Here is a 144,179-nt window from a genome sequence, read left to right on the forward strand (position 1 = left end):
AATAGCCAAAATCTGGAAACAACCCAAGTGCCCTAGAACAGATGACTGGTTAAAGAAACTTTGGTATATCTACACAATGGAATACTCTGCAGCAGTCAGGAGACATGAAGTCATGAACTTTGCTTTTAACTGGATATACATAGAGAGTATCATGCTAAGTGAAATGTGTCAGAAAGAGAGGGACAGGCATAGAAGGACTGCACTTATTTGCAGAGTATAAAACAACATAACATGAGGCTTTCCACCTAAGGATAGTAGATACATGGGACAGATAGATTGCCCCATAGCTGGAAGTCTGCCTCATGAGCAAAGGGGAGAAGGTAGCTGGAGTAGAGAAGGAATCACTAAGAAAAAGATTGCTGGAGGAATCGGTCGGTATGGGAGACATGTGCAGTAAGTAAAGGACAAAACATGATGACCTCTCAGTGTCTATATTGCAAACCTTAATGCACAAGATTAGAGAGAAATCATGGGGAATCATGTCTGCCATGGAGGCATGGGGAATGGTGGGGAAAGGGTGTATACCGGCATTATTGGTGGTGGGGAATGTGCACTGATGGAGGGATGGGTGTTTGAACATTGTGTGATTGTAACCCAAACATAAAATCTTGTAACTATCTCACGGTGATTCAATAAAATTTAAAAAAATAAATAAAATAAGAAATGAAATTGAATCTTTGAAAAAAATTAAATGGCTCCTAATGTTTGGTAAATGATTATCACTAGTTCACTCATTCAATATCAGAGTATTGTGGCTAAGAATTATTTTCTGAAGCAAAATAAATAATGTTTAACTTGAAAATCTAATAATGAGTCTTTAGTCAAAGAAAGATACCTCAAAGAACTGTTTGATTATTTGATCACAAGATTAAAACAATTCTGTAACAAAATAGCAACATATTTTTGTTTGTTTTATATAAATAAAGTTATGTCTTACTGCTATACATTGTATTTTCAAGGTCTACAAATTCAAGCAGAAGTCTTACTTTTTATAATTTGCAAAATCAACAAAAATAATCCTTAGCATACGAGCAATTTTTTAAGCGTTCACTGTTATCATCTGGGATACCCTCACATTTTAGACTTTGATTGTTATCATCCTCTTTCTGCAATGAAAAGCCTCCTTATTTTAATTTATCACCACATTTTTCAAATCTGAAAAATTGTTATACCTAATATGGACACGCATAATTCATATATTACATTATATTTTTCACATATACACATGATAGAGGTATCATCAATAAAGAAAAAATATCAACAGACAATTTGATATTAAAATCCCACTGGGGTATTTTGTTATGGTTATATTTGTTGCAGGGAGGCTATTTAGTACAATATTTATAGCATAGACTATAGAGCAAATGCCTAAGTTTGAATATTACTTCCACATCTATTAATTATGAACTTAGAAAAAAATATACAAAATTTCTGACTTAAGTAATTATCATCTAATGAATGAGACTGAAAATAATATATTGAGAATAACGATCTATAATTTAAGATTATCATAAGGATCAAGCAAGTTAAGATATATGTATTTTTGTGTATGTCTACATAAAGTGCTTATGTTAACAGAAAATAATGCAAGTTATCTGATATTGATGGTTTTATACAGTATAAGGTGTGAGTTCTTTAATGCATCATATTTCCCATTAACATATCTTTTAAAAGCTTTAAAATGTCAAAAATAGAAAAGAAAGCAACTTCATAATTAGAAAATATGTTGACTTGTGTGGCAGGAATATAAAGATAAAAATCAGAAGAAACACAAACACAGGATGATCTCACTTATCTGTGTAATATAGAATACTGGTTGAGAAAATATATAGCAGTAAAGGGGAAATTCATAGATCACCCTTTACTCCAGTGTTAAAGAGAGAAGGACAGAAAAGGAAAGTAATCAATGGAGGTGGGGAGAACATCACGGGAAATAATATGTAAACAGGGATCAGGGCTTCAGTTATACTGGTGATATGGGTGAGTGATATAATCATATATCAAAAAACACAAACTCAACAAAACTAAAAATATGAGATATAAGCTACAACAACTGGAACTTTGTAATGTGCCTGTCAAATTTATAAGCAGGGGATAGGGTGGGTTTTGGGTGAATCAGGAATATGGGAAAACTGATAGAGAGAAGTTGACACTGGTGATGGTGTTGAAATATCATATTGTCAAAAATAAAATATCAATAACTTTGTAAATCCCAGTTATTTAATTAAATTAATTTTTTCAGGATTGGATAGTGAGTTTAGAAGCTCAGGGAAGAGGACCCCAAGTCAGAAGAGAAAGATACTTGGAGCTCTGTTTACTGAGAGAGTTTCTCTTTTATCCTCTAAAACTGGGCTACAATCTCCATACATTCTTTTTGTGTGTGTGCAAGTTTCTTTCTTTTATTTTTTAAAAATTTTGATAAATCACTGTAAGATACAATTACAAACTTACAAACTTTCATGGTTACATTTCAGTCAAACAGTGTTCGAGTACTCATCCCTCCACTGGTGCCCATTCTTCATTACCAGTGTTTCCAGTATCCCTCCTGCCACCCCTTCTCCTCCCATCCCTGTGGCAGGCATATTCTCTGTTACTCTGTCCTTCTAAGTGTTATGGTTTGCAATACAGTTACTAAGCGGTGTTCATATTTGGTCCATAGTCTACATTCAGAATGTGTCTATTCACATTCTTATCAGTAAAACAGAGGATACAAAGGGAATAAGTGAAAGAAAAACAATCAATTCATAGTTCCCACATGGTACAGCCTTCAGGTGCTCGAAAGTAAAACAGTCAATTTCAGCATATCTCGCCCATTTTTGCTGTGGCTTCAGGTACCATTTTCTGTGCACCCCCATAAATCTGTCAGGCCCAGTTGTGTCCCATCCGTCTGTTGAGCTGGTGAGCACTTCAGACAGTTGAGTAGGATCATAAAAGGAAATCCTTGTTCCTCCCTTCTCTTGTTTAACTTAAGGGGTCAGTTTCAGTTTCCCAGTCCCAATTACATTTTTTAAAATTTTTATTACAGTTTCATAAATCTCATTACACACAGCTTCTTTTTTTAATGTTTTAATTTTCTTCTCATAAAGTTTTTCACAACAATTGATTACATTCAAAATTTCAATATCAATCCCATTATTTTGAAGTTTCCCCCTCAGGAAGATGCTAGATAATTTATTTTTTATTGCTTGTTATGAATAGTATAATATGTCTGTAAGTATCTATCTCACAGTGATTAAATAAAAAGAAATATATATATAGTATGAGATATTGCATGGCCACAAAAACAGCCATGTGCAACTGGTATTGTAAAATTTTAAATAATTTGGGTTCAGAGTCATCCCTGCAGTGAGCTGCTTGGTTCTGAGATTCATTTGTGTGTCTCTGGGTCATGCTCTTTAATAAGCTTAAATGGCACCCAGAGGCAGATAGTTAATGAGCATGGACCCTGGAAGGGCAGGCAGATAGGAAGGGAAGGCTTAGTCCGGACCTCCTGAGGCCTGGCGTTTTCAGTCACTAGTCACTCATACATAAGTTTTTCAGCAGATTTTTTCTCTTGTGTGGGGGCCCAGGAAGAGCCAGTGAAGATTGACTTTGAGGGTGGTGGCTATTGAGTTCTAGAAGTTTGCAGCTTCTGGGGTTCATCTGGTGTAGGAAGAGAAAGAGAGGATGCCTGATCCCATCTGAGGTGCCCCAGTGAAAGCATCCTGGCACATGATCTGAAGCCATCCCTGCAGTGAGCTGCTGGGTTCCGAGATTCATTTGTGAGTCTCAAATTTAAAAATATTTTTAAAAATTATTTTTTAATTGAATTACTGTGAAATAGACACTTACAAAACTGTTCATGATTATATTTCAGTAATACAGTGTTCCAACACCCACCCCTCCACCAATGTATATTTCCCAGCACCAGTGTCCCCAGTTTCACTCCCATCACTTTCCCACCCTCACCCTACCCTCCCTCTATTGCAGGAGCTTTTTCCTCTCTCTCTGTCTCTTTCTGTCTCTGTCTCTGTTTCTGTCTCTGTCTTCCTTTTGGGCAATGTGGTTTGCAACACAGGTACTGAAAGGTTATCAGGAACATCCCTTTACCTACTTTTAACACTCAGTTCTTGTTTAACGTGATCAAAATGAGTCAGAAGCAGAGGGACAGATAGAGAATGACTGCTTTCATTTGTGGTACATATATCCATGGCCAGGGAAAACAGGGGCCAGGCGATTGGTAAATGGTTGGAATCAACCACAATTGTGTGGTCTGGGGGGCAGAAGGTAAGTAAAAAGAATTCTTTTATATTGAAAATAATTCTAAAAGAATCTATCGCCCAAAGATGATAAATCAGCTTATTTTATTTTAGGATAAACTGAATAAAATTTAACCTGTTTAACCTAAAGAAAAGTAAATATATTCTTTCAGAATTTTAGCAGACTCAAAGGTGAGTAGATCTAATATGGCAATTGTCTTCTAAGTGATAGGTGATACTTAGGCATAAGATACACATTTAACTAAGATAACATGTAACTGGTATTCAGAGTTAAACTCACTTGATTGGGTTTCAGTCATACAATTTTCCATTACCTATCACTTCAGCAGAGTACATTTCCCACCACTAGTGCCCCGAGTTTCCTTCCCACCATCCCCCATTCAAACAACCCCCAAACTCCCCCACCATCCCCGGTCCCATCCTGCCTCTATGGCAGGCACTTTACTTCTTTCTCTCTCTCTCTCTCTATTTTCTTCTTGGCATTATGGTTTGCAATACAGGTACTAACAGGTTATCTCATATATATATATATATCACAGATATATACATATATCCCTGATATATACATATATATATATATCCCTTTACCTACATTTAGCACTCAGATCTTGTTCAGAGTGATCATTTCCAACTATCGTTGTCATAGAGATAGCTTCTAAAATTTGCACATTAAGTTATTCTATTAGGGGGCTGGAGAGATAGCACAGCGGGTAGGGCGTTTGCCTTGCACGCAGCTGACCCAGGTTCGATTCCCAGCATCCCATATGGTCCCCTGAGCACCGCCAGGAGTAACTCCTGAGTGCAGAGCCAGGAGGAACCCCTGTGCATCGCCAGGTGTGACCCAAAAAGCAAAATAAAAAATCTTAAAAAAATTTATTCGATTAGAATAAAGTGCCTTGATATAGGTTGATTTTATAAAACCATGCTGCATATATGACTTTTTTTTTTGCTTTTTGAGTCACATCCGGCGATGCACAGGGGTTACTCCCTGCTCATGCACTCAAGAACTACTCCTGGCGGTGCTCAGGGGACCGTATGGGATGCTGGGAATCGAACCCGGGTCGGCCACGTGCAAGGCAAATGCCCTACCCTCTGAGCTATCGCTCCCGCCCCAGCAAATATGACTCTTAAAGAAGCTGTCTTGGTTCAGTACCCTGCACCACACACAGTTGCAGAGAACCTAAATTGTCCTTTGACTCTTCAAAAAGAAGAAACCTTGCATGTAATATGAGTGTTCTACACATATTTTTTCTTGGATTTATAATAATTTTATAACAGAGTACTAATTCATTTAAAATTATTAATGTGTAAAAAATTATTAATGTATTATATTTATGATGGTCATGCCTGATGTCTAGAAGTTCTGTGATTCATACCAATGTATTTTACTATTCTTGAATGATAAATTGCATAGAGTTAGTTTGGATGAGAAAAATATATAAATTTTTCTTTATATATAAGGACAAGTGTTTTACCTAAATTTGAAAAATATTTTTTTATATCTATTTTGATTAATCTTTGGGAGCAATAGTCAGGGGGCCAGGAACAACCCAGGCATTATACAGCCCACAGCACATGCAAACCTCTAATGTGTGCCTCTGACTGCTGAAATATATTCTTGATCTGAGAAAACATATTTTATATAATGGTGATCAGGTTTTCCCCTTGAAATCTTGGAAAGTTATTAATTTGCTCATGGTTGCATATACATTGGAGTGCAGATGTTCTTATTTCTTCAAATTATCAAATTTAGGTTGTCATTTTAAGAACTAGCATCTTTCAGTTTGTCAAAACTTAATAATCCTTAATAATAATAATAATCCTTAATAAAACTTAATAATCCATTAATAATAATGCAATAAGTGTTTAGGTTTCCACTGTTTTCTTCATCATTTTTCTTGTTACTTTATAGGAACAAATTTTTCTGTGATGTTATTTTGGAGCCATACTATGAATTTGCATTGAGAATGAAACATTTTTGCCCACTTCTTTCTTGTTTCAACATGTATTACCAGAAATGAGGTATCAGAGTAAATATGACCAGTGCAGTCAATATATATGCATATATATAATGAAAGACAATTGCATGCAAACATATAACAGAATATAAATTGAAAAAAGTATCCATAGTAGTCTTTAAAAATTTGTTGAAAGAAATTGCTTAAACATATGACATAATAAAAACACAGATTTTAACTAAAAAAATTTAATAGCTCAATCAAACATGATGTTTAATCTTTTCAATATTCTGCCTTTTGATTTGTTGCCCATACTCTATTATACCAACAAGTTACTGAGATTTAAAACTGGAAGAATCTATAGCAAATAAAAATGCACAAAGCCTAAAAAGATCAAAGTTATGTTCTTCCCTAAAATTTATAAATATTACACAATTTCAGTACAGCTCTCTTGGATTTAAGTTAGAAATTAGTGTATAAATAGGTGAATATGTATTTTTATTTAAACAATAGTGAACATAAAGGACATTTAACCTTCTCTTAAAGAATTCTTATATTGTTGTAGTGGAGTTACCTTTACATTAGTTCCTTAATGGAATTATGATATATTAATAACTAAAACATTTATTTTTTATTTATTTTTAAAAGAAGCTTTGATTCTTTGTTCTTATTTTTATTTATTTATTTTTTTTTTGCTTTTTGGGTCACACCTGGCGATGCACAGGGGTTACTCATGGTTCTGCACTCAGGAGTTACTCCTGGCGGTTCTCAGGGGACCATATGGGATGCTGGGAATAGAACCCGGGTTGGCCACGTGCAAGGCAAACGCCCTACCCGCTGTGCTATCTCTCCAGCCCCATTAATAGCTAAAACATTTAGACTAAGAAAGCGGTGGTATTAGTTATCTATATCTTAGCCTAAAAATTCAGCTGATATCTCTGTATACCGTCAATTTTCAAAATTAGTGTACCAAATTAGTATTGTATTTCAGTGTGTTTAGATGTGTGTTATAAAGAATGTATTACTAATATCAAAAAGTGTCAACCGTTTGTCTTTTAAAAAATAAATCAGCACATGCTAAGTTATTTTGATCATATAATGTTTAAGTTTCTGTATTAAAACTATGTCCAGGAAGTTGCACGTATTAACCCTCTGGGAAAAACAGCCAGTGTGCTGCTCATACCAAAGCTAATTATCTCAAGTATTGCAGTGGTGAATAACATATTATGAAGCATTGCAGAGATCAGTACTAAAAAGAATACTTCATTTATGCTTTGTTTAGGTATTTGAAACCATATTTTAATGTAACTTATAATACAAGACATAGAAAAGGAAGAATAATCAGAGTGATAAAATCTAATTTGATGTGAGTATTGCTATGTGGTATCAGGCATTAAGGTAAGAAATTTGCACACACATACACTCACACACATACACACATATACACAAACATGTTTTTGCACATATATACATATATATTTGGCATATTGTATATGTGTGTATATACAATATACATGTATGGCATATATATATAATATACATGTATGTATATATGTTCCATACTCAAGGCTTAGTCAAGGCTTACTCCTGATTCTACTCAGAATCAGTGAGGCTCAGGGGAACCACATGTGGTTCTGGGGATAGAACCCAGATCAGTTGTGTACAAGTCAAGCACCTTATATACTGTACTAGCTCTCTAGACTTGTATATATTTTTTAATGTTTCCAACAATCTTTTAATACAGGAACAATGTTTCTCATTTTGATGATGGGAAAATGAGACATAGAAATGAATGGACTTGCTCAATGATCAGCAACTATTTAAGCTTCAGACCTAGAAATCTAATCCAGGTGAAATCCTGAGTTCAGGAAAAAAATCTCCAAAATCCTACTTTTTCTAAAATCCTGGTCATCAATTATTGTCTGTTGAATTAGTGAATGATTCATGGTTCATTAAAAACATATTTCCAAAGAAGTTAATGCCTAGTTTCTAAGGAATTGCTTAGGTACCCATTAAATTGGTTGGCCTTTGACTGACATTGAACTTTCTTGTTACGTTAGCAGTCCTGTCGGCTAGGAACAAACTTTAGAAGAACCAGGAAGCACTCCAAATAAATATCCAAGATCTCCAGAAATAGTGTGTGGATTTTGGTAACTTCATATATGCCAGAAACAGGAGTTAGAATTAAGAAACCAAAATAGTTCAAAGAAAACTTGGAACAGGCTGGTTATTTTCAGACACTGCTTCAACCATCTTCCTGCTTCCTCTAAAAAGAAAAGTTCACGAAACTTAAAAAACAACATTTAGACTCATGAGAATTACTGAATGCAGGAAAAAAAATTGCAGCAAGTCATTTGTTAATTGTTTAAATTACACCTGCACTTTAAAAAATCAAAATTTTTTGGGAAATGATTCAAGACATAGATGAGTTTTAAGAAATAAAAGGAAGATAAGAGTCTTAAATATGCTTCTCCAATAGAATATGGTCTTGCAAAACCATATCACAATATCACAATCAAGATATTAACATGGATTTATTTATCTCTTGATATCATTAGTGTGTTTTTGACAAGCTCAAATTGCATTTATTAAGTCGATTAGGATTTCATTGTCCATTGTTGCAATATTTCTTCTTGCATTAATGCTACTTTCCCCAAAGGATCAACTCTGTTCCCTAAAGATCATGAGTGATAAGCGTTGGTAACCTGTCTTAGAAAGTTTAGTCAAGAAAACAGTGGAGTCATAAGCTAAATATATTCCTATTGCCCATTACTCTGCTTATTTATAAGTGCAAATGTAGGCCCACTAATGATGAATTTTTTATGCGTCTGATTATTTTTTTAGTTCTAGAGAAACATTTCCTTTAAAACTAAACTTTTTAAATCCAGATAATATTAGTTTACATTAGTATATGTATTTTAGAATTACAATTTAATGCTTCATTAGAATTTATATTATCACTTCACAAGCACTACTAAAGTACCAACATTGCTCCACCACAGTCATTTGACCATTTCCTTACTTTGAGCCTCATTTTTCCCAACCCCTCTAATAACTACAGCTCTGATGTTTAAGTCCATGGTTTTGTTTTCATTTTATTTTGCCTGTCCTGGGGCTTTGTTTCTCTATGCTTTACATGAGTGAGATCTTCTGATATTTGTATATCTTCTGACATTATTCACTTAATATAATCCCCTCCAGTCACATTCATATTGCAAAAGGTACTATTTATTTTTTTATTTAAAGCTGTGTAGCATTTATAATTCTAGATTTGAAAGTACTGCTACAAGCTTGTTCTTTAAAATGAATCTGAAAAAAAGGCAAGACGTAAACAAAATTAAAACAAAGCCATAATGTATTCTATGTTTAATGAATTATGTTGGAGATTCAGATTTCTTCAAATCCCCAAAACCACTTATAAAGCAAATAGATAGTTGCTCTTTAATCCTCAGTGCTATTTCCCCACAGGTTTTTATACACATAAAAATAAGTTCACCAATTGTTAGTCCATGAAAGAATACTGAAGAAAATCGAAATGAGAACAGGTTTTATCTGGGAATACTTTTGTTTTAAAAAGGTTTTTTTCCAAGTTTGCAGACTTTTTAGGTTTTTTCTTCTATTACAAATCACAATACTCCTACATTTTCCAACAGAAATTTCTAATATTTGTATGCATTTTCATGTGCTTTTTGCCTAACATATTTACCATGTCAAAATATCATGCAATAAAATACTTTGTGGGACCAGAACAATCACAGAATCTGTCTTTGTTTTGGAGTATGTTTCCCTGCGTTTGCTTGTGAGTTCACCCCTTCACTAAAGCAAAATTAATAGTTGAAGAACTGTAGAACAGACTAAGCCTCTACTTGGAAAAGAGCTGCAAAATGGGGAAGGAAAATAAGAGGCAATACAATGTAACAAAATAGGAGACTAACACCCAAGAGTGACCTAGATTAGTACCAGGAATTTTGCTCCATGGCTTGGAGGCCTGCTACACATGCTAGGGGAAAAGGAAGCTCAGATAGAGAAGGGAGCACCAAATAGAGGGTATTGGGATGATCCTCCCAGGATGGGAGAAGCATGCTGAAAGTAGATTATAGACCAAACATGATTGCCACTCAATGCCTCTTTTGCAAACCACAACACCCAAAAGGAGGGAGAGATCAAAGGGGAATGCCCTGCCACAGAGGCAGGGTGGGATAGGGGGTGAGGGGGTGGGAGGGATACTGTGATCCATGGTGGTGGGAAATGGTCACTGGTGGATGGATGGGTATTTGATCATTGTATAATTGAAACCCAAGCACAAAAATTTGTAAGTCTAGAACTGTACCTCATGGTGTTTCACTAATAAAATTTTTTAAAAATATATTAGAGGCAATGTTGCTGCTACCTGCCTTTTACCTAGTTTATAAATCTTGAAGGAGCATATAGGGGGTAGTTTCAGATACTTGTAATACTTCTCTGTACCTTAAAGATCCTCAAGTTTTTAACTAAGGTATCTCAATATACTAAGTAACTAATAGCTGAGTTCAGGGTACAGTATGTCACACTTTATGCATTAAAATGACTCTAGAAAAATAATTCAAGCTTGTCAGAAGTGAACTTAGATATAAAATTGAGCATTTAATGCTATAACTTTAGTTTTGTATATGTGTCATCTAACAATTATATCTATCTGATGTTCAATGAAGATTCATGACATTACCAAACTAGGACAAAGAAGTGTTGTGTTTGAGCATGAAAATATAATTGTAAAAATAAATAAAATACAGATTTGTGATTCCTTTTGACAAAAGTGCACATTTTACGCATTCAAAAGCTCTCATTTAATTTCAAGTTATGTGCATTTTATTTTACTTATATTTTCCTTAGGAAAGGTTAGTTCCTCAATCAAGATTCATATTTTGCTCCACCCATCATACCTCAGAGGTGCAATGCCTGGCAAATAGCAGGTATATGACAAGCATGTTTGTTAAACTGATGAATGCTCCTATTTTTATTCTGCTAAGTCACATACAATGTCTATACACAATTATTCTTCCTGAGAATTAAAGGCTTCGAAAATGTGTATGTTTGTATGTGTAGAGAATAGATTTAATATATTATTATGCAAGAAATCATTATTAACAATATTATAAATCACAGAAACTCAATCAATCAATAAAAAGCCAATGAAAACGAACTTATAGAATGGCATCATATTTTATTTTTAATTAAATAAAGGCAATTGAAATATAAAAAGATATTTTTAAGTTGAACTGTTTTGCCACTTTTTAAAAAACTGACAATTGTACTTTGTGAAAGTGCTACACTATTCTGACACCAGCAGCATGGAACAGAGTGAGGGCAGGAACAAAGTGTTTATTGACAAAATATTTTCTAGTAAATACTGAATTTTACTGAAGAAAGTTTGATTTTTCATTTATTTTCAGAATATATTTTAAATCTTTCATAGTGTCAGAAAACAATGATAGTAATTTTACACTGTTTTAGGTCCAGAGGAGTCACCATGTTTTTCACACATATCGTTGTCAAAAGAGTTTTCAAAAGCATAGTAGAAAATACAATAGCTTTTTGTTAAAGTATTAGGGAATTTTTCTCTGAGACTCCTCTTTTAATGATGATATAATTAAAGCCAAATTCATTCTTTTACATATTAGTAACTTGGTCATTTTCACTAAAATCAGAAAAATATGTGGGTAATGTGGTGGGGATGTGCTGGGGGTAGTTAATGGCCTGGTGATTATTAGTTTAAGAATAGTTTCAATGGTTACTTCAGGTAATAATTCAGAAATTTCTTGTAAATTTGTTTAAGGTATGTGTATGTAACTAAAAGCAACGCAGAGACTATTATTAAAATAACCTGTTTTTCTGTTTAAGCCTTTGAAAGAAGTTAAATATGAAATATGTTTTTTAAAATAAAAATTACTGTTGAGTGCATCTGGTCTTTCAATTATCAAAATAGTTATATTTCTCTAAAAGGCTAAAATATTAACTTAAACAATGATCAAATTTGGTATATTCGTTTTGTCTCTTTTCCTCATAAATGGAATGCATTTAAGAGGTGCAACTTTATTCCTTTGTAATCTGAGTCAATGTACTTTCATATTCTTACATAGCAATGAATGAGAACCATGGCATATATTGCTCTCAATTGTGCATAGCACACCTATTAATATTAATGAGTTTTTGCCTAGATTGAGTGTGATCACTTTGTGTGGCTTGAAGTGGTCATTTTGATGTGATTTGCATATTGTTTCTTTCAGAGTATATTGTACACATCATTTCTGAAATGCCTAGGGTTCTACAGATAAAGGCAGTATATAAATTGAAAATTTTTGTTATTTTCTTTATTTTAAATTCCTATTTCAAGTTATATAAATCACACATAAATACATAACAAAGTACAAATTACTTCTGTAGATGAAGCTCCAGAAAAAGAAAATGATTTCAAATGAACAATTTTTAAAATATTCTTTGAAGATTTTTATTTTGGGGGACACAATCAAGGGTGCTCAGAAACTATTTCTGATTCTGTGCTCAGAATTGACCCTTGGTGCCGGGGTCAGGAAGAGCATAGCGGGTAGGGCCCTTGCCTTGCACAAGGCCACCCATGTTCAATCCCTGACATCTCAGCAGTAATTCCTGAAATCAGAACCAGAAGTAATCACTGAACGCTGTCAGGTGTGGCCCAAAAGTGAAAAAATGTGACCCGTGGTGCTGCTCAGGTGACCCCTGGAAGACCAGGGGTTTGAAAATGACCTTCCAGCTGAAAAGGACGGACCTTAACTCCAATACTACACTATCTCTCTGGCCATTGTAGATGCATTTGAATCCACTGAAACAAAAGTCATGAGTTTTTAAATACAGCATCAAACTAGGATGTGCAGATGGCAGTGTACATCAGAGCATTGTGTTACAGAAGAACATAGAAGTTCAGCTCCCACTGTAGATGAAAGCTGGAGCTCTCAGCATGGGAAGCAAGGACTTTGTCCTGAAATCCCTTGCTTACAATTTCTTAGAGCTGCCTTGTGAAATGACAATTAGAAGAACCTTTAGAGCCAACAGGACAGTGGTGGAGGGAATATGAAGAAGAACTAGTTAAAAATATGACTTTATGAAGATTGCATTCATCTGGGGGATATAAAGTAACAAAATATGAGACTAATACCCAAGAATAGCTGAGATCAGCACCAGGAGGATTACTCCATAGCTTAAAGGCCAGCCAGGTATCCTAGAGGAAAGGGCAGTTCAGATAGAGAAGGGAGCACCAAATAAAGGATGTTTGGAGGATCCTCCCAGGAGGGGAGATGCATGTTGAAAGTAGACTATGGACTGAACATGTTTGCCACTCAATGCCTCTTTTGCAGACCACAACACCCAAAAGGAGAGAGAGAACAAAAGAGATTGCCCTGCCACAGAGGCAGGGAGGGATGGGGGGGATGGGGGTGAGAGGGATATTATCCATGGTGGTGGAAAATGGGCACTGGTGGAGGGATGGGTATTTGGTCATTGTATAATCGAAACCCAAGCACAAAAAATTGTAAATCTACAACTGTACCTCATGGTGTTTCACTAATAAAAAAATGAGAGAAAAAATATGATTTTAGTTTCACATTTGAGGTAAATTATTGATAAGCTTGGTTTTTCTCTTCCATGATGTAACAGAAAATTAAGATGAATAAAGAAAACAAGAACTATGTTAATCTGGAATTTCAATTGCTCTTACTCCAAAAGCTTAGAATTTAGAATTTAGAATTTTTGGCTCCTCTTCCTATGATAAAATAAATTATTGTAGAAAATTATTGTTTGGAGCTAAGAAAAACCCTATTAATACACTATTCTGATCACAAAATCATAGTTTCTGATTAGAGCAATAGAGCTCACAATTAATTTGTCCACTGTTATACCATGATAGTTTTAAGAAAAGACCGTTATTCCTACATTTTTACACACAGATACATCTTCTGTGTCATTGAAGAACAAGCACCAAAAGCATTTCTAAACAACAAATGCTTATTAAACATGAAAACTGTACCTCAGCAGATAGACTTTGAAAAGAAATATATTAATATAATATAATAATATAGAAAGAGGCCCAGGTAGTTTTCTTTCTGCAGTTTGGAATCATATTCCATTTGAAATCTAATACACTGCTGTTCTCTTCCAAATCCTTCTATTTCCTGTGCATTAACATATATTTATCAGTGATATTAAGAAAAGGTATTGATATGTATGTGATTTTCTATGATCAATCAGAAAGATGACAGAAATAAAATTCTTTTACTCTAAATTTGTCCTAATGAACATTTTAAAAATACTGCCCTGTGTTTTTGTGTGTTAGCATAGTTACTACACCCATTTTATAAACTTAATATTTTCCCCTATGTCTAAGATAACAGGGAAGAGGCTGGTCTCAGATATGATGGAATCTGGAAGATAATTAACAGCACTATAATGTGATTCTTTAGTATGGGAAAAATAATTGGTAAATATGATAAAATTCAATATTTTAATTTAATTTAATTTTTTCACCTAATTATTGGTGCTATATAATAAACATTGTTACATGGTTGCAATGCAACCTGTCAATTCATTAAGTATACACCACAGTTTGGCAGAAGATGATATAAACTAGATTTTAAAAAATTATGTAAAGTGTTTTATAGTGACTTTTTTTCTCTTTTCAGTGAGCTCTGTCAGAATAGTGTGACTATTGTGGAGCGGGAGAGATAAAAAGACATAACTAAAGTATTTGATCATTGAGCTTATCTTTTTTCTGTCTTAATGGGCAATCTGCTTTTTCTTAATTTATGTTGGTTATGTGTAAGCATTGCATAGCAAGAGGAGAAAGGGAGAAGAAGCACTTTTACATTAATGGGTAGTAACGTATCTATACACATTATATCAATGATCTCAGTGTCAATTTATTAGTACTATATTTGCATTAATATTGTATTTATATCAATAATGTAAGGTTTCACTCTAAATAAGATATCCCATAGTTCTGACCCTTAGATTGTGTGGCAACCTCATCATAAGATTTTCTTCTGTTTCCTTTTTTATTTCTTTTATTAAATCACCATGAGAGACAAATGTACAAAGTTGTTTATGATTGCGTTTCTGTCATACGACATTCCCACAGCCGTCCCTTTACCAGTGTACATTTCCCACCACTAAGATTTTCTTAATAGATGCAAGTCCCTTTAGAATGTATCTAAGATGAACAAATTTTATATTTATTTTGTTGATAATAAATAGTGCTATAAAGAAAACCAAACATTCTACCTAGTAACACAATGTAAATAAGAAAATATTTATAGGAGAAACATAGCAAGGTAATATATTTTCCACGGATAAACAAAGGGTTTAATTTTGTGGATTCTATTTAGTCTGGGTCCCTTGTATATTATCTCGTCCCCTATTTCCACACCATTTCAGAAATATCAGAAATTAATGGTATTTGTTTTTGATGCTGAATTCTTGTAGATAATACCTACTTTGAGAAATGTTCTAAAATATGTAATCTTTTATGGTCACTGTCACTGTCACTGTCCTCCCGTTGTTCATCGACTTGCTCGAGTGGTCCCAGTAACATTGTGAGACTTGTTATTGTATTTGTCATATCGAATATGTCGCAGGTAGCTTGCCAGTTTTTGTTGTGCAGGTGAGATACTCTCGGTAGCTCTCCGAGAGGGGCAGAGAAATCGAACTTGGGTCGGTCATGTCGGCCACATGCAAGGCAAACGCCGTATTCGCTGTAATCTTGTTATTATAAAAACATCTAAGCATCACACAATATAAAATGTATTTTTAAGAAAATGAACTTTTATTCCATCTAATAAAAACGCCTTTTTTGTGGGGGTGTAGTGGGGGGAAAATACCTGGTGTTACTTAGGATTTATTCCTGATTTGTGCTCAAAGATCTCTTCCAGGGGGGTTCGGGGAATCTCACTGGGTGATGAGGACTGAACTTCAGCCAGTTGCATGTGAAGCAAGTCCCCTATATGTTGATAAAAACTCCATAACCTGAATTTTCTATGTTTACTTACATTTTTAATTTAATTTAATTATTTTAGGCACCATGTGGTTTATAAAACTGTTAATGGCAATATTTCATTCATAAAATATCTTGTAAATAAGTAAGATGGGGATAGCTATTTTTAAAACTACTATCTGAGGGTATGTATAAAAAACATTCTGTGATTTTAAATCACAGTGTGACTACAGCAATTCACATGATACTTTTAGTATGGTTACCTTTTCTTCCTTTCAATACATTTTTGAAATGGTTATATATTTGGATTTTTAAATTAAAAATCATAGAAACAATTTTCACTATTAAAGTTCAAATGTTTTTTAAAATATTTGACAAATGTGGTCTGAGAGACATTTCAACAGGTAAAGTGCTTGTCTGGCAGCTGGCCCTATACATGGTCCTAGGGTCCTTCAAGAAGTGATGCCTGAGTGTAGAGCCAGCCGTAAGCCCTGAGCACAGTTGGGTGTGGCTCCAAAAACCAAACAAAAATTTGATGATTGGAAAAATATGTTTGGAAATTTTAAACTTTTAATTATATACTACTTTTCCATTCTTTCACTTATTCATCTGTTCTCTCTCCCCTTTACTGAAAGTATACTTTAAAGAAAGGTAGAAATTTGTTTCTATTTTTTGTCTACATAAATAGCAAAAGTCTGATTTGGAAGCAAGTAAAATATCTAAATGTGATATAATTCAAGTATTTTATTTTTTAAAGACAAATGCAATTAATCTGTTTATATAGCAATAATTTCCCTGTTTTCTTCTTTTATTAATTAGTAATGGAACTTATTCCCAAGCATAATATTCTGATTATTTATTACTTGAAAAGCCTTTTTGTTTGATTCATTTTAATTTTATATATTGTTTTAATTTTATAGTTTTGTTATATTTTCTTTTTGTTATCATGCAGGTAGCATGGTATATTCTTCATAAAAATTTTTGCAAATATATATATGCATTTAAATAGATATTTTGCTGTTCACATTTATCTATAGTACCTGAATACTTATTCATCCCACAGTCCAGTGCCCCCACATATTTCTTTAAGTTCTCATATTTATATCAGAGGATGGTGATGAAACATTTTTGTTTTCATTTTATTAAATATAGTTAAGTACTATTATTTCTTTTCAACCCACTACTGGTTATTATGGGAGACAGTGATATAGCTGTGAAAACAAGAAAAAAACTGAGGCTAAAGGTATTTACAAGGCTTTGATTGAGAATAGCAATCTCAATACAAAGAAAGTCCTAGATAGAGGTACCAACATACATCAAATTTCAATTAAAATATTATATTAATGACAAAAGAAATTCAATAAGGAGGCTAGTATAAAAGTCAACTATGTCCTGATTGTTTAAGAGAAAGGAAAGGGGTATTTAGTGAAACAAATCTTAATTAAAATATGCATTTAGCAGGAATACATAGAAAAATACTAGTAGTTATAATGCTGTATCAACATATTCATATAAGTATTTCTTCAAATATATGTTTTTGCTCCATTAGTATATCAGAATATACTGATATAAAGCATCTGATTACATTAATATGAAAAGCTGTAACATTTAGTTTTTTAAATCAAGTCAATGTTTGAATACTGTTTATAACAGGAAGAAATCATTTTTATAACAATGGAAAGAGGACCAACAGGTTTAAGGTTTGTGCTTGTTGATATACCTCCATAAAGTCAACATTACTTATAAAAAATTTTATGTCATTAATATATAAAACATGTAGTATATTTCATAACTAGCACAAACATAGTGTACTATGCAGATGTAAATGAATAGAAATATATGAAATGTGAAAAATATGAGAAATTTCAGGTAATGTAATAATTAACTCCTAAAATGATTAAATAATTTTTCTTTGTTAAACAAAACTGCTTCAGAGCATAAATTGAAGAGGGATGTACAGTTGGATAATTACAGTTTAAAATTTCTGTTGTTTGTTATACAGTTACTGAAAAAAAATGAAAATGACATGATTTTACATGCAAAATCCTTAAAATAAAACCAATTCTGATGTATTCATTTCTTCCCCATTAATACAGATAACCATTATTTTATGGAGGGTTTATGATAAAATAAATGTGATACTGTTATATACAAGTGGAAGGATCTAACTAATAGAATATTTTTGTTCTAAAGTGTTGGTGTATTTATTCCCTAAAAATTCAGATTTGACTTGACAGATTTTAGTCTTAGTGTGTAATACTAAGGTGAACAAAACTTTATTAGACTTTCTGGGCCCACGGAGGGCCTTAAGAAAAGACAGGACAGTTTCTTACACAGTTTCTTCCATCTCCTATGAAGGAAATGGGGCTCACCTAACAGAAGGGATCATGGTGGGAATGCTTCCCCAGATAGGTGGTTGCATCAAGAAAAACTTCGGTGGAGGTCTACGTTGAGTTTTAAGAGAGACAGGTTGAAAGAAGTGTTTCTCTTCAGGAATAGAAAGGCAGGATCCTTTGAAGGACTATACCTTCTGAAAATAACTCGCCACTTTCCCTGCCTTTTTTCACCATTTAGGGCATAGTTTGCATGATTATAGGCATGTACATAACACTCTGTGTGTCTGTACTCTGTGTGTAAGTGTATGAAAGTCAGAGAAGAAGTATTAATAATCAGAACTATTACTAATGATTTCTAGCCTGAAAGAAAGCAGACACTATTTTTACCCACAGTGTGCCTATATTTACACACATTACTTTATACAAAAAAAAAAAATACAGCCAAAAAAAGAAAAGAAAAATTTTGCAAAAATGTTTTATTTAAACCTTTAAAGTCCATTACAACAATAAAATATTACATCAATATAAATCCTTGACTAAAATTGTTCACATCAAACATTACAATAAATTGGTTTCTTTGATACCTAACTCAACTTTGAAAGTTTCCTTTTAAAACCAATGCAGAATTTATTGAAAATAAATAAATGTTGGCAACTGCAATATAAGCAATTTGAGTAAATAGTTGAAAAGCAACTCTTAATGAATATAGTGTCTATTATAAATCAGTTACTAAATGAATAAACTAAATGATCTTTTTTAAATTAATAACTTCAAAAATGTTTAATATACAAAACTGTACAATTCTAAAGTCGGTAAAAATATTTGGATTAACTCAGGTTTGTTCCATAGCACTTAACGGCAAAGAAAATAAAATTGAACCAAACAAAAATCCTAACAGTTGTAAAATATGAACTCAATGTGAACAAAACAGACAGCAATAAAAGAATCTTCAGGAAATAAAATCCAACCACCAATAGAATTCAGGGTCAAATGTTTAACAACAGGAAAGAAACAACCAGAAAGACTAAGATTTGAATTAATATGTGTACTTCTACCTGCAGCTGGAGGAGACAGAGTTGTAAACCAGAGGTCTGCCAGCCCATATTACCATTTTCTCAACAAGGAGCATGGGCTTTCTGGCCCCTAGGTAGTTTTGAATCTTTGTCTTAGCAACATTGCCTCCTAGCTTCACCATGATGCTAACTGGTACATATGGAACCCACAGTCAGATTCTGTAAGCATTGGCTATTATTATTGACTGCTTGGCTGACCAGGTACATGTGTATTCATTGGGAATGAGATGAACTTGTGGAACTGGCATGTGAATATGAGAGCTAGCAATAAATCCACAGCAATTGCACATTTTGAGAATCTCTACACAGTCTAGCAAGATATTGTAGTTGTTGCTTTATGAAAATAGTAATACAATGCACACACCTATCTAAACATGTTTCCATGTGCAAGCATGTGGACATACATAGAGATCAAAGACAAGAAGAATGGAATGGAAATGAATAAGCACAGGAAAGAAAGGAATATAAAAGGTAGAAGGAACAGGAAAGAAGGAGAGGGAGAGGGGATGAGAAGCTCAGGAAAGAAGATAGAAGAGAAGAGAAGTAATCCAGTCACCAAGGAGTTTTCTAGCTACCACTGTTGTTCTCTTGGGTTTCTATCAGGTCAGCTTGTTGGAAGAGCTGAGACTCTTTGCCTTTAGTCCACATAGAAAGAGAACAGCAGAATAGATACTGGTTAGAATCCATCATAAAATCTATAAGCTTTTCCCATTATTTAATTGTCATTTTATACCAGGTAGAGAGTGCCTGTCCAACACCCCTTGCCATCTTCCCAATGTTTTGTTACTCTGGAAGCAGCAATGAAGTGGTGGTAAATAAACTGTTTAGTATTCTCTGTCACTATTGTCTCTAAGTTGTGGTCTCTCGAGAAAATCATTATGCCTCAGAGGTCAGATATGAAGTAGCGCTGGTAATATGGGGTCAGTGAGAATTCCTTGTGCAGGCATTTCTGAACCCTGTGGGAGCCTCAAAAATTCCCTTTTCCCCCACCTGGCACCGGAACTGATTTATCCTTGAACACTTTAATCTGTGCTGTGTAAACCAGCAGGACTCCCTAGTTCCAAACTGAGGGCAGAAAGCATCAAATTACCTCTCCTACTTTGAGCTTGTTTGCAGACTCAATAAGCTTGATTATTCTACCCATCCTAGGCACTCTGCCCCTAGAAAATCAAAACAAAACTCCAATATGATCCACAACTACTAGTTATATTCTTTCTTATCCATACAGATTTGGGATGCTCAGTGGATGCACAGGCATCTTTTGAATTCCTCCTCCCATTATCCCTTCCATTTATAGTCAAATAAAAAACACCAGCTCAATGAAGGAATAATAATAGGAAAGGAAAAGTAAAGTGGTATATTAGAAACAATTTATCTCACAAATATTGTGTACAACTTGTAGAAAAACACTTAGATATTCAGAAATGCTAGAGAAGTACAGTTCTTAGAAATGCAAAACTAGTCTACTGTAAAACATATTTCACCTGAAATACTGCTGCTATTACCAAGGCGCTGAAAGGTTTTTCTGAGGCACACATCTGTCATTCTCTCTCCTTTATCCCTCCCCCACCCCCAAGTTACTCCACTCACTTTGCTTTCTAGCTGGAGCAACCAAAGGAACCTCTAAGTAAACAAGTTGTATTGGGGCAGAGTTTGGAGAAAACTGTTGCCTGCGCAGGAGGTCCGGACTGTTTGATGCAACTGAAAGCCCGTGAGAGTGCTTACTTACTTTCTTACGTAAGTTAGAATTCCGTTTTTTTTTTTTTAAAAAAATTAAATTTGGAAGAAAAAAGAAATGGGCCAGGGAGGGAAGAAGGGGGAAGAGAGAAGTGGGAGGTGGGAGAGAGAGAAGGGAGCCGGAGAGGGAGGGAGAGAGCGCGGAAAACAACCAAACAAAAAAGCTGGAGGGAAAGAAAAAGAGCGAGAAAGGAAAATCTGCGCTGCTTCTAAGGACAGCCAGCCAGTTCCTCTCTCAGGTGCAGTCAGAGATCTTGGCAGGACGTGTCTGTTTTTAAGGTGTGAGAATAAACCTCTTGTGGCTGCTGATCCCCTGGTGGAGTCATTCTTTTCTCTTTCTGTCTTCGATTGCAGAACCAGACACGCACCACTTCTTTCTCCAATTGTAGACTGTCTGCCAGCGAGGAAATTTCCTGCGCGGCAGGTTTGGGACACTTAAGGAAATGAGTCTCCAGTACGCCCTTGACACTCACCTCAATTGAGGTTCGCTTCTTGCGCTTGCGGCCCTGTGCTGCGATCTTGTCAATGCTGGTCGGGCTTCCTGTGGATGAATCAGCCTCCTCCAGCCACTTGTTTAGTAGTGGTTTAAGCTTACACATGTTCTTGAAACTGAGTTGCAAGGCTTCAAACCTGCAGATGGTGGTCTGTGAGAACACATTGCCATACAGTGTGCCCAGGGCCAGCCCCACGTCCGCCTGAGTGAAGCCCAACTTGATTCTTCTTTGTTTAAACTGTTTTGCGAACTGTTCCAACTCGTCGGAGGTCGGTGTTTCCTCGTCAGAGTGATCCTGGCAGTGGTGCAAGTTTAAATCACCATGGTCTGGGGGCTCCCGGAGCACGGGCTGTAGGCTCTGTGTGGGAGCTGAGACCGGAGGTGGGGTAAGACCCCCATGTTCCAGCATGCCGCTCACCGTGAAGCCTGGCTGCGAGTACACGTTGAGGGGTTGGCTGCTAGACGTGATGGACGTGTTTGGAGCGGGACTCGTCCCCCAGGCGTTCGGGTTGCTAGGGTGCGGAGAGTGGTGAGCGACGTGCGGTGAGCGGTGATGAACCATCGAGCCCAGTTGCAGGTCTTCGCGCCCGGGTTTCACGTCCTGCTGGTCCATAGGGCTGGTAGCCAGTGTGGAGGACCACGGCCCTCCTTCGTTCAGATTGGTCACCCAGTGTTGTCCCAGGGGATGTCCATTGCTAGGAACTCCCTGCAAATAATCACTTTGGAGAAGTTTCTGAGGATTCCGGAAAGAACTCCCTTGTTGCATAGTCACAGAATCTGTATGGACTAGGGAGCTGGAACTGAGAAGGCTGTAGGGATTCGAGGCAGCTGTGGCCATGGTCTGTGTGGATCCCCGTAGTAGTTGTAATCTGGCGAAGGGAGCAGCTTCAGCCTTTGACATCTACTGTGCAGGGGGGAGTCGAAGCCGCGCGAAGGAATTATGGGCAGCCACTGTGACCAATCGCAGAGCTACTTTGCAGGGACAGCTCAGAATTCAACCAGTGACTGACTGGAGGACGGGATCGCTTTCCAAATTAGGCTGGTAGAGCTCCGGAGTTTCGGTGAGACCCTAGCAGGAAGTGAATCAATCTTTGGGTTCCTTTGGTTTTCTTCACCCCAGTGACTGTAGTTTATTTTGTTAATCCTCAAGCCCCCTTCGTCACCTCCTCTAGGATAGATGGGGTGTTTGTAGTGGAGACGAAAGGATGAGAGGAGCGTGTTTGTTCCGGGCTGGTGAGGGGCGGGGGAGATTTAAGAAGGGGATGGAGGTGGAGGTGGGGAAGGGAGAGGCGGCAAACAGCTTCAGATTATATAAAGAAAAAGTATTAAGAAAATAAAATGACCAGTTTCAATATCATCTGGGTATTTTTCTCAGATTAATTAGACACTTTGAATTGTGAACAAGTTCACGATGCATCTAAAAAGGGGGTATGAAGAACAGCGAGATTTGGAGAAAGTAAAATCTAATCTGATAGTGTAAAAATGTAATTATTTAAAAATTTGTCCAATCCAATAGGTGAATTGTAAGATTTATGTTTTATTACTGTTTCATGTCAGCATGTCAGCTTCAATCAGCTGCCCCACAATTTATATCAGTGGCTGTATTTCCCCAAGTGGAGAGACAACATACCATAACCACAATTTCAATAGGTATACAAGAGAAAGTTTAATGAGTCCTATGCTTTCACCTAGGGAAAATGATGTTTTACACTAGTGACTCCTAAATCCCAAAGTTGGGGACTCCTCCAAATTGAGGTAAATGGGAATGAATTGTTTAGTGGCCCTGAAAATTTAGAAAGAGGATGAAATGAGAGAGTGAGAGAGAAGGAGGGAGAGAAAGAGTTGGAAATCGAGTACTCCACATTTCCATCAAGTTTGAATTTTCTTTTAATTTAGGAAGAAAGGACCATGTTTATGTTTTTGATTGGAGAGATAGAGAGGATAAACATGTATTCCTCCTAAGCTTTTATAATTTGGGGAAGTAAAAGTTTTTGTGCCTCCCAGCTCCCAGCAAAGGTATTGCTATTAAGCAGAGTAAAATGAAATGTAAAGATTACATATTTTATCTAGCTGGGAAAAGGCAGTATAGTATGCCTAAAAAATTTCTGAAGTTAAAAAATTGACCTCTTGTTGAAATATTTTGGAAGTAACTTAGTTGTATACTTATATTTGTACTTATAGAAGGCAGCACTAGAGTTTCCTTATTGGTTTGAAATTCCATTAAATATATTGCAAGAGCTTCTAGGTTAAGCTTGATTTAAATTTGCATACATTTTCATATATTTAGCAGAAATAAAAGAAGGCTTGCAGTTACCAGAAAGTCATTAAGGCAATAGTTTCTCAAAGAAGACAGATCTGAAGAAAATATGCGAAAATAAGAAAAAGAACAAGGTGAGCTTATTCTGCCATTCCTTTATACAACTAGAGAGAACGCATTTCCTGAGAAAAAGTGATTTCTTTTGAAAGCACAGAGAAAGAGGCGATTATATTGGTAAATGTAAATTGTGTCTATTAGGCAGGAAAATCTGACATCTGGTTGCAATCTTTTCCTATCTTAAAAAAGGTTAAGCACTAATAATTATTGATGGAAAAGAACATTTGCCACCTGAACCCCCTACCCTTTCTCTCATCAAATTGGGGTTTCATTTGCTGGTATCCTACCATAAAGGTTTATCTGTTTTAAATCTAAAAATTACTTTTTCTCTATTTTCTACATGAAATATGGTTCTTTTATCGCAAGCCAAGTGCATTTTCTTTGGTAATAATTTAATCTCATTTATGCCTGAACTTTTGTTTCCTGAAGAAAATATAACTTGCTAAAATAAAACAAAACCAAAAAAGAATAGATACTTTGTTTTGGGTTCCTGTTATACAGTACTATTGCTAATCTGTTTTGATCATTTTATAGGCCAGAGTTGAACATATTAAATTAAATCATAAATGTGGGGGCAGGTGGGAGAAGAAAACTGATAAACATTGTCATGTTGTTGGTAGAGGGTTTCACATCCTTACTACCTCCATAGCAGTGAATGAAAGAGTTGACAATCTTCCTCTGACCATTCAGGAGGTTAAGGGAATTGCCAATTAATAAGACTTTTATATATGAAGAAAAGGGGGGTGGTTCTTTTCCAATTTTGACTTGACGGAGTTCAGACAATTAACCATCCTCTTGCTTATGGCCTCTGCTCTTGGGTTTGGTCAGTTTTACAAAAGTGGCTCAAATTATTTACCCCCAGGCTTAGGGGGTGGAGAGTAGTGAAAAGCTAGCAGAACTCTGTACTGATTTAGGTTTTTCATGCTTTTTCTTTTGATTCAGTGTTTTATAGTAAGGATAAGTCATATGAGGATCCAAAACTAACAGTCATCTTTTTCATCTCTTTTCCTTATTCTTTTCCTTTCTTCATTTTTGTTTTCCAATGAAAATAGATACCACCTAATAAATTCAGGTACAATTACATATTCTAGCATTATATTAATGTCTTCTCTTAAACTGTTGTGGTGGTGTTTTTTTTTTTGAGGAAAATATCTGTATAAGACTCCAATCTTCTCGCTCTTTCTGACTAATCTAATGGTTAGGTTTCTTTAGCCCTCTCCTGTCAGTCTAACTTCCCAAGTGTAACAGATGCCGCTCTCAAGCTCTCCTTTCTGTGGCTTCTCTTTATTCAGCCTTGAATATTTCTCCCCATGATCTGGGTTTCCATAGAGAGAGGAATAAAAGGGGGGACCATGGTCACAAATCCCCTGCCCCATACAAAATAAAAGAGGCTGATTGAATAGACGACCTCGTCTGGACATGGGAGAAAATTAAATCTATTAGAAGCTACAGTTGCAAAAACTTGGCAACTAATTTTTCATAGACTTCATTTTGTTTTAAATACAAAGTTATCTCTTATAAAATTATTCTCATAGGTAGCTGGCAAATATACACAATTTAATATTACCTTCACCGAGATTTTAAATTTCATTGTTGGCTCTCAAACTGGATTTATACCACCCCCTCTAGAGCTATAGTTTGTATATAATAATAGCTGTTAAACTATGTGGACAGGAGTAGCTAGAAGTTGCTTAGGAGAGGAACTCATGGAGAAGTAAATAAACTTATTTTTAGATAATATGTACATCTCTCTATATATATCCAGGCAGCAGTGGTTTTAATTTTATTCCAAACTACCACAGTGCATATGATTCATTTTTTTCTTGAATCACCTTCACACAAAAATTTTGCACCTCATTTTACAAACTTTGACTTCGATAGGATAATTCAGTTAATTTCTTCTATTAGCATGTCAGATTGACTTTTTTTTACTTCTTTGTGCATCCATTTATTTTTAATCTTGGAATTTACAGTGCTTCTCCTACCAAATAAGATTTGAGGGTGCATATCATTTTCCTGAGCGACAGTTCCCTGGACAATTTCATAGAGCAGAAGGAATTGGAAAATAAATTAAATCCATTGATGTGGTCCTAAACTAGCTTCTATAGAAGCTTGGTCCTAGCTGGGTAGGCCATCCAGCCTCCTTCAGAAAGTTACTACAGCCATGGGTATTATGCTTCTTGTAAATTTCATATTTGAGTGTCGATTGTGAGATATTCTCATTATTCATAAAATTTTGGGTACAAGGAAGCAGTCTGGACTCGGGTGGTGGGAGATTGGAGCTGGGGTTCTGGAAAGCAATGTAAAAGAATGAATTTAAATATGTGCTTTATACTTGAAACTCTTGATGGTAGAGGTTACTCAGAAATTGAAATCCTTCATCTTCACCACAATTTAATTTGGAAGCAGAACAAATTAGATTGGGATTCATAGCAAGATTTTAAATAATTATTTTTATTTTAGTTTAGGTAACATGTTTACCATAGTGTAAACATTTATAACAATGATATACAGTAGCAACATGTATATTTAAAAAATTAACTGAGAGTATGTGTTGAGGGTAGCCATAGGCGGAGAGAAACAGTTTCTGAAAGTGTCAGTGATGAAGCCTTTCTCCTAGTACATGTACATTAATCTCTTTACTCATTCTCTGTGTGAGACATCCATGCCTTTCATAACATCAACCCACAACTAACTCCTCTTATAGTCTTCCTCCTCCTGTTCCTCTTAGAAAATTGTGTGAGGGGGGAAATAAGGGGTTTGTAATGTTCTGGGGGAGAATTAAAAAAGCAGATGGCATTAACATGGCATTAAAGAGACTAACCAATACCAATTTGAACTTAATTCGTTTTATGTGTTAGATCTCTTTGGTTTTTCTTGGATGGGAAGAAAATATTTTTTAGGGAAAAATAATGGAACAGAGAGTAGTAAAAGCATTAGTGTACACTGAATTTTCCAGCAAATACTGGATAATTAAATAAAATATTCATCATAAACCATTTATTTAAATACCCCAGTCTGCAAGAACAACAGTCATGCTAATGAAATCCAATGTCAGTGTGAAAGTGCTGAGGCTTTGTGTAGCTGGAGTGTTGCTGGTTAGAGGATAGAAGACAATAGAGACCCTCACTACAGAGGGAAAGGATTCTTGTTCCCACCATAGCACTGGCAAGGTCACATTGATCCAGTCTCAGTTTCTCTTCTGAGGTCACTTCTTCCTTTGCATTGCTTTTGTCAGCGGTTGAACACTGATCTTATAGGGTCCCAGGAAAAGAGCTCTATAGAGACTGAGCTATTGTGCATTTTCTCTGCATGGCTATCATTTTTCCAAGACCGTAATTTAGGGTGTCTAGGAATCATCATAAGTATTTGCAGTCACTTGTTTTTGTGCTGCAAACCGAGTCCTGTTTTGAGGAATCCAGTTGATGACATAACATAGTCCTCATGTGGAATTACTAATTTTTTATATGTAGTCATGGAATGTTTGTGAATATAAATTACTGTGATGATTCTTTATTTTCTAAGTCATAAATGTATTGGATATTTAACACACAAAAAGGAAAATACAGTTCTAGTTGCATTATCTGTCAAAGGGTGTTTTGGGGTGGTTTACTAAAATTCTGTAGGTCGATAATTCTAGGCATCAGAAAGCCATCTAGTTGAACATTTTATGTCACTTTCATAACCACAGAGCTACTCTAAATTAAACTTTGTCTTCTTTATTGTGGAAGCATTAAAATTTTGATTTTGAAATTATTAGATGGTTCCACTTTTGTTCTTAACTGAGGCAGTGTTTATCTTATATGCCCATTGCTCTTCCTTAGAATCCTAGTACTGCAATTTTGAAAATTAGTTGCCAGCAGATTTCTCATGCTAGATTTGGAAATGTAGATTATTTCCAAGGTATATAAATATTTTTATCTATCATAACTCCCATTCCTAGCCAATTTATGTGAAAAATGTGAAATAAAAGTATTAGGAAAAATTGACTTTGCAAGGAAGTTTTTGGAACCTATTAAAAATTTATTTTGGCTTTGATTGTAATTATTAGTTTTGGTTGATAGGGAATTTGGTCATTAGTGACCTTAAAATCTCCATTTCTTGCAATATTTCTTTCCTTCAATGTCCCTTGAACTTTAATTTTACAAAAGAAGTTTAGCTTTCCTGCTTTGAGAAAAAAATCCTCAATATATTTCACTTTTTGTGTCCTTTTGGGCACATGTCTGGGAGTTTGTGTGTGTTTTAGCTATACTCAAGAAAAAAAATGAAGGTTTTCCTAGTATAATAAGTAATCAGGGGGTCAGAATAACAGTCCAACCTCATTGTGTTTGTACATTTGATTGGCCCACGCCACTGACCACAACTGCATGCGTAGTCTAGTAAGATAACTAAGTAGTTAATCTTTGATAACTAGTTAAGAGTCATTTGTTATCTGACAGTTATGTTTTACTTAATCACTATTATGTTGATATAGAAATATTCTAAGTTAAAATTTGCAATCAACATTGTTTTACAGCAAAAATCATTACAGAACTACCATTAAACAGTTCATTGACCTATATATGCTTTCTCCAAACTGCAGAGTTAGAACTAGATGAAATCAAGGATTTCCTCTAGACCAAATCTTCTGCCTGATCGGTACAGGAGGAGGCATATTTGAGCAATAGCTGAATTACTTCTTTTTAGAGTAGACTAGCTAAAATGCTAATATGAAGCTTAGCTGCTGAACTTGGCTTTAGTTTCCAAAATGCATCTTGGTTATTGGTAGTTGGCCAGGAGACTTTGGGGTCTGAAACAGAGTTTCACTTTTAAGATAACTCTTTAGATACCAATTCATTTAGCAAAATTGGTTCCATTCTGGGACCAAAGTGAAAGTACAATGGGTAGGGCATCTTTTTGCTGAAGACCAACCTTGACTCGATCCCCTACATGGTTCCCTGTGCTCCACCAAGATCAACTCCTAAGCATAGAGCCAGGAGTCATTCCTGAGCACTGACAGCTTTGGTCCAGAAAATAAAAAGGAGGGTCTAGTCTTATAACAGAATAGTTGACAAGAGGGACTTATTTTGACAGTTTCCCTCACTGTTTTTCTTCCTCAGTTTGTCATACTATGTCATAAATAGGATCCACAGAATAGAAGCCAGACTCATTTACAAGGGTTAGAGGTAGAGAGGAAGTCAGGATCTTGAAGAGCTGATAGCAAATTAGTTGTGTGAGTTCTGTGATTTTGGGGGTGGTTTGTGTTTGTTTCTTTTGGGGTTCTCAGTACTTGGGCCATTTAATTGATTATCCATGTTACTGGACAGTTTCTTAATATCTTCTGGTGGATCCCTTCAACATTCCTAAGCACAATGCTCTCCTATCTAGGTCTGCACAAAGTTTAAATGCTCATGATAATTATCTCTCAGGAGTAAAGGCCCAACACTTTGACTACCAAATTCTATATGCTACATAACTGATAAAATTACTTAGTTCACCTAATAAGTTCAAATAATAAATATTTCCAATTGTCCATAAAAAGGAAAACTTCCTGTTTTTTAAAGATTCTAATAATTGACAAGATCAAGAGAGAATTTGGGCTTGTAATAGAAAGAAGTTTTGGATTGTGTCCAAGAGATAAAGAATGGATTAAGGTGCTTACCTTGCATGGGACCCACCCCAGTTTGATCTCCCCATAACATGTGATCCAGCAAGAACTAGGAGTAAGCCTTGAGAAATGACAGGAATGATCCCTTAGTCAAGACTGGAGTAATCCCTGAGCACTGCTCGCTATGGCCTAAAAACAAAACAATGACAACAAAAAAGGATGCCTAATCTAAATATACACATGTCTTTTTGTCCCTCCAAGGTAGTCATTTCAATTTTATCAAATAACAGTAAAAACGAAGCTCCTCCCCACTTACATGCTTCTTATTACTACTTACTTATTTCTTACAGATTGAAATTTCTGTTTCAGTGGAACTATACTTGAATCATAGATATTTCCTTAGGCATTTGATACAAACATATATGCCCACGTTGAACAAATCTGTTACACAAGCATTTGTGATTTGTGTGTGCATATGTATGTGTGTGAGAGAGGGGGGGAAAGAGAAGAAAAGGAGTGGGAGTGAGGAGGAAAAAGAGGATAAGGAAAAGGTGAAAAAAGAAAGGTTTACAAGACTGCAGCTGGAGAGATAGTATAGCACTTACCTTGCATCAAGCTAATTGAGGTTTGAGCCTCAGTGCTATGTACAGTCTTGGAGCCCAGCCAGGATTGATCCCTGAGCCGAAAGCCAGTAGTAAATTCTGAGAACCCCTGGGTGTGACCACAAACAAACAAAACAAATTACATGACTAAAACTTTGTGTACCAATGAACAAACTAATTTGAATGTAAAAAAGATATGGATTCTGGTATGGATCTTAGACCTGCAGAATCTGAAGAAGTTTGATTTTATTTTAATAAGTATAAGTATTTGACAGTCTTGTAAAGATGGAATTGTTCTCAACAGGCATATTAGGGATGGAGAGAAGCAATGCATCTTGTGCCCTTTCTTTACTCCTCAGAGTAGGGTAGCCCCACTTTCAAGCATTTTCAAATATACTTTCTCATTGTTGTGAACATGAAAAGTTTTCTAAAATTTTCTAAACTGGGGAAGTTTTCAGAGTTTTCTGAGATGAAGGAAAAAAGAAGTCTCACACCAAAAGAAATGCTTTGGAGAAAAAGAGAATATTTTAGAATCAAACTTATAAAACACTTTTAATGATAAGATCACTAAAATTATAAATACATTTATTCTTTTTATGGCTTTATAGCAGTCTCATATACAAAAGTGTGTTTAAAACTATTTAATAGTTTATGTTACCATATTTAATTTATTTATTTATTTATTTATTTATTTATTTTTGGTCACACACAGTGATGATCAGGCGTTAGTCTTGGCCCTGCACTCAAGAATTACTCTTGGCAGTGCTCGGAGGACTATATGGGGTGCTAGAATCGAACCCGGATTGATCGCGTGCAAGTTAAACACCTTACCCGCAGTACTATTGCTCCAGCCCCATGTTACCATATTTAAAAGGAGTGATATCTGTACATGCTATGAAAGGAAATAAGAATTTAGTTATTGTAAGGTATGGGTAGATGTTTTGGAGCAATACCATGAAGTTTAGAATAAAAAGAAGTGCAGTTAACTTTTAACAGTTTTAAGTGTTTTTATAAATCTTCCTAATACCTACTTAGAAATATATATGTATATATATAACATGCAGATAAAAATTGCCTTCCTCAAATGATGCTTATTTTTGTATATGATTATTGAAAATAAATAATGAACATGAAATGAGCTAGTTCTGTGATGGATGAAGATCTATCAACTGATGAGATCTATGTTAAAGAATTCTTGGCCTACATACATATATATGGAAACTTCAGATAGATGTATTGGAGTTATTTCTGATTTGTTGGAACTGCAAATTGTTTTGAAATGACTAGTAGTAGATAAGTAGATTACAAGTAAAACTAGTGAATTGAGCTGATTCTGTTTCAATTTAATTTATGTTTTATAGTTAGTTTAGCTTTCTATTTGATTGCCTTAGTAATGTGAATTGCCTACAGCTGCTGATGTTACAGCGTTAATTCTGTTTTAAAGGTCATGTAAACATGTGCCTGCAGCACAAGAAATGCAAATTCAATTCCCTTTTAGTGTTTCTTCATATTCCCTTCACAGCCTTTACCTAGAAAATTAGTGGGATTTAATGTAAGACTATTTTAATGTTATGATTTCATTAAAATCCATTTCAATACTTTACTGTTCTTTTTTTCAGGGTAAAGAAGTCTTCCACTACTTTTGAATGCATAGCTCATGGAACATATGTCATTCATACTAGAGGTAAAACAAACGTTTTGTTAAACTCTATTTGTATTTTCAGTTTTTTAAATAATAAAGAACTGAGAAAATTAGCTTCCCATAGCTCAGACAAAAAGGACAAGAATTAAATGCTCAAAAACATTTGGATTGCAGTAAAGAGGTTGAGAATACTGTGCTTATTTGTAGGAATTTATAGTCACAAGAAGTTTTGTAATATAAACGCATGTTTAAAACAAACTGTGGAAATTTACATACAAGAGGTACTACATGAAAAATATCATGTTAAGCGAAATGAGTCAGAAAAAGAAGGATAGACATAGAAAGATTGCATTTATCTGGGGAACATAAAGTAACAAAATAGGAGACTAACACCCAAGAATAGCTGAGGTAAGTACCAGGCGGTTTACTCCATGGCTTTGAGGCCAGCCACACATGCTAAGGGAAAAGGCAGCTCAGATAGAGAAGGGAGCACCAAATAAAGGGTGTCGGGAGGATCCTCCCAGGATGGGAGAAGCATGCTGAAAGTAGACTATAGACCAAACATGATTGCCACTCAGTGCCTCTTTTGCAAACCACAACACCCAAAAGGAGGGAGAGATCAAAGGGGAATGCCCTGCCACAGAGGCAGGGTGGGATGGGGGGATGGGGGATGGGAGGGATAGTGGGATCCGTGGTGGTGGGAAATGGGCACTGGTGGAGGGATGGGTATTTGATCATTGTATAATTGAAACCCAAGCACAAAAATTTGTAAGTCTACAACTGTACTTCATGGTGTTTCACTAATAAAAATTAAAAAATAAATAAATAAATAATGAACTGTAGAAAGTATCTAGAGTAAAAGCGACTTTCAAATTCCGAGGTGAGCATAATGGTCAATAATGGTCAATACTACTCTAATCATGTTCGGATCACGGTCCTCCCGTTGTTCATCAATTTGCTTGAGCGGGCCCAGTAATGTCTCCATCATGAGACTTGTTGTTACTGTGTTTGACATATCAAATCCGTCATGGGTAGCTTGCCAGGCTCTGCTGTGCGGGCGAGATACTCTCAGTAGCTTGCTGGGCTCTCCAAGAGGGGCAGAGGAATCGAACTCGGGTCGGCCATGTTGGCCACGTGTAAGGCAAACTGCCCTACCGCTGTGCTATGTTTAAACTAATCATGTTACCTAACTAAAATAAAATATTTTTTAAAATAAATTATAAAAATAACAGGGTTAGAAAAATGGAAACAACTAAAATAGAATTAAAAACATGTTTAAGTTATACAAAATTAATATAAAAGCATGAGACTGTTACTTCAAGGTCTACAAATAGTACTTTCTCTGTAGTTGCTTTTGTAGCATTTTAAATGTATAATAGACTCTTGAGATGAATTCATTATGCCTCTAAATTTCTAACATATTTACTTTAAGAAATTCAATATATCTTTAAAAATCAAAAAATTATTAGTGGAACACAGTCATTTGGGGCTAGGGAATTGGAGCTTTAAACATACAACTTGAAATAAAGTGGAAAATTTAACCTAATGTTTGCCAAAACGCTATTGTTTTGTTTTAGTTTATTACTTTTTTGTTCATTTATATTCAATCTAAAATTCATTTGCAATGCACGGCAGTTAGAAATAATTTTATCAGGCATCTTTCTAGTTAAATTGTATTGGCCAGGTGATAAAATTTATATTTTATACAAATTTAAATAAAATATGAATAAAATTGATATTCTAATATCATATTAGATATTAGAAATGAAATGAAAGTTTACATAAATGAAGACAAGTATGTTGACTTTTAAAATGTAGCTTTACTTGGTATTAATGTACAGTAATATAAAAGTTTATTTTCATCTTTGTTCTATATTTGTGTTTAAAAAAGAATGTTACCCACACCACATTAGTAATTTTGATGCCTACAGGGGAAACGATCAGGGCCATGAAAATTCTTAGCAGTTGATATTCAATATTTTTGCTATAGTTTCACATTTACATTTGTCCCCTTTTAAGCAATTATTTTTCTGCTCTTATCACAACATATTACATTTCTATTTAAACTTTAAAACATAGCTACATTTTCATTAATTCTTTGAACTCTAAAAATAAAATACTGCAACCGGACATCCAATAGGTAAAACTCAGCATGAACCTAAGCTTTGTTTCTGTAATTTGACTTATGTCTTATGCCAGTATAAATTAGAAGTAAAATTTTGTACAGAAAGATTGTTTTTGTTGGTATTTTTATGTAATATTTGTATTAACGTACATATGTTCTTAGGATTTAATCACAGTAAAGAAAGCTTCATTACATACAAATTATCAATATTTAGCAACGTGTTTGCCTTTGATATAATTTGTTAAACTATGCGGATGTTTTCTTGCTTAAGGAGATTAAATTGTACGATGATGCAAGCTTTATATATTTGGATTTTTCATTTGTGCAATGAATACTAATGAGAAAATTTCTAGTTCTAATCCTGACTTAAAACTTTAAAAACTCTGCTCACCAAAGGATTTCTTTAAATAGATCAATAAATAAAATAAGACTCCCAAACCAGATCACTCTCAAGTGTTTATGTACCACTCATTTGTCTATGTGCATTTGGTATAATCTTAGATAATAATGCATCAGCTTCAGTGTAGGTACTGATGATGCATAAGAATACATCCTTTGATGATGTATAAGAATAGTTTTATTATTAGAAAATACAGTTTCTCATTGTGGAAAATTAGCTATTACATGTCTACATGCCCTTTTACCAAAAGTGAACCTTATTCTTGTGTGAGTATCATGTATCTCATGAAAGTGGGTTGCTTGATTAGCTGAACAACAACAACAACAAATAGACATTAGAAAATGAAACAAATAAAAAACCTTTGTCTTTTGCATCTAATCCAGGCATACTGTTATCCATTTTATCGTTAAAAGCCATTCCTTTTTAAATTAAATGCATATACACCACATTCACTGAAAAAAACCCAAGCTGGTACTTTTTAAAGCAGTTAAGCATAGCATCACTTATCTCCTGATTGCTATCTGCAGCGTATTTCAACATTTTCCAGTACCCTATAGGTTTCCTCATTGAACAATGGCACCTTCTATTTGTGTTCAGAGAATGAGTGATTAGAACACCAGCAAGTTATATAGTAGTTTTTGGCTGATTTTATTGATGTTGCCAAATGGGAACACAGCTTCAAATAAAAATAGATTTCTAAGTGACTTTGATAACCTAAACGTGGCATTATGAAGCACTGAACACTTGTGAAATCATTCATGTATGACAATTATATGTGACAACTATACAAAGTTTACACATTTATTTAAATAAATTATTTAAAAGAGAAACACAATGTACATAAAAAAGAACAACCTCATATTTCCAAATAATATATGTTCTTGTGTGATCAACTACATGTATTTCTTTATTATCTTCTTATATAACAAGTTATTTCCCACCTCTTTTATTCCACTCCTAGTATTTGGTATTTGATCATTTCTCTAAGTCCGTGACTAAACCAATCTCTTTTCATGAAGCAGATAAATAGAGAACATCAAAGTAACTTCAGGTAATTAACAGCTGAGGGGAATATAATCTAAACCATGGGCCCTGTTTTGCACCCAGCCTGGCTTTTTGAGCCAGCCGGCAAGGGAGTGCCGATTCCCTATAGGATCTAAATCTGCTTTCTCTGAACAGCACTGCCAGGGCTCCAGTTATCACATCTGCATTTCAAACACCAAGGCTCTGGCATTAATTATTAATTAGCCTACAGTCACCCTGGAGGATTCAAGTTCCAGTCTGCACATACTTATTCATTGACCTCTATCTTAGTTTTTGTTGGGGGGAAAATTCAATAGAATGCTTAATAATTTCCTGACTCGCAGACCTTCTGTTCTAGTTTCATAGAGGTTAACATATATTACAAGAGGGAATAATAACAGAGTGACTCTAAAAATTGTTTACAGTAGAATGCCTTGTCCAAAGTTGAAGATAGAGAAGAGTGAAATGATTCACAGACATTACTGAATGTTGAACTGTAATTTTTTAATATTCAACATATTGACTGATTAGCTGCTATTTTTTTAAATTAGGTGGTAAAGTCATGGAACAATCCTGTTATTAGTGTGAAGCAGCAGAAATTAAAAAATAAATTTTATCCTTAGAAAATTCATATACATGGTGAATGAAATTAGTGATTGGTCTATATTAAAGAAGAAATTTCTATCAAAACCATAAACACAAAATGTGTTTTTGTTTTATTTTATTGTATTTAACTTTTAAATTTTTATTAGTGAAACACTATGAGGTACAGTTGTGGACATTACAAGTTTTTGTGCTTCAGTTTCATTTATACAATGATCGAGTCCCCATCCCTCCACCAGTGCCCATTCTCCACCACCAATGATCCCAGTAGCCCTTCCACCCCTCCCTCCCATCTCCCCATGCTGCCTCTGTGGCAGGGCCTCCCTTGTGTTCTCTCTCTCCTTTTGGTTGCTGAGGTATACAAAAGGGGCATTGAGTGGAAATCATGTTCTGTCTAAAGTCTACTTTGAGCATGGATCTTCCATCCTGGGAGGATCCTAACAACACCTTTTACTTGGTGTTCCCTTCTCTATCTCCCCTAGCATGTGTGGCTGGCCTTCAAGCCATGGAGTAAACCTCCGGGTACTTATCTCGACTATTCTTGGGTGTTAGTCTCCTATTTTGTTACTTTATATTCTGTGTGTCCCTCTATTTCTGACTCATTTCATCTAGCATGATACTTTCCATGTAGTACCATTCATATGTAAATTTCATGACTTCATCTTTTCTAACAGCTGCATAGTACTCCACTGTGTAGATGTACCAAAGTTTCTTTAACCAGGCATCTGTTTTCGGGCACTCGGGTTTTTTCCAGATTTTGGCTATTGTGAACAGTGCAGCAATGAACAAAGAAGTGAAGATGTAATTTTAACTATATTGTTTTGCCTCTCTGGGATATATTCCCAGGAGTGGTATTAATGGGTCAAATGAGAGCTCAGTTTCTAAATTTTTGAGAATCGTCCAAATTGTTTTCCAAAAGTGCTGAACCGGTCGGCACTCACACCAGTAGTGAGTGAAGGAGAGTCCCTTTCTCGCCACATCCGTGCCAACACCAGCTGCTTTTGTTCTTTTGGATGTGGGCCAGTCTCTGTGGTGTGAGATGATATCTCATTGTTGTTTTGATCTGCATCTCCCTGATGATTGGTGATGTAGAGCATTTTCTCATGTGCTTTTTAGCCATTTTGATTTCTTCTTTGCGAAAGTTTCTGTTCATTTCCTCGCCCCATTTTTTTGATGGGGTTAGATGTTTTCATCTTTTGGAGTTCAGTGCTTTTCATATCCTTGATATCAACCACTTATCAGATGGGTATTGGATGAATATTCTTTCCCATTCTGTAGATTGTCTTTGTATGTTGGTAACTATATCTTTTGAGGTCCAGAAGCTTCTTATTTTAAGATAGTCCCATTTGTTTATCCCTATTTCCAATTGTTTGGTCAGTGGAGTGTAGTCTTTGAAGATACCGTTGGCCGCAATATCATGGAGGGTTTTGCCGAACTTGTCTTCAATGTACCTTATGGATTTTAGCCTGATGTTGAGATCTTCAAATCATTTTGATCTGACTTTTGTGCATGGTATTAGGCCGAGTCTAAGCCCATATTTTGCATGTGTAAGTCCAGTTATGCCAGCACCATTTATTTAAAAGGCTTTCCTTGCTCCACTTCACATTTCTTGCTTCCGTAAAAAAGATTAGATGTTCATACATTTCGGGTTGTGTGTACGGATATTCCACCCTATTCCATTGGTCTGCTGACCTACCTTTGTTCCAGTACATGCTGTTTTAATTATTACCGCTTTGTAGTAGAGTTTGAGTTTGGGGACGGTACTGCCTCCCCACGTCTTTTTACAAAGAATTGCTTTAGCTATTCGTGTGCGCTTGTTTTTCCATATGAATTTCAGGAGTGCTTGATATATTTCTTTGAAGAATTTCATGGGTATCCTTATAAGGATCGCATACAATCTGGTAATGCTTTGGAGAATATTGCCATTTTGATAACGTTAATTCTTCCTATTCATGAGCAGGGGATATGTTTCAATTTCCTCATGTCTTCTTTTACTTCATGTAGTAGCATTCTGTAGCTTTCATCGTAGAGGTCCTTTACCTCTTTAGTTTGACTGATTCCGAGGTATTTGATTTTCTAGGGTGCGATTCTGAACAGGATTGTTTTTTTATGTCACTTTACTGTTTGTCATTATTTGCATATAGGAAGGCCATGGATTTTGGGGCATTAATTTTATAGCCTGCAACTTTACTGTACAAGTCTATTATTTCTAAGAGTTTCTCAGTAGAGGATTTAGGATTTTCGAGATATAGTATCATAGCATCTACAAATAGTGAGAGCTTAAATTCTTCCTTCTCTATCTGGATGTCTTTAATATCGTTTTCTTGCCTTATTGGTACTGCAAGTACTTCCAGTACTATATTGAACAGAAGTGGTGATAGTGGGCATCCTTGTCTTGTCCCTGATCTTAGAGGAAAGACCCTTAATTTTTCCCCATTGAGGATAATGCTTACCATGGGTTTGTCGTAGATGGCTTTGATTATCTTGAGGAAAGTTCTTCAAAATCCATTTTGGTGAGAGTTTTCATCATAAACCGGTGCTGGATCTTGTCAGAAGGTTTTTCTGCATCTGTTGATATGGTCTTATTGATTTTATCTTTACTTTTGTTGATATGATGGATTATGGTGATTGATTTCCGAATGTCAAACCGTCCTTGCATCCCCATGATTAATCCCACTTGGTTGTTGTGTATGATCTTATTGATGCCTTGTTGGATTCTATTTGATAATATGTTTTTGGGATTCTTTGCATCCGTGTTCACCAGGGATATTGGCCTATAGTTTTCTTTTTTTTCAAATTCCTAGAAAAGCTTGAGGAGAACTGGTAGAAGGTCTTCTTTAAGTGCTTGGAAGAATTCAATAGTGAATCCATCTTGGTCTTGGCTTCTTTTTTGGGAAAAATTTTGATTAACTATTCAATTCCCTTGATATGAATGAGTCTGTTCAGGTATTCCAAGTCTTTTTTGTTCAATCTTTTGAGATTATAGGAATCCAGGAATTTGTCCATTTCTTCTTGGTTCTCTTGTTTTGTGGCATACAGACTCTCAAAGTAGTCTCTGATGATCTTTTGAATTTCATTGGTTTCTGTTGTGATGCTCCTTTTTACATTTCTTTTTCAGAATATTAGGGTTCTTTCTCTCTTTCTTTGTGAGTCTTGTTAGTGGTTTATCAATCTTGTTTATTTTCTCAAAGAACTAGCTCTAGGGTACAATATGGAAAGTATCATGCTAAGCGAAATGAGTCAGAAAGAGAGGGATAGACATAGAAAGATTGCATTCATCTGGGGGATATAAAGTAACAAAGTATGAGATTAATACCCAAGAATAGCTGAGATCAGCACCAGGAGGATTACTCCATAACTTAGAGGCCAGCCGGGTATCCTAGAGGAAAGGGTAGTTCAGATAGAGAAGGGAGCACCAAATAAAGTATGTTTGGAGGATCCTCCCAGGAGGGGAGATGCATGTCGAAAGTAGACTATGGACTGAACATGTTTGCCACTCAATGCCTCTTTTGCAGACCACAACACCCAAAAGGAGAGAGAGAACACAGGGGATTGCCCTGCCACAGAGACAGGGGGGATGGGGGGATGGGGGTGGGAGGGATATTATCCATGGTGGTGGAAAATGGGCACTGGTGGAGGGATGGGTATCTGATCATTGTATAATTGAAACCAAAGCACAAAAAATTGTAAATCTACAACTTTAAAAAAATAAAATAAAATAAAGGGAAAAAAAAAAAAGAACTAGCTCTAGGTTTCATTGACCTTTCAGTTTGTTTTTTTTGGTTTTCATGTCGTTAATTTCTGCTCTAAGTTTTATTACTTCTTTCCTTCTGCCAAATTTTAGTTCCTTTTGTTTGGTTTTTTCTAAGATCTTTACCTCCGAGTTAGGTTATTCATGTAGGCCCTTTCTTCCTTCTTTAGGAATGCTTGCAACGCTATAAATTTTCGTCTTAGCATGACTAGCTGCATCCCATAGGTTCTGGTAGCTCAGGTCTTCATTCTCATTTGTTTCCAGGTCTCTTTTGATTTTGTTCTTAACTTCCTTCCTGACCCACTTGTTGTTCAAGATTGAGTTGTTTATTTTCCATGTGTTTGTTTTTTTTCGAGGTGTCTTTGTTTGATTCGCTTCTATCTTCAGTGCATCATGGTCTGAAAAGATTGTTGATACTACTTCTATCTTCTTGATTCTATTGAGGTATGTTTGTGACCTACCTCGTTACCTATGTTGAAAAATGTTCAGTCTGCACTGGAGAAGAATGGGTATTCTTTCCTTTTAGGGTGTAAAGCCCATATATAGGTCTATTAGCCCTCTCTCTTCTATTTTTCCTTCAAAGTCAATGTTTTCTTGTTGAGATTTGTTCTTGTTGATCTATCCAGAAATGATAAAGCCATCTTGAAGTCTCCGAGTACTAATGTGTTGCTAGCAATGTCCTCCTTTAATTTTGTTATCAGTTGTTTTAAGTATTTAGCTGGTCCCTCATTCGATGTGTACACAAGAGGGCTAACATAAGAATTATTGGAGTCCCAGAGGTACAGGAAGAAAACCCTGATGAAGAAGAAACTGTCAAAGACATCATTGCTACAACGTTTCCAGAGCTGAAGAAAACTTGTGACCACATTCAGGAGGCCCGAAGGGTACCAGCTAGAAGAAATCCGAATAAAAATACCCCAAGACACATTCTGATCAAAATGACCAAAACCTTAGACAAAGACAAAATTCTGAAAGCAGCAAGATCGAAGAAAGAAATCTCTTACAAAGGAGCATTCTTAAAATTCACAGCTGATTTTTCTGATGAAACCCTCATGGACGAAAAACAGTGGTGGGACATAGTGAAAAAACTCAATGAAATAAATGCCTCTCCAAAAATACTTTACCCAGCGAGACTCTCATTCATAATAGAAGGAAGAACACACAGTTTCACAGACAAACAACAGCTCAGGAACTTCATAGACTCAATACCCTGGTTATAAGAACAACTAAATGGGCTAATTTAAGGCAAGAAAGGCCCCTCAAATACACCAAATTTCAACAGAACAATGGGAGAAAATCCCATAACAATAATCTCTCTCAATGTCAATGGGCTAAACGCACCAACTAAAAGACATAGAGTAGCAGGGTGGATTAGAAAATTGAACCCAACATTCTTCTGCCTGCAAGAAACACATCTCAATAGTGAAATCAAACACAGACTCAGAGTCAAAGGCTGGGAAGCAATCCTACAGGCAAACAGCTCCCATAAAAAAGCTAGGGTAGCCATCCTAATATCAGACCATATCGATTTTAGAGTGAAGAATGTCATAAGAGACAGTGAAGGCCTTTTCCTATTGAACAAAGGATGAGTACAACAGGAAGAACTTACAATAATAAATGTATATGCACCTAATGAGAGACCAGCAAAGTACTTAAAACAACTACTCATAGATTTGGAAAAAGACATCAATAGCAACACAATACTAGTGGGAGACTTCACCACCGCTTTGTCACCTCTTGATAGATCAACCAGATCAAGCTTAGCAAGGACATACTTCATCTGAGTGAAACAATGGAAGAAAGGGACTTAGTAGATATATACAGGACACTTCATCCACAAAAAGCTGAATACACATTCTTCTCAAGCGTACATGGAACATTCTCCAAGATAGACCACATGCTGAGCCACAAAACATGCCTCCATAAAATTAAGAAGGTAGAGATTGTATCAACAATCTTCTCAGACCATAATGCGCTGAAATTAGAAGTAAATCACACACAAAAACAGAAAACTAAATCAAACACCTGGAAATTAAACAGTGCACTATTGAACAACGAGTGGATTAGACAGGAAATCAAAGAGGAAATCAAAAGATTCCTAGAAACGAATGAAAATGAGAACACGAGTTACCAAAACTTATGGGACACAGCAAAGGCTGTTTTAAGAGGAAAGTTTATAGCTCTACAAGCATTCCTCAGGAAGGAGGAGCGAGCACACATAAGTAACCTAACCTCACAGCTTAAGAGCTTGGAGAAGGACCAAAAAAAGGAGCACAACCCGAACAGGAGAAAGGAAATAATAAAACTCAGAGCAGAGATTAACGAGATGGAAACCCAAAAAACAATCCGAAAGATCAATGAAACCAAGAGCTGGTTCTTTGAGAAAATTAACAAGATCGATAAGCCTCTAGCAAAACTCACAAAGAAAGGGAGAGAGAAAACCCTAATAAACCGAATCAGAAATGAAAAGGGGGTCATTACAACAGAAACCACAGAAATTCAGAGGATCCTCAGGGAGTACTTTGAGAAGCTTTATGCCACGGAACATCAAAACCTCGAGAAAATGGATAAATTCCTAGACTCCTACAGACTCCCAAGGTTGAACCAAGAAGACCTGGAATACCTGAACAGACCTATCACCATCAAGGAAATTGAAATGGTAATAAAAAGTCTCCCCAAGCACAAAAGTCCTGGCCCAGATGGATTCACTAGTGAATTCTTCCAAATCTTTAAAGAGGACTTACTCCCAATACTCTTTAAGCTTTTCCACGAAATTGAAATATCAAAAACACTTCCAAACAGTTTCTACGAAGCAAATATCACACTGATACCAAAATCAGACAGAGATACCACAAAGAAAGAGAATTACAGGCCGATATCCCTGATGAACACAGATGCAAAGATCCTCAACAAACTACTAGCAAATAGAATCCAACTACTCATCAAAAAGATCATACACCATGACCAAGTAGGATTCATCCCAGGGATGCAAGGATGGTTCAACATTCGGAAATCAATCAACATAATCCACCATATCAACAAAAGAAAAGATAAAAAGCATATGATCATATCAATAGATGCAGAGAAAGCATTTGATAAGATCCAGCACCCCTTTATGATGAAAACCCTAGCCAAAATGGGTATAGAGGGGACCTTCCTCAACATAATTAAAGCCATCTACCACAAGCCTACAGCAAGCATCATCCTCAATGGGGAAAAACTGAGAGCCTTCCCTCTAAGATCAGGGACGAGACAGGGATGCCCACTCTCTCCACTGCTGTTCAATATAGTACTGGAAGTACTTGCAATAGCGATTAGGCAGGAAAAAGATATTAAGGGCATTCAGGTAGGAAAGGAAGAAATCAAGCTCTCACTATTCGCAGATGATATGATACTCTACTTAGAGAACCCAATAACTTCCACCAAAAAACTCTTAGAAACAATAGACTCGTATAGTAAAGTTGCAGGTTATAAAATCAATACCCAAAAGTCCATGGCTTTCCTATACGCAAACAGTGAGAGAGAAGAAAGCAACATGAAAAAAACAATCCCATTCACAATTGTGCCCCAGAAAATCAAGTACCTAGGAATCAGCTTAACTAAGGAAGTAAAGGACCTGTACAAAGAAAACTACAAAACGCTACTTCAGGAAATAAAAGAGGACATGAGGAAATGGAAAGATATCCCCTGCTCATGGGTCGGGAGACTTAACATTGTCAAAATGGCAATACTACCGAAAGCATTGTATAAATTCAATGCAATCCCTATAAGGATACCCATGACATTATTCAAAGAAATGGAGCAAACACTCTTGAAATTTATATGGAACAATAAGCCCCCACGAATAGCTAAAGCAATTCTTGGGAAAAAGAAAATGGGAGGAATTAACCTCCCGAACTTCAAACTGTACTACAAAGCAGTAATAATTAAAACAGCATGGTACTGGAACAAAGGCAGAACTGCAGACCAATGGAACAGGGTTGAATACACTGACATCTCTCCTCAATCATATGCTCATCTAATCTTTGATAAAGGTGCAAGTAATGTGAAGTGGAGTAATGAAAGCCTCTTTAATAAATTGTGTTGGCATCACTGGACGGCTACATGCAAAAAAATAGGCTCAGAACTCTGCCTAACACCATGTACAAAAGTAAGATCAAAATGGATTAAAGACCTCAACATCAGACCAGAAACCATAAGGTACATTGAAGATAAAGTTGGCAAAACCCTCCATGACATTGAAGCTAATGGTATATTCAAAGATGCCACGCCACTGGCCGAGCAAGTGAAAACAGAGATAGATAAATGGGACTATCTTAAACTAAGAAGCTTCTGCACCTCCAAAGAAACAGTGACCAAAATACAAAGACAGTCTACAGAATGGGAAAGGATATTCACCGAATACACATCTGACAAGGGGTTGATATCCAGGATATACAAAATACTGGTTAAACTCCACAAGAAGAAAACATCCAACCCCATCCAAAAATGGGGCAATGAAATGAACAGAAACTTTCTCAAAGAAGAAATCCGAATGGCAAAAAAGCACATGAGAAAATGCTCTACATCATTAATCATCAGGGAGATGCAGATCAAAACCACAATGAGATACCATCTCACACCTCAGAGACTGGCCCAAATTCAAAAGAACAAAAGCAACCGATGCTGGCGTGGATGTGGCGAGAAAGGGACACTCCTTCACTGTTGGTGGGAATGTCCACTGGTTCAGCCCTTCTGGAAAACAGTATGGACGATTCTCAAAAAATTAGAAATTGAGCTCCCATTTGACCCAGCAATACCACTCCTGGGAATATATCCCAGAGAGGCAAAAATGTATAGTCGAAGTGACATCTGCACGTGTTTGTTCATTGCAGCCCTCTTTACAATAGCCAGAAACTGGAAGAAACCTGAATGCCCAAGAACAGATGACTGGTTAAAGAAACTTTGGTACATCTACACAATGGAGTACTATGTAGCTCTTAGAAAAGATGAAGTCATGAAATTTACATACAAGTGGTACAATATGGAAAGTATCATGCTAAGCGAAATGAGTCAGAAAGAGAGGGATAGACATAGAAAGATTGCATTCATCTGGGGGATATAAAGTAACAAAGTATGAGATTAATACCCAAGAATAGCTGAGATCAGCACCAGGAGGATTACTCCATAACTTAGAGGCCAGCCGGGTATCCTAGAGGAAAGGGCTATTCAGATAGAGAAGGGAGCACCAAATAAAGGATGTTTGGAGGATCCTCCCAGGAGGGGAGATGCATGTCGAAAGTAGACTATGGACTGAACATGTTTGCCACTCAATGCCTCTTTTGCAGACCACAACACCCAAAAGGAGAGAGAGAACACAGGGGATTGCCCTGCCACAGAGACGGGGGGATGGGGGGATGGGGGTGGGAGGGATATTATCCATGGTGGTGGAAAATGGGCACTGGTGGAGGGATGGGTATCTGATCATTGTATAATTGAAACCAAAGCACAAAAAATTGTAAATCTACAACTTTAAAAAAAATAAAATAAAATAAAGGGGAAAAAAAAAAGAGGAAAGTTTATAGCTCTACAAGCATTCCTCAGGAAGGAGGAGCGAGCACACATAAGTAACCTAACCTCACAGCTTAAGAGCTAGGAGAAGGACCAAAAAAGGAGCACAACCTGAACAGGAGAATGGAAATAATAAAACTCAGAGCAGAGATTATCGAGATGGAAAACCAAAAAACAAACCGAAAGATCAATGAAACCAAGAGCTGGTTCTTCGAGAAAATTAACAAGATCGATAATCCTCTATCAAAACTCACAAAGAAAGGGAGAGAGAAAACCCTAATAAACCGAATCAGAAATGAAAAGGGGGTCATTACAACAGAAACTACAGAAATTGAAAGGATCCTCAGGGAATACTTTGAGAAGCTTTATGCAACGGAACATCAAAACCTCGAGGAAATGGATAAATTCCTAGACTCCTACAGACTCCCAAGGCTGAACCAAGAAGACCTGGAATACCTGAACAGACCTATAAGCATCAAGGAAATTGAAATGCTAATAAAAAGTCTCCCCAAGCACAAAAGTCCTGGCCCGGATGGATTCACTAGTGAGTTCTTCCAAATCTTTAAAGAGAATTTTCTCCCAATCCTCTTTTTAAGCTTTTCCATGAAATTGAAATATCAAAAACACTTCCGAACAGTTTCTACGAAGCAAATATCACACTGATAACAAAAGCAGACAGAGATACCACAAAGAAAGAGAATTACAGACCGATATCCCTGATGAACACAGATGCAAAGATCCTCAACAAACTATTAGCAAATAGAATCCAACTACTCATCAAAAAGGTCATACACCATGACCAAGTAGGATGCATCCCAGGGATTCAAGGATGGTTTAACATTCGGAAATCAATAAACATAATCCATCATACCAACAAAAGAAAAGATAAAAAGCATATGATTATATCAATAGATGCAGAGAAAGCATTTGACAAGATCCAGCACCCCTTTATGATAAAAACCCTAGCCAAAATGTGTATAGAGGGGACTTTCCTCAACATAATTAAAGCCATCTACCACAAGGCTACAGCAAGCATCATCCTCAATGGGGAAAAACTGAGAGCCTTCCCTCTAAGATCAGGGATGAGATAAGGGAGATAAGGATGCCCACTATCTCCACTGCTGTACAATATAGTACTGGAAGTACTTGCAATAGCGATTAGGCAAGAAAAATATATTAAGGGCATTCAGGTAGGAAAGGAAGAAATCAAGCTCTCACTATTCACAGATGATATGATACTATACTTAGAGAATGCAACAACCTCCACCAAAAAACTCCTAGAAACAATAGACTTGTATAGTAAAGTTGCACGCTACAAAATCAATACCCAAAAGTCCATGGCTTTCCTATACGCAAACAGTGAGAGAGAAGAAAGCAACATGAAAAAAACAATCCTGTTCACAATTGTGCCCCAGAAAATCAAGTACCTACGAATCAGCTTAACAAAGGAAGTAAAGGACCTGTAAAAAGAAAACTACAAAATGCTACTGCAAGAAATAAAAGAGGACATGAGAAAATGGAAAAATATCCCCTGCTCATGGGTCGGGAGACTTAACATTGTCAAAATGCCAATACTACCAAAAGCATTGTATAAATTCAATGCAATCTCTATAAGGATACCCATGACATTCTTCAAAGAAATGGAGCAAACACTCCTGAAATTTATATGGAACAATAAGCCCCCACGAATAGCTAAAGCAATCCTTGGGAAAAAGAAAATGGGAGGAATCAACCTCCCTAACTTCAAACTGTGCTACAAAGAAGTGATAATCAAAACAGCATGGTACTGGAACAAAGGCAGAACTGCAGACCAGTGGGATAGGGTCTGAATACACTGACATCTCTCCTCAATCTTATGATCATCTAATCTTTGATAAAGGTGCAAGTAATGTGAAATGGAGTAAGGAAAGCGTCTTTAACAAAATGTGCTGGCAGAACTGGATGGCTACATGCAAAAAAATGGGCTCAGAACTCTGCCTAATACCATGTACAAAATTAAGATCAAAATGGATTAAAGACCTCAACATCAGAACAGAAACCATAAGGTACATTGAAGACAAAGTTGGCAAAACCCTCCATGACATTGAAGCTAATGATATCTTCAAAGATGCCACGCCACTGGCCGAGCAAGTGAAAACAGAGATAGATAAATGGGACTATCTTATTTTTTTATTTTTATTTTTTTTTATTTATTGAATCACTGTGGGAAATGTTACAAAGCTTTCAGGTTTAGGTCTCAGTCATGCAAATATCAAACACATTTCCCTTTACCAATACTTATTTTTTACCATGAAGAACCCCAATAAAACCCCACCCCCCACCCCTCCCCGTCCCTGTGAGGCAGATGAATTCTAGTTAACACTCTATCTGCTTTGATTAGATTCATTGTTTCAATAAAAGATTCACCACTATTATTTAGAGTTTACCCCCCCCCCCCAAAATCAGACATGCTGAAAAAGCATTGTGAAGTGATTTGCTTTCTACAGCTGGGTTCAAGAATTAAATGTTGGTTTTGGATTTCTGCTATTTTACCTATTGACCCTGGAAGTATTTCTACTGAAAGTCAGATAGTTAAGAAATTGGTTTCTGTGTTCTGGAGTCGTGGCCGTGCTGGAGAGCCGCTCGTGGGGGGCAACTGGTGGCCTCGGTAGGGCGTGAATGGCGGACCGAAACGCCCCCCTTCCCATGAGGTTTTAGTCGCCCCCACACTGGCGGCTCATACCTGCTGTCCACAAGGCTCCCATGCGGCCGCCATCTTTCTTTCCAGAGAGGAGAGGGCGAATGGGGCAACACCCTTTTCCCTCCGGCAGACTTGATAGCCTGGACTAACACATAGTCCTTTCACTTTTCTGCTCCAAGCTGCTGGGTTCTGCACTAAATCCTTGTGCTTCTGGGGCTGTGGCCGTGCTGGAGAGCCGCTCGTGGGGGGCAACTGGTGGCCTCGGTAGGGCGTGAAGGACGGACCGGAATGCCCCCCTTCCCATGAGGTTTTAGTCGCCCCCACGCCCCCAGCTCATACTTGCTGTCCACAAGGCTCCCATGCGGCCGCCATCTTTCTTTCAAGAGAGGAGAGGGCGAATGGGGCAACACCCTTTCTCCTGCGGACAGACATGATGGCCTGGATTAACGCATAGTCCTTTCACTTTTCTGCTCCAAGCTGCTGGGTTCTGCATTAGGTCCTTGTGCTTCTGGGGCTGTGGCTGTGCTGGGGAGCCGCTCGTGGGGGGCAACTGGTGACCTCCGTAGGGCTTGAAGGACGGACCAAAACAGCCCCCTTCCCATGAGGTTTTAGTTGCCCCCACACCCCCGGCCCATACCTGCTGTCCTCAAGGTTCCCATGCGGCCGCCATCCTTCGTTCCAGAGAAGAGAGGGCGAATGGGGCAACACCCTTTCAAATGGGACTATCTTAAATTAAGAAGCTTCTGCATCTCCAAAGAAACAGTGACCAAAATACAAAGACAGTCTACAGAATGGGAAAGGATATTCGCCGAATACACATCTGACAAGGGGTTGATATCCAGGATATACAAAATGCTGGTTAAACTCCACAAGAAGAAAACATCCAACCCCATCCAAAAATGGGGCAATGAAATGAACAGAAACTTTCTCAAAGAAGAAATCCGAATGGCAACAAAGCAAATGAGAAAATGCTCTACATGATAATTCATCATGGAGATGCAGATCAAAACCACAATGAGATACCATCTCACACCTCAGAGACTGGCCCACATTCAAAAGAACAAAAGCAACCGATGCTGGCGCGGATGTGACGAGAAAGGGACACTCCTTCACTGTTGATGGGAATGTCCACTGGTTCAGCCCTTCTGGAAAACAGTATGGACGATTCTCAAAAAATTAGAAATTGAGCTCCCATTTGACCCAGCAATACCACTCCTGGGAATATATCCCAGAGAGGCAAAAATGTATAGTCGAAGTGACATCTGCACTTGGTTGTTCATTGCAGCACTCTTTACAATAGCCAGAAACTGGAAGAAACCTGAATGCCCAAGAACAGATGACTGGTTAAAGAAACTTTGGTACATCTACACAATGGAGTACTATGTAGCTGTTAGAAAAGATGAAATCATGAAATTTACATAAAAGTGGTACAACATGGAAAGTATCATGCTAAGCGAAATGAGTCAGAAAGAGAGGGATAGACATAGAAAAATTGCATTCATCTGGGGGATATAAAGTAACAAAATATGATATTAATACCCAAGAATAGCTGAGATCAGCACCAGGAGGATTACTCCATAGCTTAGTGGCCAGCCGGGCATTCGAGAGGAAAGGGCAGCTCAGATAGAGAAGGGAGCACCAAATAAAGGGTGTTTGGAGGATCCTCCTAGGAGGGGAGATGCATGTTGAAAGTAGACTATGGACTGAACATGTTTGCCACTCAATGCCTCTTTTGCAGACTACAACACCCAAAAGGGGAGAGAGAACACAGGGGATTGCCCTACCACAGAGGCAGGGAGGGATGGGGGGATGGGGGTGGGAGGGATAGTATAAAAAAATAAACTTATTTTTAATTAATTCATTTTTAAAAAAGTAGAAATCGTTAAAGATCATTAATGATTATTTAGTGGCTGGAGAGATAGTACAGTAGGTAGGGTGATTACCTTGAATATGGCCAACCTAAGTTTGATCCCCGGTGTCTCATATGATCCCCTGTGCACTTCTAGGAGTAATTCCTGAATCCTCAATCAGGAGTAACCTATGAGCATCACCAGATATATCCCCCCCAAAAAACAGTGGAAATCATTTTTTATTAAACAAAAATCCAAACGACAGAGAGATAAAACACGATGTTAATGTGTTTTTCTTATATATAGCCAATCCCATTTCTTTTCTTGGCACCAAATTACACTTTACCTAGGTACACCAGGAGTGATCCTTGAACATAGAGCCAGAAGTAGCCACCGAGCACTGCAAAGTGTGGTCAAAAATACCCTTCTTCATCTTAAGGCTAGGAAAGTGTGGAATGACAGTTATAGTTCTAAACTTTTTTAATATTCCAGCTAAATGTATGCTAATCTACAAAATTACTTCAGCTATCATGAATAAGTTTTCCCAGATAAAAAAATACCCTTCCTCCAAAATATAGTAATCTAAAGATACTTCTTTTTAACTATTATTTCAAATGAATGAATGAATCATCATGCTATTTTTGAAAAAAAATGTTGTTCTAAATGTGAAAGGCTTTATAGAATAAAATAGATTTTGAGTGATTTAAAAGTTATCCAGTAAACAGGCTTGTATCTCAGGTCCGCCACTAAAAATTATATTATTTATCATTTCTTAGATTATGACTACTCTTTAGGAAAATTAAGATGGTTCTGGAATTAAATCAGGAATTGTCGAGAATTAAACTATATGATACATATGAAATGTTCTTATAGCTCTTATAATGGTAGATAAGTATTATGTTAATAAATGTTATTTTATTGTGAGATTTCTTTTGTTTCTCTCCATTTATATTTGTTTAAATTTTAATTCCACACTACAGTTATTTTCCAATATGGGTTTTAAAGTAACTCTACATGTGTTAGCTCCCTGGAGCCTTTCTTAAAACCTGCTATTACTAGAGCTACAACTTCCACTTACTTGTCATAAAATTACTCTATTTTCATTACTATGTCTTATTTTCTTGTACTGTATTCTTTCATTTTTCTATAGTCTATTTATCAATGCTGAAAATTGCCGTGCTAAGTGAAAAACTCACAGTGTGATTTCTCAAGCATTTTAACTTTATTTTGATTTGCGGAGCATCCTATGTATTCATGATTTGCTCCCAAAACCCTTACAGTGAAAACATAATTATAGGTTGGTACTTGTTGCTCAGACATTACTACCGATCCTCAAAACAAATAAGTGCTTTTAAGTGTAAGGAAATTGTTTATATGAGTGTAAAATCAGATACACTATTCCATACAATGTAAACTGTAGCTAACACATACTGTTCAATACTCAGTGTTTAAATATTTGAGTTAACTTATATATAGATACAAATTCTCATTTTATCATGTTTTTCACTAGTCCCATTCCCATGGGCAGAAAAATTGATCATATGAATGGATTTGCTAAGAATGCTAGTTTGTATGAATAGATAAAAATTCAAAGATAAATCTAAGCAAATAATATACATATGGGTATAAAGTATCAGGGCAAATAAATCACCTAGATAATCATTATCTTATGGAAATTATTAATGGGCATTTAATATGACTTAAGTAGAAGAGAAATTGGATTTTGTATTAGTTTGATTTCTGTTCTTCATTATTTAATGAATAACTCAAATGAAACCATTAAACACTAAAAACTTTGGAGTGATGAATATATTTTATTGAAATTTAAATTCTGAAACACTTCAAGAGTGTGAAATGTTATGTCAGCCTTTAAATGATATAAGAATAATATTCTCTATAGATTTCTTAACATTAGTACTCTAATATCACTGAGACACTTCCACTGGTTAATAAATACATCAAATCCCATTTCATTTGGGAACTTTTTTGTTGAAAACTCTTTCTTTATTCAACCCAAATCTTCTAATATTCTAGGTTTTCTAAACTATTCCGGTTCACACTTAACATTTCTTGTAATATCTGTAAGTAATTTTTGTCCTATCCTGTTTCAATTTTCTTCCTTAATATTCTCAGCTACTTCATCCATTTGTATCCATTTGTCAATGACATGTTGAAGAAAACTCACTGCAGTATATGTTTCTGCTGCCATAGCAAAATACCCCAGATTGTGTGGTTGTAACAACAGAAATTTTCTCACAGTTTTGGATTAGAGGTTAAAAATTAGAATCCTTGAATCTTTGGACTCTATTGAGGGCATTTAAAAATTTTTAATTAGTGAAACACCATGAGGTACAGTTGTAAACTTACAAATTTTTGTGCTTGGATTTCAATTATACAATGATCAAGTACCCATCCCTCTACCAGTGCCCATTTTCCATCACCACGGATCCAAGTTTCACCCCCCTAATCCCCCCATCCTATCTTGCGGCAGGGCATTCCCCTCTGTTCTCTCTCTCCTTTTGGGTGTTGTGATTTGCAAAAGAGGCATTGAGTGGCAATCATGTTTGGTCTATAGTCTACTTTCAGCATGCTTCTCCCATCCTGGGAGGATCCTCCCAACACCCTTTATTTGGTGCTCCCTTCTCTATCTGAGCTGCCTTTCCCCCTAGCATGCGTGGCTGGTCTCCAAGCCATGGAACAAACCTCCTGGTACTAATCTCATTCACTCTTAGGTGTTAGTCTCCTATTTTGTTACTTTATGTTCCCCAGATGAATGCAATCTTTGTATGCCTATCCCTCTCTTTCTGACTCATTTCGCTTAACATGATACTTTCCATGTAGTACCACTTGTATGTAAATTTCATGACTTCATCTTTTCTAACAGATACATAGTATGACTTAAAAGGTGAAATCCTTTTCTCTGGAGAGAGAAGGGTAGTAGGAGGGAGGAGAGAAAAGAGAATCATTTCCTCATAATTATTACTGTATTTGGGGCCCACTCGTATGGGGTTTTTAAACATTACCTTCTAAAGACCCAGACGTGATTATGTTAGGGGTTTGAGCTTTAACAGGGATTTTGTAGGAAGGACATCATACACTTAAGCCAACCAGTATTGTCAGAATTAAACTAAAATGCAATGAACTTAAATAATGCTGGTAGGATCTATGTAGTGAAACAAAGCACAAGATTCTTTCCTCTTTTTTTTGAACTATAAACAATAATTTTGCTAATATCTAAAATTGAATTGAGTTATAGTTATTTATATAGCACGCATAAAACATACAGAGGTAAAAAGCCCACCAACCACATTTTGGATGTTAGCGACTTTCCTTCTGATTTCTCTTCTTTATGTATTCATTCTTTCTTTGTAATATTGTGCTATTTTGGGCCAGACCCTGCAATTCTCAGGGGTTATTCCTGGAACCAAATTCAGGAACCACTCCTACTGATGCTTGAGGAACCATATGGGATCAAACCCAGGTCAGCTGTGAGCAAGGCACACAACCTAGCTGCTGTAATATCTCTCCAGCCCCCTACGCATTTATTTATATGAGAATTTACCTTACTGGGGCTGGAGCAATAGCACAGCGGGGACGACGTTTACCTCGCATGCGGCCGACCCAGGTTCAATTCCTCCACCCTTCTAGGAGAGCCAGGCAAGCTACCAAGAGTATCTCACCCACACTGCAAAACCTGGCAATCTACCAGTGACATATTTGATATGCCAAACACATTAGCAAGTGTCACAATGGAGACGTTACTGGACGTGATCGAGCAAATCGATGAACAACAGGAGTAGTGACAATGACAATTAACCTTACTGAGATAAATTCTGAATATTCATCTCAAAGACATTTGGGTAAAGAATTGACTACACATTTCTTCATCACAATCTTGGTTAAAATAGCAATTTATTTAAATAAAGCACCACAAATTTTGAAAAAGGTAACTTCTGGAGGATCTTAGGCATATTGGTCGTGATGAAGGTGAGGTAAACGTGCATAAGGACACCGTAAACGTTAACATTTTTGTAAAGATATGTGGTATAATATAATATTTCATCACCATTTAGAATTAAATTGCAGGGGCTACAAGACCAGTAGTGATAAGTACCTGGAGGATTACTCCAAAGCTTAGAAGCCAGCCTCAAATCCTGGGGGAAAAGACAGCTCAGACAGAGAAGTGACCGCCAAGTAAACGGCGCTAGGAGGGCCCACTCGAGATAGGAGATGTGGGCTGAAAGTAGAGACCGAACATGATGGTCATTTAGTACCTCTACTGTAAAGCACAACACCCAAAGGAGAGAGAGAGCAAAAAGCAAATGCCCTGCTACAGAGGCGGGGTGGGGTGGAAGGGAGAAGTTGGGGTGGTGGGAGGGATGCTGGGACCATTGGTTGTGGAAAATGGGCACTGGTGGAGGGAAGAGTACTCAACTATTGTATGACTGAAATGCAAATACGAAAGTTTGTAAGTCTATAACTGTACCTCTCAGTGATTCACTAATAAAAAATTAAGAAAAAAATTGCAAGAGCTAGAAATATAGTACAGCCAGTAAGTCACTTGCCTTACATGTGGCTGACATGAGTTTGATCACTGAATATGAACCCCAGAGCACCACTAGCAGTGCCCTGAGCACTGTGTGGTGTGAAATTTAAATAAAAAATGATAGAATAATTAATTTAAAGATCACTTGATCACTTGACTTACTGTTACTCATCAATTTGTTTGAGCAGGCGACAGTAATGTCTCCATCCATCCCTGTCGCATGCTAGTATAGCCCAATGGGGTCTGCTCGGTCCAGGAACACAAAGAGACTAAAACCAATCATTCTGGGTCTTGATGAAGAATTCTGACCATCTCGTAGGTGGGCGGCCAGGAGATCTTTTGACGTTCCGTGGAATCCAGTTGGTAACAGCTCTAGTCTAACACTTGTATCCAAATTGCATTACGGCCTATTGCATCTGACTTTTGACACCGTAGCAAACGAGACAGCGTCCTTGATTCTGGATCATTGACTAAGGTCGGAACTCCACATTCTTTCTCTCACTTGAGTGAAGCGTGATACTCCAAGCATAACTCTTTCGATTCCTCTTTGGAGACCTGAATAGTGTTCTCATCCTGTTTTCATAGGGCCCAGGTCTCTGAGGCATATGTTAATGCACGAAGAATGGTGGAGTCGAAGAGATGTGCCCGGAGCCGGAGGTTCTTCATCTGCTTAGCTATTTCTTCGACACTCTTAAAGGTGTTCCAAGCCGCTCTCTTCCTCCTGCACAACTCAGGTCCAGGTCATTCGTCATGCTGACTTCTTGACCTAGGTACACATAACTACTTCATTCAGAGATGTTCGTTCCGTTGAGAGAGAATGAAAACATCAGGAACTAGATTGTTTCTCATAAACATTGTCTGCATGAGATTCAGCTGCAGTCCGACCTTTCCATATTCACGGTCGAAGTCGGACAGCATTTGTGCTGCTTGGCCAATGTTTGGTGTCATTAGAATGATGTCATCAGTGAAGCAGAAGTGGTGCAGTTGCTGACCTGTATCTATCTTCACCCCCGTTCCTTCCTATTCCAGTCATCTCATGTTCATTAGGGTGGCACTGAAGAGTTTCAGTGAAATGGTATCACCCTGCCAAACCCCTCCCTTGATGTCAGTGCTCACTTCCTTGTAGAATAGTGAGATCCTGGTAGTGAATCCGTAATACAGTTCAGGGAGAATCCTGATGTAATGAGTTTGAACTTGTTTGGCTAGAGCTTCGATGACTGCTTCAGTCTCAACAGAATCAAAGGCTACTTTAAATTGAATTTTAGACAGAGCGGCATCTTGAACTCCCAAGAATCCTCAATGAGTTTGGTTACCATGCTGAATCCTTTTTGGAACCTGGCTTGCTCACATGCTTGTCCTTCATCTAGTGTTCTGCCAATCCTATTCAGGATGACTCGAGTGAACAGTTTGTAGACAACAAATTATAGGCAGATGGGGCAATAGTTGCCAGTGTCATGGATGTCTCACTTCTTGTAGAGTAGAACGGTACTGCTGGTTTTCCACTGGGATGGAACCTTGCATTCAGACAGGTAGTGTGTGAAGACCCGAGCCAGTGTATTGATGAGAAGTGAAGGCAGGTTCTTCAGGTATTTGAGTCTGACCTTGTCAGGGCCGAGTGATGTTTGTTTCTTTACCAATGAAATGGAGTGTAGGATTTCAGAAGGGAGAACATTGAGAACAACATATCCATGCTGCGAAATTTAGTATTGGCAGATGGACTTGGCTATTGAACAGATACGAGTAGAAGTCATGATCATCTTCTCCATTGCCCTTCTGGAAGATGTTATAGATCAATTAGGACGTCGGAGGGCAGTCATCTTGGTCTTGTAGTTGGCGAAGGACAGGCGGGCATTGTGAATGCTTTTCCCGGCTTCTGCTGCATTGGTCAGCACTGATGCTCTTCTATCTTTGAGGTCTTCCTTTACTGCTTCTCGGCACTGCTTTGTGAGCTCTGACCTTGGCTTGTGGTTGCCTGAGGCTCGCACCAAGCCACGTTGGCAAATGAGCTAGAGAGTTTTCATAGACAGGCATCTTTTTGAGGCTGTTTCTCTCTCGGCGTTCTTCGCACAATCATAGAGGTGCTGAACCATTCGATCATATTCCTTGTCAATGTTGTCAATGATGGCATCTTCCTATGTTGCTGCAATAGTGCGAAAGAGCTCCCAGTTTGTGGTCGTTCTGGGATTTCACTTCTTAAACTTTACAGCCCTTTCTCCCCTCTCTGTGAAGTAGAATTTTGCACAAAGGGGACAATAGTCCGATCCCGTTTGGAATTTTGGGACAACAGTGACATCAGTCAGGCAAAACCGTCGATTGAATATGATGCAGTCAATTTTGTTGTGGAACTGTCCACTGGGAGACTCCCATATCCAACGTTTAGATTCTACTACCTTCACTATTTGGCAGCCACCATGCTCCAGACCGCTTTCCAGACACATTATACAACACTTAATACCCATCTTCCAAGATTACCGCACCATATTTGGTGTATTTCAAATATGGTACGAACCATAGGAACACCTGAAAGGGCGATTAGAGGCCCCCCTAAAAGCCTCTATCCCTCTCAGAGAGCCCGACAAGCTACTGAGAGTATCCCGCCCGCAAGGCTGAGTGTGAGAAGCTATCCGTGGCATATGCGATATGCCAAAAATAGTAAATACAATGGGTCTCATTCCCCTGACCCTGAAAGAGCCCCCAATACAGCAGCGTTAACAAGGATTAGGAAGGAGAGGCTGATAAAGTCTCAGGGCCGAACTATAGGCTGCCAAACAAAGAAGGACTAAAATGACTGTACTTTTAATGCACAAATTTAAAGAATAATATGAGAATATTTATATATGAGAACAATAATATATAGTAATAATACTTGTGAATGTATGAGAACAATAATGCTATAAATAGCATGGGAAAAGTTTAAGTGTATATTAATTAAAACAAAGACTATTTAAATAAAAGACTAAGATAATTTTTATATACCAGTTTGTCATCTGTATTTCTCTCTGTATAAGTGTTTATTCAGATATGTCCTATTTACTTGTTTATATTAAGCTGTACAAGTTCTCCATGCATCTTGAGTATTACCCCTTTATAATATGTATTATATGAAAGTATTTTTTCCTATTCATTGGACCATATTTTGTACTGTTTATATTTTCTTTCAACTTTGGAAATACTTTTCATTTTATGTAATTCCAATTTTTTAACTTTAATCCCCTGCTGGTTATTTCAAGTGCCCCCAAAGTGAAACTCTCTCTCTCTCCATATATATATATATATATATATATATATATATATATATATTCATGCATATGGAGCGATAGCACAAGCGGTAGGGCATTTGCCTTACACACGGCCAACATGGCCAACCCGAGTTCGATTCCTCTGCCCCTCTCGGAGAGCCCGGCAAGCTACCGAGAGTATCTCGCCCGCACAGCAGAGCCTGGCAAGCTCCCCGTGACGTATTCGATATGCCAGACACAGTAACAACAAAGTCTCCAATGGAGACGTTACTGGGCCCGCTCGAGCAAATCGATGATCAACAGGAGGCCCTTTACCTTTACCTTTGTACAACTATACATGTATATGTATATACACGTCCACATAGGTGTATACATATGTAAATATATATAGTATTAATTCACATGTAGATAGATATACATGTATGTATATATTATCTATGTACTTTATGGTTTTGGGTATAACATCTAGGTGTGAATACCATTTACACACACTCACATATGGTATATCAAGTCACAGAGTAGTTCAACTTCATTTTTTTATATGCTTCTGTCCAGTTAACACAGACTTATTTGTTGAAGATACTCTTTTTTCACTTTATGGTCTTAGATACTTTGCCATAAATTAAACATTGAATAATGAGTGGGTTTGTTTCTGCGTTTTGTATCCTATTCCATTGAGCTACATGTTTATGTTTAAACCAATAATATATGTTTTTAATGCTTTAATATAGTGTATTTTGAAATCAGGTCAAAGATGTCTCCATTTTTCTTTTATTCCCTAGAACTGCAACATTAATTAAAAGACAAAATAAACAATATTTTTATATAAACCTCAGTATTTCAGTTTTATTTTGCTAACACCATGATGCAATTTTGATTGGGATCACATTAAATGTTTGTAGTTCTTTCTGTATAATAGAAAATTTAAGTTTATAATTACTGCCCATAGAACGTTTTTTCATTTCCTTATGGTATATTCTGTTTAAGAGTATATTGTGGGTTCTCCTCTCCCCCAGCATGTGAGGCCTGTTTTCAAACTGTGGAGCTAACCTCCTGGTACTTATCTCTAAGTGAGTGTTAGTCTCCCATTCTGTTACTTTACATTCCACAGATGAGTGCACCAGGTAGAAGGTGTTCTGAGGACCCACTCTGGATGGGAAATACGTGCCGAAATTAGACTATAGACCAAACATGAGGGACACTCAATTTCGTTATTGTTGACCATAACACATAAAGGGAGAGAGAACAAAAGGGAATGTCCTGCCACAGAGGCAGGGTGGAGCGGGGGAGGGGGGATAGGGTGGGGACGGTGGGAGGGATCCTGGAATTATTGGTGGTGGAGAATGGCCAGTGATGGAGGGATGAGTACTCGATCATTGTGTGATTGGAACCCAAGCACAAAAGTTTACAACTCTGTAATTGTACCTCATGTTGATCCACTAATAATAAAAAGAAGAGTATATTGTGGGACCGGAGCCATATTACAGTGGGTAGGGCGTTTGCCTTGCATGTGGCCAACCCGAGTTCAATCCCTGGCATCCCATATGGTCCCCCAAGCACCACCAGGAGTAATTCCTGAGTGCAGCACCAGAAGTAACCCCTGAGCATAGCTGGGTGTGACCCAAAAAGCAAAAAAAAATGTATATTCTAGTTTTACTTTACAGAAAAATTTACCTCCACTTTTTAAAAGTTTTTATTTTTGGTACAATTTTGATTGTTTTATTATTTTTATCTAGTTCTTTTTTTGCAGAAAGGAATGCAATATATTTTAATATATTGATTATGTAATTTCTTAGACTAAGAACAATAACAGTAAAGTAAATAACAGTGGTCATAGTATACAGCCTTGTCTTATTCCTGACATTTAAGGAAATCTTTCGATTTCTGACAGTTGAGTATTTTATTAGTTGTGGGTTTGAGGAATATAGGTTATAGGTTAACCAATAATAATAATATAAACCAATATTAAAATAATATTAATATTATTAATTATGATTATTAATATATAGGTTAATATAGGTTAACCAATAATTTCGGTAACATATGCTCCTTCTACACTAATTTTTCTTTGTTCTTAAATATATGTTGATAGAACTTTATAAATACTTTTATATGTCTATTTTCAAGTTCTTTTATGAAATCGTTTTTATTATAAACTCATCAAATTGTAAAATATTTCATGAAATTATTTTCATCCTAAGCATGTCCCATTGATTCTGCAAGTATTGTTTTTGTTGATTTTTTTAAATATTATACTTTATTTTTACTATATATTGAATTGCAAAATGTTTTCTCTTCATTTTTTTAAATTGTAGCATATGCACATATCTATATGCAATAATTTTGGTTTTTGCATCAAACCTTAGCTATCTTTCTCAGGAGTTTATCATGTACAAACTAATCTTGTATATCCTGCATTATGCCAAAAACTGTAAACATAAGATCAAAAACAGAGTTACCTCTTGAGATTTATGTTCCGAGTTGTTTCACAGTTCCATTCATGAAAAAATATATTTCAAACTATGACTCCTTTATCATTCAGAAAATAATTTTCTTTTATCTATCAACCAAGATAAAGATGGAATTATAAACCCAAAAGATGCTTTAAACTAAACTTTATATATCATGTACTTCATGCTCCTATCGTGAAATTTTAAAAAATTTGTAAAAAAGCTACCATATGTGGTGCTCCCATCTAACAGTCCTATCAGAAATAAAATGGGACTTTTTAAAAATACTGACATAATTCTAATAACATTATGAGGATTCCAAGAATAAAATATCAGTAGCCCTATTTTGGGCTGGAGCGATAGCACAGCAGGTAGGGCGTTTGCCTTGCAAGCGCCCAACATGGCCGACCCGAGTTTGATTCCTCCGCCCCTCTTCAATAGCCCAGCAAGCTACTGAGAGTATCTCACCTGCACGGCAAAGCCTGGCAAGCTACCCGTGACGTATTTGATATGCCAAACACAGTAACAATTGTCACAATGGAGACGTTACTGGGGCCGCTCAAGCAAATCGATGAACAATGGGAGGACAGTGACAGTGACAGCTCTCTTTGTGAATACCACCAAAAGTCTAGCTCTCATCCATAACAGTACCATTGATTGACCTTGATTTTCATTTGGTAAATAAATTTTCTTTTTCATGTTATTGGCCTTTTCCTTTGTCATTTATAGATTGATCCAATCAATATATGTCTACATTTATCTTTGAGTTTCTAATATTATGCCATTAATCACTGTTTATTTATGCTAATACCACAATGTTTTAATGATTGTGATTCTTTTAATATAGTTTGAGTTATGTGATACCTTCAGTTTTTTTCTTCTTTTTTGTTTCTTCAAATACTGACCAGGCTTCACCCTGCTTGGCTTCTGAAATCGGTATGGTATGGCCTTAATACGTTAATCATTTTGAGGAAAATATTTTAGCTCTTTAGGGTCCTTTCTGATGAGGTATACATATTAATAATGTTGGTTCTACTACTCTAAAAGCTATAATTTAAATTTTGTTAGGGATAGCATAATTTTTTTGTTTATTTTGGTAAATGATCGTTCTGACTATATTAATTTTACCCATCCATAAATATAGGGTACTTTAATTTAAAAATTAAAAACATAATTCACATAAGGTGGCTATAACTGTGCTAATGTTTATAGGTTCAATATACAAAATTACTGAATCTCATCATCACCAAAATCCCCAAGACCCTCCAAGACTGATTATATAATACTTTTTTTCTAAATACATCTCTTTTTTGCAATCCCCCATTACTTAATTAAAAACTTAATATTTATTGAAAGAAAGTAGGCTTTACTTAGTTTTGATTCAACAATTATAAATGCAGTTTGCTATTTTAAGGGGCAACTCTGTTATAATAAGTATTTATTTATTTATTAAAATTTTTATTAGTGAGACACCATGAGGTACAGTTGTAGACTTACAAATTTTGTGCTTGGATTTCAGTTATACAATGATCAAATACCCATCCCTCCACCAGTGCCCATTTCCCACCACCACGGATCCCACTATCCCACACTGCCTTTGTGGCAGGACATTCCCCTCTGTTCTCTCTCTCCTTTTGGGTGATGTGGTTTGCAAAAGAGGCATTGAGTGGCAATCATGTTTGGTCTATAGTCTACTTTCAGCATGCTTCTCCTATCCTGGGAGGATCCTCCCAACACCCTTTATTTGGTGCTCCCTTCTATATCTGAGCTGCATTTTCCCCTAGCATGTGTGGCTGGTCTCCAAGTCATGGAACAAACCTCCTGGTACTAATCTTGGCCACTCTCAGGTGTTAGTCTCCTATTTTGTTACTTTATGTTCCCCAGATGAATGCAATCTTTGTATGTCTATCCCTCTCTTTCTGACTCATTTCGCTTAACATGATACTTTCCATGTAGTACCACTTGTATGTAAATTTCATGACTTCATCTTTTCTAACAGCTACATAGTACTCCATTGTGTAAATGTACCGAAATTTCTTTAACCAATCATCTGTTCTCGGACACTCAGGTTTTTTTCCAGATTCTGGCTATTGTAAAGAGTGCTGCAATGAACAAACAAGTGCAGATGTCACGTCGACTATACTTTTTTGCACAAGAAGAAAACATCCAACTGCATCAAAAAATGGGGCGATGAAATGAACAGAAACTTTCTCAAAGAAGAAATCTGCATGGCTAAAAGGCATATGAGAAAATGCTCCACATCATTAATCATCAGGGAAATGCAAATCAAAACCACAATGAGATATCATTTCACACCACAGAGACTGACCCACATCCAAAAGAACAAAAGCAACCAGTACTGGTGCGTATGTGGCTGCATATGTGGCGAGAAAGGGACCCTCCTTCACTGCTGGTGGGAATGCCAACTGGTTCAGCCCTTTCGGAAAACTGTATGGACTATTCTTAAAAAATTAGAAATTGAGCTCCCATTTGACCCAGCAATATCACTCCTGGGAATAAGTATTTATTTTTATGGTTTCTTTTTGCTTTGCGGGTCGAAACTCTCAGTTCTTAGTGGTTACTCCTTGTTCTCAAAATTGGTATCACTTCAGGCAGAATTCTGGGACCCAATGAGATGTCAAGGATTGAACCTATGTTAGTCGTGTGCAAGGCAAACTCTCTACCTGCTGTACTATGTTCAACATTTTTATGCCCCATTTTTAATCTTTTAACAAATATTTATTTTTTTAGCAACTGTGAGATCCACAGTTAGAAAGTTGTTCATGATTGGTTTTCAGTCAGTGTTCCAACACACATCCCTCCATCAGTGTACATTTGCCACCACCAATGACACCAGTTTCCCTCCCGCCACACCCTCACCCCCAGCCCGCTGCCTCTATACTATATAACAGTTACTTTTCCTCTCTCTTTATCTCTCTTTCTCTCTAACCCTCTCACTTTCTCTCTCTCTCTCTCTCTCTCTCTCTGTTATGGTTTGCAATTGAGATACTGAGAATTATCTAAATATCCCAATTGTGTTCTCCTCCAGCAGCAGAGGCAGGCTTCCAACCAGGGTTCGATCCTCCTGGCCTGTGTTTCTACTGCTCTTGGGTATTAGTCTCATAATATATTTTTAAAATTTTTAATGTATAACAAATAAGTACACTCATACTGTGGCGGTCCCTCTCCTTTTGACTCATTTCACTCAATAAAATACTAGCCTTGACCATTCATTTATAAGCAAATTTCATGACTTCATTTTTCCTAACAGTTGCATAATATTCCATTGTGTAGATCATTGTAGATAATATCATTGTTTCTTTATCCGGTAATCAGTTCTAGGTCACTTGGGTTGTTTCCAGATGCTGGCAATTGTGAATATGCTTTAATGAACATAGAAGCACAGATGGTATTCCTGTTGTGTGTTTTTGTACCCCCAGGGTATATTCCTAGAAGTGATATTACTGGGTCTTATGGAAGTTCAATTTTTAGTTTTTTGAGGATTGCCCATATTGTTTTTCATAAAGGCTAGACCTGTTTTCGTTACTACCAACAATAAATAAGGGTTCCTTTCTCCCTGCATCCATGCCAACATGTTTTGTTCTTGTTCTTTTTGATGTGTGCCAGTCTCTATGGTGTGAGATGATATTGCGTTGTTGTTTTTATTTTTCATCTCCCCATGATTAGTGATATAGAGCATTACCCATGTGCCTTTGTGTCGTTTGTATTACTTCTTTGGGGAAATTTTTGTTCATTTATTCTCTGCATTTCTTGATGGGCTTGAATTTTTTTCTTGTAAAGTGCCTTTTATATCGGTTCAGCCTTTTTAATGCAAATTTTGAAAGTATTTCAAATATTTTGCTGGCTTATACTCTGAAAGTTGGTAATACATATTTACCCTTTTTTTCTTATCTTCATTCTTTTTGGTTATATTTTTACCTTTTCCTTCACATAGGATTCCATCCTCTGTAAGAGTTTTATGACTTTCTGTTAGACTCTAATAGCCATGCCCCAATATGAAATTATTGATCAGGAAGTGATCCATAATTATCTCTCTAATATTTAAGATATTAATGTATTGGATTTTATGTATTATTATACATTTACTAGTAAAGTATTTCACAATCTTGTGTACCAGTTAATGTGTTTTTGTTAACAATTACTGGATGCCATTTTATTTGATAGGTCACTGTTTGTAGTATTATAATTTAAAAGTACTATTAGGATTTTGTTTCAATATTTTTCCTTCATTAAAGGTGCTCATAGGATTCATAAAATAGTTATCATGCTAACTGGTCTTTTATTTGTCCATTTAAATTTTTTATCTTGCCTCATAAAAATTTGTTGTGAGTTTTCAAATCATAATTTCTGTTCGCTTTTATTTTGCTTTTTGTGGCAAAAAGATTGATTAATTAGAAAAAATATCCCACAGACTGGAAGGAAAGTTTTATTGACAAATTAATCATCTGACAAAGGGTCAATTAAGTATATATATTATATGCGTATATATATCACTCATAGAACTTAAGAAAAATACGACCAACCTTATGTAGTAAGTAGACGGTTGTGATGAAAAATTTCTTCAAATAAAACTTACAGATGGTTCAAATTTATATCAAAATGATATGCATCACTGATCATTAGGTAAAGGCAAATAAAAAACAGTAATTATATATCATCTCATAGTTGTGAGACTGCTACACATCGCAAAGAAGAAAACTAATTTGGACATGGATGTGGGTGAAAGGGGCCCTCATTAAATACTATTAGAATTGTATATTTGTCCAATCTTTTTGGAAAACAATATGGAAACTTCACAAACAATTAGAATTCAGCTTCCATATAACCCCACTACTAATGTTCTTGGCATCTATCCTCATGACCCCAAAACCCTATTCCTAAATAATATTTGCTCCACAATGTTCATTTGTGGCACTATTCATAATAACCCAAATTAGGAAACAAACCCAGTGTCTATGGACAGATGACTGGATAAAAAATCCAGGGTACATACACACAATGGAATATGAATTATCTATGAGGAAATATGAAGTCATGCAATTTGCTCCTATGTGGCTAGATCTGGAGGATATCACATAGAGTGATGTTAGTGAGAAAATACAGAATGATGTCTCTTATTTGTGGAATATAAAAGAACATACTTGGGGAAATACAAAAAAAACATAGTTGTGGAATAGTAGGTGCCCAAAGACAACATGAATTGAGAACTGTCTTTAGTATAGCTTACCATAATGAGAAGATGAGGGAAGAAATAGGATTGAGAGGAAGGACACTGGGTAAATAGAATATGGAAGTGGTTATTATAGTGGAGGGTGTAGGGCTGGAATATTTTATGTAGGAAGCCATACCTTAAGAAGTATTGTAAGCAGAAAAGTGAACGGACTATGCGTTGATCCAGCCCATCAAGTCTGCCGGAGGGGAAAGGGTGTTGCCCCATTCGCCCTCTCCTCTCTGGAAAGAAAGATGGCGGCCACATGGGAGCCTTGTGGACAGCAGGTATGAGCCGGGAGTGTGGGCGCGACTAAAACCTCATGGGAAGGGGGGCGTTCCGGTCCGTCCTTCACGCTCTACCGAGGTCACCAGTTGCCCCCCACGAGCGGCTCTCCAGCACGGCCACAGCCCCAGAAGCACAAGGGCTTAATGCAGAACCCAGCAGCTTGGAGCAGAAAAGTGAAAGGACTATGCGTTAATCCAGGCAATCATTTCTGCCCAGAGGGGAAAGGGTGTTGCTCCCTTCCGCCCTCCTCCCTCTGGAAAGAAAGATGGCGGCCACATGGGGGCCTTGTGGACAGCAGGTATGAGCCGGGGGTGTGGGGGCGGCTAAAACCTCATGGGAAGGGGGGCGTTCCGGTCCGTCCTTCACGCCCTACCGAGGTCACCAGTTGCCCCCCACTAGCGGCTCTCCAGCACAGCCACGGCCCCAGAAGCACAAGGACTTAATGCAGAACCCAGCAGCTTGGAGCAGAAAAGTGAACGGACTATGCATTGATCCAGGCCATCAAGTCTGCCGGAGGGGAAAGGGTGTTGCCCCATTCGCCCTCTCCTCTCTGGAAAGAAAGATAGCGGCCACATGGGAGCCTTGTGGACAGCAGGTATGAGCCGGGAGTGTGGGGGCGACTAAAACCTCATGGGAAGGGGGGCATTCCGGTCCGTCCTTCACGCCCTACCGAGGTCACCAGTTGCCCCCCACGAGCGGCTCTCCAGCACGGCCACAGCCCCAGAAGCACAAGGGCTTAATGCAGAACCCAGCAGCTTGGAGCAGAAAAGTGAACGGACTATGCATTGATCCAGGCCATCAAGTCTGCCGGAGGGGAAAGGGTGTTGCCCCATTCGCCCTCTCCTCTCTGGAAAGAAAGATGGCAGCCACATGGGAGCCTTGTGGACAGCAGGTATGAGCCGGGAGTGTGGGGGTGACTAAAACCTCATGGGAAGGGGGGCGTTTCGCTCCGCCCTTCACGCCCTACCGAGGCCACCAGTTGCCCCCACGAGCGGCTCTCCAGCACGGCCACAGCCCCAGAAGCACAATGACCTAATGCAGAACCCAGCAGCTTGGAGCAGAAAAGTGAAAGGACTATGCGTTAATCCAGGCAATCATTTCTGCCCAGAGGGAAAAGGGTGTTGCCCCATTCGCCCTCTCCTCTCTGGAAAGAAAGATGGCGGCCACATGGGAGCCTTGTGGACAGCAGGTATGAGCCGGGAGTGTGGGGGCGACTAAAACCTCATGGGAAGGGGGGTGTTCTGGTCCGTCCTTCACGCCCTACCGAGGTCACCAGTTGCCCCCCGCAAGCGGCTCTCCAGCACGGCCACGGCCCCAGAAGCACAAGGACTTAATGCAGAACCCAGCAGCTTGGAGCAGAAAAGTGAACGGACTATGCATTGATCCAGGCCATCAAGTCTGCCGGAGGGGAAAGGGTGTTGCCCCATTCGCCCTCTCCTCTCTGGAAAGAAAGATGGCGGCCACATGGGAGCCTTGTGGACAGCAGGTATGAGCCGGGAGTGTGGGGGCGACTAAAACCTCATGGGAAGGGGGGCGTTTCGCTCCGCCCTTCACGCCCTACCGAGGCCACTGGTTGACCCCCGCGAGCGGCTCTCCACCACGGCCACGACTCCAGAACACAGAAACCAATTTCTTAAATATCTGACTTTCAGTAGAAATGCTTCCAGGGTCAATAGGTAAAAGAGCAGAAATCCAAAACCAACATTTAATTCTTGAACCCAGCCGTAGAAAGCAAATCACTTCACAATGCTTTTTCAGCATGTCTTATTTGGGGGGGGGGGGGGTAAACTCTAAATAATAGTGGTGAATCTTTTATTGAAACAATGAATCTAATCAAAGCAGATAGAGTGTTAACTAGAATTCATCTGCCTCACAGGGACAGGGAGGGGTGGGGGTGGGGTTTTATTGGGGTTCTTCATGGTAAAAAATAAGTATTGGTAAAGGGAAATGTGTTTGATATTTGCATGACTGAGACATAAACCTGAAAGCTTTGTAACCTTTCCCACAGTGATTCAATAAATAAATTAAAAAAAAAAAAGAAATATTGTAAACTTCTAGGGAACAGCTTTCAGTGAACAGGAATCAGTGTGCCAGGAGGAATAATTAATGAGACAGAAATAAAATAAAATAATGTCAAATATTAAAGAGAAAATTTGTGGATGAGAGGGCTAACAACCTCTTGGGCTGAGAGCCCTGGACTGTCTTCAGCTTACTGTATTTATTGCTTAGAACCAGTAGACATCAGAAGAACAATGAACATTCTTTCTTTCTTTCTTCTTTCTTTCTTTTATTTTTAAATTTTTAAAAATTTTTATTAGTGAAACACCATGAGGTACAGTTGTAGACTTACAAATTTTTGTGCTTGAGTTTCAGTTATACAATGATCGAATACCCATCCCTCCACAAGTGCACTCATCTGGGGAACATAAAGCAACAAAATAGGAGACTAACACCCAAGAATAGACGAGATAAGTACCAGGGGGATTACTACATGGCTTTGAGGCTAGCCACACACGCTGGCCTCAAAGCCATGGAGTAATACATATCTGAGGGAATACATATGTACATATCTGAGGGAATTGGTTAAATACAAACAAAAGTATGGTTAAATATAAACAGAAACAAGGTGTAAAGGGCTCCCTTGAGGGAAAATTCTTCCAGGAGATCCACTTCCAGGGGCAGCACTCCATCTCTGGGCTCCAGAATTATGGATTCTGGTTCACAATACTGAACCATAATGTCTAAAATAAAGTAAAATCACTTGATCACTTGACATCCTGTTGCTCATCAATTTGCGTGAGCAGGCACCAGTAACGTATAAATTCGTCCCTGCCACGAGTTGGTGTAGCCCAATGAAGTCTGCTCATTCTAGGAACATGAACAGCCTCAAACCAATCATTCAGGGTCTTGACGAAGAAGTCTGACCATCGCATAGGTGGGAGGCCACACAATCTTTTGAAGTCTCATGGAATCCAGTCGGCAATGGCTCTAGTCCAGGGGTCATCTCCAAATATCATTACGTGTCCAGCCCATCTGATTTTCGGTGCCTTGGCAAACGAGAATCCCGGATTCTTGATCATTGAGAGAGATCAGACTCCGGAATCTTTCTCTCATTTGAGTGAAGCGTGATACTCTAAGCATAGCTCTTTTGATTTCTCTTTGGGAGACCCGAATAGCGTTCTCATCCTGTTTTCGTAGGGCCCAGGTCTGTCTCTGAGGCATATGTTAATTCAAGAAGAATAGTGGAATTGAAGAGATGTGCCTAGAGCCGGAGATTCTTTATCCTCTTAGCTATTTCTTCGAGGCTCTTGAAGGCATTCCAAGCCACTCTCTTCCTTCTATGCAACTCAGGTGCGCGGTCATTCGTCATGTTGACTTCTCAATGTAGGTACACATAACTGTTTCATTGGGAGACGTTCGTCCCATTGAGAGCGAATTGAACGTCAGGAATGAGACTCAATGTTTCTCATAAACATTGTCTGCGTGAGATTCAGCTGTAGTATGACTTTTTCACACTCATGGTCGAAGTCAACCAGCATTTGTGCCACTTGGATGATGTTTGGTGTTATTAGAACGATGTCATCAGTGAAGCAGAGGTGGTGTAGTTGCCGACCATCTATCTTCACTCCCAGTCCTTCCCATTTCAGTCATCATATGATGTTCTCAAGGGTGGCACTCAAGAGTTTCGGTGAAATGGTATCACCCTACTGAATCACTCTCTTGACGTCAATGATTACCTCCCTGTAGAATGGTGAGATCTTCGTAGTGAATCCGCAATACAGCTCATGGAGGATCCTGATGTATTGAGTTTGAACGGACTGCTTGGCTAAGACTTTGATGACCGCTTCAGTCTCAACAGAATCAAAGGCCTTTTTAAATCAATGAATGTTAGACAGAGCGGCATCTTGAACTCCCAAGAAACCTCAATAAGATTGGTTATTGTGTGGATATGGTCTATTGTGCTGAATCCTTTTCAGAAACCAGCTTGCTCGCATGGCTGTCCTTCATCTACTGTTCTGCCAATCCTATTCAGGATGACTTGAGTAAACAGCTTGTAGATGACAGACAACAGGCATATCGGGCAATAGTTGCCAATGTCATGAATTTTTCCCTTCTTGTACAGTAGTACAGTCCTGCTTGTTTTCCACTGGGACATAACCTTGTATTCAAACAGGTTGCGAGTGAAGAGCTGAGCCAGTGTATTGATGAGTACTGATGCAGGTTCTTCGGGTGTTTGGGTCTGACCTTGACTGGGCCAGGTGCTGTTCGCTTCTTTGCTGACTTAATGGCGTGTCCAATTTTGGAAGGGAGAATGTTGGGAATGACATATCCATCCTGTGGAATTTGGTATGTGGGCAGGTGGACATGGCTATCGAAGAGATCCAAGTAGAAGTCATGGGTAATCTTCTCCATTGCCCTTCTGGAATATTGATAGATCCATCAGTACGTCGGAGGGCAATCATTTTGGTCTTGTAGTTGGCGAAGGACAGGGGGGCATTGCAAATGCTTTTCCCAACTTCAGCCACATCTGCCAGCACTGCTGGTCTTCTCTCTTGAGTCTTCCTTTATCGCTTCTCTGCACTGTTTTTGCGAGCTTGGAAGTTCACTTGCAGTTCACTTGCCAAGCCACTTTGGTGAATGAGCTCAAGAGTTTTCGAAGACAGGCGTCTTTTTTCTGGCTATCTCTCTCTCAGCGTTCTTTATACAATCATGGAGGTGCTGAACCATTCGATCACATTCCTTGTAAACGTCAATGATGGCATCTTCCCATGTTGCCACAATAGTGCCGAAGAGCTCCCAGTTGGTGGTTGTTCTGGCAGTTCTCTTCTAAACTTTGCAGCCCTTTCTCCCCGCTCCGTGAAGTAAAATTTTTCACGAAGGATGTGGTGGCATGAGCCTGTTTGGTATTTTGGGAAAACAGCAACATCAGTCAGGCAAAACAGTCAATTGAATATGATGTGGTCAGTTTCGTTGTGGAACTGTCCACCCAGAGACTCCAATGCCCAACATTTAGATTCAGATTTCTGGAATTGTGAGTTACCATGGATGGTCTTGGTCGACTTGATGAACTCAGACAGTCTCTCACCCTTTTCTTTCCATTCTAGGCCATGGGTACTCATATGGAGTTCTTCGGCTGATCTTCTCTGTCCTATTTGGCATTAAAATCACCGACAAGGATCTTGTAGTAGGTGTGGTCTTCTTTATAGAACTTCTTCAGTTCCATGTAAAACATCTCAATTTCTCCTTCACAATTGGATGTTGGTGCATAGACAACGGATACTGAAACTACTGGCAGTAAGCTACATCTATTCAAGTGTAATTGTCTGATTCGCGTTGTTAAGCATTTGAATGAATCAATGTTTATGGCCAAGTTTGTTTTGACAAGACCGACGACTTTTTTTTCACATGTTCCGAGGAACAGTTCTCCAGTGTCAAAAACGGCGTGATGTGATTGATGCCTTCTTGTCTCGGTCAAAACAATGATGTACTTGATCTTTCGCGCTTGCACCATCAGGTCCTCGATGGATGCATCTGATACCAGTGTACGTGTATTGAAAGCACAGACAGTCATTTTATTCCTTCTTTGTTTTGGCAGCCTAGTTCAGCCCTGAGATTTTATCATCCTCTCCTTCCTCATCCTTATTAATGCTGCTGTATCGGTGGCTCTTTCAGGGTCAGGGGAATCAGACCCATTGTATTTACTGATTAAAGTAAGATATAAAAATATTTTTACTATTATTGTACCACGAATACATATTTTTTCTCTGCAAAACTTTAGATGAAGGGAGACTTTTTAAAGAGCTGTACATATATGTTTTCCTTGAATATCAGCTAGCCATTAATTTTATCCACACGTGTTTTCTTCATAAACGCTGCATTCTTTACAGCATAAATATCAAGACTATAGGTGTATTCTCCAGGAGAAAACAGTTTATATAATTTTGTCCCACATTTATGTCTCTTTCCTATAATTTTGTTGGCAAAGACTGAAATATCTCTTCTCTGTAACCATACTTTAATCGATTTCAATGTTTTTTCCCAGTTTATACAACATTTTAAAATGTACAAGAATTGTTTCTATGATGTTTAGAATTTTGTTTAGGTGATCATCATTTCTAGTTGTGGTATTGTCATAAAGAGTAAATACATAGGAGTAGACAATAAAAATATCATTATCATGGCATGGTTTTAAATGTGATTCCAAATACATTTCAGTCTGGGAACAACAGAACCTAATTTTTGGTACTTTTTTATACATAAACAATCAAATATTTCAATAAAATTATTCATTTCTACTTTTCTAATATGTTTCCTGAACTCTTAGTGTCTCAGTTATTATGTGGCAGAATTATTATCACATTGTATTGCTGTACAATTTGTTGGTTTCTTCAGTGATCATTTGTCTAAGGTTAATTGATTTCAAGAAGGCCTTTGATTCTGTTGAGACAGAAGCAGTCATCGAAATCCTAGCCAAACAGGGTGTTCAAACTCAATACATCAGGATACTCCATGAGCTGTATTACGGATTCACTACTAGGATCTCACCATCTACAAAGAACTGATCATCCATGTCAAAAGAGGGGTTCGGCAGTGTGATAACATTTCACCGAAACTCTTCAGTGCCACTCTCAAGAACATCACGTGACGACTGGAATGGGGAGGAATGGGAGTGAAGATAGACGGTCGGCGACTACACCACCTCCGCTTTGATGATGACATCATTCTAATAACACCAAACATAAGCCAAGCCGCATAAATGCTGGCCTACTTCGACCATGAATGTGGAAAAGTCAGACTACAGCTGAATCTCAGAAGACAATGTTTATGAGAAATAGTCTCGTTACTGATGTTGCATTCACTCTCAATGGAATGAACATTTCCAAATGCAACAGTTACGTGTACCTAGGTCTAGAAGTTAACATGACAAATGACCTGGTACCTGAGTTGTGCAGGAGGAAGAGAGCGGCTTGGAACGCCTTCAAGAGCCTCAACGAAATAGCTAAGAGGAAGAAGAACCTCCAGACCTGGGCACATCTCTTAGATTCCACTGTTCTTCCTGCATTAACATATGCCTCAGAGACCTGGGCCCTACCAAAACAGGATGAGAATGCTATTCGGGTCTCCCAAAGAGGAATCAAAAGAGCTATGCTTGGAGTATCATGCTTCACTCAAATGAGAGAAAGAATCCGGAGTTCTGACCTCTGTCAATGGTCAAGAATCAGGGATGCTGTTTCATTTGCCAAGGCATCGAAAATCAGATGGGCTGGATATGTAATGAGATTTGGAGACAACCGTTGTACTAGAGCCATTACCGACTGGATTCCATGGGACATCAAAAGATCCCGTGGCCGCCTACCTATGAGATGGTCAGACTTCTTCGTCAAGATCCTGAACGATCGGTTTAAGTCTCTTTGTGTTCCTAGAATGAGAAGACGTCAGTGGGCTACACTAGCACGCGACAGGGATGGATGGAAATGTTACTCGCACCCGCTGGTGCAAATCAATGAGCAATGGGATGTCAAGTGATCAAGTGCGAATTTGTCAATAATAATTTGTACTACAAATGGGTGAATTTGTCAATATTTTCTTTCAAATTTTTCTGTTACTACTCATATATAATTGTACCTGTAATTGTTTTTTACCATTCTTCATTATGATCTCCTGAATCACATACAAAACGTTCCTCTTCCCTTGTACATTCTTAAGACTAATTATGAAATGATTAATCTTCCTCACAATCAGTTGTATTAACAGTATTTTGGGGACCAGAGTGATAGGACAGCTGGTAGGACGTTTGCCTTGCACATGGCTGACCCTGGATCGATCCATGGCATCCCCATATAGTCCCCCAGCAACATCAAGAGTAATTCCTGAGTGCGAAGCCAAGAGTAATCCCTGAGCATTGCTGGGTGTGACCCTCCGCATCCCCAAAGAAGAAAAAAAATCAATATTCTTGTCTGAAGAGGAAGAGATTATTACTGAATTTACATTTTGCTTATGGTTTTCATTTATAAATGTATCAGATGAATCATCTATTTCCTTATTGCTGTTATCTATATTCTAATGGGCAAAACTTAAAAATGCTAATAGTTGTTATTTATATACTTACTTGCTACTCAGTATGCACTATAGCACTGTTGCACTGTCCTCCTGTTTTTCATCGATTTGCTCGATCTGGCCCAGTAACATCTCCATTGTGAGACTTGGTTTCACTGTGTTTGGCATATCAAATACATCACGGGTAGCTTGCCAGGCTTTGCCGTGAGGATGGAATACTCTCGGTAGTTTGCAGGGCTCTCCGAGAGGGGCGGAGGAATTGAACCTGGGTCCGCCGGGTCGCTACTCAGTATAGATACAATAATATAATTATCATATGACTACAAAATATGTTTATATATAAATATATTATGAATTATTGTAATTCATAATAACATAGTAATATCATTAATTTAATCACTCAGTCAATTATTGGAAACAAAGGTAGAAACAGAAATATTAATTGTTGACAAAATTTTGTTTTATACTCTTGTTTTGATGCTGTCTAACAAAGAAAGTGGAGCATTATTACTGAAGCAGCCAGATGCAGGTGGAGAGAAACACAAATTGCAGTGTCAGCATCAATGTGTTAAAGTTAATTAATTTCTTCCTTAGTAAGTTGTTGAAAGAGTTAAATTAATTGTGTATGCAAAGCAAATCATTAGTACCTGTTAAGTAGTCAACTTCGGTTACTTCTATAAATTATATATGGTTTATTAGACTTTAAAGAGATGTCAAATGTACAATGATATTTCCTGTGGTTTTCCAAAGAAACTTACATTGCTGTGTGTGTATGTGTGTGTGTACATTAGGCCATATAAAGTGTTGTTTGGAATGAGGGCTTTGACTCACTCCCATTGTGTTAGTTGTCTCCTGTGTTGTTGTGAAAATATTTTGTTCTGAGGATTTAATCCATGTCTCTTGCATGCAAAGTATTTATATTAGTTTTTGGCTATGCTGTGAATCAGACTAAACAAACTTGATGGCAAGTGCTCTACTTTTGAGCTGCATTCCTAGATTTTTTACTCAAATATTTATTTGAGCACTGTTTTACTACTACTGCTGCTAATAATAATAAGGTTCCAAATCCATAACTGTCAGTAATAACATTGTGCCTCTGCCAATCTCTCCACCTCTGCCTACTTAGCAAGTTCATTTAAAAAAACTTAATTATTAAAGTTTAAGGTAAAGGCCCTCCCGTTGATCGTCGATTTGCTCGAGCGGGCCCAGTAACGTCTCCATTGGAGACTTTGTTGTTACTGTGTCTGGCATATCAAATACTCTCGGTAGCTTGCCGGGCTCTCCGAGAGGGGCGGAGGTTTTAAATCATATTATTAGAATAGTGTTGATGCTGATGGTTGTGATGTAAAATGATGCCTCAACTTACCCTCAAAAAATTTATTTGACACTCAGTCAAATTCCTGATGTTACCTTCTGTCTGCTTCATCATTTCACATTACACCCCTGACTTGGTGTTCTCCGTTCTGTAATCTAGAGTCAAGAATATGTTTGATGTGTTCCATTCCCTTGCCTTGTCATTCTACAAATGAGTGAGATAAGAAAGATATTTTTCATTCTCCCTCAAATTTCACTTAATAAGATGACTTCTAGTTACATACAGGTTGCAGTAAACTGAAAGTTTAGATCATTTTTACTGCTTATTATTACAAAATAACTTTTGTTTTGTTTTTGGTTTTATGGGCCACACTAATCGATTACACCTGGCTCTGTGCTCAGCAGTTATTTCTGGAAGTTCTGGGGCATCATATGTGGTTTCAGGGATTGAATCCAGGTTCGCCAGGGGTAAGGAAAACATTTTATATTCTATACTCTCTCTGGCTGCACAATACACCACTACTATTTTATCCATTCATCTGCCACATGGATCAATGATAGGGATCCAGGATACAGTAGTGCTGGGGTTCTGCAGTTTCAGAGACCACCAGGACCACAATCAGTTCTGTAAAACTCCAGGGCTATACCCAGTGATGTTTAGAGTTCTTGGTGTCAGCGATTGATCCACAGTAAAGTTTTACTCCAGCTTTCGCGCACCTGTAACCACTGTGTTTCTACATGGCCCTTATTATCATTGTTGTTTTACATTAGACTGTGTTAGTAGTATGTTTCTATTAGGATGTTTTTTTAATTAGTGAAACAACATGAGGTACAGTTATAGACTTACAAATTTTTGTGTTTGTGTTTCAGGTTTAAAATGATCAAGTAACATTCCCTCCACCAGCGCCTATTCTCCACCACCACAGGTCCCAGCATCCCTCCCACCCCCCCCATGTCCCCCATCCCACCTTGCCTCTGTGGCAGGGCATTCCCTTTTGTTCTCTCTCTCCCCTTTTGGGTCCTGTGTTTTGCAAGAGAGGCATTGAGTGACAATCATATTTGGTCTATAGTCTACTATCAGCATGCTTCTCCCACCCTGGGAGGATCCTCACAACACCATTTATTTGGTATTCTCTTCTCTATCTGAGCTTCCTTTTCCCTTAGCACGTGCGGCTGGCCTCCAAGTCATGGAGCAAAATTCCTGGTACTACTCTCAACCACTCGTGGGTGTTAATCTCCCATTTTGTTGCTTTATGTTCCCCAGATGAATACAATCTTTCTGTGTCTATCCCGCTTTTTCTGACTCATTATACTTAACATGATACTTTCCATGTAGTACCACCTCTATGTAAATTTAATGACTTCATCTTTTCTAATCGCTACATAGTACTCCATTGTGTAAATGTACCAAAGTTTCTTTAACCAGTCATCTGTTCTTGGGCACTCAGGTTTTTTTTCCCCAGATTCTGGCTATTGTAAAGAGTGCTGCAACGAAAAAACAAATGCAGATGTCACTTCGACTAAACTTTTTTGCCTCTTTGGGATATATTCCCAGGAGTGGTATTGTTGGGTCAAATGGGAGGTCAAATCTTAATTTTTTGAGAATCGTCCATACTGTTTTCCAAAACGGTTGGACCAGTTGGTATTCCCACCAGCAGTGAAGGAGGGTTCCTTTCTCTTCACATCCGGGCAGCACGGGTTGCTTTTGTTCTTGTGGATCTGGGCCAGTCTCTGTGGTGTGAAATGATATCTCATTGTTGTTTTGATCGGCATCTCTCTGATGATCATTGATGTAGAGCATTTTCTCACGTGCCTTTTTGCCATTCAGATTTCTTCTTTGTGAAAGTTTATGTTCATTTCCTCGCTCCATTTTTTGATGGGGTTGGGTGATTTCTTCTTGTGGAGTTCAACCAGTAATATGTATATCCTTGATATCAACCCCTTGTCGGATGTGTATTGGGCGAATATCCTTTCCCATTCTGTAGACTGTCTTTGTATTTTGATCACTTTCTTTTGAGGTGCAGAAGCTTCTTAGTTTAAGATAGTCCCATTTGTCTAGCTCTGTTTTCAGTTGCTTCGCCAGTGGCGTGACATCATTGAAGATACCGTTAGCTTCAATATCATGGAGGGTTTTGCCCACTTTGTCTTCAATAAACTTTATGAATTCCGGTCTGATGTTGAGGTCATAAATCCATTTTGATCTTACTTTTGTACATGGCGTTAGGCAGAGATCTGAGCCCACTTTTTTGCTTGTAGCCATCCAATTTTGCCAGCACAATTTATTAAAGAGACTTTCCCTGCTCCATTTCATTTTCTTGCCCCCTTATCGAAGATTAGATGATCGTATGCTTGGCGGGAGATGTCAGTATATTCAACTCTGTTCCATTGGTCTGCAGCTCTGCCTTTGTTCCAGTCCCAAGCTGTTTTAATTAACACTGCTTTGTTGTAGAGTTTGAAGTTAGGGAGGTTGATTCCACCCATTATCTTTTTCCCAAGAATTGCTTTAGCATTTGGTGGGAGCTTATTGTTCCATATAAATTTAAGGAGTGTTTGCTCCATTTCTTTGAAGAATGTCATGGGTACTGTAATAGGGATCGCATTGAATTTGTGCAGTTTTTTGGGAAGTATTGCCATTTTGACAATGTTGATTCTCCCCATCCATGAGCAGGGAATATTTTTCCATTTCCTCTAGTCCTCTTTTATTTTCTGAAGTAGCGTTTTATAGTTTTCTTGGTCCAGATCCTTTACTTCTTTAGTTAAGCTGATTCCCAGGTACTTGATTTTCTGGGGCACAATTGTAAATGGGATTGTTTTCTTCATGTCACTTTCTTCTCTTTCACTCTTTCTGTATAGGAAAACCATGGATTTTTGGGTATTGATTTTATAGCCTGCTGCTTTACTATACAAGTCTATTGTTTCTAGGAGTTTCTTGGTAGAGGTTTTAGGGTTCTCTAAGTATAGTATCATAACATCTGCGAATAGTGAGAGCTTGATTTCTTCCTTCCCTACCTGGGTGCCCTTAATATATTTTTCTTGCCTAATCGCTATTGCAAGTACTTCCAGTACTATATTGAACATCAGTGGATAGAGTGAGCATCCTTTTCTCGTCCCTGATCTTAGGGGGTAGAGTCTCAGTTTTTCCCCATTGAGGATGATGCTTGCTATTGGCTTTTGGTAGATGGCTTTAACTATATTGAGGATAGTCCCCTCTATCCCCACTTTGGCGAGGGTTTTCATCATAAACCGATGCTGCATATTGTCAAATGCTTTGTCTGCATCTATTGATATGATCATATGATTTCTATCTTTTCTTTTACTGATATGATGGATTATGTTGATTGATTTCCGAATGATGAACCATCCTTGCATCCCTGGGATGAATCCCACTTGGTCATTATGTATGATCTTTTTGAATAGTTCTTGAATTCTATTTGCTAGTATTTTGTTGAGAATCTTTGCATCCGTGTTCATCAGGGATATTGGCCTGTAGTTTTATTTTCTTGGGTGTCTTTGTTTCCTTTTGGTATTAGAGAGATATAGGCTTCATAGAAACTGTTTGGGAGAGTTTTTTTCAACTTCCTGGAAAATCTTGAGAAGAGCTGGCAATAGGTCCTCTTTAAATGTTTGGAAAAATTCTCTAGTAAATCCATCTGGACCTGGGCTTTTGTTTTGGGGAAGACATTTGATTAGAGTTTTAGTTTCCTTGATGTGAATAGGTCTATTCAGGTACTCTATATCTTCTTGATTCAGCTTTGGGGGATGATAGGAATCCAGGAATTTATCCATTTCTTCTAGGTTCTCTTGTTTCGTGGTATACAGACGTTCAAAGTGGAATGTGATGATCTTTTGAATTTTTTTGGTTTCTGTTGTGATATCCCCATTCTTATTTCTGATTCGATTTATTAGGGTTCTCTCTCTCTGTGTTTCTTTGTGAGTGTTGCTAGTGGTTTATCTATCTTATTTATTTTCTCGAAGAACCAGCTCTTGGTTTCATTGATCTTTCAGATTGTTTCTTTGTTTTCCATGTCGTTGATTTCTGCTCTAAGTTTTATGTTCTCTTTCCTTCAGTCCAATTTGGGCTCTTTCTGTTGTTCCTTTTCTAAGATCTTGAGCTGTGAAGTCAAGTTGTTTATGTGTATCCTTTCTTCTGTCCTGAGTTATGCTTGCAGAGCTATAAATTTTCCCCTTAAAATGGCTTTTGCAGCATCCCATAAGTTCCGGTAGCTCTTTTCTTCATTTTCATTTGTTTCCAAGTATCTTTTGATTTCATCCTTGACTTCCATCCTGATCCATTCATTGTTAAGCATTGAATTGTTTAATTTCCATGTGTTTGATTTGGTTCTCCGTGTCCGCGATTGATTCACTTCTATTCTCAGTGCATCGTGGTCTGAAAAGATTGTTCATGCTATTTCTATCTTCCTGATTCTATTTAGGTATGTTTAGTGGCCTAGGACATTGTCTATTTTGGAAAATGTTCCGTGCGCACTGGAGAAGAATTTGTATTCTTTCTTTTTTGTGTGTAAAGCCCTTTATAGGTCTATAAGCCCTTTCTCTTCTATTTCTTCTTTCAAAGCCAATGTTTCCCTCCTGAGTTTTGTTCTTGTTGATCTATCCAGGGGTGATAAGGTGATGTTGAAATCTCCAGCTACTATTGTGTTGCTAGCAATGTCCTGCTTAAAATCTGTTAGCAGTTCTTTTAAACATTTAGCTGTTCCCTCATATGTGCGTATACATTTAAGAGTGTGATTTCTTCCTGTTGTACGTATTCCTTAATGAAGGGAAAATAGCCTTCGCTGTCCCTTCTAATCTTTCTCAACACGAAATTAATACTGTTGGAAACTAGTATGGCCACCCAAGCTTTTTTGAGGGAGCTGTTTGCTTGCAGGATTGTTTTCCATCCTTTGACTTTGAGTCTGTGTATGCTCTGAGTGTTGAGATGAGTTTCTTGTAGGCAGCAGAATGTTGGGTTCTGTCTCTGAATCCATTTTGCCACTCTTTGTCTCAATTGGTGAATTTAGACAGTTGACATTGAGAGAGATTATTGTTATGGGGTTTTGTGTCATCTTTCTGTGAGGGTGTGTTGTGGTTGTAGGGTTTGTCTTGTCTTATAATAGCCTCTTTAGCCATTCTTTTAGGTTTGGTTTTGAGTCTATGAAGTTCCTGAGCTGCTGTTTGTCTAGAAAATAGTGTACCGTTCCCTCAATTTTGAGTGAGAGTTTATCTGGATAAGAATATTCTTGGTGAAGCATTCATTTCTATGAGTTTTTTCACTATATCTCGCCACTGCATTTGTGCTTGGCGGGTTTCCTCTGATAGATCTGCTGTGATTCAAAGGGGTGCTCCTTTGTATGTTATTTCCTTCTTTGCCCTTGCTGCTTGCAGTGTTGTATCTCTATCGGCAGCATTGATCCTTCTAATTATGATATATCTTGGAGTGTTTTTGTTAGGGTCTCTCTTAACTGGCACCCTTTGGGCTCCTTGAACCTGAATGGCTGCATTGTGGAGCTCTGGGAATTTTTCAGCAGTGATTTGTTTCACCGTGTTTTTTCCGTTGGGATTGTTTCCCTGAACTTCTGGTAGTCCAGTGATTCTAATGGTGTTCCTCTTGGAATCATCTGTTAGGACTCTGATTCTCTGTAGAGCTATTTTGAGGTCCCTTGCAACTGTTTGTTGTTGCCTGTTGGCTTGGTGCAGCTAATCTTCCAGTTCACTGATTATCTCTTCACCTGCGGTCATTCTATTGTTAAGAGAAGAGACTCAGTTTTTCATTTCATCTACAGAATCTTTTCATCGTGACATTTCTGCTCTCACTTCTTCACGTAATTTGTCGATGTTTTCTGTCGTCTTACTGGGTGCCTCTTTTACTGTTTCATTGAGCTGATTGAACATCTTCATGACTTTGTATCTGAATTCTATGTCAGAGAGTCCCTTAGGTGAGCAGTATCGACAGAGTGTTCTAGATTGTTTTCATTGTCCTTCCCTTGTGGTGGGGATTTGCGCTGTTTCTTCATATTGCTGTGTAGGTTGGGGACTAGATTCCTTGGGGACTAGGTTCCTTAGTATGGCTAAACTACCTGCGGCTGCTTAAGGGGCCGCCCGCCGAATAATTGGCCATGCTTACTTCCATAGAAGCCACGCCCTTTTGTGAAGAGACCACGGTCCTACGGAAAACTAGGTTTGGGACGAGATCAGTGTAGCATGAGGAGTGAAGAGGGGAGGGTAGACGCTCAGAACTGCCTTTTTTCAGGCATCTGGGGGGACGCCTGGGGTCTTGAAGGGAGAGATCCAAATCCCGGGTTCAAGAACCATTGGATGAACTGACCTGGGTTTGGGACGAGATCAGTGCAGCGTGAGGAGTGAAGAGGGGAGGGCAGATGCTCAGAACTGCTTTTCTCCAGGCATCTGGGGGGACGCCTGGGGTCTTGAAGGGAGAGATCCAAATTCCGGGTTCAAGAACCGGCGGTTGAACTGACCTGGGTTTGGGACAGGATCTTAGGGTGTTTTTTTGCTCCATCCTATAAGTTCTGTTATATATTACCATTTTTGTTTGTTTCCAGGCATGTTTTTAAATTTCTATTTTAGTCTCTTATGACCCAAAATGGTTATTCAGCACTTTCTTTAGTCTCAATTTGTTTGTATTTTCAAATTTTATTGTTGAGATCTATTTTATAGTCTTCAATGTTGAGATTAAATGAAAATACTTGGTATTATTTTATACTTTATTAGCTACTAATTATTACATCAAGTTGTGGCATATCCTTGCGAATGTTCTATATGCATGCAAGAAAAATTAATTTCTTTCTTTTGGGATGGAAACATGTAAATGTGAATGAATCATTTTGTCTGTTTCATCATTTAAAGATATTGCTTTCTTGTTTCTCTGTCAGCTTGATTTGTTCATGTAATATGCAAGGTGTTAAATTCCCTATTTTATTCTACTCAATATCAATGCCATTCTTTATTTCTATTAATAGCTCTGTGACAAGGCAGTTTAGTGGTAATAAATTCACTTATTTTTGTTTGCCCATAAAATCCCTTTATCCTTTATTCAAAATGGAGTAATAAACTAGAAGGATAAAGAGCTCATTTTTGGTTAAAAATTAAAGAAATAGTAAGCAATTTTCTTCTGCTTTTTGTGGTTTATACAAAAATCATGCTAATTTTCTAGGTCTTCCATTTTATATGCTTTATTAATCTTTATTAACTTTTTTGACTTTTTTAATCTTTTAATGACTGAGCCCTTTCAAAGTTACACAATGACACTAATTGTATTTAAAAACCTTTTCATTAGGACCATTTCCTACAGACTTTATTTTTTAAAATTTTTTATTAGTGAGGCATCATGAGGTACAGTTGCAGACTTACAAATTTTTGTGCTTGGGTTTCAATTATACAATGATCAAATACCGATCCATCCATCAACTTTATTAACTTTTAATTTGTGTATATGTGTTTTATCTTTTCACTTTAAATATAATATATTTTGTTACATATGTATGACCTGTTTTGTTTTTTGCTCCTTGCATTTTTTGATCTGGCATCTGTTCATTTATTCAAGTTAAAGGTATTCTTGGCTATTATTTCTTCAAATTTGGAACCTATTACTATCTTATTCTCTTCTCCTCCTGGGTCCTTTTAAAAAATAATTGTTATTTTGATGCCTAGGTTGGGAAAAATTAAGTCCCACATCTTGACTATTCTACCAGCTTGCTTAAACTCTCAAAATCCACTGTTTCAAACTAGTAATATTTATATTGTGCAGTAAGTATATTTTTGAGGTCTCCAATTTTGTTGTGAAGCAGTTAAAAATTATCCAATATGTTAATAAAAACTAGAAATATATACAAATATATAAGAGGTGATTGGCCTAACTACAATGATGATGAACCGAGTTTAGAAAAGGTACACAAAGCGGGACGGGCACGAAGGCCCAGATCTGGGCAACAAAGCTGAACGGCTCCAATCTCAAACAGGTACAGCCCGCCTCCAATGGCCTGGGACCCTTTCTGGGCACGCGCACCTAGATCCAGCCCCTAGAAAGCCGGTTTTCAACCCCTGAGCTGCGCGGGACGGGCACGGAGGCCCAGCTCTGGGCAACAAAGCTGAACGGCTCCAATCTCAAACAGGTACAGCCCACCTCCAATGGCCTGGGACCCTTTCTGGGCACGCACACCTAGATCCAGCCCCTAGACAGCCGGTTTTCAACCCCTGAGCTGCGTGGGACGGGCACGGAGGCCCAGCTCTGGGCAACAAAGCTGAACGGCTCCAATCTCAAACAGGTACAGCCCACCTCCAATGGCCTGGGACCCTTTCTGGGCACGCGCACCTAGATCCAGCCCCTAGACAGCCGGTTTTCAACCCCTGAGCTGCGCGGGACGGGCACGGAGGCCCAGCTCTGGGCAACAAAGCTGAACGGCTCCGATTCCAAACAGGAGACATTCCCAACTCCTCGCCAGTGCCAGGGACTCTTTCTGGAGCCGCGGCCGCTAACGCGGCCGCAAAATATTTTCCCACTACATATACCATAGGAACCATAAGCTACCTTCTTAGATGGAAACTTCTCTATTTTAGCTCAGCCACTAGAAACACAGTAGCCAATAACTCATAAGCCTATCTTAACTCACACTGCATATCAAGCAGAAGAGTAACAGTGAACGTGAAGGACTAAACCACACCTCTCACAATGGTAAAGCAACGCAAAAGCCCACCAAACTTTCATAATGAAGAGTCTAGCCCAGATGACACCAAAAGTACTGTAGTGTTAGACAACCTCTCTGACAAGGAATTCAGGAGGGAGCTACTTAGGATGCTTAGGGAATTAAAAGAAACAATGGAAAGCAATGCCAATAGAAGACAAGAGGATCTGAAGGCAGAAATGAGGAAAATGCAATCAGAAATATCAGACCTGAAAAATCTCGTAGGCGAATTGAAAAGCTCAGTGGAAGGCCTCAGCAGCAGAGTAACAGCTGCTGAGAACAGAATCAGTGAACTCGAAGATGAAGTTCAGAGACTCTCCAGAAAAGAGCAGAAAATGGAAAAGAGACTCACAATTCGCGAACAGATGGCAAGAGAAGATCGGGATGAGGCCAAGAGGGGTAACATAAGAATTATTGGAGTCCCAGAGGTACAGGAAGAAAACCTTGATGAAGAAGAAACTGTCAAAGACATCATTGCTACAACGTTTCCAGAGCTGAAGAAAACTTGTGACCACATTCAGGAGGCCCGAAGGGTACCAGCTAGAAGAAATCCGAATAAAAATACCCCAAGACACATTCTGATCAAAATGACCAAAACCTTAGACAGAGACAAAATTCTGAAAGCAGCAAGATCAAAGAAAGAAATCTCTTACAAAGGAGCATCCTTAAAATTCACAGCTGATTTTTCTGATGAAACCCTCATGGCCCGAAAACAGTGGTGGGACATAGTGAAAAAACTCAATGAAATAAATGCCTCTCCAAAAATACTTTACCCAGCGAGACTCTCATTCATAATAGAAGGAACAACACACAGTTTCACAGACAAACAACAGCTCAGGAACTTCATAGACTCAAAACCATGGTTACAAGAACAACTAAATGGGCTACTTTAAGGCAAGAAAGGCCCCTCAAATACACCAAATTTTAACAGAACAATGGGACAAAATCCCATAACAATATTCTCTCTCAATGTCAATGGGCTAAACGCACCAATTAAAAGACATAGAGTGGCAGGATGGATTAGAAAATTGAACCCAACATTCTGCTGCCTGCAAGAAACGCATCTCAATAGTCAAAGCAAACACAGACTCAGAGTCAAAGGCTGGAAAACAATCCTACAGGCAAACAGCTCCCAGAAAAAAGCTGGGGTAGCCATCCTTATATCAGACCACATCGATTTCAGAGTGAGGAAGGTCATAAGAGACAGTGAAGGCCATTTCTTACTGATCAAAGGATCTGTACAACAGGAAGAACTTACAATAATAAATGTATATGCACCTAATGAGAGACCAGCAAAATACTTAAAACAACTACTCATAGATTTGGAAAAAGACATCAATAGCAACACAATACTAGTGGGAGACTTCAACACTGCTTTGTCACCTCTTGATAGATCAACCAGACTCAAGCTTAGCAAGGACATACTTCCTTTGAGGGAAACAATGGAAAAAAGGGACTTAGTAGATATATATATATAGGACACTTCATCCACAAAAAGCTGAATACACATTCTTCTCAAGCGTCCATGGAACTTCTCCAAGATAGAATACATGCTGAGCCACAAAACATGCCTCCATAAAATTAAGAAGATAGAGATTGTATCAACAATCTTCTCAGACCATAATGCGCTGAAATTAGAAGTAAATCACACACAAAAACAGAAAACTAAATCAAACACCTGGAAATTAAACAGTGCACTATTGAACAACGAGTGGATTAGACAGGAAATCAAAGAGGAAATCAAAAGATTCCTAGAAACGAATGAAAATGAGAACACGAGTTACCAAAACTTATGGGACACAGCAAAGGCTGTGTTAAGAGGAAAGTTTATAGCTCTACAAGCATTCCTCCGGAAGGAGCAGCGAACACACATAAGTAACCTAACCTCACAGCTTAAGAGCTTGGTGAAGGACCAAAAAAAGGAGCACAACCCGAACAGGAGAAAGGAAATAATAAAACTCAGAGCAGAGATTAATGAGATGGAAACCCAAAAAACAATCCGAAAGATCAATGAAACCAAAAGCTGGTTTTTTGAGAAAATTAACAAGATCGATAAGCCTCTAGCAAAACTCACAAAGAAAGGGAGAGAGAAAACCCTAATAAACCGAATCAGAAATGAAAAGAGGGTCATTACAACAGAAACCACAGAAATTCAGAGGATCCTCAGGGAGTACTTTGAGAAGCTTTATGCCACGGAACATCAAAACCTCGAGGAAATGGATAAATTCCTAGACTCCTACAGACTCCCAAGGCTGCACCAAGAAGACCTGGAATACCTGAACAGACCTATCACCATCAAGGAAATTGAAATGGTAATAAAAAGTCTCCCCAAGCACAAAAGTCCTGGCCCAGATGGATTCGCTAGTGAATTCTTCCAAATCTTTAAAGAGGACTTACTCCCAATGCTCTTTAAGCTTTTCCACGAAATTGAAATATCAAAAACACTTCCGAACAGTTTCTACGAAGCAAATATCACACTGATGCCAAAAGCAGACAGAGATACCACAAAGAAAGAGAATTACAGGCCGATATCCCTGATGAACACAGATGCAAAGATCCTCAACAAACTACTAGCAAATAGAATCCAACTACTCATCAAAAAGATCATACACCATGACCAAGTAGGATTCATCCCAGGGATGCAAGGATGGTTTAACATTCGAAAATCAATCAACATAATCCATCGTATCAACAAAAGAAAAGATAAAAAGCATATGATTATATCAATAGATGCAGAGAAAGCATTTGACAAGATCCAGCACCCCTTTATGATGAAAACCCTAGCCAAAATGGGTATAGAGGGGACCTTCCTCAACATAATTAAAGCCATCTACCACAAGCCTACAGCAAGCATCATCCTCAATGGGGAAAAACTGAGAGCCTTCCCTCTAAGCTCAGGGACGAGACAGGGATGCCCACTCTCTCCACTTCTGTTCAATATAGTACTGGAAGTACTTGCAATAGCGATTAGGCAAGAAAAAGATATTAAGTGCATTCAGGTAGGAAAGGAAGAAATCAAGCTCTCACTATTCGCAGATGATATGATACTCTACTTAGAGAACCCAATAACCTCCACCAAAAAACTCCTAGAAACAATAGACTCGTATAGTAAAGTTGCAGGTTATAAAATCAATACCCAAAAGTCCATGGCTTTCCTATACGCAAACAGTGAGAGAGAAGAAAGCAACATGAAAAAAACAATCCCGTTCACAATTGTGCCCCAGAAAATCAAGTACCTAGGAATCAGCTTAACTAAGGAAGTAAAGGACCTGTAAAAAGAAAACTACAAAACGCTACTTCAGGAAATAAAAGAGGACATGAGGAAATGGAAAGATATCCCCTGCTCATGGGTCGGGAGACTTAACATTGTCAAAATGGCAATACTACCGAAAGCATTGTATAAATTCAATGCAATCCCTATAAGGATACCCATGACATTCTTCAAAGAAATGGAGCAAACACTCCTGAAATTTATATGGAACAATAAGCCCCCACGAATAGCTAAAGCAATTCTTGGGATAAAGAAAATGGGAGGAATCAACCTCCCTAACTTCAAACTGTACTACAAAGCAGTAATAATTAAAACAGCATGGTACTGGAATAAAGGCAGAACTGCAGACTAATGGAACAGGGTTGAATACACTGACATCTCCCCTCAATCATATGATCATCTAATCTTTGATAAAGGTGCAAGTAATGTGAAGTTTAGTAAGGAAAGCCTCTTTAATAAATTATGTTGGCATCATTGGATGGCTACATGCAAAAAATAGGCTCAGAACTCTGCCTAACACCATGTACAAAAGTAAGATCAAAATGGATTAAAGACCTCAACATCAGACCAGAAACCATAAGGTACATTGAAGATTAAGTTGGCAAAACCGTCCATGATATTGAAGCTAATGGTATCTTCAAAGATGCCACGCCACTGGCCGAGCAAGTGAAAACAGAGATAGATAAATGGGACTATCTTAAACTAAGAAGCTTCTGCACCTCCAAAGAAACAGTGACCAAAATACAAAGACAGTCTACAGAATGGGAAAGGATATTCGCCGAATACACATCTGACAAGGGGTTGATATCCAGGATATACAAAATACTGGTTAAACTCCACAAGAAGAAAACATCCAACCCCATCCAAAAATGGGGCAATGAAATGAACAGAAACTTTCTCAAAGAAGAAATCCGAATGGCAAAAAAGCACATGAGAAAATGCTCTACATCATTAATCATCAGAGAGATGCAGATCAAAACCACAATGAGATACCATCTCACACCTCAGAGACTGGCCCACATTCAAAAGAACAAAAGCAACCAATGCTGGCATGGATGTGGCGAGAAAAGGACACTCCTTCACTGTTGGTGGGAATGTCCACTGGTTCAGCCCTTCTGGAAAACAGTATGGACGATTCTCAAAAAATTAGAAATTGAGCTCCCATTTGACCCAGCAATACCACTCCTGGGAATATATCCCAGAGAGGCAAAAATGTATAGTCGAAGTGACATCTGCACTTGTTTGTTCATTGCAGCACTCTTTACAATAGCCAGAAACTGGAAGAAACCTGAGTGCCCAAGAACAGATGACTGGTTAAAGAAACTTTGGTACATCTACACAATGGAGTACTATGTAGCTGTTAGAAAAGATGAAGTCATGAAATTTACATACAAGTGGTACAACATGGAAAGTATCATGCTAAGCGAAATGAGTCAGAAAGAGAGGGATAGACATAGAAAGATTGCATTCATCTGGGGGATATAAAGTAACAAAGTATGAGATTAATACCCAAGAATAGCTGAGATCAGCACCAGGAGGATTACCCCATAACTTAGAGGCCAGCCGGGTATCCTAGAGGAAAGGGTAGTTCAGATAGAGAAGGGAGCACGAAATAAAGGATGTTTGGAGGATCCTCCCAGGAGGGGAGATGCATGTCGAAAGTAGACTATGGACTGAACATGTTTGCCACTCAATGCCTCTTTTGCAGACCACAACACCCAAATGGAGAGAAAGAACACAGGGGATTGCCCTGCCACAGAGGCAGGGGGGATGGGGGGATGTGGGTGGGAGGGATATTATCCATGGTGGTGAAAAACGGGCACTGGTGGAGGGATGGGTATCTGATCATTGTATAATTGAAACCCAAGCACAAAAAAAATTGTAAATCTACAACTGTAAATAAATAAATAAATAAAAGAAAAGGTACACAAAGGCTAGAAAAATTACCTCTCTGGCTCAAATAAAATTTTAATAGCATATATAGAAGTAAAAAATAAGTTGTTTAAGATATAAAAACCTGCAGATAATTAAGTAAAGATTATGTGATTATTTGATATGCAGAACTTAATACATTAATATGATTAATTATCTGAATTGTAATTGGAAAAATATTTGCTTCATCATAGTTATCTACCATCTTTAAGTAAGAAATGGGGAAGCATTATTGATATTATAAAGAGCCCCCGAATTTGAAAACACCATGGTTTGGTTAAAATCTCTGCTCAGAACCTCCTTGGGTTTACATAAAAGAAAAACACTGGAATTCTGTATTAAACTTCTCATTATAAATTGAGATCAAAGAGGACCAGATAATATTGGATAGAATTGAATACTATCTGGACAATTTTTTAATCTGCTTCTGGCAAATGATACAACATTCAGTTAAAGTAGTTATTTCAATAATAAAATTTATTAACATAATTTACCATACAAGCATATTTGGAAGATTACAGCTTTGCTTTAATGGCAAAAATGCTTGATAAATAATTTATTTTAAGCAGAAATATTCACACTAAATTGTCAATTTTTTTTTCAGTAGACTATACTAAATGTAGCATGTGTCATATACAAGAAATTCTCATTTCTGTGTTTTGCTCTGAAGTGGGGATGTTTTGGCATCAGTAGATTATTAACAGCTTGATTTGGTCCATCTCTTAAATTGTTCCAAGCTGGGTTTTTTATATTTACTAGAATTTTTTAAACAATTCTTTTCTTTTCTCGTCCTATCCTAATTTTTAAAACTTTACTGGTTAAAATTTATTGTTAATTTACCTGCCAATGTAGCCTGGAACACCTTTCATTCATTTCTTTTTATTTTCTGTGCCAGTATCAAACCCAGGGCCTTCCAAAATCAAGGCAGGCACTTGACTGATGAGCTACCAACCTGTCCTTGGGCCTCATTTCTTTTTGCATCCATTTATAGGTGTCTTTTTTTATTATTTTCTGTTTTTCTTTTTCTAATAAGTCAAAATGATTTCTCTCTTAAAGTTCAGGAATTTTATTAAGACAAATTAGGCTGCTTTCGTGAATTCATGTTCTTATTACACATGGGAGTGTTAATAATTTGGAGTATTTGCCCTTACCCTTACCCTTGTTGTTTTGTTGTTATTCTGGTTGTTGCAATTACTTAAACGTTGCCTAGTCGCACATATATTTTTAAATTTATTTTTAATTTTTTAATTATTTAAGAAACTTTTATTAGTGAAACAACATGAGGTACAGTTGTAGACTTACAAATTTTTGTGCTTGGGTTTCAGTAATACAATGACCAAGTACCCGTCCCTTCAGCAGTGCCCATTCTCCACAACCAATGATCCCAGTAGCCCTCCCACACCCCATTCCCCCCCCATCCCATCCTGCCTCTGTGGCAGGGCATTCCCTTTTGTTCTCTCTCTCCTTTTGGGTGCTGAGGTTTGCAAAAGAGGCATTGAGTGACAATCATGTTCGGTCTATAGTCTACCTTCAGCATGCATCTCCCATCCTGGGAGGATCTTCCCAAAACCTTTTACTTGGTGTTCCTTTCTCTACCTGAGCTGCCTTTTCCCTAAGCATGTGTTGCTAGACTTCAAAACACGAAGTGAAACGGGTGGTACTTATCTTGACTATTCTTGTATGTTAGTCTCTTATTTTTTTATTTTATATTCCCCAGATAAATGCAATCTTTCTATATCTGTCCCTCACTTTCTTACTCAATTCACTTAGCATGATACTTTCCATGTAGTACTATTCGTATGTAAATTTCACGACTTCATCTTTCTAACAACTGCATAGTACTCCATTGTATAGAAGTACCAAAGTTTCTATAACCAGGCATTTGTTCTCAGGCACTCGGGTTATTTTTCCAGATTGTGGCTATTGTGAACAGTGCAGCAATGAACATAAAAGTGAAGATGTAAATTTGACTATGCTGTTTTGCCTCTCTGGTATATATTCCTAGGAGTAGTATTGCTGGGTCAAATGGGAGCTCAGTTTCTAATTTTTTGAGAATTGTCCATACTGTTTTCCAGAAGGGCTGAACCAGTTGGCATTCCCACCAGCAGTGAAGGAGAGTCCCTTTCTGGCCACATCCGTGCCAACACCAGTTGCTTTTGTTCTTTTGGATGTGGACCAGTCTCTGTGGTGTGAGATGATATATATTTCATTGTTGTTTTGATCTGCATCTCCCTGATGATTGGTGATGCAGAGCATTTTCTCATGTGCCTTTTTGCCATTCAAATTTCTTCTTTGAGATAGTTTCTGTTCATTTCATTGCCCCATTTTTGATGGGGTTGGATGTTTTCTTTTCGTGGAGTTCAACCAGTTTTGTATATCCGTAATATCAACCCCTTGTCGGATGGGTATTGGGTGATTATCCTTTCCCATTCTGTAGACTGTCTTTCTATGTTGGGTCACTGTTTCTGTAGAGGTGCAGAAGCTTCTTTGTTTACAATACTTCTAATTGTCTATCTCTGTTTTAATTTCTTGGCCAGTGCCTTGTCATCTTTGAAAATACTGTTAGCTTCAATGTCGTGGAGGGTTTTACCAACGTTGTCTTCAATGTACCTTATGGATTTTGGCCTAATGTTGAGATATTTAATTCATTTTCATCAGACTTTTGTGCAGGGTATTAGGTCGAGGGCTAAGCCCCTTTTCTGCATGTGGTTGTCCAGTTATGCTAGCACAATTTGTTGAAGAGTCTTTCCATGCTCTACTTCACATTTCTTGCTCCCTTATCAAAAATTAGATGTTCATATATTTGGCGTTGTTTGTACAGATATTCCACCTTGTTCCATTGATCTGCAGACCTGACTTTGTTCCAGTATCATGCTGTTTTAATTATTACCACTTTGTAGTAGGGTTTGAGGTTGGGGAAGGTAATGCCTCCCCACATCTTTTCCCCAAGAATTGCTTTAGCTATTCGTGGGCATTTGTTGTTCCATATGAATTTCAAGAGTGCTGCATCTATTTTGAAGAATTTCATGGGTATTCTTATAGGGATCACATAAAATCTATATAATGCTTTGGGGACTATTGTCATTTTGACAATGTTAATTCTTATCCATGAGCAAGGTATATGTATCCATTTCCTCAAATCCTTTTACTTCATAGAGTATAGTTTGGTAGTTTTCATTGTAGATGTCCTTTACCCCTTTAGTTAGGCTGATTCCTTGGTATTTGATTTTCTGGGGCACGATTGTGAACGGGATTTTTTTATGTCACTTTACTGTTTCTCATTATTTGCGTATAGGAAGTCCATGGATTTTGGGGCATTAATTTTATTGCCTGCAACTTTACTGTACAAGTCTATTGTATCTAAACAATAATCCTAGAGGATTTAGGATTCTCGAGATATATTATCATATCATCTGAGAATAGTGAGAGCTTGATTTCTTCCTTTCCTATCTGAATACTTTATTGTCTTTTTCTTGCCCAATCTCTATTGCAAGTACTTCCAGTACTATATTGCACAGAGTGCTGATAGTGGGCATCTTTGTCCATGATCTTAGAGGGAAGGCCCTTAGTTTTTCCCCATTTAGGATAATAGTTGCCATGGGTTTGTCATAGATGGCTTTGACTATCTTGGGAACAGTTCCTTCAAAATCCATTTTGGTAGAGTTTTCATCATAAACGGGTGCTGGATCATATCAAAAAGTTTCTCTGCGTCTATTGATATGATCATATGGTTTTAATCTTTACTTTTGTTGATACGATGAATTATGTTGATTGATTTTCAAATGTTAAACCATCCTTGCATTCCTGGTATGAATCCCACTTTGTCGTGGTGTATGATGTTTTAGATGAGTTGTTCGATTCTATTTGCTAATATTTTGCCGAGGATCTTCGCATTAGAGTTATTCAGGAATATTGGCCTATAGTTTTCTTTGTTGGTGGTGTCTTTGTTTGCTTTTGTATTTGGGAGATATGTGCCTCAAAGAAGATGTTTGGGAGAACTCCTGTTTTTTGTATTTCCTGGAAAACCTTGAGGAGAAATGGCAAAAAGTCTTCTTTAAATGTTTGGAAGAGACAAAAGTGGACCTGAGCCCCTTCCCACTGCCAGCCTCCAACGCTGCTCCACCAGTCTCCACTCCATCAGATCAGTCTGCCCGCTGGCAGTCGGTTCCGGGACTTGGCTTCCACCCTGCAAATGCCCAGGGGTCATCTCGGACCAGGGAACAAATGCGGACCTGAGCCCCTTCCCGCTGCCTGCCCACAAAGCTGATCCTCCGGTCTCCTCCCCATCCAGTCTTTGACCCCAGACACACACCAGGTATCTGTGGGGGTATGGCCACTTTAGAAGTGGGCGTGGCTTTTACAAGTGGGCGTGGCTTTTACAAGAGGCCTGGCCTAATTTTCAGCGGGCGGATGGTTACACGGCCGCAGGTAGTTTACTCACACCAAGAAATTTACTCCCTAAACCCACACACCAACATGAAGAAACAACGAAAATCCACACCGCAGGGAGAGGACGATGAAACGAGTGCAGAAGCCTCAGTAACTGCTAGCCACCTAAGTGACCTCTCTGAAAAAAAAATTCAGATATGAAGTCATCAAGATGTTCAATCAACTCAATGAAACTGTCAGACAGATATCCACTAAATTTAAAAAGGACATGGAAGAAATAATCGATCGCACAATTGACAAAATACAGGAAAAAATGAGGGCAGAAATTGGAAAGCTCCACACAGAAATGGCACGAATCAAAGATTCCATAGATGAAATCAAAAACTCAGTCTGTGCCCTCAAAAATAGAGTGACCACAGCAGGGGAAAGAATCAGTGAGCTAGAAGATCAGCTGCAAAAAGCCAACAGGCAACAACTAACAGTGGCAAAGGACCTCAAAATAGCTCTACAGAGAATCAGAATCCTAAGAGACTATTCCAAAAAAAAAAACAACATTAGAATCATTGGATTACCAGAATCTCGGGGGAACAATCCCAATGAAACAACCATGGTTAAACAAATCATCATCAAAAAATTCCCAGAGCTCTAGAATGCCGCCATTCAGATTCAAGAAACCCGAAGGGTGCCAGCTAAAAGAGATCCTAACAAAAACACTCCAAGACATATTATAGTTAGAATGATTGATGCTGCCGATAGAGACAAAATACTGCAAGCAGCAAGGGCAAAGAAGGAAATCACATACAAATGAGCACCCCTTAGATTCACAGCAGATCTATCAGAGGAAACCCTCCAAGCCCGAAGGCAGTGGAGAGATATAGTGAAAAAACTCATTGAAAAGAATGCTTCACCAAGAACACTCTACCCGGCTAAAACTCTCACTCAAAATTGAAAGAATGGTACACAATTTTCTAGAAAAACAGCATTTCAGGAACTTTATAGACTCAAAACCAAACCTAAAACAAGGCCTAAAGGGACTACTATAAGACAAGACAAACCATACAACCACAACACACTCTTACAGAAAGATGACATAAAACCCCATAACAATAATCTTTCTCAATGTCAACGGTCTAAATTCACCAATTAAAAGACACAGAGTGGCAAAATGGATAAAGAGGCAGAACCCAACATTCTGCTGCCTACAAGAAACTCATCTCAACACTCAGAGCAAACACAGACTCAAAGGATGGAAAACAATCCTGCAAGCTAACAGCTCCCTCAAAAAAGCTGGGGTGGCCATACTAGTATCCGACAACATTAATTTCACATTGAAAAAGATTAGAAGGAACAGTGAAGGCTATTTTCTCTTCATCAAAGAATACGTACAACAGGCAGAAATCACACTCTTAAATGTATACGCACATATGAGGGAACAGCTAAATGTTTAAAAGAACTGCTAACAGATTTTAAGCAGGACATTGCTAGCAACACAATAGTACTTGGATACTTCAACATCGCCTTATCACCTCTGGATAGATCAACAAGAACAAAACTCAACAAGGAATCATTGGCTTTGAAAGAAGAAATAGAAGAGAAAGTGTTTATAGACCTATACAGGGCTTTACACCGCAAAAAGAAACAATACACATTCTTCTCCAGTGCGCACAGAAAATTTTCCAAAATAGACCATGTGCTAGGCCACAAAACATACCTCAACACAATCAGGAAGATAGAAATAGCATGAACAATCTTTTCAGACCATGATGCACTGAGGATAGAAGTGAATTACAAACAGACACAGAGAACCAAATCAAACACCTGGAAATTAAACAACTCAATGATGAAAAACGACTGGGTCAGGAAGGAAGTCAAGGACGAAATCAAAAAATACATAGAAACAAATGAGAATGAAGACACGAGCTACCAGAACCTATGGGATGCAGTGAAAGTCATATTAAGGGGAGATTTATAGCTCTGCAGGCATATCTTAGGTCTGTAGAAACGATGCACAGAAACAACTCGACTACACAGCTCAAGATATTAGAAAAGGATCTACAGAAAGAGCCTAAATCAGGCAGAAGGAAAGAGATCATAAAACTTAGAGCAGAAATCCATGACATGGAAACCAAAGAAAGAATCCGAAAGATCAATGAAACCAAGATCTGGTTCTTCGAGAAAATAAACAAGATAGATAAGACACTAGCAACACTCACAAAGAAACAGAGAGAGAACCCTAAAACCGAATCAGAAATGAGAAGGGGGATATCACAACAGAAACCAAAGAAATCCAAAAGATCATCAGAGACTACTTTGAAAGTCTGTATGCCACGAAACAAGAGAATCTAGAAGAAATAGATAAATTCCTGGACTCCTATAATCTCCCAAAGCTGAATCAAGAGGATCTAGAGTATATGAGTAGACCTATTAACATCAACAATATTGAAACTGTAATCAAAAGTCTTTCCCAAAAACAAAAGCCCAGGTCCAGATGGATTCACTAGCGAATTTTTCCAAACATTTAATGAGGACCTACTGCCAATTCTTCTCAAGCTTTTCCAGGAAATTGAAAAAACAGAAACTCTCCCAAACAGTTTCTATGAAGCCCATATCTCTCTAATACCAAAAGGAAAGAAAGACACCACGAGAAAAGAAAACTACAGGCCGATATCCCTGATGAACACGGATGCGAAGATTCTCAACAAAATACTAAAGGTAAAGGTAAAGGCCTTTCCGTTGATCGTCGATTTGCTCGAGCGAGCCCAGTAACGTCTCCATTAGAGACTTTGTTGTTACTAGCAAATAGAATTCAACTACTCATCAAAAAGATCATACACCATGACCAATTAGGCTTCATCTCTGGGATGCAAGGCAGGTTTAACACTCAGAAATCAATCAAAATAATCCATCATATCAACAAAAGAAAAGATAAAATTCACATGATGATATCAATAGATGCAGAGAATGCATTTGACAAGATCCAGCACCCGTTCATGATGAAAACCTTAGCCAAAATGGGAATAGAGGGGACTTTCCTCAATATAGTTAAAGCCATCTACCACAGGCCTATAGCAAGCATCATCCTCAATGGGGAAAAACTGAGAGCCTTCCCACTAGGATCAGGGACGAGACAAGGATGTCCACTCTCTCCACTGCTGTTCAATATAGTACTGGAAGTACTTGCAATACCAATTAGGCAAGAAAAAGATATTAAGGGCATCCAGGTAGGAAAGGAAGAAATCAAACTCTCACTATTTGCAGATGATATGATACTATACTTAGAGGACCCTAAACCCTCTACCAAGAAACTCCTAGAAACGATAGAATGGTATAATAAAGTTGCAGGCTATAAAATCAATACCCAAAAGTCCATGGCTTGCCTATACACAAATAGTGAGAGAGAAGAAAATGACATGAATAAAACAATCCCGTTTAAAATTGTGCCCCAGAAAATCAAGTACCTATGAATCAGCTTAACTAAGGAAGTAAAGAATCTGTACAAAGAAAACTACAAAACACTACTTCAGGAAATAAAAGAGGTTATGAGGAAATGGAAAAATATCCCCTGTTTATGGATTGGGAGAATTAATATTGTCAAAATGGCAGTACTTCCCAAAGCACTGTATAAATTCAATGTGATCCCTATTAGGATACCCATGACATTCTTCAAAGAAATGGAGCAAACACTCCTGAAATTTATATGGAACAATAAACCCCCACGAATAGCTAAAGCAATTCTTGGGAAAAAGAAAATGGGAGGAATCAATCTTCCTAACTTCAAACTCTACTACAAGGCAGTAATAATTAAAACAGCATGGTACTGGAACAAAGGCAGAGCTGTAGGCCAATGGAACAGGGTTTTATATATTGACATCTCCCCCCAAGCATACGAGCATCTAATCTTCGATAAGGGGGCAAGAAAGTTGAAGTGGAGCAGGGAAATCTTTAACAAATTGTGCTGGCAAAACTGGACGGCTAAATGCAAAAACATGGGCTCAGATCTTTGCCTAACTCCATGTACAAAAGTAAGAGCAAAGTGGATTAAAGACCTTAACATCAGACCGGAATCCATAAGGTATATTGTAAAAAAAGTTGGCAAAGCCCTCCATGAAATAGAAGCTAATGGTATCTTCAAAGGTGTCACGCCACTGGCTAAACAAGTGAAAAAAAGTGATAGAGAAATGGGACTATCTTAAACTAAGAAGCTTCTGCACCTCAAAAGAAAGTGACCAAAATACAAAGACAGTCTACAGAATGGGAAAGGATATTCGCCCAATACACATCCGACAAGGGGTTGATATCAAGGATATACATAGTACTGGTTGAACTCCACAAAAAAAAACCCATCAAAAAATGGGGAGATGAAATGAATAGAAATTTTCACAAAGAAGAAATCCGAATAGCTAAAAGGCACATGAGAAAATGCTCCACACCATTAATCATCAGGGAGATGCAGATCAAAACAACAATGAGATATCATTTCACACCACAGAGACTGGCCCATATCCACAAGAACAAAAGCAACCGGTGCTGGCGCAGATGTGGTGAAAAGGGACACTCCTTCACTGTTGGTGGGAATGCCGACTGGTTCAGCCCTTCTGGAAAACAGTATGGACGATTCTCAAAAAATTAGAAATTGAGCTCCCATTTGAACCAGCAATACCACTCCTGGGAATATATCCCAGACAGGCAAAAAAGTATAGTTGAAGTGACATCTGCAATTGTTTGATCATTGCAGCACTCTTTACAATAGCCAGAATCTGGAAAAAACCTGAATACCCAAGAACAGATGACTGGTTAAAGAAACTTTGGTACATGTACACAATGGAGTATTATGTAGCTGTTAGAAAAGACGAAGTCAAGAAATTTACATACAAGTGGTACTACATGGAAAGCATCATGTTAAGCGAAATGACTCAGAAAGAAAGGGATAAACATAGAAAGATTGCATTCATCTGGGGAACATAAAGTAACAAAATTGGAGACTAACACTCAAGAATGGCCGAGTTTAGTACCAGGAATTTTACTCCATGGCTTGGAGGCCAACCACACATGCTAGGGGAAAAGGGAGCTCAGATAGAGAAGGGAACACCAAATAAAGATGCTGGTAGGATCCTCCCAGGATGGGAGAAGCATGCTGATAGTAGACTATAGACCAAACATTATTGTCACCTATTGCCTCTTTTGCAAACCACAACACCCAATAAGAGAGGACAAAGGGGAATGCCATGCCACAGATGCAGGGTGGGATCGGGGGGATGGGGGTTGGGAGGGTTGCTGGGATCCGTGGTGGTGGGAAGTGGACACTGGTGGAGTAATGGCCGTTTGATCATTGTGTAATTGATAACCAAGTACAAAAATTTGTAAGTCTACAACTGTACCTCATATGTCTCACTAATAAAAAAAATAAATAAAAATTAAAAAAATAAATGTTTGGAAGAATTTACTAGTGAATCCGTCTGGGCTTGGGATTTTGTTTTTGGGAAGACTTTTGATTGCATTTTCAATTTCCTTAATATGAATAGGTTTATTCAGGTATCCCACATCTTCTTTGTTTAATCTCGGAGATTATAAGAATTTATCCATTTCTTCTAGGTTCTCTTGTTTCATGGCGTATAGACTCTCAAAGTAGTCTTTTATGATCTTTTGAATTTCATTGGTTTCTCTTGTGATGTCCCTTTTTTCATTTCTGATTAGGATTATTAGGGTTCTCTCTCTCTTTGTGAATCTTTCTAGTGGTTTATCAATCTTGTTTATTTTCTCAAAGAACTAGCTCTTGATTTCATTGAACTTTTGGATTGTTTTTTGAGTTTCCATGTTTTTAATTTCTGCTCTAAGTTTTATTATTTCTTTCCTTGGGCCAAATTTGGGTTCCTTTTGTTGTTTTTTCCTAAGATATTGAGCTATGAGGCTAGGTTAGCAATGTCCCCCCTTTTTCCTTTAATAAGAATGCTTGCAACACTATAAATTTTTCTCTTAGCATGGTTTTATCTGCTTCCCATAGGTTCTGTTAGCTCGTGTCTTCATTCTCATTTCTTTCCAGGTATCTTTTGATATTTTCCTTGAGATCCTTCCTGGCCCACTTATTGTTCAACATTGAGTTGTTTAATTTCCAGGTGTTTGATTTGTTTCTTGGTTTCTTTGTTTGATTCACTACGATCTTCAGTGCATCGTGGTCTGCAAAAATTGTTGATACTATTTCTATCTGCCGGATTCTATTGAGTTATTTTTTTTGCTCCTTAGGCCACACTTAGCGATGCTCGGGGATTACTCCTGACTCTGCACTCAGGAATTACTCCTGGTGGTGCTCGGGTGATCATAAGGGATGCTGGGAATCGAACTCGGGTTGGCCACGTGCAAGGAAAATGACCTTCCTGCTGTGCTATCACTCCAGCCCACATATTGAGGTATATTTTGTGTCCTAGCACATGGTCTATTTTGTAAAATGTTCAGTGTGTGTGGACAAGAGTGTTTTACTCTTTCTTTTGGGGGTGTAAAGCCCTGTATAGGTCTATTAGCCCTTTCTCTTTTATTTCTTCCTTCAAAGCCAATGTTTCCTTGCTGAGGTTTGTTCTTGTTGATCTATCCAGAAGTGATTAGGCGATATTGAAGTGTCCGAGTACTATTGTGTTGCTAGCAGTGTCCTCCTTAAAATCTTTTAGAAGTTGTTTTAAGTATTTAGCTGGTACTTAATTAGGTGTGTATACATTTAAGAGTGTGATTTCTTCCTGTTGTACATATCCCTTGATAAATCAAAAATGGCATTTGCTGTTCCTTCTAATCATTTTCAATCTGAAATCTATGATATCCGATACCAGTATATCCACCCCAGCTTTTTTGAGGGAGCTGTTTGCTTGCAGGATTGTTTTCCATCCTTTAGCTTTGAGACTGTGTTTGCTCTGACTGTTCAGATGAGTTTCTTATAGACAGCAGAATGTTGGTTTCAGTTTCTGGATCCATTTTGCCACTCTGTGTCTCTTGATTGGTGCATTTAGACCATTGACATTGAGAGAGATTATTCTCATGGGTTTTTGTGCCATCTTTCTGTAGTTGTTGGTTGTCCTTATAAGTGTTTTCCTTCTTCTCTTAAAGGATCCACTTTAATCCTTCCTTTATGTTTGGTTTTGAGTCTAGGAAGTTCATGAGTTGTGTTTATCTATAAAATGGCATATCATTCCATCCAGTTTTAGTGAGAGTTTAGCTGGAGAAAGTATTCTTGGTGAGGCGTTCATTTCATTTAGTTTTTTCACTATATCCCACCATTGTCTTCAGGCTTGGAGGGTTTCAATGACAGTTCTGCTATAAATCTAAGGGGTGCTCCTTTGTATGTGATTTCCTTATTTGACTTTGCTGCTTGCAGTGTTGCATCTGTATCCATGGCATCCATCATTCTGACTATGATATTCCTTGGAGTGTTTTTATTTGGGTCTCTTTTAGCTGGCACCCTTCTTGCTCCTTGGATCTGGATGTCTGCATTCTTTAACTCTGGAATTTTTCAGCAATGATTTCTTTCACTGTAGCTTTTTCATTGGGGTTGCCTCCCTGTCCTTCTGTACTCCAATTATTCCAATTTTGTTCCTCTTGGCATCATTCCCTAGGTCTCTGATTCTCCTTAGAGTTTTTTTGCGGTCTTTTCCATTGTTTGTTTTACCCTATGTGATTTCTGTTGCCCATCTTCATGTTCACTGATCCTGTCTTCAGCTGTAGTCATTCTACTGCTGAGGGTACCCACTGAGTTTTTAATTTCATTTACCGAATTTTTTATTTGTGACACTTCTTTTTGTAGCTTTTTCTTTCCATCATCATTTCCTCCTGTATTTTCTCGACCATCTGTTGTACTGTTTCTTTCCTTTCTTCCTTGAATTTTCTGGATGTCTCCTCCATTGATTCTTTAAGTAGTTCCTTGAACATCCTTAGCATTTCATCTCAGAATTCTTTATGGTAGAGAGCATATTTGTGGGTAACCCCCGTTGAATATTTGGGACTCTTTTCCTTTTCCTCTCCTCAGAGTGGATATTTGCACTGTTTCTTCATGCTATTGTGGTTGACTAGAGGTAAAACCTTGGAATTCACTAGAACTGTTCCCTCTTATTGTGGGAAAGGCTTCTGAATAAGGTCAGTCGATGGTGTTGACCCTTCTCCCTTTCTAAAATCTGTCCTTGCTCCCAGGCATTATTTTGTGGCTTATGATGAAGCATTGATGAAGCATTGGAAGAGGTGCTCTTTTATATTGGGCTTGTACAGCTTCTTGCATACTGGTCTTTTGTTAGAATTGAAGTAGGCCAGTAGATTATTGTTGTATTGTTTTTGAGGCGGCCAAGATTTTTTTCCACACAGAATTAGGTGATAAAGACTAGGATGTGAGTGAGAGTGCTGGCTGCCTGCCTCAGTGGAGGCCATGCTCACTTTTGAGGAGGCCATGTCCCTACATGGAGGCCACGTCCCCAGCCGATCCCTGGGAAGCACTGACCTAGGAACCTGCAGAGGAGTTCAGTGCCCTGAAGGTTTGGGCAGGTGGTCCTGTGGAACTCCGGCAGGTGTTCCCCAAAATCTCCTCAGGCTGCCCACTGGTGTAGCCCAGTGCTCACGTGCAGGTCACAGGAAAGGGACACGCTCCCCTGCTCCCAGAGGAACCTAGTCGCATACTTTTTGTTGTGATCAACAGTTGGTCAAGTGCTCACAGAAGTTGCACCCATTCTTTAAAAAGTTTGCAGTGCTTACACACTTCATTGGTGTGCTCATTTAAATGAGTTGTTTATGAACAATTTTGTTTTAGTGCTCTCCAGAAATTACTGAGTTTCTAATACACATACTTGCAGAAATGAGACTTTAGATTATAGTACTCACACAGCTTTTACTCTTGTTTGACACCTGGTTGTGTGCTTCAGATTGTATACTCTACTGTGTTACTAGGGATATTTCAAAGCAAACATATAGGACTGCATATTTGCTACATATGTGTGGTAGCGGGGAAAAAGATCTCATCCTCGTGTTTGTTGGTATGGAACCATCCCTTTATCTCTTTAGTGCTTTTTAAAATATCTATGATATACAGTTTTTGTATGATTTTTGCTTTTCATCAATTTTAAAATGTTTCTCCATATTAGAGCTTCTGGTAGCCTATGTATACATAGTATTTAGTGTAGTATTCACTATCTCCTGTATACTTAATGATTTCTTCATTTTTTTACTTTACTAATTCTCAATTTAATAAGTTATTTAAAATTACATAATATTTAATCTTTAAACAACAAAATAGTACCACTGAGCAACCTTCCTCAAATCACTCAATCTCTTTTATTTTTTTATTTTTATTTTTTTTAGATCATGAAATCCTTTTTAAATTTTTTTAAAAAATTTTATTATTGAGGCATCGTGAGATGCAGTTGTACACTTACAAATTTTTGTGCTTGGGTTTCAATTATGCAATGTTCAAATATCCATCTCTCCACCAGTGCCCATTTCCCACCACCACGGATCCCAGTACCCCTCCCAGCCCCCAGCCCCCCCCCCATCCCACTCTGCTCTGTGGCAGGGCATTCCCTTTTGTTCTCTCTCTCTTATTGGGTGTTGTGGTTTGCAAAAGAGGCAATGGGTGATAATCATGTTTGGTCTATAGTCTACTTTAAGCATTTTTCTCCCACCCTGGGAGGATCCTCCCAACACCCTTTATTTGGTGTTCCTTTCTCTATCTGAGCCCCCTTTACGCCTAGAATGTGTGGCTGGCTCCCAATCCATGGAGTAAAATTCCTGGTACTAATCTCAGCCATTCTTGTGTGTTAGTCTCCAGTTTTGTTACTATATGTTCCCCAGATGAATGCAATCTTTGTATGTCTATCACTCTCTTTCTGACTCATTTCGCTTAATGCGATACTTTCCATGTAGTACCACTTGTATGTAAATTTCATAACTTCATCTTTTCTAACAGTTACATAGTACTCCATTCTGTAAATATACCGAAATTTCTTTAACCGGTCATCTTTTCTCGGGCACTCAGGTTTTTTCCAGATTCTGGCTATTGTAGAGTGCTGCAATGAACAAACAATTGCAGATGTGACTTGGCCTATGCATCATTTTCTCTCTGGGAGATATTCCCAGGAATGGTATTGCTGGGTCAAATGGGAGCTCAATTTTTAATTTTTTGAGAGTCGTCCATACTGTTTTCCCAAAGGGCTGAACCATTCGGCATTCCCACCAGCAGTGAAGGAGGATCCCTTTCTCACCACATCCGCACCAGCACAGGTTGCTTTTGTTCTTGTGGATCTGGGCCAGTCTCTGTGGTATGAAATGATATCTCATTGTGGGTTTGATCTGCATATCCTTGATGATTAATGATGTGGAGCATTTTCTCATATGCCTTTTAGCTATTCGGATTTCATCTTTGTGAAAGTTTCTATACATTTCATCTCCCCATTTTTTGATGCAATTGGATGTTTTCTTCTTGTGGAGTTCAACCAGTATTTTGTATATCGTTGATATCAACCCCTTGTTGGATGTGTATTTGGCGAATATCATTTCCCATTCTGTAAACTTTGTATTTTGGTCACTGTTTCTTTTGAGGTGCAAAAGCTTCTTAGTTTAAGATAGTCCCATTTGTCTATCTCTGTTTTCAATTGCTTGGCCAATGAGGTGACATCATTGAAATTACCATTAGCTTCTATGTCATGAAGGGTTTTGCCAACTTTTTCCTCAATTTACCTTATGGATTCCGGTCTAATGCTGTGATCTTTAATAGACTTTGCTTTTACTTTTGTACATGGAGTTAGGCAGAGATCTGAGCCCACTCTTTTGCATGTAGCCGTCCAGTTTTGCCAGCACAATTTGTTAAAGAGACTTTCCTTGTTCCACTTTAGTTTTCTTCCCCCCTTGTCGAACATTAGATGGATGTATGCTTGGGGGGAGATGTCAGTATATTCAACCCTTTTCTATTGGTCTACAGATCTGCCTTTGTTTCAGTACCATGCTGTTTTAATTATTACTGCTTTGTAGTAGAGTTCGAACTTAAGGAGGTTGATTCCCCCCCATTTTCTTTTTCCCAAGAATTGCTTTAGCAATTTTGGGGGGCTTAATGTTCCATATAAATTTCAGGAGTGTTTGCTCCATTTCTTTGAAGCATGTCATGGGTATCACGTTGAATTTATACAGTGCTTTGGGATGTATTGCGATTTTGACAATGTTAATTCTCCCAATCCATGAAAGGGGATATTTTTCCATTTCCTCATACCCTCTTTTATTTCCTGAAGTAGCGTTTTGTAGTTTTCTTTGTACAGGTCCTTTACTTCCTTAGTTAAGCTGATTCCTAGGTATTTGATTTTCTGGGGCACAATTGTGAACAGGATTTTTTCTTCATGTCACTTTCTTCTTTTTCACTGTTTGTGTATAGGCAAGCCATGGACTTTTGGGTATTGATTTTATAGCCTGCAACTTTACTATACAAGCCTATTGTTTCTAAGCGTTTCTTGGTAGAGGGTTTAGGGTTCTCTAAGTATAGTATCATATCATCTGTGAATAGTGTGAACTTGATTTCTTCCTTTCCTACCTGGATGCCTTTGATATCTTTTTCTTGCCTAATCGCTATTGCAAGTACTTCCAGTACTATATTGAACAGCAGTGGAGAGAGTGGACATCCTTGTCTCTTCCCTGATCTATAGGGAACAATCTCAGTTTTTCCCTATTGAGGATGATGCTTCCTGTAGGCTTGTGGTAGATGGCTTTAACTATATTGAGGAAAGTCCCGTCTATCCCCATTTTGGCTAGGGTTTTCCTCATGAGTGGGTGCTGGATCTTGTCAAATGCTTTTTCTGCATCTATTGATATGATCCTATGATTTTTATATTTTCTTTTGTTGATATGATTATGTTGATTGATTTCTGAGTGTTAAACCAGCCTTGCATCCCCGGGATGAATTCTACTTGGTCATGGTGTATGATCTTTTTGATGAGTAGTTGAATTCTGTTTGGTAGTATTTTGTTGAGAATCTTCATATCCCTGCTCATCACGGATATCGGCCTGTACTTTTCTTTTCTCATGGTGTCTTTCTTTCCTTTTTGTATTAGAGAGATATGGGCTTCATAGAAATTGTTTGGGAGAGTTTCCGTTTTTCAATTTCCTGGAAAAGCTACTCAATCTCTTTTAAGCCTACCCACCCTTGTTCCTTCTTCTCTAGCAACATGAGTGCCTTGTCAGTATCCACTAATTTTTTTTTACTTTGTACTGTTCATTTTTCAATTTATCGTGCTTTATTGTATACATGCTGATGCCGTCTAGTATTTTGTCTTAAATGCAAAATTTTCATAATTTCTAGAAGGTATTCTTCTATTGTTTATATATATATATACATATATATACACCACATTCTCTTTATCCAATCATATATTGATATACACTTCATTTGTTTTCACATTTTAGCTATTACCAATGATGCTACAATAAATATTGTGATTCATATAACTTTTCAAATTGATGTTTTGTTTGAATTTGGATATATAATTATAACTTAGTATGTTGAGCCATATGTTCGTTCTGTTTTGGGGGAGGATCACACTCAGAAATTCTCAAGGTTTACTGCTGGCTTTATGCTTAAGGTTCACTCCTGGCATTACTTCAGGGGCAAAAAGCGGTTTCAGGGATCAAATTTTGTTCAACTAAATACATAGAAAATATAATAAACCCGGTGATATATCTCTTAACAAAGTTATTTAAGGTCTTCTGGGAGCTATACACAATTTTCTAAAATTGTTTCACCTTTTTACCTTGCCACTAGCAATTTATGAGGATTCCTTTTCTCAACAAACCCGCCATCACTTGATTTATAATCAATTTTTTTCTTTTCCCCTTATTCATTTATTCATTTCAATTGAATTACCATGCATGACACAATACCAAAATATTTATGATTGAATTTCAGGAGTATATTGTTCCAACACCAGTCTCTTCACCAGTGCCTACTACCCTCCCTCAATACCCCCAGTCTCCCTCCTACTCCCCAGCCTACATCTGTGACAGGTACATTTTCCCTCCACCACCCTCATATGTGTTCCCTTTCCTAATTTATCACCTTCACCCCTGTTCCAGTGTCAAGATTCCTATTGAAGACCAATTTCCTGGCCCTTTATTTATATCGCCACTGGGCATTTGACATTCTCCTACAAAGTTTCTCTGTATCCCACATATGAGAGCGATCATTCTGAGTCTGTTCCTCTCCCTCTGCTGATTTCACTCAGCAGGATACTCTCCAGAACCACCCATGTTGCAGAAAATTGCATGAATTTTTTCTATCCATATGGCCAATTAGAAATCTTTGTGTATATGCACCATACTTCCTATTCAGTCAACTATTCTTCTATTCATTTAGTAATTAGGTGGTTTACATATTATAGCTGTTTATATAACCCTGCAATTAACATAGGAATGCAGATGTTTTTCAAAAATAATAAGAACAATCAATGTTGGCAAGGATGTAGGGAAAATTTGGCCCCCATTCAGTTCTGGTAGGAATGTGTACTGGACCAAATTTGAAAAGATAATATAGACATTCTTCAAAAACTAGGAATTGAACTGTAATGTAACCCAGTGATTCAACTCTTGGGAATATACCTCACTGGCCAAAAAGCACAATTAGAAAAGATGTCCCAATATATATTTAGACATCACGATATATAGTACTGTCAATAATAAACTTTCAGGCATGCAATGCTCCAGACCAACACCCATAAATTGCAGTAGAATCCCTCCAGAAGTGTATCAAGGTCCCTTATAACCCAGAAGTTATATACAGAAGTTATATATGCAGAATTATTTTATACGTGGAATATAAAGTAACAGGATAATGGAAAAGAATAACTAAGAGTCAGCCTATAGAAGTGAATTTAAATTTTGTTGGTTTCTTTTTTGACCACACCATGCTCAGTAATCACTCCTCGCACTGCTCAGGGGACCACTTGTGGTTTGGGAGATCTAACTTTAGTTGGCCACGGTTAAGGCAAGTGCCTTTCACGATATATTATATCTCTAGTTCCTGAGTTTACATTTTTATTGTTGCTTGTTTTGACTTTTTGTTTGGGGGCCACATTCAGTGATGCTCAGTGGCTACTCATGGCTCTGCTGCAATCAGGAATTACTCTTGCCATTGCTCCGGCACATATGTGTTGCTTGGGATAGACTATGGTTAAGCCACATGCAAGTCAAATGCCTGACCCTCTATAGTGCACACCACTCGCAGAGTTTACTTTTAATGAGAAGGTTTAGTAATTTTAGAAGCCTGAAGTTACCTAATTTTCTCATGAAGGTTGAAGCTCATAATTTCTACCCCATATAGCACTGTAGCACTGTCCTTCCATTGCTCATCAATTTGCTCGAGCAGGCACCAGTAATGTCTCCATTGTGAGACTTGTTGTTACTGCTTTTGGCATATTGAATACCTCATGGGTAGATTGCCAGGCTTTGCCGTGCAGGTGGAATACTCTTGGTAGCTTGCCAGGTTTTCCGAGAGGGGCAGAGGAATCGAACCCGGGTCTACCACGTGCAACTCAAATGCCTTACCAGGTATATTATCGCTCCAGCCCCTACCCCATATAAAGACAATTTATCTTTGTCATAAACTATGACAGAGTCTCCTGCCCCAGCGCCTGGCTATCCTTGCCGGGGCACCTTGGAGGAGAATGGGTCAAGTTTCTCTCTCTACTCTGAGCAGAGCACTGGCAGCTGAAGACCTGTGGGACCCAGCCACAACCATGCTGAGACCATTCTCCACACGCTCAGACGAGCTTCACATATGAAGGAACCATCAGAGGAACCCAGGTGTGTGGGACCTGGGGCTTAGATCTCCCAGCCTGTTCAGTTCGGAACTGGGTCTCCTTCACCCAGATCCTCCATCTTCCAGTAGCTAGACAGCTACACCCACCAACTGCCGTGTAACCCGTGGCCAGGATCCAGAGACTATAAAACCAACCTTCCGAAATCGACCTCTTATTCTCTAGTTCTCGCTCTCAGAGAACCCAGTAGACTACCGAGAGTATTCTGCCCGCATATATGCCTGACTGGGAACACCTGTAAAAAGTGATTAGAGACTGCCCTCCATCCCTCTCTGATAGCCTGGCAAGCTACCAAGAATATCCTGCCCCCACGGCAGAGCTTAGCAAGCTACCCGTGGCATACTTGATATGCCAGAAACAGTAAAGATGATGGTCCTGGTCCTCATTCCCCTGACCTTGAAAGAGCCCCCAATATGCCATCGGGCTACACTAGCACGTGACAGGGATGAATGGAGATGTTACTGGCACCTGCTCCAGAAAATTGATGAACAATAGGGTGATAGTGCTAGTGATAGTGAAACTATGTTTAAAAGTTTTTAAATCAGACTATAAAGTATGTAGATATGTTAGAATACATTATAACAAGTTTGGGAAGCCAAGAGCCCTCTCATAGACCCTGGCCATGGTTCCCATGTTAGGAACTGCTTGGGACAGACAATGGTGACAGTCTCCCAGGGCTTCCTGACCTCAGTGGATGCCTAATCTATAGCAAATAACATCAGGCTGACAGTTATCTTATTTGGCCTTATCTATAGTAACCTCCAGGATGCACCTACTGCCCTAAGACCCTTTGATATACAAATGTAAAGCTCAGGATGCACCTACTGTCATAAGACCCTTTGATGTACAAATGTCTACCTTGAATGTTAGGTAAAGCTCTTGTTGCTGACCTTACCATATATGGTTATATTGCTTCTGCTCCTGACTGAGCTGCCCCTACCCTATATAAACAGCTTGTATCCATCAATAAAGCCTGTCCCTTTTTCTCTCTGTTTCTAAACTGTACTTTGTCTCTTGTGTCTCGTGTTCATTCGGCTGGTCCCTCCTTGCACCATCGGATCAATCCTCGGGCCACCTCCGTGGGCCGGAGAGTGGTTATCGGGGCCCCCTGAAAACAAGAATATATTGATAAATACAAAATAGCGAAAGAAATAAGAATGAGATATATACAATTTTACTTGTAGTGGAGAAAATGTCACAGTAGGAAAGAAATTATTAACAAAATGCTTAACTAGCTAATATTAGAGTGAAGATAATCGGAAGTCTTAATTTCTAACCATTTTGGTAATAATATCATTCTCCAATAAAAATAATATATTTAGCAAGTGGGGGAATCACCCTCCAACGTGTTGGGGAAGCACCAAGAGCATATGGACAGCAGAGGGAGGAAGTGACTAGGCCCCTTGCACATCCACACATGGAACTGGCTCCTGCAACTTAGGGGGACCAGGTGGAGAGCAGACAGCAGGTGAAACTGAGTGAGCATGGAAGAATTTACTTCTGGTGATGACTAATAAAATAATGGCCCAGATATGTAAGACAAATCTTCAGCCCCTGTTTAGAGAACATCAGTATTAACATTAGAGCTTGCAGTGAAGAAGCTGCAGCCCTAAACAATGTTTGAATCCTCACCTCCAAACATAGAGGAGAAGAAAAAAATCACATTTTTACTGATTCATTTAATTACGGATAAAACAAAAGAAGAAACATCCAGAAATTTCTCTTCCTTCATATTTTGTGCATAGTTCATGTTGATGCACAGTTCAGTTCATGCTTTCACAGGGGGCGTTCACATGGATTCCATATCAATGGGTCTGCTTGATTTATATATGAAATATCAACTAGTTGGTGGAGAAAAAATCCACAGGCTGCTCTAGATATATTCAATAATAATAATAAATAAAGGCCCTCCCGTTGATCGTCGATTTGCTCAAGCGGGCCCAGTAACGTCTCCATTAGAGACTTTGTTGTTACTGTGTCTGGCATATCGAATACTCTCGGTAGCTTGCCGGGCTCTCCGAGAGGGGCGGAGGAATCGAACTCGGGTCGGCCATGTTGGCCGCTTGTAAGGCGAACGCCCTACCGGCTGTGCTATCGCTCCATACTTGTATTACTCAAAGAAGAGCTCCAACAGTCAGAAATACATGAGCTTTACCGATATATCACCTTAATATCATAATTATATTAATACTTTGCATGTGAAGACAATGTGAGGCTTCTCTAGTGCATTCAATTTCAAAAGATTAACAGAATCATGATGATGATATCCTGTGCCCAGTAATCATTCCATACCAAAAGCACACAAAAAATCTCTTTATATACTATTTGTGGGTGAACATTATTCAACCTGGAGATGTGGCTACACCTTTCATTTCACTTACTGTGAATAATAGCCTTCCATCAGATATTCTGATTTAGAATACTAAGATGAAGAAGCTTACAATAACTAATGAGATGATACTGGAGAAATTGCAAACAGTGAGCATGAACAATCCTAAAAAGAAATATACATAGTTTGAGAAGATGGGATAAGGTGTTTCAGGTACCACATACAACGCGGTGAATACGGGCACAATACAGGAGCTGGTCATTAAGTAGATGAAACTTTAGTAGCAGCCTAAGGAAGAGCTGATTATTAATGAGACCAAAGGAACAACAAACATATAAATAAAATATAGCTAAATACTGGGGCAGTTGCGTCATGAGAAATAAACTCTGGGTTGTTAACCAATACTTGGTTGGAGGCTTTTTGATAGATGTGGTGATGGAAATCTAAATGTATGAAGGTCAGTTTGTAGCACTGTGCTATGAGTGCCTGCCAGCTTTTTGTCATTTCTTTATTCAAACCAGGTCATTTATAGAAACATCAAAAGTGAGAATATACTGTTAAGAGTCAAACTAACTAATTTGCTATTGAATAACTAAATATTTACTTATCAGAGCAAATGGAGCATAATGATGTGGACTCCGTACTGGATGGCCGCATGGTTTGTGGCATGGAAGGCCTATAGGTCCAAAGTTGACATCTGGTTCCTGGCCATCAAGGTCATTGAACTGATTGAAAAGAAACCATACATCATTGAAAACCCTTTGAAAATTTTGTACCTTATTACCATCAACAGTAACCCATAAATTCAGAAAAGCTATCAGCTATCTTATGAGACTATTTTTCCTTTTTTGGATAGGAGTGTTTGGGCCATACCAGACGACGTTTTGGGGCTATTACAAAGTATGTGCTCAAACAACCTTTCATGGTGCTTGGGAGACCATATATGGTGCCAGGGATTTGAACAATGGCCAGAATGATGCAAGGCAAACACTTAATTATATTTTTTAAGTTTTTATTAGTGAAACACCATGAGGTACAGTTGTAGATTTACAATTTTTTGTGCTTGGGTTTTGATTATACAATGATCAAATACCCATCCCTCCACCAGTGCCCATTTTCCACCACCATGGATAATATCCCGCCCACCCCATCCCCCCCATTCCACCCTGCCTCTGTGGCAGGGCATTTTCCCTTTTGTTCTCACTCTCCTTTTGGGTGTTGTGGTCTGCAAAAGAGGCATTGAGTGTCAATCATGTTCAGTCCATAGTCTACTTTCAACATGCATCTCCCCTCCTGGGAGGATCCTCCAAACACCCTTTATTTGGTGCTCCCTTCTCTATCTGAGCTGCCCTTTCCCCTAGAATGCCCGGCTGGCCTCTAAACTATGGAGTAATCCTCCTGGTGCTGATCTCAGCTATTCTTGGGTATTAATCTCATATTTTGGCAAACACTTAATTATTTAATTAACTCTTCAGCATCTCTTGTACTTTCTTAACCATTGTCTTAGGATGCATGTTGAGAATAGAGGTTCAACTAAAGAACTGCTGCAGCAATTGTTCCTGGAAACTGTCAAGCCCCTCTTTAGTCTCATTCTACTGATGGCTAGAGCAAAGGAGGCAACAAGGAACAGTTATTCAAACCAGACACAGAGTAGCTTCTCTTTTACAAGTTTTCTGTGAAATTAATGCTTAATTCAGAAATTCTAATCTCTGATGCTAGTTCTTCTCTTCTCTACCTTTTCCTGTAGTGATTTTCAGACTTTGATATTGTGTCAAACACCGAATAAAACTGCAATGGGGATGACTAATGAGATGATGCTCATTCCCAAAAAAACCATTTTCATATAATTTGTAGGCATGAAGGTAATTTATGATCAAAGGCTGTTTATTAATTATCTTTGAACTGCTCCTTTTATTTTTTAACTTTTTAAAAAGAACTGTGATTTGCAAAATTATTGATAGCTGAGTTTTAAACATATCATATTTTAACACCATTCCCACTACCATGGTCAACTTCCCTCCACAAGTGTTACCATATTCCCTCCCCACCCCTAACCCCACCAGAATCCCACCTGTCAACTTGACAGGGACAGTACAAAGTTTCAGTGGTTGCAGGTTATACCTCATGTTTTCAGGTTTTTAGAATAGTGGTTTGGATATATGGCTACACCACTCACCCATATCTCAAATATAATTGAAGGCCTGATGTCTGTTCACCCATTACTTCCCATTCTCTTCTTTTTGCCTTGATTTATTTACTTCTCTTTTTCCTCTCTAAACTCTGGGGTCAAGGGTTATCTAGGAATATCCTGTTTACTACAGTATATTTCCTCCTCCAGTATACTCTACCCCACAGGGAAGTGATGTCATCCTGTGCTTGTTTCTTTTTATGGCTTTACTTCACTCAGAATGCTGTCTTCTAGTACCAACCTCCTTACAGCAAATTGCATAATTTCATCATTCCTTAAGGCTGTGTATCATTCTATTATTTATATTAAGACACTGTGATTTACAAAATTGTTTGTAAAAAAAGTTGTTTTAAGTATTCGATGTTCCAAAACGAATCCCATAACCAATGTTCTCTTTCATTCACCAATGTAATCAGGATCCAGCTGACTACATGACCCTAGGAAGACATACAAGATTTTATCACTCATTACTTACTTCAATAAAAGTATAAATAAATTATAAATATAATTGTTATAAACTTTACAAATAAAAGTCAATTTTTGATTATTGATCTATGATTTTATGCATTATTAATCTGGCAGAGGACAACTAATATACCATCCATGGTTGCCATACTCAATACCTCATGTAGGGAAGTTTCTTCTATCCTTTAAGGAGTTCTTTTATGCTTTGTGAAAAACTGTTTTTAGGCTATGATTTTTAAAAACTGTTACTTGTCCATAAATGTCTGTATAGTTTCTTCAAATCTAAATGACATTATAGCTGGATATTCTTGGTGAAGTCTTCATTTCGTTGAATTTTTAAATTATACACTTCTATTTTCTTCTGACTAATAGAGTCTCATTTGATAGATCTGTTGTGAGTCTTTTGGATTTTCCTTTGTATGTACTTTATTTCTTTCTTTTCCCTACCTTCCCCCCACATTGTTTATTGAATAACAAGAGATGCATAGTTACAAAGTTGTTCTGATTGACTTTAGTCATGCAATGTTACAAAACCCTCGGCCCTCCTGTCCCTCCACCAGTATACATTTCCCACCACTAATTTTTCCATCAAGTTTCCCTCCTGCCACCCCCAAGTTTGCCACTATGATAGACACTATTCTTCTCTCTTTCTCCCTCAATCCTCCCTCCCTCTCTATCTCTCTCTCTCCCCTGTTAGGCATTATGGTTTGCAATACAGGTTATCAGGTATATCACTTTACTTCCCTTCACCACTCATATCTTGCTCAGAGTGATCATTTCCAACTATCATTGTTATAGTGGTCACTTCTCTGTCCTAATTTCCCCTCAACCAACACATATTTGTGCAAGTTTCCAACCATGGATCAGCCCTCCTGGCTCTTCTTACTACTAGCTTTGGGTCTTAGTCTAATATTGTGTTTCTTATACACAGCAAATAATTGCATTCATTCTATGTCTACCTTCTCCCTCTGACTCATTTCACTCAGCATGATACTCTCAATGTCAACCCATTTATAAGCAAATTTTATGACATATTTCTCCTAACAGCTGCATAGTATTCCATTGTATAGATATACAATGGTTTATTCAGTCATCAATTCTTGAGCACTCAAGTGTTTCCAGATTCTGGCTCTTAAGAATAGGGCTTCCTCAGGGAATACTTTGAGAAGCTTTATGCCACGGAACATCAAAACCTCGAGAAAATGGATAAATTCCTAGACTCCTACAGACTCCCAAGGCTGAACCAAAAAGACCTGGAATACCTGAACAGACCTATCACCATCAAGGAAATTGAAATGGTAATAAAAAGTCTCCCCAAGCACAAAAGTCCTGGCCCGGATGGATTCACTAGTGAATTCTTCCAAATCTTTAAAGAGGACTTACTCCCAATGCTCTTTAAGCTTTTCCACGAAATTGAAATATCAAAAACACTTCCGAACAGTTTCTACGAAGCAAATATCACACTGATACCAAAAGCAGACAGAGATACCACAAAGAAAGAGAATTACAGGCCGATATCCCTGATGAACACAGATGCAAAGATCCTCAACAAACTACTAGCAAATAGAATCCAACTACTCATCAAAAAGATCATACACCATGACCAAGTAGGATTCATCCCAGGGATGCAAGGATGGTTTAACATTCGAAAATCAATCAACATAATCCATCATATCAACAAAAGAAAAGATAAAAAGCATATGATTATATCAATAGATGCAGAGAAAGCATTTGACAAGATCCAGCACCCCTTTATGATGAAAACCCTAGCCAAAATGGGTATAGAGGGGACCTTCCTCAACATAATTAAAGCCATCTACCACAAGCCTACAGCAAGCATCATCCTCAATGGGGAAAAACTGAGAGCCTTCCCTCTAAGATCAGGGACGAGACAGGGATGCCCACTCTCTCCACTGCTGTTCAATATAGTACTGGAAGTACTTGCAATAGCGATTAGGCAGGAAAAAGATATTAAGGGCATTCAGGTAGGAAAGGAAGAAATCAAGCTCTCACTATTCGCAGATGATATGATACTCTACTTAGAGAACCCAATAACCTCCACCAAAAAACTCCTAGAAACAATAGACTCGTATAGTAAAGTTGCAGGTTATAAAATCAATACCCAAAAGTCCATGGCTTTCCTATACGCAAACAGTGAGAGAGAAGAAAGCAACATGAAAAAAACAATCCCGTTCACAATTGTGCCCCAGAAAATCAAGTACCTAGGAATCAGCTTAACTAAGGAAGTAAAGGACCTGTACAAAGAAAACTACAAAATGCTACTTCAGGAAATAAAAGAGGACATGAGGAAATGGAAAGATATCCCCTGCTCATGGGTCGGGAGACATAACATTGTCAAAATGGCAATACTACCGAAAGCATTGTATAAATTCAATGCAATCCCTATAAGGATACCCATGACATTCTTCAAAGAAATGGAGCAAACACTCCTGAAATTTATATGGAACAATAACCCCCCACGAATAGCTAAAGCAATTCTTGGGAAAAAGAAAATGGGAGGAATCAACCTCCCGAACTTCAAACTGTACTACAAAGCAGTAATAATTAAAACAGCATGGTACTGGAACAAAAGCAGAACTGCAGACCAATGGAACAGGGTTGAATACACTGACATCTCCCCTCAATCATATGATCATCTAATCTTTGATAAAGGTGCAAGTAATGTGAAGTGGAGTAAGGAAAGCCTCTTTAATAAGTTGTGTTGGCATCATTGGACGGCTACATGCAAAAAAATAGGCTCAGAACTCTGCCTAACACCATGTACAAAAGTAAGATCAAAATGGATTAAAGACCTCAATATCAGACCAGAAACCATAAGGTGCATTGAAGATAAAGTTGGCAAAACCCTCCATCATATTGAAGCTAATGTTATCTTCAAAGATGCCACGCCACTGGCCAAGCAAGTGAAAACAGAGATAGATAAATGGGACTATCTTAAACTAAGAAGCTTCTGCACCTCCAAAGAAACAGTGACCAAAATACAAAGACAGTCTACAGAATGGGAAAGGATATTCACCGAATACACATCTGACAAGGGGTTGATATCCAGGATATACAAAATACTGGTTAAACTCCACAAGAAGAAAACATCCAACCCCATCCAAAAATGGGGCAATGAAATGAACAGAAACTTTCTCAAAGAAGAAATCCGAATGGCAAAAAAAGCACATGAGAAAATGCTCTACATCATTAATCATCAGAGAGATGCAGATCAAAACCACAATGAGATACCATCTCACACCTCAGAGACTGGCACACATTCAAAAGAACAAAAGCAACCGATGCTGGCGTGGATGTGGCGAGAAAGGGACACTCCTTCACTGTTGGTGGGAATGTCCACTGGTTCAGCCCTTCTGGAAAACAGTATGGACGATTCTCAAAGAGTTAGAAATTGAGCTCCCATTTGACCCAGCAATACCACTCCTGGGAATATATCCCAGAGAGGCAAAAATGTATAGTCGAAGTCACATCTGCACTTGTTTGTTCATTGCAGCACTCTTTACAATAGCCAGAAACTGGAAGAAACCTGAATGCCCAAGAACAGATGACTGGTTAAAGAAACTTTGGTACATCTACACAATGGAGTACTATGTAGCTGTTTGAAAAGATGAAGTCATGAAATTTACATACAAGTGGTACAACATGGAAAGTATCATGCTAAGCGAAATGAGTCAGAAAGAGAGGGATAGACATAGAAAGATTGCATTCATCTCGGGGATATAAAGTAACAAAGTATGAGATTAATACCCAAGAATAGCTGAGATCAGCACCAGGAGGATTACTCCATAACTTAGAGACCAGCCGGGTATCCTAGAGGAAAGGGCAGTTCAGATAGAGAAGGGAGCACCAAATAAAGGATGTTTGGAGGATCCTCCCAGGAGGGGAGATGCATGTCGAAAGTAGACTATGGACTGAACATGTTAGCCACTCAATGACTCTTTTGCAGACCACAACACCCAAACTGAGAGAGAGAACACAGGGGATTGCCCTGCCACAGAGGCAGGGGGGGGGATCGGGGGATGTGGGTGGGAGGGATATTATCCATGGTGGTGAAAAACGGGCACTGGTGCAGGGATGGGTATCTGATCATTGTATAATTGAAACCCAAAAAATTGTAAATCTACAACTGTAAAAAATAAAAATAAAAAAAATTAAAAAAAATTAAAAAAAAAAAGAACAACAACAACAACAAAAAGAATAGGGCTACAGGGGGTATGGTGCTGCCAACAGGTCAATCTGTACCTGTGAGTCGAGTGCATCAGCAGCTTGATGGCACCGTGAGGCCTTCAGATCCCCAAAATTGCTGCTGTGCCTTTGGCCAGACCCCAAAAACTTGGGAAAAAGTTTACTAAGAAAGTAAACGGCCAAAATTTAGGTATGTGGGAGACACACCCACAAACTACCTCTGGCTCAGCTTTATAATTGTAGACATGGCCTCTCCGGTTACTGATCAAACTGCTTAACAGCCATGATCCCAGAGGCTCAGAAACGAATCTCGGAACCCAAAAGCTTTTGGCAGAAATGCGTCCTGTTCCTGCAGTAGGTTAATGGGGCTGGGCCACTCCAGATGGGAATAGGTTTTGTGCCTTGGCCTCTTCCCCTTGGCGGCCTGGTGAACGTCAGCCTCCAGAGGCCACAGCAGTCAGTTTTGGGCCTGCAGTGACGAGACATGTGGGTCCTCACCAGATGGGAGTGGAAACGGCCCTTTCTTCCTCATCCCAGTGAGACCTTGAGTTGCCACCTACAAATGGCCTCTCTGGCTCCTAATCAAGCTGATTAATGGCCATGATCCCAGAGACTCAGAAACAAATCTCAAGACCCAGCAGCGTTTGGCAGAAATGCATCTGGACCGCATACACGACCATGGCTCTGAAGGCAAAAGGACTTAATCCAGAGACCAGAAGCTTGCGGCAGAAAAATGAATGGACCATGCGTTAAAGTACGGCACCATGCCTCCCCGGGAGGAAAAGGGTGTTGCTCTCTTCCACCTTTCTACCCCCAGCATCAAGGTGGCCACTGCCTCAGAGCTTATTGGAAAGCCAGGTATGAGCCAGCGGTGACGGGGCAACTGCAGTCTCATGGGAAGGGGGGTCAGTACCCGCTCATCCGTCACGCCCTACCAAAGTCCTGAGTTACCCCCCTATGAGTGGCTCTCCAGCACAGCCATAACACCAGACACACAGAAACCAATCTCTAAATTATCTATACAATGCATTGACTTTGGGGAGTATTGCCATTTTGGTGATGTTAATCCTCTTAATACATGATGTTAATCCTCTTAATACATGAGTAGGGAATGTGTTTCCATTTCCTCCTATAATATTTTATTTCTAAAAGTAGTGTTTTGTAGTTTTATTTTTATAGGTCTTTCACCTCTTTTGTTAAATTAAGTACTTGATTTTCTGAGGCTCATTTTTGAATGGATTTTTTGAAATAAAATCCCTTTCTTCTCTTTTATTATTTATATATAGAAAAGCCATGCACTTATAAGTGGATTAACATGGAAAGTATCATGTTAAATGAAATGATTCAGAAAGAGAAGGACAGACATAGAAAGATTGCACTCATTTGTGGAATATAAAGTAACATAATGGAAGACCAACACCCAAGGATAGTAGAGATAAGTAACAGGAGGTATGCTTCACAGCTTGGAATCCAGCCTCATATGCTGGGTAAATAGACAGTTCAGATAGAGAAGGGACCATTAAGTAAATGGTGTTTACAGGGCCTGCTCAGCATGGGAGATGCATGCCTTATGTAGAATATAGACTGAACATGATGACCATTCAATACTTGCATTGAAGACCACAACACCTGAATTAGAGAGAGAGAGAGAGAGAAAGAGAGAGAGAGAGAGGGAATGTGCTGGTCACAGAGGCAGAGAGAGGGAGGGTAGGGGGAACATGGGAGGGGATAGGAGGGATACCGGGAGCATTGGTGGTAGAGAACGCACACTGGTGGAGGGATGGACACTCGATGATTGTATGACTGAAATATAAGCACTAAAATTTGTAAGCCTGTAACTGTACTCCACGGAGATCCATTATAATAAAAAAGAAAATTAAAAAAGAAAAGTCATGAACTTTTGTGTACTGATTTTGTTACCTGCCACTTTACTATATAAATATATTATTTCTGGAAGTTTTTTGTAGAATATTTATAATTTTCTAATTATAATGCTATGCACTGTAGCACTGTAGCATTAGTCCTCCCGTTGTTCATCGATTTGCTCGAGTGGACACCAGGAACATCTCACAACAAATTGTGAGACTTGTTGTTACTGTTTTTGGCATATCGAATACGTCAAGGGTAGCTTGCCAGGCTTTGCCATGCGGGTGAGATACTTTTGGTAGCTTTCCATGCTCTCCGAGAGAGGTGGAAGATTCGAACCCAGATCGGCCATGTGCAAAGCAAACGCCATACCCGCTGTGCTATCACTCCATATCAATATAATGCCATGCCATCTGCAACTAGTGAAATCTTGATATCTTTCTTTCCTATCTGGATGCCCTTGACATCTTTTTTTTGCTTAATTGATTTCAGTATTATACTGTGCTTTCAGTATTATATTGAATAGCAGTGGTCAGAATTGGCAATTCCTACATGAAAGTGATATTAGAGTGAAGGATTTTACTTTTGACCCATTACAGATAATGATGGCTTTGACTATGATGAAAATTCCTTAGGATCCAATTTGTTGAGAGTTTTTATTGTGAGTGGGTACTGGATCTTGCCAAATACTTTTTCTTCATCTATTGCTAGTATCATTTATTTTTTATTTTTTCTTTTATAACACAGCGGGTAGAGTGTTTGCCTTGCACGCAGCCAACCTGGTCGACCCAGGTTCAATTCCTCTGCCCCTCTCGGAGAGACCAGGAAGTCACTGAGAGTATCTCGCCCGCATGGCAAAGCCTGGCAAGCTTTGACGTATTTGATATGCCAAACACAGTAACAACAAGTCTCACAATGGAGACGTTACTGGGCCCAATCGAGCAAATTGATGAACAACGGGAGGACAGTGCAGTGCAGTGCTTTTATTGATATGGTGTGTTATGTTGATTGACTTGCATATGTTAAACCATCTTTATATGTTATATGTTAAACTCTCCTTATATGTTAAACTCCTCAGGATGAATCCAACTTGACTTTGCCATGTGAGACGTTACTGGTGCCAGCTCAAGCAAATCGATGAAAAACAAGAGGACAGTGCTACAGTGCTACTGTTTATTCACCACATTTGCTTTCTTTTTTGGGGAACTCCGATGAATATTATACAGTTCCTCTGAACTTACCCCATAGTTATCTGGTATGCTGAGACAACATTTCCACAAGCAGTAGATGAGAGTTCCTTTTTCACTAAATCTGTGTCAAGACATATTGTTCCCAGTTTTTAATATTTGCTATAATCACTGGTATAAGATGATACATTATTCTCTTGATTTGAATTTCCCTAATAATATGTGATGAGCGATTTTTCATGTGCCAGTGTGCTTCCTCAGAGAAATGTCTGTTTATTTCCTCTCCCTATTTTTTGAGGGTATTTTAAGACTTTCTTAAATTTTTGTGAGTATTTTACATATCCTGGATATAAACCATTTTTTGTATATGTTGATTGCAAATATTTTCTCCCACTCATCTATCATTTAGTTTTAGCCTGTTTTTCATTTGTCATACACAACATTTTAGTTTTCTGAATTAACAATTATTCAGTTTTGATTCTGTAGCCTTTACCATTAGTATTGCATTTTTGAAGACTCCTTTGAGGCCTACATCTTGGAGTATTCTGCTTATATTTCCTTAGTATACTGTGTTGATTCAGTTCTGATCTCAAAGTGTTTAATGCAATTTGAATTGATTTTTGTCGAAGGTGTGGATTATGAATCCAGTTTTATTTTTTTACATGTGGTTATCCAGTTTTTCCAATACCATGTGTTGAATAGGCTATCTTTACTTCGTTACATGCTATCAGTACCTTTCCCCCAAATTAGCTGACTAATATGGGAGGTTGTCACTGGATATTCTACTATGATAAATTTTTAGAGATTTCTTTGTTCCAATAATGTACTATTTTGATCATTGTGGATTTACAGTATATTTCTTTGATTTCTTTTTCATCTAGCTGTTATGTAGCAGAATTTTGTTCTGTCTCCATGTGTTAAAGTTTCCCCCCCCACTTCTTTTGATGTATAATGTCTGTGGTGATTTTGTCTGATAGAATGCTTGGTATGATGCTATGCTTGTGAATTTATGTAAGTTAGATTTATTGATGAACTTCGTCTTGCTGCTCCGCGCCATTTTAGGTGATTCTTTCTTCCAATTCGGTCATTGAAGCCCTAACCAATCAGGGCATTCAAGCCCAATACATCAGGATCCTCCGTGAGCTGTATTGCGGATTCACTACCAGGATCTCACCATTCTACAAAAAGTGATCGTTGATGTCAAGAGAGGGGTGGGACAGGGTGACACCATTTCACCGAAACTCTTCAGTGCCACCCTCGAGAACATCATGCAGTGACTGGAATGGGAAGGAATGGGAGTGAAGATAGATGGTGGGCAACTACACCACCTCCGCTTTGCTGATGACATTGTTTTAATAACACCAAACATCAGCCAAGAGGCACAAATGCTGGCTGACTTTGACCGTGAGTGTGGAAAGGTGGGACTACAGCTGAATCTTAAGAAGACAATGTTTATGAGAAACAGCCTTGTTCCTGACGCCCCATTCGCTCTCAATGGAACGACCATCTCTGAATGCAACAGCTATGTGTACCTAGGTCGAGAGGTCAACATGACAAATGACCTGGCACCCGAGCTGCACAGGAGGAAGAGAGCGGCTTGGAACGCCTTCAAGAACGTCGAAGAAATAGCTAAGAGGACCAAGAACCTCCGGCTCCGGGCACATCTCTTTCATTCCACTGTTCTTCCTGCATTAACATATGCCTCAGAGACCTGGGCCCTACGCAAACAAGATGAGAACGCTATTCAGGTCTCCCAAAGAAGAATAGAAAGAGCTATGCTTGGAATATCACGTTTCACTCAAATGAGAGAAAGACTCCGGAGTTCTGACATCCGTCGACGATCAAGAATCAGGGACGCTGTCTCGTTTGCCAAGGTGTCGAAAATCAGATGGGCTGGTCACGTAATGAGATTTAAAGACGACCGCTGGACTAGAGATGTTACCGACTGGATTCCACGGGATGTCAAAAGACCGCGTGGCTGCCCACGTACCAGATGGTCAGACTTCTTCATCAAGATCATGAACGATTGGTTTGAGGCCCTTCATGTTCCCGGAGCGAACAGATGCCATTGGGCTACACTAGCACGTGACAGGGACAAATGTTGACGTTACTGGAGCCCGCTCAAGCAAATCGACGACTAACGGGAAGTTAAGTGATTTTAAGTGATTTCTTCCAATTGATATTACTTGGCCTACTTTTGAAGAGGAGGCAGATCCTACCCTACAAGTTCATTCCCAGTTGCTGGGGCCAGCATCCTCCATACCCAACCTGTGACATATTAAGGGCCTACATGACAGTTTCTGAAGCAACATCTTATGCAACTATGTGACAAATATACTCAACAAATTACATGCCACTCCTGGGTATTTTTCCCTGTCATTTTCTGAGTACAGACAGAGAACACAGAGAACAATATCCAGCTTAATCACTCAGCATCTTTCAGAGACTCACCAGCAGCACAACAAGAACACTAGAAAATCAATGAGGAAAACACATAGAAGTCCACAAATCCCAATAATTGAAAGCAATATCACTGAAGACAAAAATACCAGTAAATTCTTAGACAGTGTCTTTAGTAACTCTATAGTTAGGATGTCCAGTGAGTTCAGAGAAACAATAACAGAGGTAATCGGCAAAGAATAAAAAGTTTAAAAAGTCAAAAATTAAAAAAATACAACAATTCTAAGTTTTACTGGTTGAGATAAACAGATACATTTTTGTATATCTGCCAAAGGGGTAGACTCTATGTGCTAGTTAACGTGGTGATATTGGTGGTGGAAGGGGGGCATTGGTGGTGGGATGACTGTAACAACTCTATTATGAACAATTTTGTAAGTTATGGTATCCTCACAAGTAACACAAACACTGTCTCCCAAATCTTATCTGGAGTGATAGCACAGCGGTAGGGCATTCGCCTTACAAGCGGCCAACATGGCCTACCCGAGTTCGATTCCTCCGCCCCTCTCGGAGAGCCTGGCAAGCTACCGAGAGTATTTGATATGCCAAACACAGTAACAACAAAGTCTCCAATGGAGGCGTTACTGGGCCCGCTCGAGCAAATCGACGATCAACGGGAGGGCCTTTACCTTACCTTACCTTATGGTATCCTCAACAATCACTCCTGAAAAAAATTAGACGTCTGCCCTAACATATGATCTATTCTAGAGAATGTTCTGTGTGCATTAGAGAATAAGGTGTATTTAACTTTTTAAAAATTTAATCACTGTGAGATACAGTTATAAAGCTTTCATATTTGAGCTTCAGTCATACAATGATCAAACATCCATCCTTCCACCAGTGCACATTTTCCATCACCAATGTCTCCAGCATCCTCCGCTCCATCCCAATTCTACCCCTGCCTCTATGGCAGACAATTTCCCATATACTCTTTCTCTACTTTTGGGCATTATGTATTGCAGTATAGATACTGAGAGGCTATCACCTTTGGTCCTCTATCTATTTTCAGCACACATCTCCCATCCCGAACGATCCCTTCAACCATCATTGACTCAGTGATCCATTCTCTATTCCAGCTGCCTTCTCCCCATGTCCCCAGAGGCAGCTTCCAACTATGGAGCAATATTCCTGGCCCTTGTGTCTACTGTCCTTGGTTGTCAGTCTCATACACTAATTTTTATTTATTCAATGCAACATAATATTTTATAGTTCACAAATGAGTGCAGTCATTCTATGTCTCTCACTTTCTTTCTGACTCATTTTATTCAGCATGATACTCTCCATGACCATCCACTTATAAGCAAATTTTATGACTTAATCTTTCCTAACAGCTGCATAGAATTCCAATATGTAGTCGTAGCAAAGTTTATTTAACCAGTCACCTGTTCTCAGGCACTTGAGTATTTAACTTTTTGAGAAAGGAAGATCCTGTATAAATTCACTAGTTCGAGCTCATCTTGTGTCTTTACTGATATTCTGTCTAATGTATCTATCAAGTGGTGACAGTAGTGTATCGATGTCTCCTTCTAATATTATTTTTCCATCCATATTTTATCTATGTTTGCTATAAAAAGTCTTACAAACATTGCTCAGGCAAATTTTGGTGCATATATCTTGAATAGAGTTAATACTTGTTGGTTTATTGTTCCTTTATATGAACATAAATTGTCTGAGTTCATCATGTGGACCTAGACCATCCATGGTAACTCACAGGTCCAGAAAGTTGAATCTAAACGTTGGACATGGGAGTGTCCCAGTGGACAGTTCCACAATGAAATTGACCACATCATATTCAATCGACAGTTTTGCCTGACCAATGTCACTGTTGTCCCAAAATTCCAAATGTATTCAGACCATTGTCTCCTTCGTGCAAAATTCTACTTCACAGAGCGGGGAGAAAGGGATGCAAAGTTTAAGAAGAGAAATCCCAGAATGACCACCAACTCGGAGCTTTTTGGGACTATTGCGGCAACATGGGAAGATGCTATCATTGACAACATTGATGAGGAATACTCCTCCATGATTGTGCAAAGAATGCCGAGAGAGAGAGATAGCCACAAAAAGATGCCTGTCTTTGAAAACTCTCGAGCTTATTCGCCAACGTGTCTTGGTGCGAGCCTCAGGCAACCACAAGCCAAAGTCAGAGCTCGAAAGCATTCACAATGCCCGCCTATCCTTTGCCAACTACAAGACCAAGATGACTGTCCTCCAATGTCCTGATGGATCTATCACATCTTCCAGAAGGGCAGTGGTGAAAGTTATCCACAACTGGTACTCGGATCTCTTCAATAGCCACGTCCACCTGCCCACATACCAAATTCTGCAGGATGGATATGTCGTTCCCAATGTTCTCCCTAACAAAATACGACATGCCATTTCGTTGGTAAAGAAGCATACAGCACCTGGTCCAGACAAGGTCAGACCCGAACACCTGAAATATCTGCCACCAGTCCTCATCAATACACTGGCTCAGCTCTTCACACGCTATCTGTCTGAATGCAAGGTTCCATCCCAATGTAAAACCAGGACGACCATTTTGTTATACAAGAATGGAGACATCCACGGATCGGCAACTATCGCCCCATCTGCCTTTTGTCCATGGTTTACAAGTTGTTCACTCGAGTCATCCTGAATAGAATATGCAAAACACTATACAAAGGACAATCATGCGAGCAAGCTGCGTTCTGAAAAAGGTTCATCATGTTCGACCATATCCACACAGTGACCAAGCTCATTGAGGTTTTGCGAGAGTTCAATATGCTGCTCTGTTTAACGTTCATCAATTTAAAGAAGGCCTTTGATTCTGTTGTGACTGAAGCAGTCATCAAAGCCATAGCCAAACAGGGCATTCAAACTCGGTACATCAGGATCATCTCCGAGCTCTTTTATGGATTCACCACCAGGATCTCACTATTCTTCAAAAAGAGTGATCAACGACTAAAGAGAGGGGTTTTGAAGGGTGATACCATTTCACCAAAATTCTTCAGTGCCACTCTTGAGAACATCATGGAATGAATGGAATGGAAGCAATGGGAGCGAAGGTAGATGGTTGGCAACTACACCACCTCCACTTTGCTGATGAAATCGTTCTAATAACACCAAACATTTTAGCCAAGCGGTACGAATGCTGGCCAACTTCTACCTTGAGTGTGGAAAGGTTGGTCTGAAGTTGAATCTTAGGAAGAAAATGTTCATGAGGTACAGACTAGTCCTTGACGTTCTATTTGCTCTCAATGGAATGAACATTTCCGAATGCAACAGTTATGTGTACCTAGGTTGAGAACTCAACATGACAAACGACCTGGCACCTGAGCTGCGCAGGAGGAAGAGAGCGGCATGAAACACCTTCAAGAGCATTGAAGAGTTTGTTAAGAGGAAAAAGAACCTCTGGCTCTGGTCATATCTTTTTGATTCCACGGTTCTTTCTGCACTAACATACACCTCAGAGTCCTTGGTCCTAGGAAAACAGGATGAGAACACTATTCCGGTCACCCAAAGAGGAATTGAAAGAGTATGCTTGGAGTATCACGCTTCACTTAAGTGAGAAAAGGAATCCAGAGTTCCAACCTCCATCGACGATAAAAGATCAGGGATGCTGCCTCGTTTCTCAAGTTCTCAAAAATCAGATGGGCTGGACATGTAGTGAGAATTGGAGACAATGACTGGACTAGAGCCATTTCTGACTGGATTCCACTGGAAGTCAAAAGATCACGTGGCCGCCCACCTACGAGTTGGTTGGTCTTCTTTGTTAAGACCCTGAATGAACAGTTTGATGCTCTTCGTGTTCCTGGAGAGAGCAGACACCATTGTGCTACACTGGAACACAACAGGGAAGAATGGAGATGTTACCTGAGCCCGCTTGAGCAAATCGATGAACAACAGGATAATAGTTGATTATATGAATAAGTACAAACTTAACCACTTATGTCTCTAATTACTTTCATTAGATGAATCCTTTTTGGTATCACTGTATCACTGTCATCCTGTTGTCTATCAAGTTACTCAAGCACACACCAGTAATGTCTCCATTTGTTCCAGCCCTGAAACTTTACCCCAATACCCTGCTGTTTTAATTGCTACCACTTTGAGTTTAAAGTTAGGGCAGGTGATATCTCCCATTTTCTTCTTCTGAAGAATATCTTTGGTTATTCTGGGGTTTATTGTTCTATATAGTTTTCTGGAGCCTTTGGTCTATTTGTTTGAAAAGTATCATGGGTATTGTTATACAAACTGCATTGAATCTGTATAATGTTTTGGGGATTTATTGCCATGTTGACCATATTAATTCTACTGATCCATGTCAAAGGAATATGTCTCCATTTCCTCATGTCCTCTTTTATTTCTTGGGGTAGTGTTTGGTATTTTTTTCTCCGTAGAAGTCCTTTAACTCATCAGTTAATCTGATTCCGAGGTACTAGATTTTCTGAGACAAAATTTTGAATGGGATTTATTGTAATATCATTTCCTTCTCTTTCATTATTTGTATATCGGAAACCCCAGGACTTTTGGATATGATTTTGTAACCTGCCATTCTAGAATACAAATCTATTGTTTCTAGGAGCTTATTGGTAGGGGGTTCTTAGGATTCTTTATGTATAGTATAATGTCGTCTGCAAATAGTTAGAACTTGACTTCTTTTGTTCCTATCTGTATGCCCTTGATATCTTTTTCTTGCCTAATTTCTATGGCAGGTTGGAGAAATAGCACAGCGATATGGCGTTTGCCTTTCTCGAGGCCGGCCTGGCTGAGCGGGGTTCAATTCCTCTGCCCCTCTCGGAGAGCCCGGCAAGCTACCAAGAGTGTCTCCTCTGTATTGCAAAGCCTGGCAAGCTCCCTGTGACATATTCAATATGGCGAACACAGTAACAACAAGTCTCACAATAGAGACGTTACTGGACAACCTCGAGCAAATCGATGGACAACACGAGGACAGTGCTACTTTCTATGGCAAGTGCAACCAGTACTATATTAAATTAAAGTGGAAAAAGGGGGAAAACATTGTCTTGTGCCTATCTTAGAGGTGAGGATCTTAGGTTTTCCACATTGTCATAACGCTTTCTGTGGTCTTGTAGAAGATGCTTTTGACTATATTGATGCAAGTTCCTTCAACTCCCATTTGTTGAGAGATTTTTTTTATCATGAATGAATGTTGGACCTTGTCAAATGATTTCTTGCATCGAATGATATGATCATATGGTTTTACTTTTCTTTTATTGATATAGTTTATTATGTAGACTGATATGCGAATGTTAAACTTCCTTGCATAGGCAAGGTGAATCATACTTGGTTGTTGTGTATGATCTTTTTGATGAGTTCTTGGATTATGTTTGCTAGTATTTTGCTGAAGAACTTCGCATGTTTGTTCATCAGATATATTGGTTGTAAGTCTGCGGGGTTTGTTTTTGTGTGTGTGTGTGTGTGTGTGTGTGTGTGTGATGTCTTTGTCTGCTTTTGGTATCACAGTGATATTTGCCTCATAGAAACTGTTTGGAAGTGTTTCCATTTCTTCAATTTCCTGAAAAAGCTTGAAAAGTATTGGCATTAGGTCCTCTTTAAAGGTTTGGAAGAATTCACTAGTGAATTCATCTAGGACTAGGTTTTTGTTTTGGAGAAGACTTTTAATTACTCTTTCAATTTCTAGATAGTAATAGATCTGTTCAGGAATTCCAAGTCTTCTGGTTCAGCCTTGCGTGGTTATAGGCATACAGGAATTTATCCACTTCTAGGGTTTCTTATTTCATGGCACACAGATTCTCACAATACTCTCTGACGATTTGTTGAATTTTATGTTGTTTCGGTTATGTTCCACCATTTCATTTCTGATTGGGCTTATTATTGTTTTTTTTTTCTTTTACTTTGTGAGTTTATCAACCCGTTTCACCCCAAAGAATCAGCTCTTTGTTTTATTGATCTTCTGGATTTTTTTAATTACTGCTCATTGATTTCTGCTCTACATTTTATTTTTTCCTATCTTCTGCTTTGTTTGGTATCCTTTTGTTGGCTATATTCCAAGATTTGTGAACTCAAGTTATTTATGGGACATTTTTCCTTCACAATGAACACTTAAAAGCTATCAACTTTCTCCTTAAATCTGATTTTGTTGTGTTCCACAAGTTCCAGAAGCTTGTGCCTTCATTCTGATTTGTTTTCAGGAATTTATTTATTTATTTTTTGATTTTTCTTAGCCATTGATTGTTCAGTAGTGAGCTGTTTAATTTCCAGGTGTTTTATTTAAGCCTCCGTTTTTCTGTGTGATTGACTTATTTTAAGTGCATCTGGTCTGAAAAGGTAGTTGAGACCATTTCTAACTTCTTGATTTTATGGAGGTATGTTTCATGGCCCAGCATTGTGGGAAGCCAAGAGCTCTCTCATAGACCTTAGCTGTGGTTCCCATGTTAGGAACTGCTTGGGACAGACAATGGTAACAGTCTTCCCAGGGCTTCCTGACCTCAGCAGATGCCTGATCTATAGCCACACATCAGGCTGACAGTTATCTTATCTGGCCTTAGCTATAGTAACCTCCAGGATGCGGATATGCAAATGTAAAGCTTAGGATGCATCTACTGCCTTAAGACCCTTTGATATACAAGTGTAAAGCTCAGGATGCACCTACTGCCATAGACCCTTTTGATGTACAAATGTTTACCATGAATGTTAGCTCTTGTTGCTGACTTTACCATATATGTTTATACTGCTTCTGCTCCTGACTGAGCTGTCCTGGACCCTATATAAACAGCCTGTATTCCTCAATAAAGTCCTGTCCCTTTTTCTCTTTATCTCTAAACTATACTCTGTCTCTTGTGTCTTGTGTTCATTCGGTCGGTCCTTCCCTGCATCTACTGACCCTAGGGCCACCTCCGCTGGCCGGAGAATGGTTTTGCGGGCCCTCCGCACAGCATGTGGTCTATCTTGGAGATTTTCCAATGGGCACTGGAGAATAATGTGTATTTAGCTTTGGGGGGATAAAAAGTTCTGCATATAAAAAGCCCTTCTTTTCCATTTTTCCTTCAAAGCAAGAATTTCCTTGCTGAATTTTAGTCTCCTTGATCTATCAAGAGGTGAAAAGGTGTAGTTGAAGTCTCTATCTACTATTGAGTTGCTGCCAATGTCCTCCTTGTAGTTAATTAGCAGTTGTTTTCAGTAATTTGCTGGCTCCTCATTGGGTGCATATTTGTTTAAGAGTGTCATTTCTTCCTGATATACATATCCATTAATAATTAAGAAATGACCTTTGTTGTCTCTTCTAACCTTTTCAGACTGGCCATCAATACTAGAATGGCCATCCTTCTTTTTAAGGTTGGTTTTGGATCTATGAAATTCCTGAGTTATTATTTCTCTGTAGGATAACTTTCCCCCAGCCCTGCAATGGGGCTTAGAATATAGATTATGGGCCAGAACAATAGGGATTTATGTAGGATAACATTGGCACAGGGAGCTTAGGTTTATACAGTTACATCCATCATAGTGCTCCCTGAGTCACTCCCATCCCTCTGTTTATCTGTAAACTCTTCTATGTGCTCTCCTCCCAAGCCAGTTAATCATCTTTTCTCCCTAATCAGATTATGTTAGCTTGTAAGATCAGATCCTTCTAAGGACACTGAACTTGTATTGTAAGTTATGTCCTTTGCATAGTTTACCTTAAAGCAATGTCCTTTCTGTATGGACACAGAAAGACAGTTAATATTATGCTTTGTAACTTGGGAGTTGATTGACTCCGAATAGTATTTACTCCTGGGCATATGCTTTCTTGACTCAGTTGCCCTTAGTTCCTAGCACCCAAAAAGCAGGGTCCCAACGAGGGACTGAATGGACCCAGGGAAAGGTGTGAGCTACCCTGGCATCGGAATGGGCCAGGCCGAAGCACCACGATACTCAACTATAAGTTGAGAGCATGGTCATGGACAAATGCTGTCATGATCCAAAGGTAAGTAATGGCGAGACTAGGACCCTGCTGGGGCTAGGAAGACTAACCTAGCCTGAGGACTGCGAAATATTTAGTGAGATGTGCTCAGGAAGAAACAAACTGTAAGTTTATATCTCTTACAGTGCTCATACAGAATGACATTGCTAGAAATATTGCAAGTAAATTTACTACAACTATTTAAGTAGATTACTAGCTGAGGAAAGAATACACCCTCATAGGGATCCTACCCTTGAGCAAATCTTCTAGTAATCTGGAATAATCTCTATAGGTGAGATTTTATCCTTGAGTTAATCTCCTTGAGTTAATCCTTGAGTTAATCTCCTTAAGGAGTGCTCTTACCTCTCTTTGCTGATTTGTTAATGTTCAACCCACCTTTGTGTCACCACCCTAGATGATTGCTACATAAACTAAGACTATAAACTCGGAGGGGGCTTGGGTTTGAGAGAGCAGATACTGAGGCTCAGGCTGAGGCTCAGGCAGTGTCTCAGGCTGAGGTGCGGGCTCAGGCTCAGGAGCTCGGGCTCCAGAGGGCAGAGTCAGAGGTGAGAGTGAAGATTGGAATAAAGTATAATTGATACCGACCAGTCTGGGCCCATTCCTTCCTTCGCCTATCTCGCTGTCGACCTCCCCGGGGTGGGGGAAGTGACGTGAGACTACTGAATGCTGGCGGCAGGAGAGATAGAGCTCCACGAGCCTTCTGAAAACACACTTTTCTCTATGAAGTTGTGTATCATTCCTACAAATTTGAACGAAAGTCTAGCTTGTTAAGTATTACTGGGGATACCTTCATTTCATTAAATTAAAAAAAAACTATATCCCATCATTGACCACAGGCCTGAAGAATTTCATAGGATAGGTCTGCTGTAATCTAGGAGATGCACTTTAGTATGCAATTTCTCTCTTTGATCTTGCTTCTTTCAGTATTGTATCTCTATTATGAAATTTGATGTTCTGATCAGTATTTTATTGGGGTATTTTTGTTGGGGTCTCTTTTAACTGGAACCTTTAGACTCCTTGGATCTGGATGCCTGCATCTTCCAGTTCTGGAAACATTTTAGTGATAATGTCTTTAACTGTTACTATCTGATTGGGGTTGCTTCCCTCTCCCTCTGGAACAACTATGATTATTATGTTATTCCTGTTGAATTCATCCCATATATCTCTTGGCCAGCCTTCAGATATTTTGAGGTCTTTTTCCATCTGCTGTCATTGCCTGATGTTTTCTGCAGGTAAATTTCAGGTACACTATTTCCGTCTTTGTTTGTTGTCATTCTACTGTTGAGGGCACCAGAATTTTTTTTTTATATTTATTTATTGAATCACTGTGGGAAAAGTTACAAAGCTTTCAGGTTTAAGTCTCAGTTATGCAATGATCAAACACATTTCCCTTCAATAGTACTCATTTTTCACCACCAAGAACCCAAATATAACCCCCCTGCCACCCCTCCCAATGTCAGTGAGGAAGATGAATTCTACCCAACACTCTATCTACTTTGATTATGTTCATTATTTCGACAAAAGATGCACCATTATTGTTTACAGTTTACAGCCAACAATCAGAAAAGGCATTGTGAACTAATTTGTTTTCTACAGTTAGTTATGAGAACCATATGATGTCAAGCGGCCGCTATTGTGGCCACACAAATTTGGATTTCTGATATTTTACTTCTTAAGTCTGGAGGTATTTCTGCCACGAGCCAGATAATTACAAGATTAGTTTTTGTGGATCTGGAGCCATGGCAGTGCCAGAGAGCCGCTCGTGGGGGGCAACACGTAACCTCGGTAGGGCGTGAAGGATGAGCCGGGAACGCCCCCCTTCCCATGAGGTTTCCATTGCCCCATCACCGCCAGTTCATACCTGGCTTTCCAAAAAGCTCCTAAGAGGCTACCATCTCGCTGTCCAGGGGGGAAAAGGTGGAAGGGAGCAACACCCTTTCCCTCCCAGGCAGGCATGGTACCGTGGATTAATGCATAGTCCATTCACTTTTCTGCCGCAAGCTGCTGGGCTCTGCATTAAGTCCTTGTGCTTCTGGAGACATGGCTGTGCTGGAGCGCCGCTCATGGACAACTTGTGAACTTGGTAGGGCATGAAGGAGCCGTCTCCCAGAATTTTTTAATGACACTTCTGTTTCAAGTTTTCTTATTTCTGCTCTCATTTCCTCCTGTATTTTATTGATTGTGCATTCCACTGTTTCTCTCATATCCTCCTGTGTTTTAATGGATGTCAACTGTTTCTTTCAGATCATTCAAGAACCTCACTTTTCATGTATGAATTCTTTATCAAAGAGTTTTTTTCTATGTTCACTGCAGCACTATTCAAAAATAGTCAGAATGTAGAAATAACCCAAGTGACAAAAGATAGATGAATGGATAAAAAAAAACTGGTACACATTAACAATGGAATACTATGCAGCCAACAGGAAAAATGGAGTTATGACATTTAATTTAAATGGATGGGCATGGAGAATATATCATGCTGAATGAAATGAGTCTGAAGGAGAGGGAGAGAAATAAATTGTACTCATTTGTGGGATATAAAAAACATAGTATGGAGCCTCATAGCTGCCACCGCCGCTGCCTAGAGCCAGGGTCATCCACCTCCGCTGCTGCCCCCTCAGGATGCAGAACAACATCCAATCATGGATAAAAATGAGCTGGTGCAGAAGGCCAAACTGGCAGAGGAGGTTGAGCGGTATGATGACATAACAGACTGCATGAAGTCTGTAACTGAGCAAAAAGCTGAGTTATCCAGAGGAGAGGAATCTTCTCTCCGTTGCTTATAAAAATGTTGTAGGAGCCCGTAAAGTCATCTAGGAGGGTCCTGTCAGGTATTGAGCAAAAGATGGAAGGTGCTGAAAAAAAGCACCAGATGGCTCGAGAGTACAGAAAGAAAATTGAGACCGAGCTGAGAGATATCTTCAATGAGGTACTGTCTCTTTTGAAAAAGTTTTTGATTCCCAATGCTTCACAAGCTGAGAGCAATGTCTTCTATTTGAAAATGAAAGTAGACTACTACCGTTACTTGGCAGAGGTTGCTGCTGGTGATGACAAGAAAGGGACTGTGGATCAGTTACAACAAGCATACCAAGAATTTTTGAAATCAGCAAAAAGTAAATGCAGCCAATACATCCTATCAGATTGGGTCTGGCCCTTAACTTCTCTGTTTTCTATTATGAGATTCTGAACTACCCGGAGAAAGCCTGCTCTCTTGCAAAGACAGCTTTAGATGAAGCGATTGCTGAACTTGTTACATTAAGTGAAGAATCATACAAAGACAGCTCGCTAATAATGCAGTTATTGAGAGACAACTTGACATTGTGGACATAGGATACCCAAGGAGATGAAGCTGAACCAGGAGAAGGAGGGGAAAATTAACCAGCTTTCCAACTTTTGTCTGCCTCATTCTAAAATTTACATAGTAGACTATTTGTCATCCATGCTGTCCCACAAATAGTTTTTTGTATACTATTTATGACAGGTTTATGTCACTTCTATTTGAATTTCCATATTTTATGTTTAATATTAGGGGAGTAGATCCAGTTAACATTTAGGAACTTCTCTATTTTTTTCATCTTTTTCATCTTTTCATCCCCTGGCCAATATGGGGTTGTGGAATTTGTATGCAAGTTATAAATGTTTGGAATAGTACTTTTGGTACATTGTGGCTTCACAAGGGCCAGGGCTAAAACTGCGTCCATGTGTAAGCAAGAAAATTGCCTTCATATTGGTTTGTCCTGGTAGGGGATTCACGGTCACGGTCACGGTCCTTCCGTTGTTCATCGATCTGCTCGAGTGGGCCCAGTAACGTCTCCATTAGAGACTTTGCTGTTACTGTGTTTGGCATATCGACTACGTCACGGGGAGCTTGCCAGGCTCTGCCATGCGGGCGAGATACTCTCGGTAGCTTGCCAAGCTCTCCGAGAGGGGCGGAGGAATCGAACTCCGGTCGGCCATGTTGGCCGCTTGTAAGGCAAACGCCCTACTGCTGTGCTATCACAAGTGTAGTTACTGTAGTTACTTTCAGGTTTGGAGCACTTCACAGGCTGTAGTGGAACTTGATTATCTTATGGATGTTGCATGTTGACCCGTGTGTGTCTGAATTACTGAAGCTCATGCACACTTGCGCTGCAGCTGCAGAAGTGTCTATAGATAGAGCTGTGAGCCAAGTTACTCTGGAGAAGGGCGGGAACGGTTCACATTCCATTATTTGTAAAGTTACCTGCTGTTCACTCTCATTATTTTTGCTACACATTTTATTTTTATTTAAATGTTTTAGACAACCTAGGAACAAATGTACAAGTGAAGAGCCAGTAAAATGAATTACTTGATATTCATAACTTCATGTATGTCAAGCACAGCAGTCAAACAAAACTCATGTATTTAACTATTTTAGGGGTATTTTTTTTGCTTTTGTGATTTTTTTGTTTCTTGCCTAACATGCATGTGCTGTAAAAATAGTTAATAGGGAAATAACTTGAGATGATAGCTAGCTTTGTTTAATGCCTTATGCAATTTTATGAAAAATCCAAGCATAATTGTTAAGAGTGTATTAAGTTCATGTAAGTGAAATAAAAAGTTTTTTGAATGGACTTTTCAACTACTCTCTCTACAAGCTTTTTATGTAAGTAAGTCTTGCAGTTCTGAAACTTCTCTAAAGGATATTGTACATTTTGGGAAATTTATTCCTATTCCCTTTTGGCAGCTACTGGGCTTTTACCAAGTTTAAATCCAAAGTTTATCATAACAAAATACTGCTAATATTGCTACTACTGTTCCCAACCACATTCCATATTCTTCCCCCCTCTCTCTAAGGGAAAAATGTTTTTTTTTGTTTTTTCAGGGGCAGAGGGTATTGATTGGGAAAAATGTGTTCAATTTACAATTTTTGGAATGGGATTTTCTAACTTAGTAGCCACAATGTTCTGGCCCACCGTGATATTGGGTAGCATCAGCTAAGTTTTGTGCTTCCAGATCACTTTGTTTTTAAGAATTTTTGATATTCTTACAAGCCTACCTTCAATTTTGATCCTTTATTCCCTTTATTCGTTGGGTGCACAGAATTACCTTTTTCAGCCTTTGTCTTGTCACCAACCATTCCTCTTTGGTGACTGTGTACATGGAGAAGAGACCACATGATCTTTCTGGCTCCACTCGATGTCTAAGGACACCACGCTTTCCTTTGCTTGCATCCCACAAACAATTTCCCTCATCCCATTACTGCAACAGATCTCTCCTTAGTTGATGATATTGTATTGATCTCCCGGGAAAATCCCCTTATCCTGAATGGTCTGTCATTTTCTGCCTTTAACTCCCCCCACCCCTCATCTTTAAATAATGATGGGGCTAAGTTATTCCCAAATCTCACCCTACCCACTGTTTCCTCAACTCCTTGCAGAAAACACCAAACAAAAACATCATCTTATTTTTTATTTTTTTAAAATATCATTTTAAAGAGGTGTATATTTTTTCATTTAAAATGTAAGCTCCTCGGAGCCCCGCGGCCGGAGGACAGCGCGGACCCCAGCCCCCAGCCCCAGCGCGCGACGAGCTCCGACCGGCCCCCAATCCAGGTGGGTTGGATGAGCCCAGCGGAGCCCCGCCCCTGAGCGCCGCCCGCCGAGCGAGCCCCGCGGCTGGAGGACAGCGTGGACCCCAGCCCCCAGCCCCAGCGCGCGACGAGCTCCGACCGGCCCCCAATCCAGGTGGGTTGGATGAGCCCAGCGGAGCCCCGCCCCTGAGCGCCGCCTGCCGAGCGAGCCCCGCGGCCAGAGGACAGCGCGGACCCCAGCCCCCAGCCCCAGCGCGCTACGAGCTCCGACCGGCCCCCAATCCAGGTGGGTTGGATGAGCCCAGCGGAGCCCCGCCCCTGAGCGCCGCCTGCCGAGCGAGCCCCGCGGCCGGAGGACAGCGCGGACCCCAGCCCCCAGCCCCAGTGCGCTACGAGCTCCGACCGGCCCCCAATCCAGGTGGGTTGGATGAGCCCAGCGGAGCCCCGCCCCTGAGCGCCGCCCGCCAAGCGAGCCCCGCGGCCGGAGGACAGCGCGGACCCCAGCCCCCAGCCCCAGCGCGCGACGAGCTCCGACCGGCCCCCAATCCAGGTGGGTTGGATGAGCCCAGCGGAGCCCCGCCCCTGAGCGCACACGCGCCGCCCGCCGAGCAAGCTCAGGATCCTGGGAGGGAGTGGCCTGGGACTGGCTAGGGGCGTGGCCTCAAAGAAAGGGGCGTGGCCTCCTAAAAGTGGGCGTGGCCTGCTTCCGGCCGCAGGTATATCACTCACTCCAAGCAATTTGGACCTTCATCCTTTCATCCTTTTCATCAACTTGTTACCTAATACCAACCAAAATTTCTCACCTCTTCTACTACAATTCAACAAAATTCCACTCGCCTACTCCATTTCCAACAAAAGTTCTGTTGGAAAATAGCTATACAAGCTCAGTAGTAAATAGCAACTCCTCCAAAAGTTTCACTCAATGTCATTTATAAAACAAAGAATAACGCCTGATTCAGAAGAAGGTTAGACCCAGAAAGGTAGAAGAGGCGCATCTAGCAGCAACAAAGCTGAACGGCTCCTGGCAGTCTCTCCTCACTCAACCAGAACAGTAGCAGCGAGTGTGAAGGACCAAACCACACTGGTCACAATGGTAAAGCAACGCAAAAGCCCACCAAACTTTATTATTCACGAGGCTAGCCCAGAAGACACCAACAGTACTATAGCGTTAGACAACCTCTCTGACAAGGAATTCAGAATGGAGCTACTCAGGATGCTTAGGGAACTAAAAGAAACAATGGAAACCAATGCCAATAAAAGACAAGAGGAGTTGAAGGCAGAAATGAGGAAAATGCAATTGGAAATGTCGGACCTGAAAAACCTGGTAGCCGAATTGAAAACCACAGTGGAAGGCCTCAGCAGCAGAGTAACAGCGGCTGAGAACAGAATCAGTGAGCTCGAAGATCAAGTTCAGAGTCTTATCAGAAAACAGCAGAAAATGGAAAAGAGACTCACAGTTCAAGAACAGATGGCAAGAGAAGATCGTGATGAAGCCAAGAGGGGTAACATAAGAATTATTGGAGTCCCAGAGGGACGGGAAGAAAACCTTGATGAAGAAGAAACTGTCAAAGAAATCATTGCTACAACGTTTCCAGAGTTGAAGAAAACTTGTGACCACATCCAGGAGGCCCGAAGGGTACCGGCTAGAAGAAATCCGAATAAAAATACCCCAAGACACATCCTGATCAAAATGACCAAAACCTTAGACAGAGACAAAATTCTGAAAGCAGCAAGATCAAAGAAAGAAATCTCTTACAAAGGAGCATCCTTAAAATTCACAGCTGATTTTTCTGATGAAACCCTCAGGGCCCGAAAACAGTGGTGGGACATAGTGAAAAAACTCAATGAAATAAATGCTTCTCCAAAAATACTTTACCCAGCGAGACTCTCATTCATAATAGAAGGAACAACACACAGTTTCACAGACAAACAACAGCTCAGGAACTTCATAGACTCAAAACCATGGTTACAAGTACAACTAAATGGGCTACTTTAAGGCAAGAAAGGACCCTCAAATACACCAAATTTCAACAGAACAATGGGACAAAATCCCATAACAATAATCTCTCTCAATGTCAATGGGCTAAACTCACCAATTAAAAGACATAGAGTGGCAGGATGGATCAGAAAACTGAACCCAACATTCTGCTGCCTGCAAGAAACACATCTCAATAGTCAAAGCAAACACAGACTCAGAGTCAAAGGCTGGAAAACAATCCTACAGGCAAACAGCTCCCAGAAAAAAGCTGGGGTAGCTATCCTAATATCAGACCACATTGACTTCAGAGTGAGGAAGGTCATAAGAGACAGTGAAGGCCATTTCCTATTGACCAAAGGATCTGTACAACAGGAAGAACTTACAATAATAAACGTATATGCACCTAATGAGAGACCAGCAAAATACTTAAAACAATTACTCATAGATTTGGAAAAAGACATCGATAGCAACACAATACTAGTGGGAGACTTAAACACCGCTTTGTCACCTCTTGATAGATCAACCAGACTCAAGCTTAGCAAGGACATACTTCATCTGAGGGAAACAATGGAAGAAAGGGACTTAGTAGATATATACAGGACACTTCATCCACAAAAAGCTGAATACACATTCTTCTCAAGCGTACATGGAACGTTCTCCAAGATAGACCACATGCTGAGCCACAAAACATGCCTCCATAAAATTAAGAAGATAGAGATTATATCAACAATCTTCTCAGACCACAATGCGCTGAAATTAGAAGTAAATCACACACAAAAACAGAAAACTAAATCAAACACCTGGAAATTAAACAGTGCGCTATTAAACAATGAGTGCCTTAGACAGGAAATTAAAGAGGAAATCAAAAGATTCCTAGAAACGAATGAAAATGAAGACACGAGTTACCAAAACTTATGGGACACAGCAAAAGCGGTCTTAAGAGGAAAGTTTATAGCTCTACAAGCATTCCTCAGAAAGGAGGAGCGAGCCCACATAAATAAACTAACCTCACAGCTTAAGAACTTGGAGAAGGAACAACAAAAGGAGCACAACCCTTACAGGAGGAAGGAAATAATAAAACTCAGAGCAGAGATTAACGAGACGGAAACCCAGAAAACAATCCGAAAGATCAATGAAACCAAGAGCTGGTTCTTTGAGAAAATTAACAAAATCGATAAGCCCCTAGCAAAACTCACAAAGAAAGGGAGAGAGAAAACCCTAATAAGCCGAATCAGAAATGAAAAGGGGGTCATTACAACAGAAACTACAGAAATTAAAAGGATCCTCAGGGAGTACTTTGAAAAGCTTTATGCCACAGAACATCAAAACCTCGAGGAAATGGATAAATTCCTAGACTCCTACAGACTCCCAAGGCTGAACCAAGAAGACCTGGAATACCTGAACAGACCTATCACCATCAAGGAAATTGAAATGGTAATAAAAAGTCTCCCCAAGCACAAAAGCCCAGGCCCGGATGGATTCACCAGTGAATTCTTCCAAATCTTTAAAGAAGACTTACTCCCAATCCTCTTTAAGCTTTTCCATGAAATTGAAATATCAAATACACTTCCGAACAGTTTCTATGAAGCAAATATCACACTGATACCAAAAGCAGACAGAGATAACACAAAGAAAGAGAACTACAGGCCGATATCCCTGATGAACACAGATGCAAAGATCCTCAACAAACTACTAGCAAATAGAATCCAACTACTCATCAAAAAGATCATACACCATGACCAAGTAGGATTCATCCCAGGGATGCAAGGATGGTTTAACATTCGGAAATCAATCAACATAATCCATCATATCAACAAAAGAAAAGATAAAAAGCATATGATTATATCAATAGATGCAGAGAAAGCATTTGACAAGATCCAGCACCCCTTTATGATGAAAATCCTAGCCAAAATGGGTATAAAGGGGACCTTCCTCAACATAATTAAAGCCATCTACCACAAGCCTACAGCAAGCATCATCCTCAATGGGGAAAAACTGAGAGCCTTCCCTCTAAGATCAGGGACGAGACAAGGATGCCCACTCTCTCCACTGCTGTTCAATATAGTACTGGAAGTACTAGCAAGAGCAATTAGGCAAGAAAAAGATATAAAGGGCATTCAGGTAGGAAAGGAAGAAATCAAGCTCTCACTATTCGCAGATGATATGATACTATACTTAGAGAACCCAATAACCTCCACCAAAAAACTCCTAGAAACAATAGACTTGTATAGTAAAGTTGCAGGCTATAAAATCAATACCCAAAAGTCCATGGCTTTCCTATACGCAAACAGTGAGAGAGAGGAAAGTTATATGAAAAAATCAATCCCGTTCACAATTGTGCCCCAGAAAATCAAGTACCTAGGAATCAGCTTAACTAAGGAAGTAAAGGACCTGTACAAAGAAAACTACAAAACGCTACTTCAGGAAATAAAAGAGGACATGAGGAAAAGGAAAGACATCCCCTGCTCATGGGTCGGGAGACTTAACATTGTCAAAATGGCAATACTACCGAAAGCACTGTACAAATTCAATGCAATTCCTATAAGGATACCCATGACATTCTTCAAAGAAATGGAGCAAACACTCCTGAAATTTATATGGAACAATAAACCCCCACGAATAGCTAAAGCAATTCTTGGGAAAAAGAAAATGGGAGGAATCAACCTCCATAACTTCAAACTTTACTACAAAGTGGTAATAATCAAAACAGCATGGTACTGGAACAAAGGCAGTACTGCAGACCAATGGAACAGAGTTGAATACACTGACATCTCCCCTCAATCATATAATCATCTAATCTTTGATAAAGGTGCAAGAAATGTGAAGTGGAGTAAGGAAAGCCTCTTTAACAAACTGTGCTGGCATCACTGGACGGCTACATGCAAAAAAATGGGCTCAGAACACTGCTTAACACCATGTACAAAGGTAAGATCAAAATGGATTAAAGACCTCAACATCAGACCAGAAACCATAAGATACATTGAAGACAAAGTTGGTAAAACCCTCCATGACATTGAGGCTAATGGTATGTTCAAAGATGACACGCCACTGGCTGAGCAAGTGAAAACAGAGATAGATAAATGGGACTATCTTAAACTAAGAAGCTTCTGTACCTCCAAAGAAACAGTGACCAAAATACAAAGACAGTCTACAGAATGGGAAAGAATATTCGCCGAATACACATCTGACAAGGGGTTGATATCAAGGATATACAAAATACTGGTTGAGCTCCACAAGAAGAAAACATCCAACCCCATCCAAAAATGGGGCAATGAAATGAACAGAAACTTTCTCAAAGAAGAAATCCGAATGGCAAAAAAGCACATGAGAAAATGTTCTACATCATTAATCATCAGGGAGATGCAGATCAAAACCACAATGAGATACCATCTCACACCTCAGAGACTGGCCCACATTCAAAAGAACAAAAGCAACCGTTGCTGGCGCGGATGTGGTGAGAAAGGGACACTCCTTCACTGTTGGTGGGAATGTCCACTGGTTCAGCCCTTTTGGAAAACAGTATGGACGTTCCTCAAAAAATTAGAAATTGAACTCCCATTTGACCCAGCGATACCACTCCTGGGAATTTATCCCAGAGAGGCAAAAATGTGTAGCCGAAGTGACATCTGCACTTGTTTGTTCATTGCAGCACTCTTTACAGTAGCCAGAAACTGGAAGAGACCTGAGTGCCCAAGAACAGATGACTGGTTAAAGAAACTTTGGTACATCTACACAATGGAGTACTATGTAGCTCTTAGAAAAGATGAAGTCATGAACTTTACATACAAGTGGTACAATATGGAAAGTATCATGCTAAGTGAAATGAGTCAGAAAGAGAGGGATAGACATAGAAAGATTGCATTCATCTGGGGGATATAAAGTAACAAAATATGAGATTAATACCCAAGAATAGCTGAGATCAGCACCAGGAGAATTACTCCATAACTTAGAGGCCAGCCGGGTATTCTAGGGGAAAGGACAATTCAGATAGAAAGGGCAACACCAAGTGGAGGGTGTTTGGAGGATCCTCCCAGGAGGGGAGATGCAGGTTGAAAGTAGACTGGACTGAACATGTTCACCACTCAATGCCTCTTTTGCTGATCACAACACCCAAAAGGAGAGAGAGAACAAGGGGGAGTGCCCTGCCACAGTGGCAGGGGGGGATTGGGGGATGGGGGGGTAGGGATGTTGTCCTGGTGGTGGAAAGTGGACACTGGTGGAGGGATGGGTATTTGATCGTGGTATGACCGAGATCCAAGCACAAAAATTTGTAAATCTACAACTGTACCTCATGGTGTTTCACTAATAAAATAAAAAAAAAAATGTAAGCTCCTCAAGAGCAGGGACATCGTTTTCTGCATGGTCTATTGTGCCTAGTGCAATGTAAATGATCAACAGATATTGATGATGGAAAAAAACCCAAAAACATAATATGAAACTAATATCAAAGGGCAGTAGAAAGGTGGTACAGGGAGTCTGGTTCATGGTTAGAAGTTTGCCACTTGTGTATGGGGGAGGACAGTTAGAACAGATAAGAACCACTATGACAGTGATAGCTGGAAATGATCACTAAGGATAAGAATTGAGTGCTGAAGGACATGAACGATAAAAGGACATGAATGATAACCTTTCAGTATATGTTTTACAAACCATACTGCCCATAATGAAAGAGGGAAAATGAGAGAGAAACAGAAAGAGAAAGAGAGAGACAGAGAGAGAAGTAAACGACTTACCTTAAAGTCAGGCAGTAGGGGTGTCAGGAAGGAAAGTGGTCACATTTGTGGTGGGAAAACTACACTGGTGAATGGGAGAATGGATGTTGGAACATTAAATGACTAAAACCAAATCATGAACAACTTTATAACTGGATATCTCATGGTGATTCAATAAAAATAAAAGTATCATTGAATGGTTGAAATATTTTTTGAAGTGAAATAGTCAAGAAATATATTCTTACCTTGCTCTAAATTGATAGTATGCATAAGAGAGAAATCGTTTTTGTACCATACACAAGACAGATAAAATTTCCATTTTAAAAATTTTGGGGGGTTGGGCCACCAGGACTTATTTCTGATTCTGAGTTCAGGAATCACTCCTGGAAGACACAGGGGACCATATGTTGTAATAGGGATCAATCCCCAGTCTGATGAATATAAGTGAAGCACCCTGCCCACGTACTATCCTTCTAGCCTTAAAGGGTCGTTTTGATAAAGTCTTTACCAATTATAGGCTAAAATGCATTGTTGGAAGTTTATTTGTCTTAAGTTTGATATTAAGAAAGCTGTTATTTTGTCCCATTTGCACCTGAAACTAATTTATAATTTGTAGTATGCATGTACATTGTAATTATACTCACCAGATAAAAGGAGAAAGTTGTACTAGTTCTACAACATAAATGGAAATGTTGGTGTCTTGTTAAACAATGTAAGTCAGAATGATAAAGAGATATACTACAGATTCTTTATATAATAATGAGGCATTAGAAAATCAGGGTGTTTCTGGTTCTTTGTAGAGCTGCTGGTAAAAAAGGTAATATATCTTTTTGAATTATTGTTTTAGTGATCTTGGGATAGGTAAATGGAAGCAAAGTTGCTGGATCATATGGACCCTTATTTATAACTTCTTTTTTACTTTATTTGAATACCATGGTTTACAGAGTTGTTCAAAATACATTTGTTAATGACATTCAATGTTCCAACTCCAATCCCACAGTCATAGTGACCTTCCCTCTTCCTATGCCACCAGTTTCCCAACCACCCCTCAAGCCT

At 38.7% G+C, this 144,179-nt stretch overlaps 1 protein-coding gene and 2 pseudogenes across 1 annotated transcript; 2 read left to right on the forward strand and 1 right to left on the reverse strand.

Annotated features, from left to right (window-relative positions):
* Positions 1-21,492: 21,492 nt before the first annotated feature.
* Positions 21,493-22,725, reverse strand: POU3F4 (POU class 3 homeobox 4). The gene has a single exon (XM_056124200.1). It carries the CDS (start codon positions 22,689-22,691, stop codon positions 21,606-21,608), a length of 1,086 nt encoding a protein of 361 aa, XP_055980175.1. The 5' UTR covers positions 22,692-22,725; the 3' UTR covers positions 21,493-21,605.
* On the forward strand, positions 22,690-111,395 carry LOC130032600 (serine/threonine-protein kinase PAK 1-like; annotated as a pseudogene).
* A 22,096-nt stretch (positions 111,396-133,491) lies between these two features.
* On the forward strand, positions 133,492-134,390 carry LOC130032637 (14-3-3 protein zeta/delta-like; annotated as a pseudogene).
* The last annotated feature ends 9,789 nt before the right edge of the window (positions 134,391-144,179 follow it).

Source organism: Sorex fumeus, unplaced genomic scaffold (genome assembly GCF_029834395.1).
Source record: "Sorex fumeus unplaced genomic scaffold, SorFum_2.1 ptg000050l, whole genome shotgun sequence".
Taxonomy (NCBI): domain Eukaryota; kingdom Metazoa; phylum Chordata; class Mammalia; order Eulipotyphla; family Soricidae; genus Sorex; species Sorex fumeus.

Excerpts from the sequence above, each read along its gene's own strand:
- POU3F4 (XM_056124200.1), bottom strand. The coding sequence starts at position 22,691 with ATGGCCACAGCTGCCTCGAATCCCTACAGCCTTCTCAGTTCCAGCTCC.